Source organism: Amblyomma maculatum, chromosome 4 (genome assembly GCF_055883805.1).
Source record: "Amblyomma maculatum isolate TAMU_Amacu chromosome 4, ASM5588380v1, whole genome shotgun sequence".
Lineage (NCBI taxonomy): Eukaryota > Metazoa > Arthropoda > Arachnida > Ixodida > Ixodidae > Amblyomma > Amblyomma maculatum.
Genome location: NC_139347.1, coordinates 173742694 through 173886872, shown reverse-complemented (window position 1 = coordinate 173886872; position 144179 = coordinate 173742694). Strand labels below are relative to the sequence as shown.

At 47.9% G+C, this 144179-nt stretch overlaps 1 protein-coding gene and 3 pseudogenes across 1 annotated transcript in view; 3 read left to right on the top strand and 1 right to left on the bottom strand.

Annotated features, from left to right (window-relative positions):
• LOC146193513 (uncharacterized) overlaps positions 1–639 on the bottom strand; it is a 6928-nt pseudogene extending 6289 nt beyond the window's left edge.
• LOC146193512 (putative cytochrome P450 49a1) overlaps positions 1–26707 on the top strand; it is a 107933-nt gene extending 81226 nt beyond the window's left edge. The window contains exon 9 of the mRNA XM_084600570.1: positions 26586–26707. Coding sequence (XP_084456696.1) covers positions 26586–26705 — 120 coding nt within the window. The 3' untranslated portion in view covers positions 26706–26707. The remainder of the gene's footprint in view (positions 1–26585) is intronic.
• Positions 26708–59315: 32608 nt separating this feature from the next.
• LOC146193511 (uncharacterized) lies at positions 59316–120693 on the top strand (annotated as a pseudogene).
• A 20216-nt stretch (positions 120694–140909) lies between these two features.
• LOC146193510 (uncharacterized) lies at positions 140910–142232 on the top strand (annotated as a pseudogene).
• Positions 142233–144179: the final 1947 nt, after the last annotated feature.

Here is a 144179-nt window from a genome sequence, read left to right as displayed (position 1 = left end):
TGAATGTCTGGAGGGTATGGTGTAGTAAGGGTAGTATGTTTACTAAGAACATACCTGGCTAGTTGTGAAAGAAAGACAATTGGGGTTTGAAAGGCATCTTACAACTCTTAGATTGTAAGTTGTGCAAGCTGAGCCCTTTGGGAGGCCTGCAAACAGTCAAGTAAATTTTTTCTTCTGTTTTGCAGACATCAGTGACAGAGAGGTCAGAAATGAGGATGGAGCTGATGGCCTTCAGGAGCATTGCGAACGTAAGCATGGGCAAATTGAATGGTATATCATAGGTCAGCTGCATGATAAGGGTAAGGGGCAGAATTGTCTACCCGGGACTAAATTACGTACCGATCACGTAAAACAATTCACAAATCGATCCATTAACTGTGCTCCTGTTGGTTGGTTCTGGCAAGTGCACCAATACGAGCGGGGGCCGACAGGTTTGTGACAGCTTTAATTCGATGTGATTATTGCCTAATTCACCCCCTTGGCACACAGATAGCCTTGATTTCTCAAGTGATTATTCTTTTAACACACCTTTCACTGACTGACTGCTTCAACTGACTGGTTGAAGCAGGCGAAGCAGGTGTGCTGCCCAGCTGCACTGCTAAGACCATTGGACCGCCTTGACGATGGTGGGTTACGCATTATTGCCAAAATGAACCTAATGCGGCAACCCTGTTTTTGCCACACAGTCTAGGACGCTGCAGATGAGGCTACAGTGTCATTGGTCAGGAAGCCATGTTAATTTTTTAACAATACTCCTAGCACCTGTTTAGGCCAGGTGTATACAACTGCTGCTTCAACCTCTGTGGCTGCTTAGAATCTCTGAAGAGATAACAATTAGATTCTTTTGTTTCCTTTATGGTTCCTTATAGTGATTATTGCAAAGCCCTATAGCTTTAAGGCACAATATTATTCTCTGATTGTGCTGAGGCTGGATTTTCATTTGGTCTGCACACCTCCTGCTATGAAGTATAATCTACGATGGACCACCTCAAACAACCATGCAACTACATAGCATAAGCTGATACCCATGGTGCCTTGAGAAGACGAGGTATATTGAAGCACTTTGCTTTGCGCCATGCTGCCTTAAGTCAATGTGAGCATTGCATCTAGGAAAGTTATTCAGACAGGTGCACTGTAAAGAAGGCATTTTTTGGTGTGCATTAACAGACATGCCCAAATGGCTGATAGCCATTTCGGTACTACTTGTAGAGACTTTTTCCAAACGCTTTAGCTGCGCTACTTGCTGGTGAGCCGGCTGTGTGGTTTGGATATATTTGTGCATTCTGCACGAACAGCCCATTCATCATTTTGCTGCTTTTCCACACAGCAATTGTCATTTTTAGAATGGCACCTTACAAGCATTGCTGTTGGTAGGCAACATATCAAAATACCGTGGCCCAACAGCTTTTTCGTGCAAAAATGGAAGTGGATGCATGCTTTGAAGGAATTCACTATGAAAACGAGGCTGTTCTGAGTAATAAATAGGCAGGAAACCATGTGAGACATTTGATGTCGTTCAGGGTAGTTTTTGGATTTGGTATTGTAAGAAAAACGGAATCGAATTGTTTTCCTCATTTTAGCCCACTGTGTATCCTTAAATAACCACAGGTGATCCAAATTAATCCAGAACCTTCCGCTATGGCATCAGTCGGCGCACATTTTTTGCTTTGGGATACGAAGCCCAAACACCATATCATTCCACAGGTACTATATGCTTTCCTGCCTTCCCTTTATGGAATATTAAGTCATGATTCAACTCTGCAGTCATATTTTGCCGAAGACAGACTTAATGCTCTCACAGTTTTCAGTACTCTGCTGCTTATTATTCACTCCTCTTTCTAGCCAAGATGCATGATAGGGCTGAAGTTCTCTTGATGTTGAATTGTAGTCCTACGAATAAGCTTTGCATGTTTAAGTCCTCGGTCCCGTCCTAGAGCACTACCCGAGACATTTAGCAGGGCAGCTTCTTGAGCAAATCCGAAGGGTTCAGAAAGTCAACTGTAAATTTTTATCTCTAGCTGTTCCCAGTGAATTGCACAGATTACTCGGAGGCTTAGAGCGGAAACGAACAAGTAGTCATGTCTTACCACCTAGCCCAGAACTCTACTTTGCTCAAGTGCACAGAATACTGCTTTTAAACATGCAGTTAATAGCATTGAAGAGGTGTGCGTCAACTTGCCCAGTACCTTTTCCGATAGGTCTTTTTCTGTCATCATGCAGTATAGCTCACCTTGATTTTCAATTCCCTCAATACTAATTCTGTAGTTTTTTTCTGGTGGAGAATCCTTTTGGCACTGGGATTTAAACCATGGGCCTCCTGCACACGAGGCGGATGCTCTACCACCACTCCATTGAACTGGCCACTGTAGTGGCCATTGTTCTGAGCCCTGAACGTCTGGTGACGTTGCTGATACTCAGCTATATTGCAGCATTAATAAGAGAATTAGTGTAGCAAACTTGTTTTATTCAAGACAGGCGGACATTCAGACACAGAATAAAACTATTATATACCTGTGCTATCAGCAAATGGTGTCAGTATAAACTGATATTATGTGCTGTTTTAGGTGTGGCTGTTTGCAAAATACTGTAAACTTGTACTGCCAGGAATGTTCAGGTAGTTAAAAGAAATTCACTGCTGCCAATGTTTGAATAAAAATATTTTATATACCGATTGCTGAAGAGGCCAGAAATAAACCAAAATATAGCACTTTCATGTTTTGGTAATATTAATTCCCTCACTAAACTGTCTTTAACTTTTCTGCCCCTAGATGTTCTGAGAGTAAAGGGTGAGTATATGCCTACAGTCTTTCTTTTTTTTAACCCTAATACAAACCTCTGTTTTCTGGTTATATTTACCATGTGTAAAGCTGTGTGTGCCTTTCCACACCTTACATTGCCATGCACGAAGTATTACTAGTGAACAGGAGACATAACAAAAAGGGACATTGTCTCATTTGTCAATTCTAGTGCCTTTCTACCACCATGTCTTCTGTCCTCCAAAGCCACAGCTTTCTGGAAAGTTCATTCCTTCCACATTCCTTGTCAGTCTACTGCACGTGGTTAAAATATAGCATTGCGAGTATGAACAGCACAATTCTGGAATTTCTTTTCAGAAGACCTGCCTTTCTTTTGCACTGCAATTCTTTACTTTTGTGCAATAATTAACCATATGTAAATATTTTTCTTTTTTTTTGAAGTGAGTACCTCAAGCAGATCGCCTCCGCAGAACCGACGCCACACGGCAGAGGCCAAATTCGAAAAGGTGCTGCAGAGAATCAAGAGTTTTTGACAACCCAGGCTGATCTGCAGTTTCAGAAGCAGAAAGAACCGCTAAAGTTGGAAAAACAAACACTCAGGATATGCTGCAAGATGTGTCCAACACCTTTTTACAGGGTACACAAGCCTTAATGGCACAGTTGTATTCACAACAGGGAACACTATTAGCAACATCCACTCAGCTTCCCAAAATTTGTATCACCACAACACTTTCAGAATGTTACAACACAGCACAACAACAAAGAAATCATACACCAACTTCCAATGCCACCAACACACCAAAAACACTTAGGAATGAGGTGCATCACATTCTTGACACAGTTTAATCTATCTCAACACTTGTGGGTAGGTACTGTCTTTGCAAAAATAACTGAACAGCTGAATCTGCGGGGCCAAGCTCAAGGTTGAGCAGCGGCGCTGCAGTCCTCAGCACTCACTTTTACTTTATTTTCCGGTTAAAACTGTAAACTATCTCATGTAAGCTTTTGTCCTTGCTCAGCTTCAAAGGCAAGAAATTGCACATTACACTTGCTATCTGCGTTCTTATAGAAAGAAGGAGAGCAAGAGTGAAGGCCTAAGTCAGCCAGGTTACACTTGTATCAAGGGGTCAAGGACTATCGCTGGGTAGCGCAGCAAACGGCTACTTGGCTTCGAACTTGTTTCAGTGGAAAACACAGCTGCTCACTTGTGTTTGTCAGAAATGGGACCATGATGTGCAATACAAAAATATACAGAACTGAAGTGCAATATGGTCAGAATTTAAATTTTAGCGCGGCCCCCCAGCCTCGAGCTTCTTTCGCAGCAAACACAGCTGCTCAGTTACTTTCGACAAAGGTGGCAATGATGTGCAATATAAATATATAAACAAGTAAAGTGCAATATAGTTAGAATTTATATTTGTTTTACATTAAGCAGATAAAAGCCAGTTTCATTTATTTTCAACCCTACAGTTAACCTACTTCCAGAAACTGCCTCATGGTGTCCTATATAGTTTTCATTTTTCTTATTGTGTTTTCTCAGTATCCTTCCCGACTAAAGAGTGAGTTCTAACCTACCCATTTCATTTCCACCTACCATTACATTTCAAATTAGCATACTGACGTACGTATTCTCTGGGAAATATTTTGTGGTCTTTATATCTTTCCTTGCTTCATATTTAGTCTTCATGACACTCATTTGTGATGTCTTATTAGTACCTGATGTTATGTCTTAATAGCACCGAAGACCAAGTTGCTTTCAACATCTCAGTTCCTAATTTGTTGACATTGACTGTTGATATGATCTTGCATTTTATGACACCTTCTTTTTGGTTGGTTTATTTTTAGTGAACTATGTTTATGCATGCTTCTCTTTATTGCCTAACCAGACTGGTGCAAAACTTTGATGTGTTTCTTTTTCCTGCCTGTTTCCTTTTTTTTATATTCTCGAAACCCCATTCAAAGTTCTGTATGTGGTTATTGAGATAAATCTCAATAAACAAGAAAACTGTCATTTCAAAATGTGCTGGAATATGTATTCCTTCGTGAATGCATGCATGACAGGGCTCTTCAAGACATAAAAAATGCTGGAATTATTAGTAAGTTATTCTGCTCAAAGTGTAACAGGTAATAACGCTTTAATATGAGATAGGTGATGTATTGCATGTTGCAAAATAAACAATGGCTTTTAGTGCAAAAGGTGATAAAACACTGACACAGAGCAGGTGCTAACTGGCGAGTGGAGTTTGCAACGCATACCCTGTGTGATGCCTGAGCATTAAAGCATACAAACGATTTTCTGCTGTATGCAGTTCAAGCAAGGCTGCTTGTGTGAATTGGGAAATTTCGAGCGAGGTAGTTGCTAAGGCAGTCCCTTATTTCTGAGTGCTGTGTGCTTGCATAAGGCCTGCTGACGGGCTGCGGGAAATCTTCTGTTTCAGTTGACGAAACAATGGCACCCCAGGACTCTTCATACGACTCTAAGTGCTGTTCACAAAAGTTGTGTAGCACCCAAGCTGTGAGGGCAACGGTAGGCACAAACTTGTAACTTATGTCTGTGCGCTTTAGTAAAACACACCAACGCCCCTTTAACCTGCCAAGTGCCCGTTCAACAACATCCCTACCAGTGCTTTGGTACACATTGAACGACTCCGTTTCTTTTAATAGCCTCCCTGAATGCCGTTCAAGATCCAGGGCAAGGACGGGTATGCAGGGTCGGCAAGAAGCATGAAGGGAAGAAGTTTTCCCTCAAAGAGACGGTTGCCCTTTGGCATCAGCTGGTCACTGCTCTTGTAGAGGTTTGCCATTTTAAGTGCCGTGGAGTCATGTGCGCTGCCTGGCGCAAGGCATTAAATGCAGCGAAACCTGAGGTAACAAAAATGGGGTACACTTAGAGGCAAAGAAGCTCTTGAAGGCTATTATTTGCACCAACTTATTAAGTGAGGGAGCACTGCTGCAAAGTCAAAATATTCAGTTCGTATCACTGTCAGTGGCACACCAGCAAAGCAAAATTAGCATACAAAGTAATGTCACAAAAGGAAAAGTTGAGAAACGTCCTGAAAAAAAAAATCAGTCTCCAAGCTATTTTAATTTAACAGAAGTAGTACACGCGCAAGATAGTGCATAGCTTTTGAAAGGAAGAATGGCACAAAGAAGACAAAGCCAGGAGTCCTGTGTCTTTTTTTACTTTCAGGGTGTCTTTTTAGTGCTATTATTCCTTTCAAAACAATGCTAGGTTGCATTTGATGCATTTGGTGGTATCAGTGGCATATTTCCAGTGGGCTTACAATATATCAGCATCATGATGTGTACACATTAGTGCAGCTAAGGTTTTTTTTTCATTTAGCTGTGTAACACATGTTCCAAAGAAGTATTCAGGTAGTTTCTATTATACACTTAATAGTCATAGAGCTAAGACAGATGATGGAAACGGCAAGACATAGAAGGTACGTTGAGCTCCTTTCTGCATCTGTTTGTGCTTTACTTTACCTAAGTGCAAATTATAAACCCACAGCCTTTCTCAAGATTTTCGCTATTTCAATTAAAAAAAAAAAAACGGGTATAAACGTAGTTGACCAGCAAAACAATGCAGGAAATCTGCAGAATTCGTAGTTCTTAAAGGCAACACTGTCAGTAATGGACGTCCAAAAGTTTAGATGAAATACGATACATTAGTTATCATGATAGTTAATCACAATAATCATACTTTGTGAGGGTTGCTATCAAACAATGCCTTGTTTTAAAATTGACTGTGGCTCTTTTTGTACATCAAAATGACCACTAAATACCTGGCTTCGAAGAGTGCTGATTGCACAAAGCAAAACCAGCATGATTTGATATCAATTTCCTGAAGCTTTGAGTCAATAATAATTGTGTGCTACGAGAAAGCAAGCTTTTACTGCCAGCAATAAATGAAGAAATAGACACATGCCACGGTCGTCCAGAACTGCCTGCCCGTTGTATGGTGCCCACATTTTGCGATTGATAAAATCTTTATAGGCTTTTCTAGGAGCAGTGATAGGTATGTGGGTGCCATCGATTGCACAACATGTCTGTGGGATGTGGCACTTTTCGCTAAAATGTCTAGATATCACTGCAGCCTCTTCGCTTGTAGGCATGTAGATGTATTGTTTGGCGAGATGCTTTTTTACAGTGCTGCAGAAAAGGTACACGAATTTCTGTACACTGCTTTTGTGGACTCCAAACTGGTTTGCCACTACCCTATACTCACAGCAGCTAGCCAGTTTGTACAGGGCAATGACAATCCGCTTGTGAACAGGCACTGGCTCTCGGACAAAATTGCTCTCCGGCGACATGAATGGAGCAAGGGCGGCAACCAATTCACAAAAATTTGCCCTTGACATTCCGAAATTTTGCTTTCATTCACTGTCATCAAAGTTATTGCATACAATGTTATCCCAACAATATGTGCTCCTTTTTTTGTCCATGCTCGGCATTTTAGCGATCGACAATACCAGTTGTTGGGCGAGTTGGTGAGCACGGTGATCCATAATAACAGCGCGACAGACGGGACACGGAAGGAAAGACGACAACACAGAGCGCTGAAAAAAAAAATTGTTCCGATATCTTAGCTATCATGTGGGCTTCTATTATTTCCCTCGTTAGCGTGTCGCGGTTCTTTTCTGCCATTGGGTGCCATTGTTCCCAGTCCTGAAAGCTGCATGGTGTTACCAGTTTAGCACATCTTTTGCTACCCTTTCCCAAATATGCTGAAAATGGACTGTAGTGTGCGGCATCGCAGCCATAATCCTAAATTAGTGGTGTAAAGTGTTGCTAGAGCAGTACGCCTAGTTATGTCGCCATGCCGCAGAAGGTACTGACCAGCAGAAGAATATTGCTTAATTTTGAGTATAATTTTTAATATTCACTTCCACCTATATATACCGCGAGAAGCAGTTGTCAAAGAGCAGTAATATATACTCAATGCGTGTAACGAAGCGCCATAAAATAAAAACGCGATATTCGCTGATGCAAGGCGAAGCCCGGCATATGTCCGCCTTGCGCGTACGCACGGGGTTCGACGTGCCACCGAGAAATTTTTGCAGGGTTTTGGTCCCTCACGCATAGATTAAGGTACGGCTGAGGCGACCAAAGACCTCTTTCCAGGAATTTCACCCGAGAAATGCCGAGAACCAAGCCGAGCAAAACCTTGTAAATTCGTTAAAGAGAAAAGAAAGCGTGTGAAATTGGCGGTACTGAGATAAACACAGGACCTCGGGATTGCGATGCGAACGCTCTTATCGTGAGGCCACCGCATCGCGCTGTTAAATAGCAGTAAATAAAACACAGGAGAGTGTATTCCCACACTGCGGTACGCGCGCTGCATTTTTTGGGGGGTCTGGTCCTACTGTTCAAACGCATAGCTACCACTAATAATGAACATATGTAGCTTGATCCTTTCGGCATACCGCATAAACCGCTCTATTACAGTCTCTGCACACGAAGATTAAAACAGGCGTAGAAAAATGGTTACTAACCATGCAAAACGGCGACTTCATGGTCGGACCAACGGGCGGTGAGCGAGGCTAGAGAGAGAGAGAGAGAGAGAGATATATATTTTAATGGCAACAGGAGATGTCTGCCTGGTGGTAAGCCTAGCATGCTACTCCTGATGAGGGTTGAGGGATGAGGGTGACAGAGTGTGGGAGGGGAAGGGGAAATAAATGAGAAAAAAAAGAGAATCGGTGTCGCACACTTTCACACGCACATAAGCACACACAGATGAGTTTTAAAGGGTATTGATCAACCCTGTGTCCTCAAGAAAAGTTAACTTTCACACGCACATAATCACACACAGATGAGTTTTAAAGGGTATTAATCAACCCTGTGTCCTTCAGAAAAGTTAGTAAGGCCTTGGTAGCTCGCGCAGCAGACGATCCGTCGCACCAAGGACCCAGGACATGTTCAAGGCGCAAGGTTGTTTCTTTAGGTAAGCTTAAATTATTGCGCAGTGTCCTGCGATGTGCAGTAAACCGTTGACAGGAGGTTACCAAATGTTCAAAATTTTCACACACATCACATGTAGAGCACAGAGGCCTGCTCGCTATGCCTATTTTATGTAGGAAGTAGTTTGTGTATGACACATTTAAGCGGATTCTGTGTAGACAGTTTCGATGCCACCTGTTCAAATTGTAAGGAATTCGAAAGACGCAAGTGGGATCTATTCGGTGTAGAGGTCGATATTGATGGTTCGGGTCACACCACAGAGAGCGTTGCAATCGCCACGATTCAGTTGCTACAAGTCTTGCTGCATCTCTTCGTGAAAATGGTATTGAAATTGTCCTTGTGGAATCTTTTAGTTCTTTTGCAGCGGCGTCTGCGAGGTCGTTGCCCGCGATGCCGCAGTGAGCAGGTAACCACTGTAGCACAATGCTGTGACTCAGGTCATAGGCCTCTGTGTGTAGCTTATTTATGTCAATGACGAGCTCTTCCTGAATTCTTGATGATTTAAGCAATTGTAGTGCAGCGCGACAATCGCTGAAGATAACCCATGCTGCAGGGCGTTGTTGTAGAATATATATAATTGCTTCTCTCAGAGCTGTTAACTCAGTAGCCACAGCTGAAGTGCGATGACTGAGTGTTGCCGAGATTGTGGTGTGCATTGATGGTATCCACACGCCGATGGATGAAGAAATAGCTGTGACAGAGCCATCAGTATAGATGTGGCAATGATGACTGTAGCGTGCACAGATGTGCTCAAGGGCGAAGTATTTAAGTGCGGGTCCTGGGGTGTGGGCTTTTCTTTTGATGCCAGGTAGCGAGCGAGGCTAGGCTATGCGACGTGATGGTTCGTATATGTTGACAACAAGCCCGGTGCCGAAACATCACGTCAGATATAAGGATGTTATTCACACTTATCCACACCAAGATCATCATGAAATAAATTTGGTGCAGGGACAGGACAATGATTAAGATCGAAGCAGACGACGCAGCCATCGCGAAAGCGCGGGAAAGCTTCGGCCAGAAAAGCGAACCGGAAGTGCCGGAAGCTCGCCCGATAACTACTTGTCCCGAAGCTAGGGGCAGCTGCGATATTTACTCGCTAGGAAGCGAGATCACGTAGACACCTGCGGGGTCTAGTAAGTGGTGACATCGCTTGCTCGACGCTTACCCGACTCTGTACTGTCGAGTTCATGTATACAGGGCTTATGACGTACGAGAGAGTCTTGTCCCAAGTCTTGTGCTGGGTATCTATGTACAGTGAAATCATGTTGCTGTTCGTTTTATTGAGTCTCTCCATGAGGCCATTCGTCTGCGGGTGATAGGCAGTGGTTTTACGATGGCTCGTGTGACTGAGCTCAAATACGTCGTGCATAAGTTGTGCCGTAAATGCCGTGCCTCTATCGGTGATTACTTGGGACGGCGCGCCATGGCGCAAAACGATTTTCTGCATTAAAAACTGGGCAGTCTTAGATGACGCGCCACGCTTCACCGCCTTGGGTTCCACATACCATGTGAGATAGTCGTTCACGACTATAATCCATTTGTTACCGACCGATGTCAGCGGAAATGGGCCCACAAGGTCGATGCCGATTTGGTCAAACAGTGTTCAGGGAGGCGCAATAGGTTGGAACAAACTTGCTGGCTTGAGAGGCGGCGCCTTTCGACGTTGGCACTCACGACAGCCTCTGACGTAGCGATAAACGGCGTCAGCAAGTTTAGACCAATAATCGGCTTGACGAACTCCGGCGGGTGTCCGTGCAAAGCCCAAGTGCCTGTCAACGCGCCGCGCGAACAATAGAGCGGCGCCGTCGCGTAAAGTTGCGAGGCGCTGTCGCCTCCCTCGATGAGGGCGCTACTGACGTAGAGGTCGAGACGCACGGGTCGCACGGGTACAAAAGTCGGCTTGGGGCGGGAGCGCTATTATTCGCTAGTGGGACAACTGTTCCTAAGCATGAATCTCGCATATTCGGCATATTTACTTGTAAGGCCGACATCCACTAAGCATAACAAGTGACCATGATACTTGTTAGGCAATAACACCAGCGCTATATGACATTTTATGTCAGGCAGTTTCAAGAAATTGCGCATGGCTAGAAAAACTGCATGACTGCTCCGCTAGCGCCAATGATAATAGAAAAATTACAATGCTAGTCTAAGCTGCAATAAAACAAAATTTAAGAAGAAAGGCAGCAGCATTTATTTACACATTTCACAACAGCAATTGTCCTACAAGAGTACAATGTAGAAGTGGTGTGATGAATAGTTGCCACAAATAGGAAAAAATGTTCACAGTGACTGCTCACTTATAGCACTTCAGCAGACAGCTTGATTTACAGGTAATTGGAACAACTGCATCGCAGTATGCCCTTGAGATCTGTAAGAACAATTTCAGGATAAGCTGTTACTTTCAATGATTCAGCGCGTCGTACAAACTTTGTTTTTTAACTTGAAAAACAAAAAAGGCAAATATACACGTTGCGTATTCTCTTTCGATCACTCCAAAATAATCGTCACAATAGGCAAAGCTTGTGTTTTTGCTTTTTCACAGAATTGCGCAGTTAGCGAAACAAAAAAAAAACTGCGCTGGAGCACATGTAACATACCACACAGAGGAGCTAACCAGGGAAGAAGTTAGTATCGCAGTCCAGAAAATACAAATGACGTCTTCGTCTCGAGCTTGGCGCCCCGATCTCATCGTGGTGAATTTGACGACGTGCACACTGGCCAAGGGTGCAAAGACAGCAATGAGGGCGGTGGTCCAGTCCCACCACGTGGTGTAGCGGCGGCCTTCGTACAGGTGCCACGAGCGGGCGGCCCAACAGCGATAGTCTTCCGCGACGGCGAGCATGGTATAGCGGGAGACCAGGCGGAACGCAGGGCAGCATCGTCCATAAGTTCAATCCACGCTTCGGTATCATCAAAACCACTACGGAACTGCAGAAGAGGTGCCGGTACTGGGAACGCAGAGGGCAGCAAAGAGCGGTCAAGCGCTGCAGTAAAAAAGGAGGATAACTCCTGGCGAGTGGAGAGCGCTTCGAGAAGGAGTGCCAGGGCCGAATCCGCTGAGGAGTCACGGGCGCCGTGCCGGGCAAGGGGCGAATAGAAGTTACAGGCACCGAGTAAGCCGGCCGTGTGACTGCATGGCCGCTTCGAAGGAGGCACGGGTCGGAGAAGTCCGGGTCTGGCCTAAAGTTAGTCGGCTGTGTCACTGTAAATGAGAACAAGCAGACGCACGGCCGCTCCTTGGAACACACTTTTATATTCTCTCTTCCTCGTCTTCTCCTACTCTTCACTTCATCGTTTCCAAATTACATCACAGTATATATATATATATATATATATATATATATATATGTATATATATATATATATATATATATATATATATATATATATATATATATATATATATACTGTAGGCTGCACACCACTTTTCGCCAGATTAGGACGAGGTCTAATATTGAGAGTATAAAGAGACAAAATTTTATGTGTGGATATGTGTGGAAGTTTTGCGGAAGTGTCCTCTACACGCTCCTGCAACATAAGCCTATTAATGAATTAACATCTCCCTCATTGAACGCGTTAGCGTTGAAAAGCGAGACCTTTAGTTCATAAATTAAAGCGGCTATTGTATGCGCATTGTATGCATCAGCAGTCGCTATTATATAGCACGTTGAGCGGAACCATGAAGTCAAAACAATAACGCGCATAACGGCGCAAAATGATCAGTGAATTAGGGGAGATTATCAGCTTTGTGATGCGCTTCCAAGCAGTTTCATGTTGCTTGGAACAAATGCACAGTAAATCGCAGCGTCAGCAGAGGTGACTGGTCTTCGTCGGGGTGAAGTTCTTGCTGCCGATGTCGTTGAACCACTTTTTCATTCGAATGGTGTCCATCTTCCTGCTCGAAATTGCGAAAAGAATAAAGAATTTTTTACGACAGCTTGTGCAAATAAATATGCAGCAGCTCGGCATAGCGCTGCAGTAAAACAGCGCGAATAGCACGAAGTGCAAGCGCGGAATGCTAGGGAGCTCGCTCCTACAAACGGTGGCTACCTAAAAAATCGCGCCAGCTAAAAATGAAAACACAAAAAGAGCGAACATTTCGCGCGCTTTTCCCGGCGACGGCCCGCGGAGCCAATCACCGTTGAGAAGAGCGCCGACGGGAGAGTTGAGAGAGGAAGATCTGCGAGGGGGCGCGGAGCGGCGGCAAAGTTCACAGAAAGTCGCTACTTTCGTATTATCAAGCGACTTTAGCTCGTAGTCCCCGAGCACCTCCGTGCCACCGTTCTACAGCAACTGCACGACGCGCCCACTGCGGGTCATCTTTATTGATCTCGCACGTACGACAGCGTCCGCCGCCGTTTCTTTTGGCCAGGCCTCTACCGCTCTGTTCGTCGTTACGTGGCTTCTGGTGACCGGTGTAAGCGACGGAAGAAGCCCTCGGTAGTTCCGGCTGGATACCTGCAGCCAATCGACATTCCAGTAGAGCCGTTTTTCCGAGTTGGCCATTGATCTCCTCGGGCCTTTCCCACTCTCTTCGTCGGGTAATAAATGAACTGCGGTGGCCACGGATTATACTACGCGCTACGCTGTCACCCGAGCGATACCCACCAGCTGTGCAACTGACGTGGCTGCGTTTCTTCTCCACGACGTCATCCTGCTCCATGGTGCTCCACGCCAGCTGCTCTCTGACCGTGGCTGTTGCTTTCTTGCTCGAGTAGTCGAAGAAATTCTCCGATACTGCTTCATTAAGCACTATTTCACCACCGCTTACCATCCACAAACGAAAGGCCTCACCGAACGCCTCAACCGCATTCTCACGGATATGTTGTCAATGTATGTATCGGATGATCACCGTGACTGGGATGTTACTTTGCCGTTTGTAACGTTCGCATATAATTCCTCCCGTCACGACACAATTGGCTACTCACCCTTCTATCTTCTATTCAGCCGTGACCTTCCCCTTCCGTTTGACAGCATACTGCCTCCCACAGTTAATGCCAGTTACTATGTTCGTGACGCCATATCTCGAACTGACGCAGCCCGTGTTATTGTTCGCTGCCGACTAGCTTCCTCCCAAAATTCTCAGAAACACCGCCATGATTCTCGTCACCGGGACGTCCACCACTCTCCGAGCTCTCTCGTCTTGCTCTGGTCTCCCGCTCGTAAAGTTGGGCTGTGTTAGAAGCTCTTGCCACCCTACGCAGGACCCTACCGTGTTTTACGGCCAGTCACTTCTGTGACATACGAAGTCACCCCTGTGTATCCACCGTAACAGTCCGCTATGCCACGTACCAAGATCGTTAATGTCGCCTGAATGAAGCCGTACTACACCTGCAGTAGTTAGAAATAATGCGCACCGGGACTGTGCCTTTCGTGGGGGGTAATGTTACATATAAGCCCAGCATCGCTAGATGTTGAAGAAGACGACGATCAACAACAGTGACGCGGAAGGAAGACGAAGCTGTAGCAACGGTAGCTGGTGCTACGAGAAGGTTGGCGCCTACCCGAACATTCACTTAAGTTATCAGCCGTTGCGTTCTCGAACTAACCTTGTCGCCACGTATCAATATAATATTTTCTCATGCATTTCACTCTCTTCTGTATTGCCCCTCCCCCTGCTCCGAAGAGATCCAAGCAAATAAATAAATGCGAGTTTTTAGTACACAAAAACTTATTAAGTTTTGCTCCCAGTCGTCAGGCAGCGATTAAGGACTAATTGGGTGGCTAGAAAGGAGTTCTTTAATTGTTACTTTCCCTGTGAGAGAATGGATGCCGTCTGTTGAGTTTCTAAATCGAAGTGCTCCTTTATTTGCAGAATTTAGAACGTTGGCTCATGTGTAAAAATGGTGGTCGACAAGGCAGCAGCGCAAATCCACCCCATATCAACAGTGTATACCACGTGTCCTCGGTTGTAAGGAAAATGTGAGAAAAACAGGCGAAGAAAACATTGCTGCGGATGAGTTTTGAACCCGTGCCTGAGCAAACAAGTTAGCGCCCCTAGACCAGCCACGCGACCATTATGCTGTCACTGCGTTTTATCTATTTACTCAAAATATATAATATTCACAGAAGAACCATCAGCCATGTTTGACTGAGATAACACAGATGGTCACGATACGTATAAGTGTACAACTGCCGCGTTTTAAAGCAAGCATCGTCGTCTTATGAAGTTCCAACTGCAACGCACTCTCGTGCTGTGCCGAGAACATCGTCATGTTCATGAAGTTTTTTATGCGTCGCTCCTTCATTTAACCTAGGTAAATGCGGCATCACATGCATCATCTGGGCATGTGCGGCAAAGACCGCGAGCGTAATGCTGGGCGATTCCACCAGGTGGCGTGACAAAAATTATGGAGGAAATGAGCATGATAGCTACTGCTACCACCCCGTTTCAAAGGGGACGCTCCTATATTCCATCTATCCATCCAGGACACTTAAACTCCACCTTTAAGGGTATGGCGCGACAGTGGAGGCTACCAACTCACATACATAAAGCACCCCTTCAACTAAGCCATGTAAATGCGCCGGCGTGGTCTAGGTTTAACGTGAATGCAAGTGCACCTGAACGCTGGTTCCCAATATTATACTCTCATAAGAAGGAGGCCCAAGTTGGCAGCTGCTGCCAAACGTTTCGTGGCGGCGCATGCATTCTGACTGCTCGAAAAACCTGGCGTAATGTATCTCTCGATATAAAAGAGGAGGCGTGCCATAGAGGAAGCCATTCTCGCTTAAGACAGATACCGCAGCAGTGGCGAACAGGCTGCCTACAACGTGTAGACAGAGTGGCCCGTTGCCGAGAAGCTTACCAAGCTCGGAATCAAGCCAAGATCGAAGTGGCAGCGCAGTGAATGTCTAGCGAGCATATCGCTAATACTCTTGACTATGTTCAAGGATAGCTGAAACTGTATAATTTTTCCGCTCACAGTTCACTAAACCCAGCTTTTCTCAACAATTGCTGCAGAACAGCCACTGCGTGTATGGCAAAAAAGTTAAGAACCTAATTACTAATTGCTCAAGTGTAGTCACGAAAGCTGGATTTCACACACGTCATGATATTGGGTATGCGATGCTCGTTGCTCACACACATTTAAGGTTATAATGTCAGATCTGGAGGGTCATAACTTTATCTGAAGAAACGGATGACGACACTGATGACTTAGACTCATCTACTTTATTGCACGTGACTGAACATATGGTATTTGATTTATCTCATTGTTGCGAAGCATGGGAAAAGCAGCGATATAGACTCATCTTGGAAATTTAGTGACTGCGCCCTGAAACACAGAATACTGAAGCAGCATCGGACAGGAGGCGCTCAGGCTTGTTTCAAGGGAGTATAATAAGGAACACACTGTAAAAACAAAAACACCTTTTTGGGCATTTGTCTGAATCAAAACACACTTACACCCTGAGTCTAGGGTGTTCGTGCCATTCTAAATCACCTCTTGCATGCCAAAGGGGTGCTTTGGTTGGAGAATATGCCTTAGGGTGTTACGGGCAAGCAATATCACCTAACATGCTGGGGGTATATGGCTGCGTAACTTCGTAGCCTTTTATACACAAGCGGCACTGCTAATATAACCCAACACCTAAATAAAGCACCAAAAATAACGCTAAAATTAAAATTACACACGAGTGCTTTCTAAAAATGAAACAGAAACTGAAAGAAAATTTCACCGCCAGGAGGCTGCCGGTAGCTACGAACGCTCTTTTCAAATTTCACAATATGGCCGCTAGCATTGTGGGGTGCGTTTCGACCACGTTTCGGCGAATGCTGAATGTGCTTCTTCGATTGTGTACCCTCGTGAAATGTGTTGCATTTCCCATGCATATGTGTTCAGAAGTGTGTACGCTTGTGAAGTGCCTTCTACATGTGGTGTTTAACGCAAACGGGCATTTATCGTGTCGGCAAGTGTCCGGGCTTCTTTTTGCTTTGCTCAGGCCGAAGGACTGCTGCACCGCTTTATGTTTGAGATGTTCGAAAGAAAAAGGCATGGACGATTTTTTTTTCTGCGTGACTAAGAGGTATATGCGCCGACTACATTGCACTCGCGCTGAAATCGCACTGGTTGGTTCGGTGCCGGTGATACGAAGGCGGACAGCGTACTTTGCGGCTGACGCAATCGTCTGTACAGGTAAGCCTATTCTCACGCATATTGCGCTTTGTGGGAACAGTGTCCTACCGGATTGCTGCATTCTGTGTCTTTTTGTGCCGGAACGCTCCAGAATTGAAATGAAAACGTGAGACACGCGCTTGTTTTCACCTGGCTGCCAAAATGACATCGCACATGTGGTAGATGTCGTGGCGAGTTACGCAGATTTCGCGCAAGAACATCAGTCTCAACTTTCTTGAACAGAAATAATGTATGTGCTACGTTTCCTTGCATTCTGTACGCGCAGGAGGTTCACGAAACGATTTTCGTTTCTTGACAGTTTGATACTTGCGCTCAGTTCGCAACGACTCGGTTTTGTTCTACCGTTTCCGTTCGTGCGGCAAGGTCATGTTGGCGTACTACCTTAATTCTCCTAGCACTCTCGACTCCCCCCTCCTCCCTCCTCCCTTATCTCTTACACTTCGCGCTCGCTCTCCTGAAACCTCTTTCATGCTTCGTCGTCATCTTTCACTCGGAGCGCTGCGACCCCCCCCCCCCCTTTTTTTTTTTTTATTTACTCTGAGCATAGGCGCGCACCGTCCTGCTGCTCGGGGAGCGTCCTCCCGCAGCCCTTCTGTTTAAACTTTTTGTTCGAGGAGGCTATGTTCGTTCTCGGCGGCCGTTCAGCGCGGCACGCCTCTGCGATCGTGCTCTCGGCATCGAAGTGCGCTGGTCGGCCGGCCTGGTTGCATAATAGTTTATTCCAAGCTGCGTAAACTATATGCCGCTATCATCAGCCTATGTTAACTTCCCCGCCTCTGGATTTGCCTTTTTTAATCACAATGGGAGCATTTTTCATTTTACGGGGCTCATATTTTGCGGTTGCATGGAGTGTGAATTTGCATTTTTATTATGCTGCTTTTGTTATGGCGTTCACTTTCGCTCTCGAAGAATCATTTAGGTACGTATTTTATTTTCAGCAAGACTTCAATTAAGGCACTTGTACACGTGCTAAGTCAGCTGATGTGGTTCAAACCATCCAGTTTTCATTATTTTTGTGGTCACATTTCAACATAACTGTTTGACCGCATTACTTGATTTTTGTAGTGTCTTTAGACTAGAATAAATGGATATTCGATGCTGATGCCTCAGCATTCAAGTAGAGGTCGACAGCTTGAGTTATGTGGCCAAATATTGTACCGGATGTTGCTATTACAGAGTTTGATTCTGACCAGATGTTTACTTTTTTTTTGTCTTTTGCTTAAATGTACACATGAAGCGGTTATCATAGACTTAGTCGCATATGTTTGCCTTCTTTGCTCATCACAGTGCGCATATTGCAGGCAAATTTGTGACTTACTGTTATTAAAAAATTTGTAATGTATGTGTTGAAAGGAGTTTACTGATTTAAAGGGCCCAGAAAACAATTTGACTTTCATATGCTAACGCTGCATGTCTGTAGATTGTCTCTAAGTATTGAAGCCTACTTTTTAAAGCTGAGCGGGGACCCTTAGTTTAGAGATATATTACATATTTTATTGCCATTCAGCCGTGTGCCAAGTTGAGGGAAGGAGGATCATAATTTTTGCTTTGTTATTTTTTATATTAGACTTTCCTTAATATTGCTTGCAGTTTGGCGATGAGTGGCAAAATACTGATGGTTTTTTCAGTTTTCTAACCTTAGTAAATATTTGTATTTGCTGTTTGCTAATGCCAGTTCTTTTTTTTTTTTTCAGATATGTACAAAGGCATCAATTGCCTTAGCTTGTGTACAATGATTTTTAATATTCAGTTACTTGAAACATTCAGTAAAATGAATTCTTTATGGCTACCATTCACACAAACTTGCAGTTCTTACATGACGTCAACATGCTGATCAAGAAGGACGGCAAAGAGGCAGTTGAAATTGGCCCTAACAAGACACATGTCTTGGTTTTGAAGGACACCATTCGTGCAAGAAGAAAGGACATTGCCCGGGTGCTCGAAGTATGTTCTGAGGGAATGCGTGAAAGGAGAAAGAAGCGTAAGTATTAAGCTGTTTCCTTCTGTTTGCTGTATGTGCTATCTAATTGGCAGTTTTTCGCTAAATGCCTACATTATTGCCATTTTGCATTGCCTTATAGATATACTAAGAACAATGCTGAGCATCAGAAAGAATAATAAAACCATAACTAGCCTGTGCATTTCTTCATATGTAAAAATTTTCGCATTAGCTAAATTTAAATTGCCTATTGTTCTTCTCCATTGTAATGGTGCAGCCTTTTCGAATCTGTTCAACTAGTAGCAGAGAATTATGTGATACCTGATTCAAATCTTCACAAGCTTTGCTAATTTTTGCTGTCAGATGTTTGGCTTTCAGTTTGCGTGCCTCTACATGTTTTCAATTTTGTTTATTTGCCTTCCTAAATTAGACAATAAATTATCGCCTCAAAACTCGGCTGTCTCTTTTTACCTGCAGGGAGGTACACCATTGTTGTGTTGCTTATTTCTATTGTAGATGTACAGACAGTATGCATTCTGCAACTCTTGGCAAACATTGGGAACCAGCCGGGAGCTCTGGATGTTGTTTGTATCATTTGTAAGTTTTCTCTTTCTCATTTGAATATTCAGGAAGCCTACTTGAAACCGACATTATTAGCGAATTTTCTTTGTTTCTAAAATGGTTTACAGTCTAACTTGTAATATGTATTAGTGATTCATAATTCAAATAGAAATACTACACAAGTTTTTATCACAACTGTGAATTCTTTGCTGAGAAAAGGATTATTTGCACTGTAAGTACAATCAAAAGCACTTTTAAGAGACTCCTGCCATCACATGCTTACCACGTCGTATTGTATACAAGAGTCACCTGATGAAGCACTGGTAATGTCAAGATTGGTGCAGTGTGCCATTTGACTAAGCACTCTGCTGCAGTGGACCAGCAGTGCTTTATCAGATGGCTCTTGCAGGCAGCTTGGTGGGGTTTAGCATTTGCTGGAAAGGGGTCTCTCAACCTGCTCATGCATGCTATTACCTAACATGTTCCTAATGTCTGGAATATATAATCTGAGACTGCTTCAAAAGAAATATTTGCCACATTGTCTTATCCTACAGGCTTCTGAAGGTGGGTAATGCAGTTTAATAGTTGTTTTAAAAAAATGCTGTAATTTGCTAGCAATTTTAATTCTTCTGAGATTAGATTTACCACGTTGGTTGGGAGAAAATACTGCTGTGTTTCAAGGTTCGTGCTGTATAAATATAATGCCTTCAACTACAGATGCTAACATTTCATGCATAACCATGTGGCACTGTCATAGACATTCTCATTTATAGTAAACATTCTCAATAAATCCAAATTGTTATTTTTGCATTTCAAGTTAGTCAACATATTTTTAGTATTCTAACCTTTAGTATTTCAAAGTGCTCAGACTGCCTGCCGCTATAACGATTACAACTTCTTGAACACTTGAGCTTCCTGCCGCCTCTTGAGGCTCACCACTGATGTTCTGGATGTCTATGCATACAATGTGCTATGCGTGGAAAATGTTTTAACATACCATGCTTCAGTGTTGACATTTTTTAGAGCTTCTGCTAATTGGTTGTTTGGTAATGCTCTGCTGTTGCACATGTAATTGTCGCTCAACTCAAAGCTCGAGTGTACAGTTTCAATGGATAATGTGTGATGAAGTTTCAGAACTGCCACATAGAGCAGCGAGAACACTTTTTCCTTGTTACTAAACCTTAAATGTAAACACTTCAGGAAGCATTGCGATGCCCTAGGGCTTGGCTGGTTCATACTTAGCACAAGAAGACGTGCAGAAGTTCAGAAATGCATTATGTGTTATGTATTACATGCACTTTGATTTTTTTTTTGTAGTGCCCCATCACTAAGTATGCTCTTTCCACGTTTTTTTTTTGTTTGGTTCTGCAGTATCTACTTGGCCAGTGAAGGGTATGTTGTAGGCCTTGTGTGAAGCCTTCAATTGAGCCAGCTGTTAATATTTTAGTAGTAAGCACCGTGCTCCAGTGCTGTTTATTCTTTACATTTTTAACTGTCATAATTCATTCCAGTTCATGTGAAATGAAAAATTCGTGGGGCAGCATAGAAGTTCTCTAATCCAGGTGCTTTTGATGAGTGTAGCCATTTTTTTTTATAAAATAGCTTGCATAATCTAAAATTACCATGCAACAGCATGCTGCATGAATAAAAATGGGTTGACCTTATGTGCTCTCATTTATGACTTGATCAGACTTCTGGCTTTGTGCCTCCTGAACCAACCATAACAGTATACTCTGCATTGTTAATTGTGAGATAACCACCAGTGGTTTCCGATAGGGCCCTTTTCCAGCACACTGCTGTACACTAAAGGGGCATTGGCGTATTCTAAATATAGAGTAGAAAATATGTTGAATTTGCTTTTTGCGAGGTGCAGTGCATATTTATACAGCTGCTCTGTTATGCACTTCTTTCACAAATTTATCAAGGAACAGGAAGAAAAGCCTGCCACGCCGTGCGTCGCATATACTGGGAGCAGCATCAAAGAAGTTGAAGAGCATTTCTCCTTCATTCAGCAGCGGAAGCTTCTTCGAGTCATCGACTCTATTTAGGGTATTGTTCCAATAATGGGTCGATTTTGGCTGTTCAATCTGACATATGACAAGGGGTCCGACAATTTGTGCTGCTTTATAGAGCACCCCTTTTTGGACGTCTGCGTGTCGAAGCCAAGATGCGCTGCACGACGCTTTATTTCATCGCTTAAGGCCGAATTTTATGCAAGCGCACGCGTTGACACTGACAAAGCATAGGATTAATATTGTGTACTGCGATTATTGTTGCATACGACTAAAAGTTTTGTTGTTGTTTATTAAGAAATGTCACCATGCTGTTGTGTTCATTGTTCGGTTCTGTTTTTGAAAAAAGTTGTATACTTTCTTGTCTGCATTTGTTGGAACTGTTTTGCTTTTTTCATTTTTTGAAGTATTTACGTACATACCATGTATGTTTTTGCCCGTCTGCTAGGCTCTCGGTGGAGAGTGGCAGTATTGTTAAATAAATGAGGTTCCATAGCGCGCATCAATGAAGAAACAGAACACAAGTGCCCCCCTGCCCCCCCCCTCCCTCCACCAGCACCCGAGCACCCACTAGCCCAAACCCTGACCCTTCTATGCCGAATAAAAGACTTCCAGTTTCCTTCTGTGTGACATTTTTTTTGTAACATGCTCTGTGAATGTGAAAAAAACAATCATACTGGCATGGGCCATTCGAGATGTCAAAATAATGGCATGCAGCATCTCTTTACATGCACATTTGGCATTACAGGTGGTTAAAAGGAATACCATTAAGCTTGATTGCAAATGTGCACATAGGAAAAGCATTAAGGAACGTGTAGTGGCAAAAGTAATCCCTAATTAGGGAATGCAATATATGGACGTTATCGGCACTGATTTTTATCAAGGGGTGTAAGGGTGCAATGCCACTGCTTCCACCCTGCAATAGGGTGTAAAGGTGATGAAAACACCCCAGTGCATTGGCCCCATAGAAGGGTGTTATGACCAACCGAAGCACCATTTTTGAGGGTGTACTGGCACTCTGAAGCCACTTTTTTTCAAGGGTGCATGGGTGTTAGTTATAGACATGCGAAAACACCTAATAAGGTGTTTTTGTTTTTACAGTGCAGCCTGTGCAGTTGCCCCATTTTGAAGATGAACATACAAGAAAACTAGACCAGCTCACATGCCGCTTCACTCAATCAAGTTTACTTTTTTGAAAAAAAGACGTGCTTTTCTGCAGGTCTCCCAGGGTGCACTACCGAACTGCTTTTTTATTAACTTGAATGCATAATAAGTATCATTGAGAAGAAAACGAAACAATCCTCAAAAAATAGCCGGTTTGTTGGTTTTTATTACATAAAGTGTTACACTGTAGAGCGATTCAGGCTGTGAGAGGAGCCAGAGTGAAATGCTCTGAAATTTCTTACTCTCGGGGTGTTCAACGCACGCTGATACCGCATCGAAATACGGCCGCCATAATTGAGCTTGAACCCTCATGCTTCGGACAAGCAAGCGAGCACGCTATCACTGAGTCACCGTGTTTGTACCCAAAACCTAACCTGGCGACAGCTACCTGCCGCAATTGATGGCATAAAAAACTTAAGTGAATTGATGATAAACACTTCTTGGGCAATCCTTTTAACACCGACTTAACAGATTACTGGAATGCATGCATATTGTTAAACGCCTTGATTACCGGCATATGCATGGAAGAGCACCAAGAATGCTGACTCTAAAAAATTCTTGTGAGCAATTTTTATTGCCCGACTTTAGGCAACCATGCGTCGAACAACAGCGATGCTGCGGACGATATAGAATACTCGTCTGAAATCGCCGTCTCGACGGTAGCATTTATTTTTATTTCATTTACTGTCTTATTGTGCACGTCTTCCAAGCACAGTAGATCTTGCGTATGCGAGCATGGCATCGGTACATTGGTACCGATGCCATCTAAGCTCGTAAGATTTGAACATTATGCTACCGAAGCTTCCCGTCCTTTTCTGATTGTTCCCGACCTTCAGCCAAGACGGCTGACTATTATTACGAGTTAGGGGTGATGATCAGCAAGTCGTTATCCTCTACCGATCGACGTGCACTGAAGCACGTTCTCGTGCCAAGTGCTTCTGTGTTTGATGTTGCCAGGACAGGATCTCTTTCATTTTTGCCAGACTATCGTATGCAACATCCAATTAAGACTGGATATGCCAATCCCATCAGGCAGAAACTATATGGAGTGTCCTCAGCCGAGCGTTAAATTATGTAAGATCAAGTGTAGGAGATGCTGTAGAAAGAAGTGGTTCGTAAGTTTTACAGTCCGTGGGACGCGCCCGTAATACTATTGAAAACGAAAGTCAATTCATGTGGATTTTGCGTTGACTATCTTCGCTTGAATTCGGTCACGAAAAAGGACGTGTACCCACTGCCACGCATTGATGACGCTGTGGACTCTCTGCGCTCTGCATTGTTTTTCTCGCCCATTGATCTCCGCTCCGGATATTGGCAAATACCGATGCACCCGTGCGACAGAGAAAAGACTGCATTCGTGACTCCTGACAGCTTGTTCGAATTTAATGTAATGTCGTTCGGCTTGTGTAATGCGCCTGTGACGTTAGAACGTTTCATGGATACGGTCCTTCGCGGCCTAAAATGGGATATTTGCATGTGTTACTTGGATGGTGTTATCATCTTTGGCAAGACTTTTGAAGAGCACCACGAACACCTTGTAATCTTCCTTGACTGTGTTGGCAAAGGTGAACTCATTTTAAATGCCGAGAATTGACTCTACGAAGAACGACAAGCTCTTGTACTTGGCTTTCTCGGGGACAAGGACGTCATTGGACCTGATCCGCAGAAGCTTGCTGCAGCTAGAGACTTTGAAAAGCCGCGTACAGTCAAAGGTCTTCGGAGTTTTTTTGGACTGTCGTCGTATTTCTGCAGCTTTATCCCTGGCTTAGCGCTCCTTGCACATCCCCTAAATGTCCTTCTGCAAAAGGACTCACAGTTTATTTGGACACCAGACTGTTATTCCACTTTCAATCAGCTGAAATTTTCCTCTGACATAAGCACCCCTTTTGCGCCACATTTGTCCTGAACGAACGAAATTATTAGTGGAGGTTAAGTATAGGCGACTCAGAACATCTGTGAAGTTGTTTCACTACGCTACGGAAACCCGTATTTTTTAAAACCTTTATCCAAGCTATCCGGGACACTATAAACACACACACATACATAAAATGCGCGCGTGTATGCGTGTGCGCACGTACATCCGTATTTCTAAAATAAACGCCAGTCGCTAACACCGCCTGTGTTGTTTTCTCGCTCCACCCTGTGTTAGAGCTGTTCCCAACATGCTCGCAAACCACCACACCCACCTCTGCACTCTTCTCAATAATCAGCTTCAATCATCTGTTTAACACACACACACATATATATACATAGAGAGAGGGTTACGACAGACGCGGCTGTTCAATTTCACAGTTTATTTTGTCGACAGTTTCGGGAATGGTATAACCTTCCTCAGGACAAGTTTACAATATTCAGTCTTCCAGTTTACAATACCCAACAAGACTGGATATTGTAAACTTGTTCTGACGTAGGGAATACCATTCCCGAAACTGTCGACAAAACAAATCGTGAAAACGAGCAGTTGAGTCTATCGTAACGCTCTGCTTTATTCAGTGAACTGGCCCATTGAAACCCACTGGATATTATACATATGTGTGTATATATATATATATATATATATATATATATATATATATATATATATATATATATATATATATATATATATATATATATATATATATATAAACATTCCTTTCGCCTTTTAAGCGAATCAAATGTTTTCAAAGAGTATATTTCGGTTATCAGCTAATTGGTTATTTTTCGTTACTTGGTATCGGATTGATAAAACAGCTCAAATTTAACTATCACAAGGTGTCTTTGTAACAAACGTTTGCCTCCCACCAGAATTTCTCTTCTGCTATCTTGAACCGAAGAACCTCTGTGGTTTAAGGGTAACGTAGCGCACCTATCACGCTGTCTGAATGCTATGTGCTTTCTTCGAACCTCATCCAAATTAATTGGGTCGCTTGCCAGCTGAGTTACTTTCTTTGGTTGCGTGAAGCTCCTCAAGAAGTATGCCGCAAATTTAAATACTTTTCATTGGTTTCTTAACGTCTATGGCTCAATTGACTCTTTGAAATGTTGTGTGGAAATGTGGAACATCAAAACACGCTGAAGATATTGCTAGTGAATATTTTCTTGTTTTAATTTACAGAACCTAGCTAATACCTTACACAGATATCAGAATCCTTTTTTTTTTCAGGAAAAACTCGAGGTTTTTAAACAAGCGTTTCATGAAAGCGCTTGATAGCCGCCACCAAAATCTCAACAGGGCAGAAAGCCAGGCAAAGAGATGAGGTCCGTAACTCACGAAAGCTGTAATAACCGGTAGCGGATAAAGAGAGGTTAATGTTTGAATCTCGAAATGCCTTCCTGCAGCATGCGGTGCCCGAGTCTCGCCCCAGCAGCCGATGGAGCGCTGATGTGCGCTGCGTTTTTAACCGCATCTGTCGAATCGCACTTCTCGGTATAACAAAAAAAACCCCCTAAAACCTCCTGTCTCCGGCATCTATGCAAACGTGGCGTCATAAAGCGCCTATTTAAAGCAACGTGCCAGATGACAATAAGTTAGGAAAGAAAACTGGTACTTAAAAAAACTTTAGCTGTCAATAATTAAAACGCTGCTTGCATGCGGCAAAGATAAGGAAGGAAAATCAGCTAATTTTTAATTTTAAAAAGCGGTCTTTTATTATAGATCACTTTCAAAATAAAGGCCATTAGAAAATGGGACCTTCAAGTAGAGGACATCTGAGATAAAAAAAGACTTCAGTGCTATCGTATTACCAACCCGTAAGAAAGATACATGGTTTATAGAATGTTTCATTCTTTCGTGCGGCTGTACAAAGGAAATTTGTGAAACATTTAGGAACACTCACCGCTATCAGTTCAACGAAATCAGCTTTATATCTCCAAGCTAAGGCGCAGATGAAAAAATTATTGACGTCACCTTGTGCACTAATTCGAAATATGTACGATGTTTCTCGGTCCCGAAATTGTAAAAGAACGTAATTTTTTACTGTGCTTCGGGTTTTTTAAATTAAATGGGCTCTTAGCTTAAGTTTTGCTATTGAACCTTATTCGATCTTGTTTAAACTTTCTCTCCCTACAGATTCTAAGGAGATACAAAATAGAAAACCACCACGGAGACATCGGGTTCTGGACAATGATGACTGCTAGGCCAGAAAAAGCAGTCAATTTGAGATTTCTTGAACGAGGTGTTCCTTCTTAGAATGGCAGGCACATTTGTCAAGCTTTGTGATTTTCTTTAATGAACAATCCAATATAGTGGACACATTCTCTTACGCGGCGTCAGAGCTTATATTGCATATGAGAAAGGACATCGTTATATACAGAGGTTCCTAAGCCTAGATCACGTACATAAAAGCCATGTGAGCGTCGTGCCAACGAAGCGGTGCTTCCGCAAGCTTCGGGGTATGTAGCATTCGAACTCTTCTTGCCTTCAGTGTACGTTCCGAGAATTCTCTTGACGTTGCTGTGCAACTTCAACTATTCCTCAGATTTCGGATTGTTTACTCTGTGCGCAATAATTCTTAACAAACTAAAAGACAAATTGCGCCACTGATGTAAGTTTCCAATAAAATTGATACTTTCTTATTATGAACAAAATATTTTTACATCGACTCTATACCCTTTATGCTTCAGCCGGGCTACAAAGCGTGCCACTACTTCAACTGCACTAACGTTTCTTATAAGCGTACTCTATCGAAACAAGTACCGTTGAGCGTACATCGAGGAGAGCCTATTTCTAGGACATCATATGTGTGTTTGGTTTTGCATGCACCGAACATTAGTTCTTGTTTAAAATGAAGGTGCCTGGCTTAATATCAGTACTAGTCACCAGAGTTAGAAGTGTATTTGTAGAATTGTAGTTTTAATTTATGCGTAGTGTCTAAATAAATCACTGCCGCTACCTCTAACCATGCCGGTGAACTTCAACGCATACACAGACGAACCGAATGGCCGTTGCCTTATTTAGGTAGACTTCAGCAGAGCAAGACCAGCCAGCCATAAAATGGTAGTTGCGTGAACTACTTTCGTCGCTTTTGTACACTGCTCTAACAGTACAGAATTTAAGTGGTTCCAGAGGAGCGATAAGTAGGTGTCGCACGTTCTGCGCCAACAGTATGTAACGAGGCGCTTTGCACAGAAGAAGTCATAATCATCGTCATCAGCCTTACGGCACCAACTGCAGCGCAAATGCCTCCCTCCACACCCCTGTCGTGTTAGCCCAGGCAGGGGGGGCGCCGTTGCACCCGCGCCGGAACGCTGCCAGAGAAAGCAGTCCAGACACCGAGCTCCCAAGCGACGAAATGAACCCCGGTTTATTCTCGCACTTCGCTTTTATACACTAGCGCCACTATCGCAGTCGCAGCTGCCAGCCAAGCCAAGCCAAACCAAAACAGATGATAACAGCACATCCCCCTTTTCAAGCACTATTAACTTTACATGCATACACTTCAAAATAACATTGGAACACACCCAAGAAAACACGACAGAACACAGTCACTCCAGCATCAGTCGTCCACGCCCAGCCTTATGGATTTGCGAACAACTCTTCCAAATCTGGTCGTAGTTACAATTCTAGCTTGAGAATTGCCACCGTCAGTCTCCGTCTGAGTTAGAGGCACCAAAGCTTCCGGAGCTTCGTCAAATTGGTTGTCTACTCCAGCTACCAATCCGGCCCTGCTGGGCTGTTCCTGACTATCCGGAAATTCGTAGTTCCCGCTATCTACCCGGTCTTTTGGGAGACGGTTAAGCATTCTCCTGTTTCGACTGACTTCAACCCCGTTTTCCGTTTGAACACGGTATGAACGCGGCTGTGGTGCTGCTCCGAGCACTGTACCTTTGGTACGGAGATCAGTCACCCACACCACATCACCTGCTTCCAGCTTTGGGAGATTTTTAGACCGGTGACGTCGGTCGAAGTGGCGGCTTTGCTCCTTTCTGACTTTAAGGTCCTTGGCTGCCGCTTCTTGCAGACAGCATTGTCCCGGATTGCGGTGCGAAGGCAGCATTGGGACTCTCGTCCTAAGCCTTCTACCCATCAGTATCTCCGCTGGGCTGACGTTCAGAACACCAGGTGTGGCCCTATAAGCCAGCAAGGCTAAGTAAGGGTCGTCCGATTTTAGAATGAGATTCTTAACCGTCTTTACCATACGTTCGACTTCCCCGTTTCCCTGGGGGTGCCTCGGACTCGAGGTGACATGACGGAAGCCATACAGTTTTGCAAATTTCTCGAACTCGGCACTGACAAATTGGGGACCATTGTCGGTCACCACACACTCGGGAATGCCATGTCTCGCAAAAATGCTTTTCATTCGGCTTATCACGGTAGCAGACTTTGTTGACGGAAGAATGGCAATCTCTGGGTATCGCGAAAGATAGTCTACTACGACAAGATATTGCCGTCCCTGAATTTGAAACAGATCGACCCCTACTCTCTCCCAAGGAAAAGAGAGCGTTGGCGATGCAATCATCGGTTCGATCTGTTCTGGCGCATGCCTCGCGCAAACGCTGCACTGTTTCACGAATGACGCTATCTCAATGCTAAGTACCGGCCACCAGACAGAACCTTTAGCCACACTGCGGCATCGCGAGATGCCTTGGTGACCGTCATGCAGTTTGCTTAGCGTTTCCTTGCGAAGGGTCTGAGGAATGATAAGCCTCATACCTTTGAGCAGAAACCCGTTCACCAAAGTAATGCATGCACGTTCCTGCCAGTATGGCAGAAGATAACAGGGAACATTTTGTTTCCTGGGCCACCCTTTTTTTGCACACTGTGCGCAAGCTTCGACACACTTCGTCTTTTGCTTGACCTTCTTTTACTCTTTTCAAGAAATCGCCGCCTGTTTCTAAACCCAGTAAACAAGCTTTCGAGTAAGCGGTTACCTCTGAGACAGGTAAATAGCTTTCCACTTTCGTACGAGCTAACGGCGAACGTGAAAGAGTATCAGCAGTGGTTAGCGATTTGCCTGGTACATATAATACAGAAAAACTGTATCGCGTCAGGCGCAGACGAAAACGTTGAATTCTTGGCGGCATAGCATCGATTGCCGTGTGACCCAACAGCGACACCAAGGGCTTGTGGTCAGTTTCAAAAACAACTTCCAGACCACGTATAATATACTCATCAAACCTTTCCGCTGCCCGCGTCAACGCCAGCGCCTCCTTTTCGATCTGGGAGTACCGTTGCTCGGTTTTGGTGAGCGAACGAGAAGCGTATGCAACCGGTCTACGTTGCCCGTCTTTTTGCTTTTGAAACAAAACTGCTCCCAGACCAAAAGACGATGCGTCAGCTGAAAGAGTGGTTTGTAGCGAAGCGTCGTACAAAGCCATGCATTGCGCTGAACAAATGAGCTCTTTGAGTTCTTGGAACGCTTTTTCCTGATTGCTGTCCCAGACCCAGTCCCTATCCTTGTGCAAAAGAACACGCATGGGAGCAGTCACTTGGGCTAAATGTGGCAGGAAGCGGCCCAAATGATTCGCCATGCCCAAAATGCTTCTAAGCTCAGTAACGTTTCTGGGTGCTCTCAAATCTTTTATAGCACTGACCTTCGCTGGATCAGGATGAATACCTTCCTCATTCAAAATGTGACCCAAAAAACGCACTTGCCTAACCCCGAATAAGCATTTCTCTTTGTTTAATGTCACATTTGCCCTTGCTAGGCGTGTGATCACGTTACTTAAACGCTCATCGTGTTGAGCTTTGCTTTCGCCAAACACTAGGACATCGTCCATGAAATTAACGACCCCCGGCAGGCCACCTAGTATCTCAGACATTCTCTTTTGGAAGTAATCCGGAGCGGAGGTAATTCCAAAGGGTAGTCGCGTGAAACAGTATCTACCGAAGGGTGTTAAGAACGTCGTTAGCTCTTCCGAGTCTTTACTGAGTCGCACCTGGTGGAAGCCTGAGTTGGCATCGAGCTTTGAAAACCATTTCGCTCCCGACAGTGACCCTAGAGCTTGATCCACAGTTGGTAACGTAAATCGCTCTCGAACTACGCATTTGTTCAATTTAGTGAGGTCTACGCAAACTCTCAGGTCTCCTGAGGGCGTCACTACCGGAACTATTCCGGCGCACCATTCGGTGGGCCCATCCACTTTCCTGATTATGCCTAAACGCTCCATTTTATCTATTTCGCGCTTCAGGGACTCCCTCAGGGGAATTGGTACCCTGCGTGGAGCGCTTATGGCATGCGGGATAGCGCCAGCTTGTAGCCTGATGGTGTACTGCCCTGGCATCGTACCTAGACCGCGGAACATTTCTGGAAAACGCGTCTCGTACTGCCGGTTTCCCGACTCCACCGCGTCTGCAAATTTCACGATACCTAAGACCTCAAGTGCAGGTAATCCTAGAAGGACGTCGCGTAACGGACTGACAACGTAGCATGTTTGATACACAGTTTTCTCTTTCCATGCGATCTCTGCTACGAATTTGACTAGTACGTTAAGCTTACTGCCTCCTGCACCTAGCAAGATTTCATCGGTTTTTACCAGTCGGGACGTTAATCCCGGAAACGTTGCTGGTAATACTGACACTTCAGCACCTGAGTCACCCTTTGCAAAAATGGGCACAGAATTAATGCGCACCTGAACAAATCGCGCTTTTCTGCATGCATCAATTCATCCCACGAAAGTCTCTCCAGTTTCCTGGTTGACCGCTGAGACACGTAGCTCTCAGTTTCCTGGTTGACCGCTGAGACGCGTACCTTTCGTTGAGCGGAAGCCGTTGCTTTCTTCAAGCAGGCCTTTGCGAAATGTCCCTTCTTGCCACAGTGAAGACACTTGGCAGCTCTGGCTGGGCATATTGTCCTGGGGTGGGTGTCGCCACTGCAGAAAGGACACCGCACCTCCGGCGTTCGTTGCCCATGCTGCCGCTATCCGGCGTTCGTTGCCCATGCAGACGTCCCTTGTGCCTCTGTTGAGCCACCGCGTCCACATTGGGGTCCTGGTCACGAATTTCCGATGACTGATGGCTGTGTTGTCCTCGTAGAGTACTTTGCTGCTGTTGGACGCTTTCCTTTAAGCGAGCCTTCGACAGCGCCGAAGCCAGCGTTAGCTGAGAATCCATTTGCAAAGCTTCCGAGAGCTTTGCGTCGCGGAGCCCGACAACCAGTCTGTCTCGGATCATTCGTTCTTTTAGTTCACCGTAGTCGCAACGTTCCGCCAAGCCGTGTAGTGCAGTGATGAACTGGTCTACCGACTCTCCTGGCATTTGTACGCGTCTGTGAAAACAGGCGCTTTCGTACACGATGTTCCTCTCTTTTACGAAGTGCCCGTCGAACTTTTTCTTTACGGTTTCATAGATCTTGGCGTCTTCGTCAGATAGTGAAAACGTCTTGAATATGTCACGAGCTTGCCTCCCCATTGTGTACAACAGCGTTCGTACCTGAGCCTCCCCGGAGCATTCGTTGAGTCCCGTTGCTTATCGGAAGTCGTCGAAATGTTCGATCCACGCCGGCCACTCTGACGTGCGGTCAAAGTCCAGCGGTGGCGGTTGCTGCAGTCCATGCACCCGCATTGAAGGCGTCTGCGACATCGTGGATGGAAGGTGCCTGGCTCAGTGCGAAGATTCTTGACCATCTGACATCATGTCGTAGACGGCCACTTCTGACACCATGTCGTGTTAGCCCAGGCAGGGGGGGCGCCGTGGCACCCGCGCCGGAACGCTGCCAGAGAAAGCAGTCCAGACACCGAGCTCCCAAGCGACGAAATGAACCCCCGTTTATTCGCGCACTCCGCTTTCATACACTTGCGCCACACTTGCGCCACAGATACACTAGCGCCACTATCGCAGTCGCAGCTGCCAGCCAAGCCAAGCCAAACCAAAACAGATGATAACAGCACAACCCCTGCAATCAGCTGAGTCTTAAAGCCCAAAACGAATGAAGACTGAACATACATTATTCCAAGGATACAACTCCAGACATCGTCTTTTGAAATAAATTCTTATCGTGTTCGATCAGAATTAATTAGAAATCTCCTCCCCCTGCAGTGTCGGCGACCCAAAAGAAGCGGATTTTGTGCAGCTGATGCCGATGGGGCCAGCAGCTACAATGATTATTGATTTATTTCAATGCTTTGCTCTAACAGTTCAACAAGTTTCGTTCATGCTTTCAGCAACATATTTATATAATATATTCATAAATGGGGTGGGGGTGCATTACATAACACCACCGACATCAATCATGCGAAAATTGCTGGTTTTGCGTTGCCGGTTTTGCAGACAACACGTAATCCTAATCGAGTTCTGGATAAATGAGGTAAATTGTATTTATTCATAAATATATTGTTACACTGTAGTGTTTTGTAAGTTAGAGACGCCATTCACCATCTGTGTGCGAACATTAGCGAGAATAAGTGCAAGGTTTTCGCTGTTTGCTTTCAGCGTTGAAACTGACGCTACATAGTTCTGCTCTCTAGAGACCTAAGAGTTCCATAGGCTGAGGCCGTCTCATTTACTCGCTGCTGGTCTCAAGGTGCCAATGCAGTGAGTTCTCGAACATCTAGGTTCTTTCTTTTAACTGGAGTGAAATCTGAGGGTGCTGCAATTTCGGAGCCACTTAGCTTCTACTAATGATGAACTGACACGCTTCCTGGCGCGGGACAGGAGGACCTTTAAGGCGAAAGCCTTCAATGACTCATGCTGTCGTCGACCAAAGCTGTCCGCGCGAGCAGCGCACCTGAATGGTCGACAGAGAAGGGACGTCATCAGCCACCAAATTCGAAGCGACCAACCACAAGTGTCATCTTGTCTAGTGTCCCTGCCATCTGCAATCTCACATTTGAACGCTCTTCAAGTTACGCCGCGCGACAGGAGCGATGGCGTACCGTCCAAACACACACTTGTCAGAGAAAGTGTGACTCTGCGCTTTTTATTTCCTTAAAACGAAATATAATTATATGTAGCACTCCAACAAAGGCCGATAATAGGCGAAAAATGAGAGGCAAATCATTAGAGAGGAAGGGTAGGCTTTCGTTATTCTCCTCTTAAGAGACATCTGAGATACCCTCTATTTCTTTTGTTCTACAGAGTGGCATGACTAAGATCCTGAATTCAAAAAACGTAGTTTGTTCGTGTGTGCTCATATATACATGTTTGCTGAAGGGCAGATGTATGAGCTGCCTAGTTCAGATGACGAGAAAGACCTATTCAAACGTCTGGTAGTTGCCATTCGATGATGCTACCTTCTTTGTGCTCACGAGCTTGCGGGCTTGCTCGAGCATGAAGAATAGACTGCCCCCCAGTCAGGATGTTGATTATGTACCGACATTCGAAGTACGGATACATGGAAGTTAGAAGATTGCCCTTTGAATGTATGTGGTGCCAGTGGTCTGCAAGGTCAGCCTATATTTTGATACATAGCCTCATCATCAGCCTGACTACACCCACTGCAGGGCGAAGGGTTCTCCCATATTCCTCCAATTAAACCCGGTCCTAGCACAGGACCGGGTTACACACTGCATGCACACAGCTGCATCCACTTGACCCCTGCGAACTAAAGCCCCTCAATAAACTAAAAGTAGCGCCAACATGTGAAGTTTGCCGCCCGCCTCCTCTCCTGCGCTCTCCTTCGTCGTTCGACCCTCTCATTGGCCGAGCGCCGTCACGTGCGCGCGCGCGCTTTTTTTTTTGCTGGGCGTGCAGCTTCCTCCTTTCCAGCGGGGCGGGCGGCGCGCGCGCGGCACATATCGCCGTGTGTTTTGCTGCCACGCGGACTGCTACTAAATCGTTCCCGCTGGCTATTTAATTTTTTTTTTCAAGCATGTTGCGCTCTTTGGCCGGCGGCTGATAGAAGCACGGTGGTGAAGGCGAGTTCAACCAACGCAGACATCGCGTACAAACGGTGTCACGCACTGACAGTTGAAAACGGAACCGTTTCAGCGCAAAATATAAAAAAAACTGCTACCACGCTTCTCAAGTTTCGCGTAGCTTACAATTCAGCCCAACCTGCAAAGAAACCACACAGACTGCAGCTTCCGCAGCCTAGTTAATTTTTTTTTCAAGCATGTTGCGCACTTTTGTCAACGGCTGACGGACTCAAGGAGGTGAAGGCGAATTAAATCGACGCCAAAATCGTGTACGTATGGTGACACACCATGGCAGCTGAACACGGCACCGTCTCAACGCCAAATATAAAAAAATAACTGCTACCTCCCTCCCCAAGTTTCCCGGTAGCTCACAAGTCAATCAAACCTACAAAGACTCCTCACAGACTGCAGCTTCCGCCGCCTATAGTTAATTTGATCTGCAGCTGAAGTTGAAAATACATGGAAGACAGATGCTGCCACACTTCTCAAGTTTACCGGCAGCTCGCAATCCAGTCAACGCTGCGAAGAAACCATACACAGACTGTTCCAAAATTGTTCCTGTCCGCCGCCTAGTTACAAATTTTATAAAGCATGCCGCTGAGTGGCCAAATGTGACGAACTACGGACACACGGAGATGACGGCGAGTTGAACCAACGCCGAAATCGCGTATATGCGGTGTATGACACTCACAGCTGAAACTATTCTGGCGGGAAATCCCTGTCAACATTCGGTAATTATGTTTCAGCAGTGAGTAATATTTTAACCTGAACACATTGCGACAAAATGCAAGGCTCTGGTGAGACCCGGCGCACGGCCGCCTCGATCGGCGCGCGCGCGGCGCTGATCGAGACGGCTGTGAAGGGCGCCTGCTCCGGAGAGCGCGCGCTAGTCGCGCACCCCGTAGGTGGAGCCACGGTCGAAATTCGAGAGGAGGAGCGGCGCCGCCGGAGGAGGAGAGAGGAGATGGCGCTACTTTTAGTTTATTGAGGGGCTTTACTGCGAACTTCTTAACCTCATCTGCCCACCTAACTTTCTGCCGCCACCTACTACGCTTTCCTTCCCTTGGAATCCAGTTTGTTGCCCTAAGCCATAGAGTTTCTTACTCTTACCTGGAGGGAAAGCTGTGTTGCCGTCTATGGGAGTTTACAGGAGTTTCCAGACGGCCAGTTCAGTCACCATGGGCGCTCAAAGCATCATGGGCCGGACAGCTACCGAGTGCAAAACTGCAACTTTTGGCCAAAACTAATGCAAAGGTAAACGTTGTTCTACCATAAATTATGTCCTAAGATTGAATACTCATACTGTAAATTGTAAAAAGAGAGAGAAATAGCACATCAGTGTGATATTTCCCCAATATAAGCGATGGCTCTTTCTCCTATTGGCTTAATTTTGAGCAGCACAAATGCCAATATTTCGCACTTAATAGGCAAAATTTGAAATGCAAAAACGTTACAAAAATATTTATAGTTGTGCAATCACTGAAAGAAGATTTAGAGGCCTTTCGGGAAACAAAGACCATTTATTGGTGACGTCAGCTTTTGCGCCTACGCTACTATGGCTTTCGCGGTCTATGTACGCACATTCAGAGGATGATGATGATGACGAAAAAGAAACATCTTAGTAACGCCACTCCACGTACCCGAGAAAAACCGACTGCCCCGCAACAAGTAGCACACCGGCCCATGATTCTTAGCGCGCCCATGGTGGCTGAAGTGCGGCGCCCTCAGCTTTCCCTCTAGTTAGTCTAAGGAACTATATGCCCTAAGCGACCGTCGGTTATCCTTTCTTCGGCTACATATTGCCAGGGGGCGCTCAGAGTGAAAGACGACGTTTAAGTGAATCGGCTCCGGACACGCAGGACGTATCTAAACCTTGGACCGTGGGATTATACCTGTACCGGCTCTGTTAATCTAGCCCCAGTAGCCAACACCGTGACAAATCTGGTGGAGGTCAGGTCTGATGTCCCGTACCCCTACGCTAAGCAGGAGTGCTGGTCATATATTTGAGGAAACGCCCGTTCACCGCAATAGCCGCAGGCAACGAGGCCTACCACCTGAGTTTTCCCCCTCGGGCATGACTACCAGTAGCCACGACGTCGTCGCAATGCCTGGCGCGACCCCCACCTAAGTGACGTTGCAAAACCCCCGCGTCCCAAAGACCTTTCACGGGGACACCTATGAAGACCTCGACGACTGGTTGCAGCACTACGAAAGGGTAGCTACATTCAACCTCTGGGATGACGCCGCACGGCTTCGAAATGTATATTTCAGCCTCGAGGATGGCGCTGGGACGTGGTTCGAGAACCATGAAGAGCAGCTGTCGTCTTGGAGTGAGTTCAAACGTCATCTTGCGGCAACTTACGGAAGCTCAGATCGCCGCGAACGGGCCGAACGCGCTCTTCACACTCGGATCCAAATGCCTAACGAAACTGTAGCGGCGTATATCGAAGACATGACGCGCCTGTTTAAGCGTGCGGATCCTACGATGTCCGAGGACAAAAAGCTGCGCTACCTCATGCGTGGCGTCAAAGAGCAGCTTTTCGCTGGCCTGGTGCGCAGCCCGCCGAAAACTGTTGCAGAATTCTTTGCTGAAATATCCACTATAGAGAAAGTGCTTCAGCAGCGAGCTTCGGCACGGGATCCCACCATCCACGCCGCCTCCGTCGCTGCTGAGTCCCCATCACATAGCATGGACACATCGGCGCTACGGGAGCTCATACGTTCCGTTGTGCGCGACGAACTCCGACTGATGTATGGCACACCTCAACCAGCTCCTTCCTCCATCGCCAGCGTTGTCCGCGACGAGGTGCAGCAAGCGCTCCGGCCTCCATTTCCAATCGGTGAACCTGGCCCTACTCCTCCTCTTACACCACCAGAGTGTCACCGGCCTACATACTCCCAGGTGCTGCAATACTCTCCGCCCTCGACGCCGTCCCTGATTCCTCCGAACGTAGCTGGGTCGAAAACAGCAGCCCCCGTGATCCAGTACGGTACAGATTCTCGACCGCATACACGGAAAGCAGACGAGTGGCGTACCCCCGACCGACGGCCGCTATGCTTTCACTGCGGCGAACCGGGTCATGTCTATCGGCGCTGTCCCTACCGTCGACTAGGTCTCGAAGGGTTTTCCGCTGATTCTCCGCGGCCTCGCTACGGCGAACGGCCTCGAGCCGTTGAAGATTTCGTCAATGATCAGCGCCGGATCGTTCCGTCTCGTCTGCGACCATCTAGATCACCGTCACCCAGGTCTCGCCCATCGCCATCTGCTACGAGTTCCTCATGGGCAGCGCAGGGCCGCTCGCCCAGTCCCCAGAGGGAAAACTGAAACCAGCGACCTTCGGGGGTAGGCTCGCTGGACATCGCGGCGCGGGAGACCCCCCATTGATGCGGACACGGAAAGACTACGCATCGACATTGGAAAAGTCCGCGGTTACCGATCATACCGCCACCTCGACGCCACCACGACGCACCTGCAAGCACGACGAATTGCCGGTGGAACCGACGACGAAACGACGCACCCGCAACGACGACGAATTGCCGGTGTAACAAACGACGCAACCACGCACCCGCAACGACGACGAATTGCCGGTCGAACAAACGACGCAACCATGCACCCGCAACGACAACGAATTGCCGGTGGGACACATGACGCAATAAGGCACCCGCAACGACGACGAACTGCCGGTGGAACGGACGCTGCAACAACGCACCTGCAACGACGACGAATTGCAGGTGAAGCAGACCGCGTACACCAACGCAGAGCACTCAAAGACTCAGAAGCCTGACATTCGCGAGCAGATTTCGTTGGACATACCCGTAGTACTGGATGGTCGCCATGTTCGGGCTCTGTTGGATACTGGCGCTGATTATTCTATTTTGAGCAGCCAGTTTGCCGCAGTTCTCAAGAAGGTTTTGACTCCGTGGGCTGGCACAAACGTTAGCACCGCGGGTGGTCATCTGATTACTCCTCTGGGCATGTGCACGGCCATAGTTCAAATTCAAGAATCAACATTTGTGGTAAGCTGCCTTGTTCTGAAAAGCTGTTCGCGTGACCTGATTCTGGGCGTAGATTTCCTTCGTGAATATGGCGCAATTATTGACCTCCGGAATTCTAAGGTCTCGTTTTCTACTGAGAAAGCAGTGGCCCTCAGCGGTGCAAAACGACCACTCAATGTGCTTCGAGTTTATGAGGACAGTGTCACTCTGCCACCCCGAACCAGCACCTTCGTTAATGTCAAATGCAATGCCCTTAACGATGGTGACGCAATAGCCAAACCTAACGTATCGTTACTGTTGACACAAGGAGTCTGCGTGGCCCGCAGTTTGATACATCTTCACCGTGGTCAGTCCAAGGTACTTATTACAAATTTTTCGCACGAGTATCGGCACCTTTTTCGTGACACTTCCGTAGCTTTCGCCGAACGCATATCTGATGTCTCCGAGTGCTTGTCCGCAGAAACCGTGCCACCGCCCACATCCCTCGACAATCTCGATGTCAGCTCAGAGCTATCGGTCAGCCAGCGCGACCAGCTGTTTTCATTGTTACTCGAATTCAAAGAGTGTTTTGCATCGTCGTCAAAAGTGAATCAAACTCCCATCGCCAAGCACCAGATCGTGACGTTCGATAATGTGCGCCCAATCCGCCAGCACCCCTACCGCGTCTCTTCGACCGAGCGCGAAGTTATTAAGTCACAAGTTAAGGAAATGCTCGAAGATGAGGTTATCCAGCCTTCCAATAGCCCGTGGTCCTCCCCGGTCGTTCTAGTTAAAAAGAAAGACGGCACGTTACGTTTTTGCGTCGATTACCGCAAACTGAACGCCGTAACCAAGAAGGATGTCTACCCCTTGCCGCGGATTGACGACTCTCTCGACCGCCTTCGGCGTGCAAAGTATTTTTCGTCCATCGATCTAAAAAGTGGTTACTGGCAGATTGAGGTCGATGAGCGAGATCGTGAGAAGACGGCCTTCTTCACACCCGACGGGTTTAAGAATTTAAAGTTCTACCTTTCGGCCTGTGTTCCGCGCCGGCCACATTTCAGCGGATGATGGACACTGTCCTCGCCGGCCTTAAATGGCAGTGTTGTCTAGTCTACCTAGATGACGTGGTGGTCTTCGCAGAATCATTTGCACAACACCTTCAGCGCCTGCGGTCAGTACTCGAAGCCCTTCGATCCGCTAACTTGACACTTAAGCCACAGAAATGCCACTTTGGCTACCGAGAGCTTAAATTTCTCGGCCATGTCGTCAGCGCCGCCGGCGTGAAGCCCGACCCTGACAAAATTGCTGCTGTTGCGGAATTTCCGATTCCACGTGACAAGAAAGCTGTTCGCCGATTTCTCGGCTTGTGCAGTTACTACCGGCGTTTTATTGATAACTTCGCTGATCTCGCTGAACCGCTGACTCAGCTCATCCGGGGAGACACCCCTTTTGTTTGGACGCACGAACAAGAAGCTGCTTTTGCCGAGCTGCGTCTCCGTCTCCAATCGCCGCCTGTTCTAGCCCATTTCGATGAGCAGGGGGAGACAGAAATACACACCGACTCCAGTAACATTGGCCTTGGGGCGGTTCTCGTGCAACGTCAAGAGGGTGTTGAACGAGTCATCGCCTATGCCAGCCGTACTTTATCCCGCGCCGAGACGAACTATTCAACTACTGAAAAGGAATGCCTCGCCATTATTTGGGCTGCTGCGAAATTTCGCCCCTATCTTTATGGTCGTCCATTGAAAGTTGTCACTGACCACCATTCTTTGTGTTGGCTGGCCAACCTGCGTGACCCATGCGGCCGCCTGGCGCGATGGAGCCTTCGCCTACAGGAGTTCGATCTCACTATTGTTTATAAGTTCGGACATAAGCATGAAGATGCTGACACGCTCTCCCGCGCGCCTGTCGAGCTCGCTCCACCAGACACGGATGACGCTGACAGTTTCCTCGGAGCTGTTGATGCTTCAGATATGTCACATCAGCAGCGTGCAGATCCAGATTTACGAGCACTGATTGATTATTTAGAAGGTCAGCCAGCCACCATACCTAAGTGCTTTTCTCGGAGCCTCTCAACTTTCTGCCTGAGAGGTGGTGTGCTTTATAAGCAGAACTTTAGATCCGAGTCAAGAACCTACCTTCTCGTGGTACCCACAGCTCTGAGAGAGGAAATCCTTTCCGCGTGCCACGATGAACCAACATCTGGCCACTTGGGCTATTCTCGCACACTTGCTAGGATACGACAGACATTCTACTGGCCCAACCTTGCCACTGTTGTTAAGCGCTATGTCCAGAGCTGTCGGCAATGTCAGCGTCGGAAGGTTCCGCAATCAAAGCCTGCGGGCCTCCTCATGCCCATAATACCACCACGAACACCATTTGATCAAGTCGGCATGGACCTTCTCGGTCCTTTCCCTCGGTCCTCTGGTGGCAACCGTTGGATAATCATCGCCACAGACTATCTGACTCGCTATGCCGAGACCAGAGCGTTACCTAGTGGTACAGCGTCTGAAGTTGCCCATTTCTTTGTACACCACATCATACTACGGCACGGTGCTCCTACCTGTATTATTACTGATAGAGGGACTGCCTTTACTTCAAAAATGATGGCCGAAGTCTTTCATCTCAGTGGTACGGCGCATCGAAAAGCTACTGCTTACCATCCGCAGACCAATGGGCTGACGGAAAGGCTTAATAAGACCATCGCGGATATGCTGGCGATGTACGTCGACGCCCAGCACAAGACTTGGGATGCGATCGTACCATATGTGACGTTCGCATACAATACGGCAGTCCAAGAGACTACACGTTTCACGCCGTTTCGCCTCGTTTACGGCAGGGAGGTTCGGACGATGCTGGACGCAGTGCTCCCTTACCAAACAGATACCGAACTTTGTTCTGACGCCGAGCAGTTTGCCCAAGATGCTGAGCAAGCACGCCAACTAGCACGCGTCCACATCACCCAGCAACAGGACAGGGATTCACGCCGGTACAACCTCCGCCACAGACAAGCTTCCTACAACACCGGGGACCAGGTGTGGGTGTGGACTCCTGTTCGACGCCGCGGCCTTTCAGACAAGCTAATTTGCCGCTACTTCGGACCGTATAAAATCGTGCGACGCATCAGTAACGTCAATTACGAGGTGCTCCCGGATGGATCAGAGCACACAGGCCGTCGGCTACCTCGTCCAGAGACAGTTCATGTCTTGCGACTGAAGCCGTACTTTGCACGGTGACTGACAAACTACATCTACAAACTTTTTTTTTGAGGGGGGGAGGTTGCTTTTGTACGCTTGTGTGCACGTGTAACTGTGTGCGTTACGCTTAAGGAGGGAGGAATGCCAGGGGGCGCTCAGAGTGAAAGACGACGTTGAAGTGAATCGGCTCCGGACTCGCAGGACGTATCTAAACCTTGGACCGTGTGATTCTACCTGTACCGGCTCTGTTAATCTAGCCCCAGTAGCCAACACCGTGACAATATGTCCTGCCCATGCCTATTTCTTCTTGATTTCTATAGAATGTCAGTGGCGAGTTATTTCTCTTACCCACTTTGCACATTTCCTATCTCTTAACGATATCCCTACCATTTTTCTTTCCATAGCCCTCTGCGTTGCCCTTAACTGAAGTAGAACCCTCTTTGTTAGCCTCCACGTTTCAGCCCCATATGTAAGTACAGGTAATATGCTGTTGTATATTTTCCTCTTGGGCGATGCTGGTAAGCTGCTAGTCATAATCTGGGAGTGCTTGCCAAATGTGCTCCATCCTATTCTTATTCTCCTTGTTATTTCCCTTTCATGGTCTGTGTCTGCGGTTATTACCTGTCCTAAGTAGACATATTCGCCTACTATTTCCTGTGCTTCGCTACCTAACGTAAACTGCTGTTCCTTCCCTAGGCTATTGAACATTACCTTAGTCTTCTGCATATTGATTTTCAAGACTACCTTTCTACGTTCCCTGTCTAGGCGATCAATCATTCTTTGCAATTCATCCCCTGAGTTGCTTAGCAAGACAATGTCATCAGCAAATTATAGATTACTGAGGTATTCTCCATCTACCCTTATCTCTAACTGCTCCCATTCCAAGTCTACAAATACTTCTTCTAAGCAAGCTCGGAATAGTACTGGGGAGGTGTGTCTCCTTGCCTAACACCTTTCTTTATAGGAATTTTGTAATTTTTTTTATGCAGGTTTATGCCTGTTAGTATTTCTTCTAGCAATTTCACGTACGACTCTCGTCTACACCCTGATTTCGGAATGCCTGCATGACCGCCGAGGTTTCTATTGACTCATATGCTTTTTTGTAATCAATTATATTTCTATGTATAAGGGCTGATTCCGAGCTTTTTTCTCTCTCTCTCTCTCTATATATATATATATATTGTAAATAGTATTGTAAATATATATATATATATATATATATATATATATATATATATATATATATATATATATATATATATATATATATATATATTTACAATACTGCCGCACTCAACCGCGAGCCTAGCAGACGGGCAAAAGCATAAATGTAATGTATACATACATTACGTGCATACATAACAAAGAATGAAAGCAGCAAAACAGTTAAGACAGCAGTTTCAAGTACACAAAAAATGCAAGTATACAGAAGCCTGGCGACATTTCACAAAGCAGCAACGACAAAACTCTCAGTACACTGCTACAATAATCGGAGAGCACAATATTATTCCTACGCTTGGTCAGTGTCGTGTAAAGGAGAAACCCGGAATAAAAAGAAGCATTAATCACCTCTTGTGATTATTTCAGGTCGGATACCAACAGCAACAATGAATTTCTGTTTTTTAGAGATGAGCTTAGTTGATTCCATTATCTTATCGCCCGAGAAAAGAAAGACTACCTGAATGCGTCGTTAGAAAAAGAATATTTACCTTTGCCCGTGCTCATGTCAATGCCGTGTTGTTTTAGACAGCGAGTAAGGTATGTGCAGAGTGGTGTCTACTATATACTGGCTGTGCAGTATTTGGAAAAATAAAGTTTAGTCCAGCTTGTTTTGCTCTAGTCAATAATGTGTTTAGATCTGAACGAGCTAAGAGAAATGAGGGAGAGTCTGGTGCGGCGGTATTTGCTGTGAATAAACCTTGCAGCTTTTCTTTGCACGCCTTCGAGTTTACCCATGTTACTTGCTGTATAAGGAAACTAAATTTTGTTAGCATATTCTAAAATTGGTCTTGCAAACATTTTATTCGGCAAAAGCTTAATATTCATTGGGGTCGTCTTCAGGCATCTAATTAAATACAATACTTTTTATAGTGCTGCAGTCCTACATTATTTATGTGCGTCTCCAAATTAATATTTCATATCAATGTTATTCCTAAGCATTTGTGCTGATAAACCATTACGCGTGGTGTGCCATTAATGCTATAGGTGAAGTGAGAGGATTGTTGTTTCTTGTGATTGTCATTGCTACTAATATATTGTGAAAGAAGGCCAGGTCCAGACGGCAAGGTCGTGAAGGCAAGGCAAGGTATGCCGTGTCAGCGTTTAATCTGATGGAGAAAACCCAAGCGCGCGCCGGAGCCGGCGCCGCGGGACGATGATAATGGTATGTACAAGAGGAAGAAGAAGATCATGGTATGTACTAATGAAAGATCCGTGGAGGGCTCACAATATTATTAATTATAGTCATTTGCCCGAGGAAGCACCACTTAGATAACATGCTGAAGTGTACGGAAAAAATGAGATGGCGGTTATGGCTTTTAATTTTGTTGTATATTACGCACCATCCACAAACCGTTTAATTTGCACCCCATATTATTCGTTCTGTCATTGATATATATATATATATATATATATATATATATATATATATATATATATATATATATATATATATATATATATATATATATATATATATTGTACAAGACCTTGAACTGGGCGATACGTCGTCAACAGTCAATGGAAAGTTCTTCGATCAGTCGTGAGACGTGTCAGCACACGTACGAGCGTCGAAGCGAGCTTCGTTGTCGTTTTCTTTCCTGCCCGTCACGCGCCTTGAACATGCTTGTCGTCGTTCTCTTCAGCAACAGGCGCTGGACATATCAGAGCCCAATACCTGTTTGGAACTTCCCCCGGGGCGAAAAGACGCCATCCTGGCTGCTCATGGCGATATGACGATGGCCGGATCGTATTAAGGTTTCAGGCGATTACTGTGTACTACTTCACGATTTCGGCGACGGTGGTCAGTGAATGGCGTAAGGGGTTCGATGAGGTTGTTGACGGGGGATGTTTGCTTGACAATACGGTAGGGGCCCTGATACTTGCTCAGAAGTTTGGATGAAAGGCCGGGACTGGAGGAAGGCACCCATAGCCAGACCAAAGAGTCTGTACGGTAAGTAGGAAGAAGTGCAGATTGATCTCGGGTGGTTTTCTGCTGTTGCTGGGCGTGAGAAGTGAAGGACCGGGCAATCTGGCGGCATTCTGCGGCATAAGTTGCAGCTTGTGAAACAGTCGTGAATTCGGAAGAATCCGGTCGGTAAGGGAGAATGGTGTCCATGGTACAAGAGGGCTCACGACCGCACAAGAGGAAGTATGGCGAGAAACCGGTGGTTGCTTGTATGGCAGAGTTATAAGCGAATGTGACGAATGGAAGAACTTGTCCCAGTTGGAGTGGTCGGAAGCTACATACATTGCTAGCGTGTCCCCCATGGTGCGGTTAAAACGTACCATGGGCGACGCGCTAGCAAACGGTAGTTGTGCGCCCCAACGAATGTTGCTGGGAGTCGAACGAAGCCGCGAAACGTTGTAATTGGCGACAAGCTGGGCTCGTTGTAAGGGCGTCAGGCCAGCGTCGATGGACCGGTGGGAAACTTCGAGGGATGATGGAGTGGCGACAGGAATAGGTGTTATGGCGCTGATGTGAAGGCCGGCGATGCTATCGCCGAAGGGATAGGTGGGTGTGGAATCGAGCAAAGCAACACTACCCAGTGACTGGCCACGAAGTAAAGTGATAGGGCAGGGGCACGGGTTACAAACAAAAATAGCACTTGAGTTGCGAAAAATGGTCAGCACAGCACGGGGCAGCAACACGGATTTTTGGTTAGCGCACCGTAACGAAGGTGTGTAGATAACAGTGGCGTCGGAAAGAGCAGCACAATAAAGAGGCACAAGCACTGAGGAGAAAGGCGGAACGTCGTTGTCCTCTGCGACGGGCACGGTAGCGGCAGCAGCAGCGGGTGTGTCGAAAAAAGTGTCACTGAGGGTGATAACTCAAGTTAAGCACGGGCGCAGTCTATTATGGCGTTATGATTGGAGAGGAAGTCCCAACCAAGGATAACGTCGTGTGATGAGCGGGCGAGGACGAGGAATTCTATTGCGTATTGAACGTCGTCGATGACAAGGCGGGCGGTGCAGGCGGCTAATGGTCGAATGACCTGAGCGCTGGCTGTGCGAAGAGAAATTGCAGGAAGCGGCGTCATCACCTTTTTGTGTTTGCGACAGAGGGCGTAATTAAGAACAGAAACGGCTGCGCCAGTGTCTACAAGTGCTTCGACAGGAAATCCCTCGATGAATATGGTAATAATGTTGTCTGGTACGTGAACAGGTCTTGAGTTGGTCCCTGATGGCGCAGTTCTTGCCTCCGGAACTGCGGCCGTTAGTTTTCCGTGTTAACGGCTGATTGGCGGTGGAGCATCGGAGAACGGGAACGACGGCCAGGAGAAGGCGAGCGGTGGGAGTGGCGATTGTAACTTGAAGAGGACTGCGAAGGAGGCTCAGGGAACACAGGCGAGGGGGAGGGAAGAAAATTGTACATCGGCTCACGTGTATAGTCGTAGGGACGAGGGCCACGATTGTGGCAAAAACGAGGCACATGGCCGGCGACTCCACAGGCGTAGCAAATGGGTCGGTTGTCTTGTGTGCGCCAGGGGTTGGAAGGGTGTGGCTGTGGTCGACGGCGGAGAACCGGACGATAAGGGGGGGATTGTAGGCTGCTCAATTTGCTGACATCCCTTAGGCTCGTATAGGAGGGGAGGCCGGCTGTACACAGGGGCGACAGGGAGAGGTGGCAGCAACAAAACATCAGCGTACGTCAGAGGAGCCGCCGCCAACGGCTGCTGAGGAGGTGAAGGCAGAGCCTCAGCGACCTGCTCTTGTATGACACGCTGAAGAGTGGGAGTGAGCGGCGGCGCAGGCGCAGGTGCTGGCGGGCAAGTGAAGGTGGACAAGGAAAGCTGGCGTGCGACTTCCGCACGAACAAACTGTTGAATGTGCTGAATTAGCGATTGCTGGTCCTGGGCACTGTCCCTGGAGAGAGCCAAGCTGGAAAGGGTGGCCTGCTGAAGGCCAGCACGTCGTGTGGAAAGCCGCCTTTTCCGCAGCTCATCGAAGCTTTGGCAGAAGCTGATAACGTCGGACACAGTTTGGGGATTTTCGGCTACGAGCATGTGGAAGGCGTCATCGTCAATGCCTTTCATAATGTGCCCGATCTTCTCGGAGTCGCTCATGGTAGGGTTGACGCGCTTGCAGAGGTCGACGACATCTTCTATGAAACTGGTGAAGTTCTTGCCGGTTTGTTGTGCCCGATTTTGCTAGCGTTGCTCGGCGCGAAGCTTACGTATAGCGGGACGGCTAAAAACGTCGGTCAGGCTGGTCTTGAGAGCCGCCCAGGTAGGGATGTCACTCTCATGGTTGCGAACCATAGATTGGCCACGTCGTTCAAATAAAAAATGACATTTGTGAGCTTCACGTTGTCGTCCCTCTTGTTGTACGCACTTACGCGTTCATACGACGCCAACCAGTCTTCTACATCCGTGTCATCGGTGCCGCTGGAAGATGGCGGGACAGATGACCAGCGATGGGGTTGGCGGTTGGCTGGCGGTCTTAAGCATCGCGCAATTGGTAGGCAAAGCTAGGCTGCGAAGCTCCAGGTTGAGGGGATTGCTGGCACCTCCACCACGTGTTGTAGAAGACCTTGAACAGGGCGATACGTCGTCAACAGTCAATGGAACGTTCTGCGATCAGTCGTGAGATGTGTCAGCACACGTACGGGCGTCGAAGCGAGCTTCGTTGTCGTTTTCTTTCCTGCCCGTCACGCGCGTTGAACATGCTTGTCGTCGTTCTCTTCAGCAACAGGCGCTGAACATATCAGAGCCCAATACCTGTTTTACAATATATATATATATATATATATATATAAGTGAAGCTTCACTTGAACGAAGTTCAAGAAACCTTAGGAAAAAGTTTGTTAAAATGAAAGTTCATTGAACTGAAAAAAATTTGTGGAAGATTGTTTCCATTAGCTCCAAAAAACGCAGGTTGTTGAAATCTTATCTGAGCTCATCTATTTGTCACTGCGCTCATTTGCCAGTGAAGAATGCGTAACATTTTACAGCGCTTTTAAAAGGACTACAATGGTCTTGAACTTAGTCCCTGTGTGCAAGCTCCCGAGAACCTTTCCCATCACAACGGCCTGCTGAGGAGAAAAGACTCATTTTCTCCAAGCAGGTCATAGTTAACCGAAATGCGCCCGTTCGCAATTCTTGGAGCTAAAAGGCCTAGTAGGGCTGAGGATCTGACTTTGTCTACGACTGTACAGCTAATTAGGCGTGCAAAGACAGCTATGGATTTGGCTGCTTATAAGATAGTTTAGACAGCCAATTCATCTTAAAGGAAAATAAAAGCTACTTTTCTTCACGAGATAATGAAGAGTGGCTCTCCACATAAAAATATGCAACAAACAGTGCGGGTTGTGCTTTTTTAAGTGATCAATGTGACGTTCAAGACACATAATCGCGCCGCGGAAAATTTTCGCACAACTGAAATGAGCAATAACTGAAGTTCGTTAAAGTGAAGGGCGTTTGCATAGTGTTCAATAGAGCTTCGGTGGGGGGATTTAATAAAGTTCGTACAACTGAATACTTCATTTAAGTGACGTTCGTTAAAGTGGTATTCTACTGCATATATATATATATATATATTGCGGGGGGTGTATTTATGCAGTCGACACAGATGGATAGAAGTGCTCGGGATGAACTCGCAGCGGGGCGTAAGGGGTGGCGAATCACACAGACAACGACCAATTTCTACGTTCTTGAGAGCGCCAGCACGCGACGCATGTCAGTGGCTATAAAGACGAAGATTACAATATTCCCCCGGGTAGACAAGGAGCCATCCTGGCGACTCATGGACCCGAAAGGACATACGGATCGTAGTAGCTAGGGCTTGAATCGGTCCACATGAACTATTTCGCGTCCACAGCGACGCCAATGGTCCGCGGTACGCCAATGGTTCGTAGGGCGTTAGCGTATCCTTCGAATAGGGGCATGGAATGCAGGCCCAGGCAAAGGCGAAGGAAAGTTGGAAAAGTTTGGAAGGACCGGCCTGGTAGGAAAGAGATGCTGATGGCATTAGCGGCCTGGCCAAAATTGGGCGTAAGTCAGTGGTGCTGTTACTTGCGCCGGCACGTGGCTGAACGGCAGCACGGTGCTGGGTGGGAGCATGGAGCAGGGCGGAAAGACATCAGCGATGTGATCTTGCACGGCACGCCGTATTTTAGAGGCCAAAGACGGAGCCATGGCAGGAGCAATGCGGACAGTATCCTGTAACTAAGGGACCAGTGATATCTGGCGGGCGACCTCCTCTCGAACGAAGGCTTTGATTTGTTGAAGCAAAGGGCTGTCCTTTGATGGAGTAGAACCGCCCAGCGCTAGTGTACATATGGCGTCATCTCTAACACAAGCCGGCCGGATAGAAGCGTGCTTCTTACGAAGCACGTCGTAGCTCTGGAAACGTTTGGTAACGCCACTGACCGTGGCAGAATTTTTCACCCAGAGCATCTGGCAGCGTCATCAGAGATGCCTTTCATGATGTTTTCCATTTTATCCGCTTCGGACATTAGCGGATCGACACGCTTGCACAGGTCAACAATGTTTTCTATATAACTGGTGGACGACTCTTCGGCATGCTCACTGTGCGAACGCAAGCGTTGTTCTGCCCGGAGCTTGCGAACTGCAGGGCGGCCGAACACTTCCGCAACATTCTTTTTAAATGCAGACCAAGATGACAGGTCTGCCTCATGGTTGCGAAACCAGAGGTTCGCCACGTCAGTCAGATAAAACATTACTTTGCTTAGCTTGATAGTGTCGTCCCATCTGTTGTAACTACTGACGCGCTCATACGCCGACAACCAATCGTTGACGTCTTGGTCGGCTTTGCCACTGAAGAGTCACGGGGCACGATGCCGTAGAGCTCCATAACACAGCACGGTGGTTGGGAGCGGCGACGATATCGAGGCAGTATCGTCCGGCATGTTGGAAGCCGAGGTTAATGTGCGGCTTATTAGTTTAAGGGTGGACGGGAACGTACCAGCCGCACGTGCGCCAATTGTAGGCGTGTGTTTATTCAATCGACGCAGATGGATTCAGCTGCTCAGGATGAACTCGCAGAGGGGCATAAGGCATAGCGAATCACAAAGACAACGACCAACTTCTTCGTTCTTGAGAGCGCCAGCACGCGACGCATGTCAGTGGCTATAACGATGAAGATTAACACACTACAATATATATATATATATATATATATATATATATATATATATATATATATATATATATATATATTGCCACGTGCCTAGCGCCGCGCGACAGCCTTGTTTGGTGCCGACGACGACGAAGCGGTTGTTGGCACGAGCGGCGCGCTGGTGCTGGACTCTGTGACTCTGTGATGGGAACGACAAGCCGACCTTATTCTCTGGTCCTCGGCAACGTGTACCTTCACGGCTCCCCGTGACTTCAGTCGTGACACTGGTGGAGGTGCCATCGATGATCCCTTCTCCTGCGGACGATCCTACGCGGCCGCCTCCCGTGACCACTCCTGTTCATCGTACCAGCCGACGGCTCCGAGGCTTGCCCCCCGAGGCCTTCGCTCTTGACGAAGAGACCCTAGCTGTGGCAACGACACCGCCCGCTCGTACCATGACTGTCCCTTCCACCCCTTCGTCCTGTCTCATCCTTCAGACCCCACGTACCCCTAAACCATTTCACGGTGAGCATTTTGAAGACGCCGAGGACTGGCTAGCTCACTACGAAAGGGTCGCGACGTTTAACGGCTGGGACGACGCTGCGAAAACGCGGAACGTCTACTTCAGCCTTGAAGACGCTGCTCGGACATGGTTCGAGAACCACGAGGCCACATTCTCTACGTGGCCGGCCTTTCGAAGCCAGCTCCTCGGTACGTACGCCAACAGTGATCGCCGAGAGAATGCCGAGCGTGCCCTAACCTCTCGAGTTCAGATTCAGAACGAAGGGGTCGCAATGTACGTTGAAGACGTCATGCGCATTTGCCATCGCGCCGACCCGTCCATGAATGAGGAGAAGGTGCGGCACCTGATGCACGGCGTCAAAGAACAGCTTTTTTGCGGCCTCGTGCGGAACCCGCCCACCACCGTCGCGGCGTTTCTGGCTGAAGCTGTGACCATGGAGAAACTGCTACAGCAGCGATGCAGCCAGTACGGTCGGCCGCTGAATTCATCTCCACACTATTGCCGTCTGACCGAACCTACTACAATCCCGGTGCAGATATGAGCTCCCTTCGCGACCTCATTCGCACCGGGGTTCGCGAGGAGCTGCAGCAACTTCATGGATCGTTTACTCCTGGTGCAGCTTGCCTGGCCAGCATCATCCGGGAGGAGGTCCAGAACGCACTCACGCCACCGACAAGTACAGTCGTTCCACCACCACCCCCGGGCCCCACCCAGCGGATGACTTACGCTGATGTCACACGCCGCCCAGCTCTACTACCTACCCCTTCGCCTTAAACGCAACCTCAGGTCGCTGTGCACGCTGCGGAACCGCTGCCCCTTTGGGCAGATCGGCGCCAGGCGCCCCGGAAGACTGATCTCTGGCGCGCTCCAGATAACCGCCCTCTCTGCTACCACTGTGGCGAGGCAGGTCACCTCTACCGGCAGTGCCCTTATCGTCAGATGGGCCTTAGAGGATTTTCCCCCGACAGCCCTCGTCCACGGCCTGGTCAGCGGCCTCAGGACATCGCCGAGTACGTCACCCGCCAGCGTAGTCTGCCAAATTCTCCTCGTCGCGAGTCGCGCTCGCCTTCGCCTCGTCGCTCTTCGCCTTCTGGACCACATTTTACCGCTGGACGCCGTGGTTCCTTGAGCCCTCATCGGGAAAACTAGCTCCGGCGACCTTTGGGGGCGAGGCCGCCGCACTCCGATTCGCCGTAAAGTTCCCACCGCCGCACCGCTCGATTCGCCCCGACGTCGAATGCCGAATTCCTGTCCAGTTTTAGCCGCACAGACCAGATCGCCCCGACGTCGTCCGCATCGCCGACCAGTTATCACAGCCGTGTCGCTTAAATAGCCCCGACGCAGACCACACAACTGCCACCCAGCTTCCGTCGCCTCACCGCTTGCTTCACTACGACCTGCCATCGACATTGAATTGTCCCGACGCCGACCACCCAACCGCCGGCCAGCTTCCGCCGCCACACAGCTCACTTCACTCCGAACCGACGTTGACAGGCCCTGGTCTTTGCCGGGTCTCCCTGGACATCCCTATTATCGTCGACACAAAGGAGGTCAGCGCTTTAGTTGATACGGGAGCCGATTATTCTATCCTTAGCGGGCGGCTTACAAGGACACTGAAAAAGGTGATGACGCCATGAAACGGACGAGACATATCGACGGCAGGCGGACATGTGGTTGCACCACTGGGTATGTGTACAGCCCGGGTTACGGTGCGAGGCTGCTCATTTGTTGCGACTTTTCTTGTTCTACGCGAATGCTCTCGTGATTTTATTCTTTGCATCGACTTCCTTCGTGAGCACGGTGCCACTATAGATCTACGGAACCGCTTGGTGACGTTTTCCGCCAAACTGGCCACTGAAAGGCATGAGTACCGCGGGTCCCACTCCACGCTGCGATTCGCCGATGATAGGCTCACAGTGCCACCACGTGCCAGCATCCTCGCCAGCGTTACTTGTGAGGAGCCACATCACGGCCTCCGGGTTGTTGAGCCTAATGTCTCCCTCTCACTTACCTTGGAGTTTCTGTGGCAAGAGGTCTTTGTTTCCTTCTTAGAAGGGAGACTGAGGTGCTTGTCACCAATTTCTCAAATGAACATCGACATCTGTTCCGTGGCGCTGTCATCGCTTACGTCGATCATCTGCAAGAAGTCGCCAAATGTTTTGCTTAAGCTACGCCCAGCACTGAATCGGATGATGCCGTACACGCTGTCGACATCAATTCTAGCCTTTCCTCCGTTGAAAAGAGGCAACTCCAAGATCTATTGCTGGAGTTTTGTGTGTGCTTCACGTCTTCATCTAAAGTGCAGCAAACGTCGGTCATTAAACACCGGATTATCACGCATGAAGGCATTCGACCCATCCATCAGCAGCCCTATCGTGAGTCTCCTCGGGATAGAGACGCTATCCAACAGCAAGTCAAGGAGATGCTCGCCGATGGCATCATTCAACCTTCAAGCAGCCCCTGGTCGTCGCCTGTAGTCCTCGTTAAAAATAAAGACAGAACACTTCGTTTCTGCGTTGACTATCAGAAACTTAACAGTATGACAAAGAAGGACGTCTATCCGCTGCCACGGATTGACGACTCTCTCGACCGACTTCGCCGAGCCAAGTACTTCTCCTCCATTGACCTCAGGAGTGGTTATTGGCAAATTGAAGTTGATGAGAGGGACCGTGAAAAAACTGCCTTCGTAACACCAGATGGGCTCTATGAATTCCGCGACCTCCCATTCGGGCTCTGCTGTGCTCCTGCCACCTTCCAGCGGATGGTGGACACTGTGCTCAAAGGTCTTAAGTGGCAGACATGCCTTGTTTATCTCGACGACGTGATAATTATTTCACCGACGTTCACGGAACACCTGCACCGCCTGAGAACTGTTCTCGAAGCTGTCCGGTCTGCCAACCCTTCTCTCAAGCCTGAAAAGTGCCACTTCGGGTTCACCAAATTGAAGTTTCTTGGGCACATCGTGAGTGCTGATGGCATCCGAGCTGACCCTGAGAAACTTGCTGCCGTTGCTGCTTTTCACGTCCCCGCCCACAAAAAAGCAGTCCGGCGGTTTTTGGGGCTGTGCTCCTATTATCGTCGCTTTATCAAAAACTTTGCACAGATGGTCAGCCCTGTGAATCTCCTGACTCGAGATGACGCATCATTTTCCTGGGGCGCCGAGCAGCAGATGGCTTTCGACGAGTTACGAGGCCGGCTCCAGTCACCCCCGATCCTGGCACATTTCGACGATGATGCCGACACAGAGTTACACACGGATGCGAGCAACTTCGGCCTTGGTGCCGTTCTAGTTCAGCACCAAGACGGGGTCGAGAAAGTAATTGGCTACGCCAGCCGTGCACCTTCCCGTGCTGAGTGTATCTATTCCACCACTGAAAAAGAATGTTTGGCGGTAGTATGGGCCGCTGCCAAGTTCCGCCCGTACTTTTATGGCCGACCGTTTCGTGTCATCATTGACCATCACTCCTTGTGTTGGCTGAAAAATTTAAAGGATCCTTGTGGCCACGTAGCAAGTTGGGCATTGCGCCTGCAGAAGTTCGATTTCGATGTTATTTATAAGTCTGACCGGAAGCACACTGATGCTGATAGCCTGTCCCGCGCGCCCATCGGCCCTCCTTCGTCAGATGCCACCGACGACGATAGCTTCCACGGAGCAGTCACTACGTCCGATCTAGCCTCCAAACAGCGTGCCGACGACGAGCTGCGACTGATTATTTACCATCTTGAAGGTTGGCATCCTACAATACCCCGGTATCTTGCTCGGGGGTTGTCGTCGTATTTCCTCCGCAATGGGGTGCTTTATAAGAAGAGTTCTACGTCGAGTGCGAAAACATACCTGCTGGTCATACCGGCTCATCTAAGGCACGAAATCCTCTTGGCCTGCCACGACGAACCATCTTCAGGGCATGTTGGCTTTACACGCAATCTAAACCGAGTCCGGCAGAACTATTACTGGCCACATCTTTCTCCGAGCGTTAGACGTTACGTACAGACTTGTCGACAATGCCAGCGGCGAAAAAAACCCAAGCTCAAGCCATCCGGTATGTTACAATCTATTGAACCACCCCTCACACCCTTCGAGCAAGTGGGCATGGACCTTCTAGGCCCATTTCCTTTATCCTCGAACGGACACAAGAGGATCGTAGTCGCCACAGAATATTAACGCGCTACGCCGAAACGAAGGCCCTTGCCCGAGGTACTGCCGGCAAAGGTGCTCGATTCTTTATGAACGACATTGTGCTCAGACACGGTGCACCGTCGACCATCATTACTGACCGAGGAAAGGCGTTTACAGCTCGGCTACTGTGGGACACCTTAACTCTCAGCCATACCGAGCATCGCACAACAGCGTATCACCCTCGGACAAATGGAATAGCGGAACGACTAAAAAAAGCTTTGGCGGGCATGATCTCAATGTACATCGACGTCGAACATAAAATGTGGGACGAGATCCAGCCGTATGTCACCTTCGCCTACAATACGGCGCCGCAGGAAACCACGAAGTTTACGCCGTTGCGTCCCGTATATGGCAGAGAGGCCCGCACGATGTTGGACGCGATGCGGGAAAGAAGCGGTCGAAACCGATGCCGCCCATTTCGCAGAACAGGCCGAGCAAGCCCGTCAGCTGGCCCGCTTGCACATCAAGGAGCAGCATGCCACCGACGCTCGACACTATAACCTCCGGCACAGGGAAGTCCACTACGAATCAGGGGACCAAGTGTGGGTGTGGACCCCCGTGCGCCACAAAAGCTTGAGCGAGAAATTACTCCACCGCTATTTCGGACCCTATACAGTCCTGCGCCGCTTAAACAACGTTAATTACGCAGTCATTCCAGATGGAACTGTGGCCGTCAGTGTTCGACGCCAGCGGCCTGAAATTGTGCATGTGGTGCGCTTAAAGCCATAGTTTTCGCGTGACTGAGCGCTTCCTGCAAGGGAAACCTTGCGTTATTGTACAGTTCACCTCACGCCTAACTTTTTTTTCTCCTCTCACCTTGTCATCGGGACGATGTTTTCTTTCACGGGGGGGAATATTGCCACGTGCCTAGCGCCGCGCGACAGCCTTGTTTGGTGCCGATGACGACGAAGCGGTTGTTGTTGGCACGAGCGGCGCGCTGGTGCTGGACTGTGTGACTCTGTGATTGAAAAGAGAAGCCGACCTTATTCTCTGGTCCTCGGCAACGTGTACCTTCACGGCTCCCTGTGACTTCAGTCGTGACAATATATATATATATATATATATATATATATATATATAATAGAGCGAAGGGTACGCTTCATTTAAAGAAACATTTTATTAGACTCGACGTTTCGATCGGAGACCGATCTTTCTCAAGAGTGAATCTTCTTGGATAGTGTTGCGGCTTTTTAAGCATTTGGACATAGACCACACCTGGGTAGGAAAACAAAACGTGGGAGACAGAGGAAAGAGACAGATACAGTAGGAAAGGATGATGTCCAGGTGTGCCATCGCAGGTGCATCGCAGGTGCTGGACAGGCCTGTCGAACTGCGCTGACCGGATGCATAGTCTCTGCTGCGAAAGAATGCGGGCTATTTTCCCTCTTCCTGGCCACGACGGCCGAAGAGTGGGAGTAGGGAAAAAAAAATGGGGGGGGGGATGGAGGTGGATAAGGAAAGGTGTTAGCTTAGAAAAAAAAATGTCGAAAGCAAGCGAAAGGAAACAAAAAGGGGGGAGGGCGGTAGGAGGTAAGTGGCTCTGACAAGACCAGAACACACCAACACTTTGGTATTCAAAAAAGGCGATCACCTCAGACGACTTGGCCAGGTGTGCACATTTCCTGTGTTCGTGACATCGGAAGAGAGGACAGGACCCCGTGGTTTTCGTTTAAGCCCTGTTGTAGAGTATTAAATTTAAAAATGAAATATGATTCTCGTTGTTCGCGCTCACGAGTGTTTTTCAAGCCACTCTGTAATATTGTGACTTTAAGATTATCGAACTCATGTCCCTCCTTGCGAAGGTGCTTCGAAAGGGGGAGGTTGGGAAGGGTTTGAGCGTGCGAGCGGTGGTTATTAAATCTCAATCGGAAGGAATTATCTGTTTGGCCAATGTACTGCATACCACAGTCACCACACTCGAGCATGTAAACAACATTGCTAGAATCGCAATTTAAATCTTCTCGTATAAAATGTTTGAAATTTGAGTGGGTGCTTTTAGATAGTGCTGTGGATTGCATGTGTTTACAGATTTGACATCGGCTTTTTCCGCATGACGTGCAACACAAAGGTCTCGGTTTATTGACAGTTGAGTGGACAACGTGGTTTTGTAATTTCTTTGGTCTTCTGTATGTTACCTGAGGAGCAGTCGAGAATATTTTGGAAAGTCGTTGACTTTGTTCTATGATATTGAAATGTTTTTTAAGGATTTTGTTAATATTTGGGATATTGTCTGCGAAGGTTCGAATGAGATTACAGTGTTGTGGTGTTGGCTGTGATTCCGCAAGGGTGTGATGACGATTACTTATTTCAGCCTTTTTTATGGCATCTTCGATGATAGAGGGCGGGTAGTGTTGTTTCTCTAGTGTTACACGCATGCGATTAGCAGTTTCTTGAAAATCTATGGATTTTGAGCAAATACGTTTGAATCTGATAGCTTGCGAGTATGGGATTGAAGTCTTGCAGTGGCGTGGATGGCAGCTTTTGAAGTGAAGGTATTGTGGTCTGTCTGTGGGTTTTTTGTAAACGCTGTTGATTAGTGCGCCCCCTTCAACTCGAACCAGAACATCTAAGAAGTTGATTTTACTAGTTGAGTAGGTCTGTGTGAAAGAGATGCTAGGGTGTATGTTGTTGAATGAGGCGATAAACTTTACGAGTTCGTCCTCTGTTTCGGTCCAAATCATGAATATGTCATCCAGAAAGCGTTTGTAAAAAATTGGTTTGATTGCACATGAGGACAGAAAGTCGGACTCAATTTTGCTCATAAATATGTTTGCGTAATTTGGAGCCATTTTGGTGCCCATAGCTGTACCACTAGTTTGAAGATAGTATGAGTTGTTGAATTCAAAAGTGTTAAGTTTAAGGACCAGATTGGCTAGTGTCTCGATAGTACTTGGACTAGGAGAGTCTAAAATTTTATATTTCTCGTATGCTCCGAACATGGCCTGGATTCCGTCGTCATGTGGGATGTTAGTGTAAAGTGACACCACGTCAAGGGTGACTAGAAAAGCGCCATGAGGGAAGGTAATATTGGATAATTCTCTCAGGAAATGATTGGTGTCGCGTATGTAAGATGGATGTTTCGGAGGTATGTGTTTGATTAGGGAATCGATATAATCTGAAATTGGCTCTGTGAGTGTGCCGATACCAAAAACAATAGGTCGCCCTGGATAATTCTCTTTGTGTATTTTCGGGAGCATATAGAAGCGCCCCGCTGAGACATTTTTTGGCGTCAGTGCCTTACTTACACGTAGGGGTAATTCACCTTTATCGGTTAGTTTAGTCAGAGTTTTTCCTATGATGCTCCGGTGTTCAGCGGTGGGGTTCGATGAGAGTTTCCTATAGAATTTTGGGTTATTGAGTTGACGGTTGCCCTCCTGAATGTAATCGTCTTTGTCTAAAATGACTATACCTCCACCTTTGTCGGCGGGTTTAATAACAATGTCAGTTCGTTTGCCGAGTGAGCATTACGTTCTTTCCTTGTGAGGTTAGGTGGGCCAAATCTGCGTGTCCCAAAGGCCTGAAGAATATCCCCTTGTACTGCTTTTATATACATGTCAAGATATTTTTCCCTACCAGGTTTGGGCGTCCACGGTTCCTGAGGTCGGGGGAAGTGCGGATTACTCGAGTTTGGTTTATCGAAAAAGTATTCACGTAGTGTAAGATTTCGAGAAAAGTTATCCAGATCTTTGAATAATTGAAATTCATTATACTTTCTATTACTTGGACAGAATTTTAGGCCGCGTGACAAAAGGGACTTTTCATCGGAGGTTAGTTGAGAGTTTGAGAGGTTAATCTTAATTTCTGGAAGGTGTGGTTCCTCGGGTGTTTGGTCTGATGTGGTTAGGTGTTCGGTTACGGTTTTGAGGTTCTCGTTGGATGGGTGTATATGGCTCCCTGTTTGTATTTCTTTTGTAGGGTCTATGTTTGCATCGACAATTATGTTATCCCGGGAGAGCTTTTTAAGTTTCTTTGTCCAAATTTGCTCAATTTTGCAAGACTGGAAGACCTCAAGCTCGGTTGCCTGTGATGTTGAAAGCAACATGTTGTGACGCGCCCGCCTCTCCTCGAAGTTTAATGATGCCAACGTTTGTTCGAAGTGCTCAATTGTTATTTTCAAAAGTTTAAAAGACGCCCCGAGTAGTTCTTTGGTCCATGCTAGTCGATGGGATTCCGAAAGGTTATTCATCGATGGGGTCAGAGATAGAGTAAGTCCTCTCGGTACAATTTCCGATTTCAGATATATTCGAAGGGATTTTACGTGGAGCTCGTGCCTGATTATTTTGTCTATTATTTTTCTTAACTTTAAAAAATTTCGAGAGTGTATGTCATCGCCAGAAGGAGAATTGGTGGGCGCCTGAGCCTGGTCGGCCTGTCAGTATTGCTTCAGCCGTTGGGCTGAGCCACAGCGTCGTCTGAGGTCATACCTTTGTTTTGGCGTGGTGGCTTCATCCCCGAAGCACTGCATGGTGACTGATGCTTGCTGGGATCCAAGTGCCGGCTCCATTGGTGCCGACATTGGAGCCATCCGTGGTCCCGGGGTTTTCGGCGTGGCAGCCGGCGACGTGTCGCCCTTCCCCATGGGCGTCGGCAGTAGGGACGGGCAGTTCGATGTAGAGCTTGGGTGCCGGAGTGTGGTGTCTCGTGCTGCAACACTTTGTTTCGGTGTAGCGGCGCTCTCTGGACGGTACACCAACGGGACACCAACAGCCTCCTTCCAATGAAAACGACCGTCCAGAGGGCGCCGCTACACCGAAACAAAGTGTTGCAGCACGAGACACCACACTCCGGCACCCAAGCTCTACATCGAACTGCCCGTCCCTACTGCCGACGCCCATGGGGAAGGGCGACACGTCGCCGGCTGCCACGCCGAAAACCCCGGGACCACTGATGGCTCCAATGTCGGCACCAATGGAGCCGGCACTTGGATCCCAGGAAGCATCAGTCACCATGCAGTGCTTCGGGGATGAAGCGACCACGCCGAAACAAAGGTATGACCTCAGACGACGCTGTGGCTCAGCCCAACGGCTGAAGCAATACTGACAGGCCGACCAGGCTCACGCGCCCACCAATTCTCCTTCTGGCGATGACACACACTCTCGAAATTTTTAAAGTTAAGAAAAATATTAGCAAAAGAATCAGGCACGAGCTCCACGTAAAATCCCTTCGAATATATCTGAAATCGGAAATTGTACCGAGAGGACTTACTCTATCTCTAACCCCATCGATGAATAACCTTTCGGAATCCCATCGACTAGCATGGACCAAAGAACTACTCGGGGCATCTTTTAAACTTTTGAAAATAACAATTGAGCACTTCGAACAAACGTTGGCATCATTAAACTTCGAGGAGAGGCGGGCGCGTCACAACATGTTGCTTTCAACATCACAGGCAACCGAGCTTGAGGTCTTCCAGTCTTGCAAAATTGAGCAAATTTGGACAAAGAAACTTAAAAAGTTCTCCCGGGATAACATAATTGTTGATGTAAACATAGATCCTACAAAAGAAATACAACCAGAGCCACATACACCCATCCAACGAGAACCTCAAAACCGTAACCGAACACCTAACCACATTAGACCAAACACCCGAGGAACCACACCTTCCAGAAATTATGATTAACCTCTCAAACTCTCAACTCACCTCCGATGAAAAGTCCCTTTTGTCATGCGGCCTAAAATTCTGTCCAAGTAATAGAAAGTATAATGAATTTCAATTATTCAAAGATCTGGATAACTTTTCTCGAAATCTTAGACTACGTGGATACTTTTTCGATAAACCAAACTCGAGTAATCCGCACTTCCCCCGACCTCAGGAACCGTGGACGCCCAAACCTGGTAGGAAAAAATATCTTGACATGTATATAAAAGCAGTACAAGGGGATATTCTTCAGGCCGTGGACGCCCAAACCTGGTAGGGAAAAATATCTTGACATGTATATAAAAGCAGTACAAGGGGATATTCTTCAGGCCTTTGGGACACGCAGATCTGGCCCACCTAACCTCACAAGGAAAGAACGTAATGCATTAGGCTCACTCGGCAAACGAACTGACATTGTTATTAAACCCGCCGACAAAGGTGGAGGTATAGTCATTTTAGACAAAGACGATTACATTCAGGAGGGCAACCGTCAACTCAACAACCCAAAATTCTATAAGAAACTCTCATCGAACCCCACCGCTGAACACCGGAGCATCATAGGAAAAACTCTGACTAAACTAACCGATGAAGGTGAATTACCCCTACGTGTAAGTAAGGCACTGACGCCAAAAAATGTCTCAGCGGGGCGCTTCTATATGCTCCCGAAAATACACAAAGAGAATTATCCAGGGCGACCTATTGTTTCCGGTATCGGCACACTCACAGAGCCAATTTCAGATTATATCGATTCCCTAATCAAACACATACCTCCGAAACATCCATCTTACATACGCGACACCAATCATTTCCTGAGAGAATTATCCAATATTACCTTCCCTCATGGCGATTTTCTAGTCACCCTTGACGTGGTGTCACTTTACACTAACATCCCACATGACGACGGAATCCAGGCCATGATCGGAGCATACGAGAAATATAAAATTTTAGACTCTCCTAGTCCAAGTACCATCGAGACACTAGCCAATCTGGTCCTTAAACTTAACACTTTTGAATTCAACAACTCATACTATCTTCAAACTAGTGGTACAGCTATGGGCACCAAAATGGCTCCAAATTACGCAAACATATTTATGAGCAAAATTGAGTCCGACTTTCTGTCCTCATGTGCAATCAAACCAATTTTTTACAAACGCTTTCTGGATGACATATTCATGATTTGGACCGAAACAGAGGACGAATTCGTAAAGTTTATCGCCTCATTCAACAACATACACCCTAGCATCTCTTTCACACACACCTACTCAACTAGTAAAATCAACTTCTTAGATGTTCTGGTTCGAGTTGAAGGGGGCGCATTAATCACTAGCGTTTACAAAAAACCCACAGACAGACAACAATACCTTCACTTCAAAAGCTGCCATCCACGCCACTGCAAGACTTCAATCCCATACTCGCAAGCTATCAGATTCAGACGTATTTGCTCAAAATCCATAGATTTTCAAGAAACTGCTAATCGCACGCGAGTAACACTAGAGAAACAACACTACCCGCCCTCTATCATCGAAGATGCCATAAAAAAGGCTGAAATTAGTAATCGTCATCACACCCTTGCGGAATCACAGCCAACACCACAACACGGTAATCTCATTCTAACCTTCGCAGACAATATCCCAAATATTAACAAAATCCTTAAAAAACATTTCAATATCATAGAACAAAGTCAACGACTTTCCAAAATATTCTCGACTGCTCCTCAGGTAACATACAGAAGACCAAAGAATTTACAAAACCACGTTGTCCACTCAACTGTCAATAAACCGAGACCTTTGTGTTGCACGTCATGCGGAAAAAGCCGATGTCAAATCTGTAAACACATGCAATTCACAGCACTAGCTAAAAGCACCCACTCAAATTTCAAACTTTTTATACGAGAAGATTTAAATTGCGATTCTAGCAATGTTGTTTACATGCTCGAGTGTGGTGACTGTGGTATGCAGTACATTGGCCAAACAGATAATTCCTTCCGATTGAGATTTAATAACCGCCGCTCGCACCCTCAAACCCTTCCCAACCTCCCCCTTTCGAAGCACCTTCGCAAGGAGGGACATGAGTTCGATAATCTTAAAGTCACAATATTACAGAATGGCTTCAAAAACACTCGTGAGCGCGAACAACGAGAATCATATTTCATTTTTAAATTTAATACTCTACAACAGGGCTTAAACGAAAACCACGGGGTCCTGTCCTCTCTTCCGATGTCACGAACACAGGAAATGTGCACACCTGGCCAAGTCGTCTGAGGTCATCACCTTTTTTGAATACCAAAGTGTTGGTGTGTTCTGGTCTTGTCAGAGCCACTTACCTCCTACCGCCCTCCCCCCTTTTTGTTTTCTTTCGCTTGCTTCCGACATTTTTTTTTCTAAGCTAACACCTTTCCTTATCCACCTCCATCCCCCCCCCCCCTTTTTTTTCCCTACTCCCACTCTTCGGCCGTCGTGGCCAGGAAGAGTGAAAATAGCCCGCATTCTTTCGCAGCAGAGACTATGCATCCGGTCAGCGCAGTTCGACAGGCCTGTCCAGCACCTGCGATGGACCTGCGATGGCACACCTGGACATCATCCTTCCCTACTGTATCTGTCTCTTTCCTCTGTCTCCCACGTTTTGTTTTCCTACCCAGGTGTGGTCTATTTCCAAATGCTTAAAAAGCCGCAACACTATCCAAGAAGATTCACTCTTGAGAAAGATCGGTCTCCGATCGAAACGTCGAGTCTAATAAAATGTTTCTTTAAATGAAGCGTACCCTTCGCTCTATTATTTTTAAGCGGCCAAGTACGTTAAATATATATATATATATATAACGAATCAAGTATGGCTCGCTTAGTTGCCTGATTAGAGCAATGCGATTTGAGTGACGACTTAAACAATGAAGATTCTGTCTACTGCCATTTATCCCCATCCATGGCCATGAGCCTTCCCATTCAATAAATGACATTCAATCAATCAATCAATCAATATAACAAGCTTTGTTGTAAAGCGAGCTTGTTTGCTAGGGCTATGTCGAGGCTTGCAGGTAGGCGCTGGCTCAAACAGCTATTGCTCGCGTCTCGTGCCGATGCGCTGACGCCAGGCCATCATCTTCTTTACATTCAGCCCCAGGTGAACAGGGAGCCATCCTGGCGACCTAAGGGGACAACAGTACGTCTGGGTCGTAGTAGGGATTAAGCCGAGAAACATGGTCGCCCATGTCGTCGAAGGTCTGGAGAAGTCGTGACGGGTGAGGTGCGCTCAAGGGCGTGGTAGGGTCCGTCGTATCTTGGCAGTAGCGTGGTGGAGAGGCCAGGTGATTTACTACAAGGCACACGTAGCTTAACACCGGCTTTTCGGAAGAAAGCTATTGGCGGCGTTGACTGAGTCAAAACGAATTTTCTGTAGGCCCTGGTCTAAAGACGTCAGTGAACGGGCGAGCTTCCTGCACTCCTCCGCGTATCTCGATGCTTCAGACACGGTGGTGGCTTCAGAAGACTCGGGCCGGTAAGGGAGTATGGTATCGAGTGGTGAAGATAGCTCATGTCCATATAATAGGAAAAATGGCGAGAATCTCGTAGTGGTCTTCGTAGCGAAGTTTAATGCATACGTGACGAAGGGTAGCCATGTGTCCCAGTTGGAATGGTCGGCCGCTACGTACATCGGCAACATGCCGACTAAGGTTCGGTTGAATCTTTCAGCCAGACCATTAGTCTGCGGGTGGTAGGTCGTATAGCGTGAGGGGCTATGTTACACTGCTGCAGGAGGGATGAAACTACTTCAGATAAAAACACACTACCACAGCCGCTCAGCAGTTTCTGGAGCGCTCCGTGACGAAGGATGAAGTGGTGTAAGATGAAGGCAGCAACATCGTGTGCCGTAGCGGCAGGTAGATTAGCGGTTTCGGCATAGGGGTGAGATCATCTACCGCTACAATGACCCAACGGCTTGCGGTTGCAGTGTACGGAAGCGGGCCGTAGAGGTCAGTGCCTACTCGGTCGAAAGGACTTGATGGGCTTGGAAGAGGCTACATGGAGCCAGTGGAATGGCGATGGGCGACTTTGCGGCGTTGATAATCAAGGCATCAGCGAACGAACTTGCAGACGTACGTGTACATTCGGCGCCAATAGAAACGCAAGCGAAGCCGAGTATAAGTCTTGAATGTGCCAGCGTGAGCGGCTTGCGGGCTAGTGGGAAATGAGGCGCAGGTTTCGGAACGCAAATGCTGAAGAATGACGCGTAACCATTTGTGGCCGGAAGCAAAATAATTTCGGTGGTATAACAGACCATCACGATTTGTTGATTGAGAAGCTAGGCGGCGAATTTGACGAGACTTCGTAGTGGGCGAAGGGCCGAAAGGAAAGCGAGAAGGGAGGCGATCCATGGATCTCTGGGCTGCTCGACTGCCATGTTTCTCAAAGCAAGAAAGTGCAGTCGGGGAGGGGGAATCGGAAACACTTTCAGGAAATCGGAGAGCGAGACTGTGCATCGGCGTAGTTACGCTTCCTTCAAGATCCATACACAAGACGAATACCATATTCTTAAAGCCGTAATGCCCAGCGAGCGAGGCTGTCAGTGAGATCCTGAATAGAGGAGAGCCAACACAGAGAATGGTGGTCCGTAACGACTTCGAAGGGCCGGCCTTACACATAAGGGCGCAATTTTCTTATTGTCCAAACTATTACTAGATGCTCCTCAGTAAGTGAGTAGTTTAGCTCCAGCTGCGTCAAGGCGTGGCTTGCGTAGGTTGACAGCATAGTCAGCACATCCAGGTTTGCGTTGCGCTAGAATATCACCGATACCTGTGCTGCTTACATCCGTGTGGATCTCAGTAGGACCATCAATCAAGATGCCGCAATATGGGCGCCTAGGTAACCAATCACCGCAGTCTACTAAAGGACTCGTCACAGGCAGAACACCAGCCGGAGAGGTCGTTGCTTCCACGAAGGAGGGTTATCAATGGCGCGGTGATGAAAGCGAAATTGCGGGTGAAGCATCGGAAATACGAGCAGATGCCTATAAAATTTTGGAGTTACTTCATCGTCGATGGTTTTGGGAAGGCAGTGACAGCACGATGTTTAGCTGGGTCGGGGAACACACCATCTTTAGAAAGGACATGGCCCAAAATTGTCACTTTCCGTGCGGCAAAGTGACATGTCTATAAATTTGGTTGGAGGCCAGCTACAGTAATGTATTGCGACATGATTCTATCGAGCGAAATGCGTCAATAAATCCGGTGAGAAAACAGCAATGTCGTACAAACAGCACAAGCAAGTCTTCTGTCACAGCTTCTACATCTTGTCCCTTGATGCTCCAGGACTTGATGGGGCACGACGCCATGATCTTTGTCTTTTAATTGTTCAGTTTAAGCTCAAAATTCCTACTTTCTTCTTGTACGCGCATCAGAAGTCTCTTGAGTTCCACTTCACTTTCTGCGACCTAAAGTACGATGTGACAAACCAAAGGAGGCATGGAACTGGTCAAGCATGGCAAGAAGCTGGGACTGTTGAGTCGGCGTGAGCTTATTGTCAATAGAGCTGGTGAAGGTGTCTAGTGGAGATGAATCAGCAGAAGTATAGAAGTAAGCGCCGCAACCGGTATATTGCAAAGGTTACCATCACAGTTGTCAGTCACATTTCAGCATCGAGGCAAAAGGCTGAACGTGTCCCGACATTCACCACGAAGAAAAGAGAACGTGCAGTTGAATGGATTGTTGATGGCGCTACAGCCCGCTTCAACAGTAAGCACAGCAAACGGCAGTGGTAGACAGTGGCGACACGTCAAACCGTCGGAAGGCGCGAAGATTCGTTGGAAAGTCCGATTCGTTGGAAATAGAATACGGCAAAACAGACTGAAGATTGCCAGAATATGGCGAGATTGAAACATCATCAGCCACAGTGAGCTGTGCGCAGGTAGTAACGGTGTCGTCGTCGTAGCATCACAGGGGGAAAACAGTGCTAATTATGCACGAGTGCAGTCGATAACGGTGTGATGTTGGGATAGAAAGTCCCAGACAAGTCGTGAGAGCACGGTGAAAGGACGATGAATTCAATATGTAGAGAGCGACCTGAATACGAACTCTCGCTGTACAGGCGGCCGCAGGGTATATGAGCTCGGAATCGGCGGCGCAAAATAAAAAAAACCATAGAGCGGCGTCGTCACTTTGCACATCTGGCAGCACCATTTTTTGTTTAGCACGGGCACAGCAGCCCCGGTGTGAAAAAGGGCAAGAACATCGATGTCCTACACGCAAACATTTATCAAATTCGGCGGCGAAAATTGAGGGCTTAGATCTTCCGTCGAAAACACAGTTCTTGCCTTCGGAACTACGATCACTAGTTTTCCTGCGGCGGAGTTGAACGACGGTGCATGGGAGACACCGAGCGGCGACGCGGACGAAACACACTGCTCAGCGCGAAGTATGCGCACGGCTGGACGTCCGAGGATGTTATTAAAGGATGTCTTGAAAGCGGACTAGGCGACGACGTCCGATTCGTGGTTTTTGAACCACAGATTCGCCACATCCGCCAAGTAGAAAACGACATTTGTCAGATTCATGACGTCGTCCCACCGGTTGTGAGCACTCACCCGGTCGTAGGAGGACAGCCAATTCCCCACATCATAGTCGTCCGTGAAAATTAAAATGGCAGGATCTTGTTGACAAAGCGCAGCGTGGCACGTTGTTGGTGGCGGAGCAGTTGGTTATATAGCGTCACCTTGCAGCGCGGTAGCAAAGGCACGACTGCGTAGATAACGACTAACTTCTTCAAACTCGAAAGCGCTAGCACGCGACGCATGTCAGTGGTTATAAAGATGAATATTACCTCACTACAGTTTTCCCCCGGGTAGAGAAGGAGCCATCCTGGCGGCTCATCAAGCCGAAAGGACAGACAAATCGTAGTAGAGCTTGATTCGGTCCATATTACTTTTTCGCGTCCACGGCGACGCAAGTTCGCAGAGGGCGTAACGGGCACAACTACGTAGTTGACAGGGTATGTTTTTTGAAGGACTAGGTATGGCCCGTGATATCGAGCAAGAAGCTTCTTTGAAAGGCCGACGGTTGTTGCAGGAACCCAAAGGCACTCCAGGGAGTTGGGTTCATTTGAAGCAGCCTCGCCAGTGTCACGTTGGTGTTTTTGTTGCCCCTGGTTTTCCTTTATAAGAGAACGAGCAAGCTGACGGTATTCTGCGTACTGGGCGGCGTCCGAGAATGGCGTTGATTCAGAAACATCAGGGCGGTAGGGAAGAAGCGTGTCCATTGTGCAGGTTGGTTCGCGCCCGTAAAGAGGAAAGAAGGGAGAGAATCTAGTGGTGCTCTGTGTCGCAGTGTTGTACGCGTAGGTTACGAAGGGAAGAACCTGGTACCATTCTGAATGAGCGTAGTTCGTGTACATGGTCAGCAAGTTACTCTGAGTATGGTTGAGGCAATCTGTCAGGCCATTCGTCTAAGTGTGGTAAGAAATAGCTGTGCGCTGAATGATGCTACATACTTTCAGGAGGGCCTGTTCAGTGTCGGGCAAGAAAACGCGTCCACGGTCGCTGAGTAGTTTCTTGGGAGTCCAGTGACGAAGACTTATGCTCTTGAGAAGAAACAAAGCGACGCCTCGTGTGGAGGTAGAGGGTAACGGTAATGTTTCAGTGTTGTGAGTAGGATGGTCTATTGCATAGTGGGTGGAAAAGTGTGAAGAGACGAAACACACAAGAAGAGAAGCACAAGAGACGAGCGCTCGGCTGTTGTGCTTCTCTTCTTGTGTGTTTCGTCTCTTCGCGCTGTTCTACCCACTATGCAATTCTACCAACTCGCCCAACTGTCCATCCTACTTCAATGGTCTACTGCCACGATAATCCATCAGTTTCCAGCGGGAGTAGTAGGAAGAGGGCCATAGACATCTATGCAAACGTGGTCAAACGGACGAGCCGGGAAAGGAAACAGCTTCAACGAAACAGGCGACTTCTGAGGAGTTTTTCAACGTTGAGAAGATTCGCAAGTGCGCACGAAATGTCGTACAAAGTGACAATTTCCACGCCAGTAAAATCGCAGGCGGAGGCGCTTGTATGTCTTCAATACGCCACCGTGGGCGCGCCGTGGGTCACTATGGAACGCAGTACAAATGTCGGCGCGGAGATTACGTGGGATGACAAAAAGCCATTTCCGTCCGTCCAGCAAATAATTACGGCGATAGAGGAGACCGTCGCGAATGGAGAAGTGATGGGCTTGCCGGTCTAGTGCTCTAGATGAACGACCGGGAGGCGGACTTGAAAGAAAGTTTTAAAGTGTACTAATCCACGGGTCGTTCCGCTGCTCGGTGGTCGAGAAATCGTAAGCACAGACGTGGTCAGACGAGCAACCACTAGGCGAAGGCGAGCGGGAAAGAGCGTCCCCATCCGTATGCTTCAAGCCTGAGTGATAAATGACATGGATGTTATGTTCCTGGAGACGAAGAGCCTAGCAAGCAAGGCGGCCGAATGGGTTTTTCAGAGATGCCAGCCAGCACAAGGCGGCCGGATTGGTATTTCAGAGAGGTGAGCCAGCACAATGTGTGGTGATCGGTCACGCATAGAACGGTCGGCCATTCACATAGGAACGAAATTTCCAAATGGCCAAAATAATGGCCAAACATTCTCTTTGTGGTAATGAATATTTAGACACTGCTTTCGTCAATGTTCGGCTGGCGTATGCCACCACCTACTCGTTCAAACCAAGCTTATGCTGGATGAGGACAGGACCGAGCCCAATACCGCTGGCCCAATACGAATAAATTGGCGTAGCATGGGAGGCGAAACCAAAAGGCGACGTAAATTGTCGAAGGCTTTATCGCAGGATGGAGTCCAGGCTGAAAGGTCGGAACTGCCGGCAAGGAGATGGGTCAGAGGAGAGATCATAGAGGTGAAGTTCAAGATGAAACGTCGAAAGTAGGAGCAGAGGCCTCTAAAGCTCCGGAGCTTGGGTCTGGAAATATGCCGTCCTTAGAAACTACGTGGCCTAAAATTGCGAGTTTTCGGGCGGCAAAGTGGCACTTCTTCAAATGCAACTGAAGCCCAGCGTCAGCGAGATACGTGAGGACATGCTTCAGGCGGAGAGATGAGAGGAAAAGTCAGTACAAAAAGCTACGATGCCATTCAGATTACAAAGACAGGTCTGCCATTTGCGTCCACGAAGAACAGTGTCCATCAGGTGCTCGAAAGTAGCTGGTGCATTGCAAAGGCCAAAGGGCATAACGTTGACTTTGTATAAGCCATTTCGTGTTATAAAGGCAGTTTGTGAGCGGCCATCCGCAGCCATCGCCACTTGCGAGTAGCTAGAGGCAAATCCAAAGAGGAGAAATACTTTGTTCTCTGTAAACAGTCCAAGGCGTCGTCGATTCGTGGCAGAGGATAGACGTCTTTGCGCGTGATCGTATTTAGCCTACGGTAATCTAAGCAGAACCGAATGGAACCATCTTTTCTAGTGCTCGAAACAACTGGAGAAGCCCATGGACTGTTAGATGGCTATATGATGCCCTGGCGAATCATATCATCCATGTTATCAGCAATGACTTGGCGCTCAGACGTCAACACGTGATAAGGAGGATGCTGTCGCAAAGGTACAATTAAAGCAGTGTCGATTTTGTGCGTAAAGACAGACGTCCGACCCAGAGCAGTGTGAGGAAGGTCGAAGGAAAAAGTGAAGCTCTGTAGGAGGGCAGTGAGTTGATCGCTTTGCGTGAGCGCAAGATCCCCTTCAATAGCCGGCTGAAAAATATCGCGGGGTGTCGAAGCGGTCGCTATACCGCAAGACCTGAGGACATTAATGTTGTATGAAGTAGGCGTGGCAGGAGGGGTATTTGCAAGTGCGGGGGGAAGTTCTTCAATATGACCGATCCCTCATCGTGTAGCAGGACGGACGGGCAACAAAATGGGTTCGAGACTTGAGAAGGGCAATTTGAAGCAGGAGGCAGGGATTGCGTGAAGCGGCATCGAAGACGTGAAGAAGACAGTCTAAGTAGTAACGCTTTCACAGGAGAGTGGAACGAGGGCAGCAGAAAATGGAGGAATGTCGGTATCTTCGGCGACACGGAGTTTTGCAGACCGGGTAGGGACGTCACACAAGATGGTATTCCAAAGAGGAAAAAAGGAAACTTCCGCGCGGGCGCAGTCTATTGACTGCGGCCGCACGGCACGATGAGTAGAAAGGGAATCGTAGCCCAGGATGATGTCGTGTGGGCAGTGAGACAGTACAATAATCGCAATGGTGTATAAGCCGCCTTCGATGAGAACACGGGCCGTGTACGCCGCTGAGTGATGAATGCGCTGTGAATAGGCGGTGCGAAGCGAAAAGTCGGAAAGCGCGGTTGTCGCTATACGAAGACGACGGCAAAGAGCTTTACTGATGACGGTCACGGATACGGCAGCGCCCGTGTCGACAAGAGCGAGTATCGCAACGCCGTCGACAAACACTTATTAAGTTAGCGGGAGAACACGGAGGACTTGCAGAGTTCGAACTATGCGCAGTTCTTGCCTCGGGAACTGCGACTTTTAATTTCCCTCAACCGCGCCGATAGAAAGTCGGAGAAAAGGGGCCTGGAACGGTGACGAGGGGAAGATGATCGGCGAGTGGTATACGTTTGATTGTCGAGAGATATAAAGTAGGAATCAGGAGGAGTTTTCGTCAAGGGCTGGTCCGTATCGCAGGAGTAGTTCCTGAGGTCAGGTCAAGAAGGTGGAAGGCGTTGGCGGCAAAGGCGTACGACATGGCCCGGCCGCCCGCAAGAGTAGCAGATTGGCCGGTTGTCCGCGGTACGCCAAGGGTTCGTAGGGCGCTGGCGTACCCTTGGAATAGGGACATTCAATGCAGACTCAGGCAAAGGCGAGGGAAGGTTGAAAGGAGCGGCCTGGTAGGAAAGAATTGCTGATGGCAGTAGCTGCCTGGCTGCAACTTGGGCGTAAGTAAGTGGTGCCGTTACTTGCACCGGCATGAGGCTGGGCGGCAGCACAGGACTGGGAAGGAGCATGGAGCTGGACGGGAGGACATCAGCGATGTGATCTGGCACGGCACGCCGTATGGTAGGGGCCAAAGAGGGAGCCATGTCAGGAACGAGGCGGCCAGTATCATGTTACTGAGGGACCAGTGATAGCTGGCGGGCGACCTCTTCTCGAATGAAGGCTTTGATTTGTTTAAGCAAAGATCTGTCCTCTGATGGAGCAGAACCGCCCAGTGCTAGTGTAGAGATGGCGTCATCTGTAACACCGGATCGCCGGGTAGAAGCGCGCTTTTTACGAAGCTCATCGTAGCTCTGGAAATGTTTGATCACGTCAATGACCGTGGCAGGACTTTTCGCCCAGAGCATCTGGCACGCGTCCTCAGGGATGCCTGTCAGGATGTTTTCGATCTTATCCGCATCGGACATTAGGGGGTCGACACGTTTCCGTAGGTCAACGATGTCTTCTATATAACTGGTGAACGACTCTTGGGTATGCTCAGTGCGCTCGCGCCACCGTTGTTCGGCTCGGAGCTTGCGAACTGCAGGATGGTCGAGCACTTCAACAAAATTCTTCCTAAATGCAGACCAAGATGGCAGGTCTGCCGCCTGGTTGCGAAACCAGAGGTTCGCATCGTGTATCAGATAAAGGTTTACGTTACTTAGTTTGATAGCGTCGTCCCATCTGCTGTAACTACTGGCACGCTCGTACGCTTGCACCCAATCGTCGACGTCTTGATCTGCCGTGCCACTGAAAAGGCATGGATCACGCTGCTGTAGAGCTTCAGAACACAGGACAATAGTTCGGAGGGGCGGCGATGTCGAGGCAGTATCATGCGGCATGGTGGACGCAGATGGCAATGTGCGGCTTCTTAGTTCCAGGGTGGACGGGAACGTACCCAGCAGCACCTGCATCAATTGTAGCGGTGTGTTTATTCAGTCGACACAGATGGATTCAGCTGCTCAGAATGAACTCGCAGCGGAGCGTCTGGCGTACCGAATAGCAAACACAACGACCAACTTCTTCGTTCTCGACAGCACCAGCACGCGACGCATGTCAGTGGCTATAACGATGAAGATTACCAGACTACATATGTTATAGTTTTGAGTCAATGTTTCTGCAGGCAGGAGCCGTTCTCAAGACTATATGAATACCTGGTGTCCCAGCTAAGTTGGACCAATGTTTTAAAACATACGGTTTACCCTAGCACGGCGACACAAATTGAGAGACGTTCAGAGTCGCCTGTCCTAACCTGCAGTATTTTCCGTTTACTACAGTTGAATAAATAAAAAAGCAGTAATTAGCTGCTTGTGTTACATGTGTTACAAATGTGTTACAAATCTAGCGCACTATGGACGTTCACGTGCGAAAGCCGATGTAGCGGATCTCAAAGACCCGCAGCAAAACGTTGGCTCTAATAAATTAGGTGTTCTGCAGCTTTACAAAATTCATGGTTAAATACTTAGTGGGTGGAAGGGATAGTGGCGTGAATTCTGTTTTTTAGCAGTCTTGACGACGGCCGCTCGAAGAGCGAGGTAAGTTAAATATAAGAGTTACTGAATTTGCGGGACAGGTAAGAAATCGAATATATCGAAAGATAAGCCTATAGCAAAGATATTATTCTATCATAACATCTTGATGATGTAAATAAAGATTTGAATTGATTTGCTTGAATTGATTACATTTAATACCGACCTTCCTGCGCTATAAAAGGTTTTCCGGGAACTAGCGGGTGAGGTATATTTCAGAGAATAAAGGCGGAAATATATATAACTTTTCTAGAACTGTTATATAATATTGGAAACACTTTGGAGTGGAACTGCACCTTATTTTTTCAATTGAATCCTAAAGCGGTGGATTCATAAACAGAAACTAGCATTTTATTTTCTGGGTTCTCCAAATTATTTCGTGGAAGGCAGTGGGAAGAGTGTCGGCAGAGATCGGCTTTTAATCCAGAATGGCGAGAGCATACAGATGTACCGTCAGTCTCGGCAAAGTTCACATCGAGGTCCGTCGTCTTGAGTTTGAGGTCTCTCGATCCAGTTGATCAATACTAAAATTAGGCTTTGTGGATGAAGTACAGTTGTCAAGTACGTTTTCATTAAAAATATTCTGCAACGTATCAGTGCACTGAACTGTGGAAATGTATTTTATACCCTTTTCAGCTTCCCATATATATCAGGAAGATTTATTAGAATAGAAACGCCTTGAGGTTTTAAGGCTATGATTACTTATCACAATGCATGGTAGATGCATTTGGGCAAAATATAATCCAGTGTATAGGTGCTGCGCATTCCCTTTAACTCTAAACTCACGGGCTACTATGTGAAGCTATTCAAATATTCCACGGCATTAAAACAGGAGTTTGTGTATATTTCATGACATCTTGAGTTCGGCTCATCTGTATGTCGGCATAGCACAGCTGGCTGTCAAGGACAACGTTAACAGTATTGCTGTCAATCTCGTTATCTCGTTTCGAACCTCCGATGTTTGACGCAAACCTGAACTCATCTGAAAAGTGTCGCTTCTGAGGAGACATTTAGGGGTGATCATCTCTTCGGATCAAAATTAGCTCTGCAAGTAGAAACTTTCTGTTGAACAAGACGTAAAAGCTCACATGCGAAGGAAACACAATATCCAACCCTCAGCACCGTTACTGACGCTGATTGCTCCATTGGGAAAGGTAAAAAATTTGTATACAAAAATGTAGACAATCGCATGGAGCTAAGAGGGAAAGTAGAAATGAGTAGTTAGGTATAGCAGCGATTGATGTGTGATTGAAATATGATGGTTTGGTTTGTTTTTTGGTGTTTAACGTCCCATAGCGACTCAGGCTATGAGGGTCAAGACAGTGGAGGGCGCCGTAAATTTCGACCACCTGCTGTTCATAAACGTGAACTGATATCGCACAGAACACGGGCGTCTTGAACTTCGCCACCAGTGAAAAGCGGCCGCCGAGGCCGAGATTCAATCCCACACCCGGTTGTCCTCTCTTAGCAATATTTTCACGTGGTGGTGACAAGATCGTTGACACCAAAAGAAGGTACAGGATTGATGGTACTGAAATTAACTCTTTATTGGGCTGACTTGGGCCTGCAAAAGAACTAAGCAACACAGTGGCGGCGATAGGAACAGGCGTGCTCGTCGTTCATCGAACAAAGAATGCCCATCGCACTCATCAATGCTCAATTTAAAGGCTGCTCAGAAAAATATAGATAACGCCGCAAACTGCTACTAGCACAAGCTGAAACATTGTAGAAAGACACAAGAGTGGCCGGAATCTTCGATACAGATCTCGGCTCATCTTGCGCTACAACGAAACTGATAAAGGTGCGACTCGCGACATCGAGCATTAACAAAGAATACAGAACTGATACGCATTCATAATCAAGGGATAAGGCCGTATGCCGGCGGCTATTAACAAAATAACAAATACAGTTTTGAAGGTTCCGCTGCATTACTCCTCCCTTTATAGGTTGGCTGTTGGCTTAGCTCGGTTAAGCCTGGAAGATTGCGACACCAATACCATTGGCTGCGCCTAGTTCGGCTGGTGGTGTGCCATGGTTGCCCTTGATTAACTTATGGCTATGCATTGGTACTTGGCTGGTGCTATTGTTGATTCATTGGTTAAGCTTATGGCTTATCTATTTAATGCATGGCTATACATGGATTCACTCTGCGGCAGCATTGCGTCGAGCGTCGTCGCGGGCTCCCTGCCGTACACAAGCTTAAACAGGGTCGCTCTGGTCGTCTCCTGGACTGCCATGTTTTACGCGAAGATCACGTACGGCAAGATGGCGTCCCAAGTCTTGTGATCAGCGTCCATGTACAGGCGCTCATGACCGCTATCGTTTTGTTCAGGCGCTCCATATGGCCATTGGTATGGGGATGGTACGCAGTTGTTCGCCGATGGCTTGTATGACAGTATTCCAGGATGGCTTGCGTCAACTAATCAGTAAACGCCGTTCCCTGTGCATGATGAGCACTTCTGGGGCGCCGTGTCGCAAGAGCATTTGCTCGAAAAAAATTTGGCGACTTCTCCCGAGGTACCATTGGTAGTGCTTTTGCTTCGGCGTAACGGGTAAGGTAGTCAGCGGCCACGATGATCCACTAGTTGCCCATAGACGAAGATGGAAAGGGGCCGAGAGGATCTCTCCCAATTTGTTGAAAGGACAGGATTGGGGGCGCAATCGGGTTTAGTAGTGCTGCTGGTCTGATCGGCGGCGTCTTGCCTCGTTGGCACTCACGACACGTCTTCACGTAGCCGGCAACTTCGGCAGGCAGTCATGGCCAGTAGTACTTCTCCTGGATTCGATGCAACGTGCGCGCAAATCCGAGATGGCCTGTTGTGGGCTCATCGTGCACCACCTGCAGAATTTTCTGCCGGAAGTTTTTAGGCACTACATGAAGCTGCGCGGTCCTGCTGGGTACGAAGGTCTTCGCGAAGAGGCCTTTGCTTAACGGGAACGATGATAAATGTCGCCTGACAACACCAGCAGGGGAAGCTGTTTTTCCTTCTACGAAATCCGCTAGCGCTTTCAGCTCAGGGTCTGATCGAACCTGCTGGCGCTTACCGGTCCCAAAAAGGCGTCGTCGTCATCGTCCTTCGGGGGAGAGTCGACGATAGCATGTGACAAGCAGTCTGCGTCGGAATGCTTCCGGCCCGACTTATAGACTACAATCAAGTCAAATTCTTGAAGTCGTAGGCTCCATCTGGCAAGGGGGCCGGAGGGATTGTAAAGAATATATAAAGAAAAAGAAGAACCGACAATCCCGTAGCTCGACTTCAGAAACGAAAAAGGGCCATAAATCTGAGCACAAAGCAGAGAAGAAATTCCGAGCTCTTGCTCCCGAAAGAACAGCCAGCAAATGTCAGCGCGTTCCTAGGTTTAAAGTTACAAACCGAAGACGGCATGGTCCACATTCCCGGAACGACCGGTAAACGCGCGATTGGAAACAAGGGTCGGCGTGTCACCCCGCTGAGGAGAAGGAGGGGCCTGGGCCGGCGACGAGGATGCTGTGCGCACGTGCGGGGTGCGAGTGCTGCTCTGAACGACTGGCCGAGAGAGAGTCAGAGAAGAAGAGCGGACGGGACAGTGCGGAAGGCACCTTTCGTCGGAGAAAGACGCGTGTAAACTTTGCTGAATACATCCAGTGTTTTTGTAACCGTTAAACAGTTTTGTCCGCGTGTGATTTCTTCACTTTTATTCGAATTCCCTAAAGTTCAAAGTTGTAGTAACAAAGTTCAGTCTAATAACAAATCAACAGAGCACGTGGTGATCGCTTACCACCTTGAATGGTCTGCCGTATAGGTATGGACGAAACTTAGAAGTGGCCCAGATGATCGCGAGGCACTTCTCGGTCTAAGAGTAATTAACTGCGGCTTGTGATAGGGACCTGCTAGCGTAGGCGATTACTTTCTCCTGTTCGGTACTCTTCTGGACAAGAACGGCTCCTAGGCCTACACTGCTCACGTCGGTGTGAATTTCGGCCTCGGCGTTTTCATCAGTGGCCAAGTACAGGAGGGAACTGCTGGGGGTGCTTAAATTCGTCGAAGGCTTGTCCTTGCGGCGTTTCCATTTAAAAGGTACGTCAGCCTTTGTAAGCTGCGTCAACGGTTCGGCGATGCGCGAAAGGTGACAAATCGTCGATAATAAGCGCACAGCCCAAGGAATCGGCGCAGAGCTTTTTTGTCCGCAGGTGGTGGGAATTGTGCGATATCAGCTGTTTTCTCCGGGTCTGGGCGAATGCCATCCTTGCTAACGATGTGACCTATGAACCGCAGTTCTTAGTAGGCGAAGTGGCACTTCTCTGCTTTTAGCGTTAGTCCCGGTGACTTGATTGCTTCCAGCACTGTCTGCAGTCGTTTTAGGTGGTCTTGAAAGTTTGAGGAGAAAACAACAACGCCGTCCAAATATACCAAACAAATTTGCCACTTCAAGCCTGCCAGGACTTTGTCCATTACTTGTTGAAACCTGGCTGGTGCGGAGCACAGGTGAAATGGCATCACCTTGAACTCAAAAAGGCCGTCCGGTATGATGAATGCGGTCTTCTCGCGATCTCGTTCGCCGACCTCAATTTGCCAATATCCACTCTTCAAGTCCATCGATGAGAAGTACCTAGAGTTACAGAGCCGTTCCAGAGTGTCATCGATGCGGGGAAGCGGGTAGACTCCTTAGTTATGCCATTCAAGCGGCGGTAATCAACGCAGAAGCAAAGTGTGCCGTCTTTCTTCACCAAAAGTACTGGTGCCGTCCAGGGGCTGTTGGATGGCTGGATCACTTCGTCACGCAGCATTTCCTCAACTTGATCGCGTATGGCCTGGCGTTCTCGAGACGATACACGATAGGTGCTTTGACGTAACGGTCGAGTGTTTTCGTCCGTGATGATGCGATGCTTTGCTGACGGAGTTTGCCGCACCTTCGACGCTGAAGGAAAGCACTCGGTGTAGTTTTCAAGCAGAGTGCGAATCCGGTCTTGTCTGTCTCGGGGTAGCGCTGGGTTAATATCGAAATTGGGCTGCTTGGCTCGGTTGGGTGCATCGTCGTCAAGTTGGCTGAGGAGGGCGAATACTTCTCGGGTGTCCGCTAGCTCGTCAAAGAAAGCAATCGTCATGCTCTTTTCAGGTGCCGGTATTCGTCGGTGAAGGTCGTGACGACCACATCAGCTTGTCCTTAAACGGAAACGGACGGTGCCTCTTGCGATGCCAAGTCCTCTATCCAGTAACAACTGAGTGTTTCCTTCGACAACCCCTTTTCACTTCTGTTGTAACCACAGGGACGATCACGCTTGATTGGGGCGGTATGGTCAATTCTCCGTCGAGGATGTTAAGAGCGACGTGACGCGTCGAAGCTCTCGTAGCCGGTATGACTTTGTCTGTGGAGAGCTTGAAGATTTTGGATCGGAGGTCGATGATCGCTCGATGTTAGTTCGGCAAATACATGCCCAGAATCACATCGCGGGAACCGTGCTGTAGGACGACGAAGGCTTGTAGGGTATGTACGTCCATTTACTGCAACCCTTGCGGTGCATCGCCTCGATGGCGTAATAATGTTACCACCGGCGGTGCGAATTAGCGGGCCATCCCAAGTGGTCGTCACTTTCTTGAGCTGGGCGGCGAAAGCTCCATTGATGACAGAGTAGTTGGTACCGGTGTGCACTAGGGCGGTAACCGTGCGTCCGTTAACAGCAACCTCAATGTCGTTCGTTCGCGTCCTAGTATTGCACGTTGCCTTCGGTGTTCGATCTCTGCTTCGTCTTGTGCTGAGGTCGTGGATTGGGCACACCATCGTAACGTCGCGGGGCGGCCATGTCAACTGGTCGTGATTTCGTCGACGTTTTCGTGTTGTGGATCGGCGATTTAATGGCTGCGTCGTGATCACTCATCGTCGGCGATAGAGGACCTTCGTGTTTTCGCCATGAAGCAACTTCAACTCCAAAAGTTGCTCTATTTAGTTTCCTCTGCGCTGGCGTGGGGACCTTGCGCGCATACTCTAATTGTAGTTACGTCCTCGCGGCGCAAAGCGAGCCCTGTATGGCGATGGAGACCTGAATCGACGGCTTGGTGGCGCAATCTCACCGCTACGCAGATAGTTGTCGATTTCTTGCGGTCGTTCACCTGGGCGTGGTCGTGGAGCACCGACTGCAAATCCGCGGAGACCGACTCATCGGTACGGGCAGTGGCGCAGAATGTGGCCCTGCCTCACCGCAGTGGAAGCAAGATGGCCGGGTGTTCGCTGCCCTCCAGCGGTTGCACTTCTGAGGCTTGGAGGTCGTTTGTAGGCTTGGCGGGCGGGGGCCAACGGGCGGTTTTCAGGAATAGGACGGTAGCAGCGAGGGGTTGGAAAGTCATCATGTCGGGGCGCAGGGCGAAGTAATGCAGCAGCGTAGTTCATCGCTGTTGCTTTTTGTGCTGGAACTGTCGCAGCCGTCGCTTTAGGAACTCCCAGCGCCTGCTGGACTTCTTCATGGACGACATCCGCGAGCGTCGCCACCTGGCGTTGTTGTGATGATGGCAGCAATCGGCGGAGCTCCTCTCGCAACATCTCTCGGATGAGGTCTCGAAGGTTCTGTCCGCTTGCCGTTGCACTGGGGTAATGGCTTGAGTAGTCTGGTTGAAGTGGTCGCTCGTAGTGGCGTATTTGTGTGTCCACCGTCTTCTCGATGGTCGATGCTTCACTTTTAAATTCGTCCACAGTTTTCGGCGGGTTCCGGACAAACTCCCATTAAAAATTTCACTCTCTCACCTTCGGTCATGTTAGGGTCGGCGCGGCGAAACAGGCGCTTCATCTCCTCTCATAGACCAGGACGGGCTCATTTTGGAGTTGAATTCTTGATTGAAGGAGGGCTTGAGCTCTTTCTTTTTAGACAGAACTTGGAAAGGCCATCAAGAACTGTGCTTTGAATATCTCCAAATTTTTTAAAGAAGTCTTGTAATTTTCGAACCAAACTCGGGCATGTCCTTGAAGAACAAAGTAGACTTGCCTGAGTTTAGCAGCGCCGTTCCAGCCTTTAAATTCTGCCACACGGTCGAAAAGCTCCATCCAGAATTCCGCATCTTCGTACGGGCGTCCATGGAAGCAGGGGGACTCACGGGGTTGGACGAAAACAATCGGTGCTGTAGGCTGCGGTGGCGTAGCGGTAGAACATCCGCCTCGCATGCAAGAGGACCGGGGTTCACATCCCGGTGCCGCGCGCGCAATTCTCCACCGGATGAAAAAAAAATTCCGCGTGTCGATGGAATTGCATAAACAGGTTTGGGGTGCGACCTGATGCCGGTGAACACCTCCGGCAGCGCACTCCCTCACCAGAACAGGAGTTGGCCACCCTGGTGCAGTAATTGGCCTCAACCTCTCATGATAAGCTCCACAAAATCCAGGCCCTCAATCACCAGCGGCTGCGGAACAACTGACCACGGCGGCGGCCAGACCTGTGACGCAGCAGGGGGTGCTAGGAATACCTGGCTCCGCTGGACAGGCCGCCATTGTAAACTGACCCTGGCAACGTTTATTGCTAGAACCCTAGCTAGTGAAGCTAGTTTAGCAGTGCTGTTAGAGAAACGGGCATGAAATGTGATGTCATAGGGCATAGGGAGGTTAGGAGGCCGAATGAGGCTTATACTGTACTGAATGATGTGCATGTACTGTGTTATCGAGGTTTACCAGAGAGGCGACAACTACGAGTAGGTTTCCTTGTCAATAAATATATAGCGGGTAATATAGATGAATTCGATAGTATTTGAGAGGGTTGCAGGCATTGTAATTAGGCTTAGTAAGCGGTATAAACTGAAGGTTGTGCAGGCCTATGCATCTACATGTAGTTATGATGACCAGGCAGTTGAAGGCTTCTACGGAGATGTAGAATCGGCAATGCGAAAAATAAAGACGCAGTATACCGTACTAATGGGCGACTTCAATGCCAAGGTAGGGAAAAAGCAGGCAGGAGACAAGGCAGTAGGTGATTATGGCATTGGTTCTAGGAATAGCAGGGGGAAGTTACTAGTTGAGTTTGCGGAGCGCAATAACTTACGAATCATGAATACCTTCTTCAGCAAAGGGAAGGACAGGAAATGGACATGGAAACGTCCTAACGGAGAGGCTAAAAATGAAACCGACTTCATAATGTGTTCAACCCCCGCCATTATGCAAGATGTAGAGGTAATCGGGAAAGTGCGATGCAGTGACCACAGGATGGTGAGGTCCCGACTTAGCCTAAATCTGAAGAAGGAACGCAACACATTAGTAAGGGGGAAACCCATCAACGACTTAGCGCTGAGGGGGAGGGCAGAAGAGTTCAGGATCTCGCTACAGAATAGGTATTCAGCTCTAACTGAGGATGGCGACATTACCCTAGAGGCAATGAACAATAATTTCAGAGATAGCATTATTGAGTGCGCGGTAGAAGTAGGCGGTAGGATAGAGAGGATACCGGTAAGCTGTCTATGGAGACGAAAGATTTGATTAAGAAACGCCAGAGTATGAAAGCTTCCAATCCAACAGACCAGATCGAATTGGCCGAGATATCAAAGCTAATCAATAAGCGCAAGGTGGCCAATATAAGGAAGTATAACAAGGAGAAAATTGAGCATGCTGTAAAGAACGGCGGAAGCCTTAAATCGGTAAAGAAGAAATTGGGCATAGGCAAAAACCAGATGTATGCGATAAGGGACAAGGAGGGCAACGTCATCACGAATATGGACAAGATAGTGAAAGTAGCCAAGGAGTTCTATACAGATCTCTACAGTAGCCAAAGTAGTCACGATCGTAATGACATTGGCGCTAGGGCAAAACAGTCAGACGTTCCACCAGTGACGAAGGACGAGGTCAAGAAAGCTCTAGAAACTATGAAAAGGGGGAAATCAGCTGGAGAGGATCAGATAACTGCAGATTTGCTGAAGAACGAGTGGGGAGGGGGGGGGTATCGTGCTAGAAAAACTGGCCACCAGGTATACGCAGTGCGTGGTGTCATCGACGGTACCGGAACTATGGAAGAATGCAGACATTATCCTCATTCATAAGAAAGTGACTCTAAGGACCTTAAAACCTACAGACCAATCAGCTTTTTGTTTGTTACGTATAAGGTATTTACTAAGGAGAATCGCTAATAGAATCATGACAACCTTAGACTGCAATCAAGCAAAGGATCAAGCAGGTTTTCGGAAATGGTACTCTACTATCGATCATATCCAAACCATCAATCAGGTAATAGAAAAATGCTTGGAATATAACCAGCCCTTATACATAGCATTCATTGATTACGAAAAAGCATTTGACTCAGTTGAAACATCGGCGGTGATGCAGGCATTGCGAAATCAGGGGGTAGACGAGCCGTACGTGAAAGTGCTGGAATATATATATAGTGGCTGCAGAGCAACTATAGTTCTGCATAAATAAAGCAACAAAATTCCCATAAAGAGAGGTGTTAGGCAAGGAGACACAATCTCCCCAGTACTATTCACAGCTTGTTTAGAGGAAGTACTCAGAGACTTAGAATGGGAGCAGTTAGGGATAAGGGTAGATGGAGAATACCTCAGTAATCTGCGATTTGCCGATGACATTGCCTTGAACTGCGAATATTGTTTGATGACCTAGACAGGAAAAGTAGAAAAGTAGGCTTGAAAATCAATATGCAGGAGCCTGAGGTAATGTTCAACAGCCTCGGGAAGGAACAGCAGTTTACATTAGGTAGCGAAGTACTGGAAGTAGTAGGCGAATATGTCTACTTAAGACAGGTAGTAACCGCAGATCCGGACCATCAAAACGAAATAACAAGAAGAATAAGTTTGGTATGGAGCGCATTTGGCAAGCACTCGCAGATTATTACTAGCAGCTGACCAGTATCGCTCAAGAGGAAAGTATACAACAGTTGCATCTTGCCTGTACTCACCTATGGGGCTGAAACGTGGAGGCTAACCAAAAGAGTTCTACTTCAGTTGAGGACAACCCAGAGGGCTATGCAACGAAAAATGGTAGGGGAAACATTAAGATATAGAAAGCGTGCAGAGTGGGTCAGAGAAAGAACTCAAGTTACCGACATTCTAGTGGAAATTAAGAAGAAATGGACATGGGCAGACATGTAGTGCGAAGAGAGGATAACCGATGGTCGGTGAGGGTAACAAACTGGATTCCAAGGGAAGGAAAGCGTAGCAGGGGGCGAAAGAAAATTAGGTGGGCGGATGAGATTAAGAAATTCGCAAGGGTCAAGTGGATGCAGCTAGTACAGAACCGGGTTAAGGGGAGAAATATGGGAGAGGCCTTCGCCCTGCAGTGGGTATAGTTAGGCTGATGATGATGATGATGACAACACTGCGCCACTTAAGGCAATTCTTGGGGTAGCTAAATTTTTCCAGGCGCTTCATTTCACACTGTGCAGAGCTACTTCGTGCGCTCACTCACCTCTTCCGGCCCATCCACTGTAATTCTTGGTCATCAGAAGCCTGGGCCTTCTTTACTGCCGCAAATCAAGCAGTCGCGAATGCCGTGTTTCTGATTTATCCGCGCAGCAACGCCCATACGAGATTGATGGTGGATGCCTCCAGCATGGCCGTCGAAACCATCTTACAGCAGTACATTAATTCTGACTAAAGACCATTGCCCTTATACTCTCGAAAGCTAGTTTCTGCTGAGACCCGCTACAGCGTCTTTGGCCGACAGCTCCTGGCCATCTACTTCGCAATACAGCATTTGGGATTTTGTAGAAGAATGCTAGTGGCACGGACTCATCATCATCATCAGCACATACTAACCGGTCATAAGCCATTGATATATGTATTCTGCACCAACTCCTCCAAATACGTCTGACGTGAACTCCGCCAACTAGCTTATAACTCTGAGTTTACTACCGAAATTCGCTATGTACAATGTGCTACCAACACTGCCGCTGATGACCTCTTTCGTATTGCCGCGGTAGACACTCCATCTGCTACCATCGACTGGGGCACATTTTCTTCCGGCCAGCAGAATGAACGTGATTTAGCCGCTTTTCGAGAGAACCCGTGTTACCTCCGACTACGGCTTGTGCCCCATCCGCACTTGCCTGAGCACTTAAGGTGCGCTGTGTCAACAGACTTTCCCGCTTTTTTGTTCCGGCTTCACTACGTCGCTTTATCTTCTATTCTCTGCATGACATTTGCCACCCAGGCATTCGAGCTACTTAGCGACTTCTCATCCAGCCCTGTTTGGCCCGGAATCAATGTGACGTGCGCACTCTGACGCGCCTGTGTCAGCCCTGCCAGATGACTAAGATCTGCCGTCATATCAAGATGCCTTCCCAGGCCTTCCTACCACCTGGCCGTCGTTTCGACGATATACATCGTAGGCCCTCTACCAGTGTCTCGAGCTTCCGTTATATTCTTACCATGGCGACTGCTTCACTTGTTGCCCTGAGGCAGTCCCCATTTCTGACATCACCGCGGAGACAGTCTCCCATGCCCTAATCTCTGCGTGGGTATCTCGATTTGGTTGTTCTGTAGCCGTTACAACCGACCGTGGCCGACACTTTAAGTCCTCCTTATTTGCTTCCCTTAATCATAGAGCTGATGGCGAGCCTGCCTCCTGCGCAGGCTTCGCTCAGCCGAGACCAGGCTACTACGTGGCGGTGGCTGCAAACGCAGTTGCAGCGAAACCCTTGGACTTATGCCAAGATCTTTCCCGATATAGTAAATCCGTACTGCCAACTATGCGGCGAGCCTGCCACCTTAGAACATATAATCTGGGACTGCGCGAAGGATCCGCCTCCGGTAGATCTAGTACCATCTCCCTCGCTGGAACACTGGGAAGCTGTTCTCCCCAGCCGAGACCCAGACGTCCAGTCCCGGACCTCGGCAAGAGCGCAAGAACGCGCTGACAGACTTGGACTGCCGGCCACCTGGAGCAGCTGAATGCAGACCAAGGAAAATACCAATCGCTGACAAATAATTTTTTTTTCTCTCTCTCTCTCTCGACCCCAAGAATTTCCGTACCACTGCATATCACCCGTGTGCCAATGGCATGGTGGAACTTCTTCACCGCCAATTGAAGGCCACCGCAGCTGCTCATCGCAGTTGCGCCACCTGGGTCGACTACTCACCCCATGTGCTCCTTGGCTTGCGGGCCATCATCCGGAAAGACGTACATACAGTGCTAAGCTGCAGAGCTGGTGTATGTTAGCGTTGTGTGTCTTCCACGAGACTTCTTTAAGTTACAGCAGCTCCCAGCTCAGCCACAAGAATTCTTTAACGCTTGTCGGAATGCGGTAAAGACCGCCGGCTTACTCCACCGCGTCCGTCCCGCCACCATACAATTTTTGTGCACCATGACCTGGCCACTTTGACCCACATTTTTCTGTGTGCCGTGATGCTGTCCGAGCTCCACTAACACCGGCCTACGACGGACCTTTCCGTGTTATCCACCGCACTTTGAAAATAGCTACCCTCCGACAGAACAGCTTGGCAAAGGCCGTCAGCCTAGACTGCCTTAAGTTGGCTTACATGGAGACCGCACTGGATAGTCTCGAACCGCCGCCTGATCTCCTGCTCCTGTGCCATCGCCGGCTGTCCGCCCGTTTGAACTTCTAGTCTAGGCGGGAGACCCTGTCACGCCCTCTGGATGGCGTCGGGACCCCGGATAGTGCGCTCCACCCGGCGAAGGAAATAAATTCGGCTCCTGATCGTGGCTCGGGCAGCCTCTGCAGGCAGCCATGTTCTGGTGCCAATCAAACAACCGTCTCGTTGATTCGCTCCTGAGGCGTTCGACCGCAGGGATGACTTCGATGTATACCTGAAAGGTTTTGAGCATGTCGCAGAAAGGCCTTCAGGCCTTCAGGCCTTTCTGCGACATGCTCAAAACCTTTCAGGTATACATCGAAGTCATCCCTGCGGTAATTGAATGGCAGGATTAACTTGTGTGGGCAAACCATACTGAGAGCCACGGTGCAGGTTCTTGGTTACTGTCAGCAGTTTTTGCGAGCCTCGATTGGAGCTGCAATCGGCGCTCGTAAGACTCTGCTACTGACTTGGCATAATTTCGTTTGGCTTCTGCTTGTGCTTTGGCGCTCACGCGTTCTGCTTGGTCTTGGCGTGCTTGCGCTCGGCTGCATGTGCATCGCTTTCCTCTTCCTGCTGAACGTCAACGCAGCTCGGCATATCGCACCCCCAAATATTTGTTATATTTAATCAAATGCTTTAGCGAGCATGCTCATCGTTCTTTTTGTAAAAAACCCCTACTGAAAATATTCTGCGAGGCTCTGCGTGGTTATCGACCCGCACAGCACGAGGTTGTGCGATGCGAGGATGTGCGATGCAAGGATGTGCGACACAAGGATGTCCGATGCGAGAGTGTGCGATGCGAGGGTGTGCGATGCAAGGACGTGCGACGTGCTCACAGCGCGACGGCGTGCACACTGTGAGGACTTTTGTACCCGTGTGTGTGTGTGCGGCAAAATTTGTGCATAGCTATCAACATTCAGAGTGCATAGATGTGGTCACTCACTTAGTGCAAGGATTGAGTGTACTCCGAAGGTGCAAGACATATTCAGATCTCAGACGACAGACATTCTGCGTGGAAATGCTACCATGCTATGGTGATACTCTGCATGGTTGCAAGGCTCCTACATCACACCTTATGTTTGTGTTGCGCATAATACTAATATTCCAGCTTTAGGCCTTGTGAAAGGCCTCAATCAGTGTCTGCTACAGTTATGACACAAAATGTTTCAGAAATGATGCTCTCCATGAGATGAGTCTGAAGTGCAAAGAATGCAAGATTCCAAAAGATACATGTGATCACCAGGATTGGCTTTATTGGCGGATACACCGTGGTCACAAAACATCTGCTTTAGGTCCACCAGGTTCGAGCTTGGATACAGGTTTCCTTCCTCAGCTCCTCTTGGCCTGTTGGATTCGAGCTTGGATACAGGTTTTCACTGTGCGACGTCTGCAATATGCAAAAAAAAGCAGGACTATATCCCAAAATTCGAAAATTCAGCTCGTGTTTTTACAAAACATTCTGAGAAAGGGGTAAGTAGGTGCTCTGTTATTAATTGATAACAATTCAAAAATCTTCGATTCTGAACTACATAAATCTGAGGAACAGAGAAAAGAATACAGGCTGTTCAGCATCAGTCCATCACAAAATCTAATACCTTAGTCGAACAGATATTTCAAGGGTCTTTGAACCATATTCTATCAAAGACATTTGAGCACTGCTTCATGGGAAGCTACAATAATTAGATTGAACAGAGCAGTGCAAAACTGGAGATTTAAATGGCCTTTGGAGAAGTAGAAGTGTTCATTCTAGGATATGGCTTAGCACGCAGAGCTAAGGAATAAAACCAAACCTGAAATAAAAGATTATGCAATCCTACTTATATGATCATAGAAGGAAAACAAAATTGCACACAGAACAGTGTAAAAAGTATATCATCCTTGCAACTTGTACAAAAACAGTTGATAACACATCTCCAAAAGTGCACTAGTATTACTTGAGCCCAGCAGCGAATTATCGATTGCAACAGCAGGGTACAAGAGCTTACAGTGAGATGATGGGATCTTTCAATGATGATCGAAAATGCCATGTAGAAGTGGCACAACTCCCCCCAAGTTTACTAAAAGCTTGGTTAGGATTCATGATGGCCCCTCAGCCTTCCTTCCAATAAGGTCTTGAGAAATATCCTAACCACCCGAGGCAGTGGAAACAGTGCATAGGGATCAGCTTAACTGATATTCACAAACGTGCCTTGACTAACACCTTTACTCCAAGCGGTCCTTGAGGCCCTTTTTTTAAATGAAGCTCCACTGGAATTGCTCCTAGAGTGCATGAGAAAACTGAGCATCTATAAGTGGTAATGACATTACTACTTGCAAACATGGGGCGTCGCAGCTTTCACACACTGTGCAGACTTCGTTCTACTGCATACCCAGCCTTTCATGAAATAAGATACAATAAGGATTCACAGACCCACTCTCTGAAGCATTGGCTCTGAGAACCTCAATCTGACTCGAAAATACTGAAACATCGTTTCAAGTACGACCAAGGCAAGCCTCCTAAGTTTCTGCGGCTGACGTTGAGCATGAATAACTATCGTCAGTTGCAGATTTCAATGCTGTAGTTGATCATCGCATTACGCTACTGTGGTGTAGGCACATTTCAAGTCATCACCAAGTACATTAGCAACATTTCAGAGCATGCCGAGTGCCAAGTTGCAGAAACCATTTGATGGCTAACAGCTAACGAAGCATGTGCAGTGGTTTCTGCGAACCACTGTGGACAGTGGTGCAATCGTGGGGAATGTCATATTGTAAATAGGAAGATAGCGAGGTACCGGACGTGCAGTTGTGCCATGGAACACCTGAGCTGCGCATTTCAATGGCTTTCTGATGGCCTCAAATATACCTGTATGTCTAGATGCAGTGCTGAAAGGGGGGGGGGGAGCAATTCTGTCTTTTTAGCTGTGGAGAGATATTTGCAGTTGGTGAAAGGCATGGCTTTTTAAGTGCGCTTACAATTATAGCTCCTAGCTTGCTTGGAAACAGAAGCGGCATTGGCTTCTGGAAAGTCAAATTTGTTGACTCGGGTGCATTCACTCTAACATGCTTCTTTTCACCTTGCTCGCCGCTGAGCACTCAGAGGGCAAATATGCAGCTAGGTCACTAGAGCTCACAGCAGTTCGAGCAGTTCTCAATGCCTAAATCCTGTTCTACATGAGCCATATGTCACTGGCAGTGAATGTTGGTAGATGTGAATTGTTTTCAGCCATTTTTCACAGCTGCCTTATTCATGCAGTCTGCAAAACATATTTTACTAGGTTGTGACTTTTTTTTTAACGTCCAAAAGCGACTCAGGCTATGAGAAATGCTGCAGTGGAGGACATCAGAAATTTCAACCACCTGGAGTTCTTTAACGTGCACTGATGTCGCACCGCACACGAGCGCCTTGCTTTTAGTCTCCATCGAAAAGCGGCCGCCACAGCCTACTAGCCTGTGACTCTTGAGGCAGCTTGTGGATGCTGTTCACAAGGACTTGACATTAGGAAATGACCATGTTATACGTAGTGGCATGCACTTTCCGGGCCAAATTTTGCCCTTACGGCCCATTCGGTTGGAGGGACGAGAGCAGAGGCGCCGAGCAGTACAGAGAAGTACAGGAGCACGCCGAGCCAGGGTGTAATTGTCATCCCACGGGAACGCTCTCTGCGTGTCGAGAGCAGCGCGCCACGACCATTGTGACCGCACTTCCCTCCCCAGCATTCCCCGCCTGCCCGCAGTAGCAGCAGTTGCAACCCGAGAAGAAGCAAACACTCCGAGTAGAACTGCTTGCTTTGCATGCCTTTGTTCTCAAAGCGCAGCGATCTGCCTCCTTTGGCCCTTTCGATGCCAGCAGTGACTCTCAAACCTGAGAAATGCTTTGCAGCCGCCATTTAGAGCGTCACCGAATCGAGAAAAAAAATTGGCGCGGATATAGCGCTTTATGTCGTGTGACTTCCTCTACACTCGCTTTAGATGAGGGAGCAGCCGGGAGTGCATTCAGGTGCTCTCAGCGAAGGAAAAGACCTCCTCCTCTACCATTGGAAGCCAGTGATTGTACTCCTGCTCTACCACTGGAGGGCACCGGCTTGTCTGAGAGCACTTTCGAAGTTCTCTCGAGGGCGCCTGCTCTCCCACTCGAATTCGCCATTAGTCTTGTCCCCGTATGCCACTTGTGCTGTCTGGAGTGGAGAAATATTTCTGAAGGGTAAGTCGGATGAAATGCTGAAAAGCATTCAAGAATCTGAACTGAACCTTAAGTAGAGAAAAGACTGTTTTCTTTACTTTATGAAGCTGAGGTAGCGTCGAGTGGAGACATGTTTTTGAATGCGGCCACAAGGGTAAAATTTATATAACTATTCCACATGCAAAACACTCATTTCCTAATCTCAAGTCCTCTGAACATTCAGAAGCAAACTCGGTATTCACAGGCTAACAGAACATGTTTCCCAGGCTGCATGAAAAGGCAGCTGTGAAAAACAGCTGAAAACACAATGTCAGGCAAAATGTCGCTGCCGCTGTGATACTTTCATGTAGAACATGACATATGCATTCAGAAATGCTGTGAAATTTAGTGACCAAATTTGTTTATTAAGGTTTGGTTTGAAGTTGCTGCTACACTTGATCTTCGAGCTTGCAGGGCTCAGGGGCGAGGGAAGAAAATATGCGTGCTTCTTCGCTACATATACACCCAAACCAACAAATTCAACTCGCTGATTTCAGTTTCCAAACAAAGCTGGGAGCCACAATGGTCACTACACTTGAAAAGCCATGCCTTCTGCCTACCATGAATATCTCTCCACAGAACAAGTGAACCAACCGCTTTGGCAGCACCGTGTGTCCGAAGACGTACATTGTTCCCTGATGTGACAAGCTAGCCATTGATGCATTGATGCCTGTAGCACAGATGTTGACATTGTTCGCAAGGCTGACTCGTACTACTAGTGGCCCCAGCTTCCTTTATACGTACTTGCTAAGACCAAAAATGGGAAGACTGCAAAAATGGGGGGAGGGGGGAGGCAGCATTTGTGTACAAAATGGGGAGGGGGCTGCTACTTTCAGGCAGTGTCTGATGCGTCCTAATCTAAACATCATAAGCATAAACACATGCAGCAGCAAGCATGCAATGCATGTCTAAGTGTGTGCGTCCGTCGAGATATCTGCAGGCCGCCACCGAGCGTTCTGACTACGTCTCTATAGCCAACGCAAAACTGATCTGCATGCCCACCCCCACAGTTTTCTCTCAGCATCATCGGAGCGCTGTTTAAGATGTTTAATGCAAAACCATAACTAGCCCTTTTACACGTAATTTCGTCCGTGACTGTTGTTGGCTGCGTTGGTTCCGAAAGAAAAGCAATCACGCCATTGTTGAGCATAGAGCAGCTTGGTAACATAAGGCATGCGGCTGAGCTCAATAAGAAGGGTCAGAAAACATGAAATTTGGGCAAGGCCTTTATCCTCAAGTATACTAGTGGCTGCCCTTAGCTGAGATCGAAAGTGAAGGCAGCAGAGCATCTATATCTACTGTGGCTGCATTAGCTGTGCATCGCTGCCTACAAGAAACGCAGTACACCAACTGTTTTTGCAGCCAGCGACACCTACTTTTGCTTGGCTAAAGTCTGCTTTGATTGATTTCGTGCTTAGCTAATGATGCCGATGGTGCTAGTGTGGCCTCTGATGGAGATGCTCGAAATTATAATGCGGCTGTTGATTTCTCAGTGCCGGTTCTGCAAAAGCCATTCTTTGCAGGCAGAAGCCCCTTATCGAAAGATTTAGGGCAGTGATCGTGCAATCAGAAAGTTTGGTCAAAAATCTGAAGTCTAGAAAATCGGAAGGGTTGGCTGCAGGTAAGTACGCAACATGCCTTCCCCACAAGTGCAGTTTGCTCTGCTTGGAAGCCACCAAGCAGAGCAAACTTTCTATTAGTCCTCAAATTTGTACCGTAGCTCAGCACTAAGTAGGTTCTAAAACACTGCTCATATAAAGTGACAACTTAAAATGTGCAGCACCACAGAAGTATGTCATGATCAATTACAGCCCTGCAGTTAGTGATAGATCATGATTATGCATACTTGGTGTCAGAAGCTGGGTTGTCAGGAGGGCTGCCAAAGCCATACCCAGAAAAAATAATGTGCCAGAAGTTCTAAGTTAACTAGGGTTGGCCTGGGCTGTCACTCAGCCAATGCTTCAGAGAACAGATCTGCACATACTCACTGTATCCACTTTAGTAAAAAGCTTGTAAACCCGCTGAACAAAGCCCACAGAGAGAACAAATGATAAGATGTCAAGTGTTTACAAGTTGAGTGCCAGTCTATGAGCCTTCAAGGTCACATAACTGCCAATAAATGAAAAGCAGGCATTCAGGGCTGCGTGGAGTTGAAGTGAATGTATTCTTATGAAGTGAAGATTTCCTGCCACTATACTCAATCTCACAAGCTGTCTGCTGCCCCTGGCCCATTCGAGATCATATAAATTATAGTAGGTAATTGTGCTCCTAAGTGCCTCTCACCCCTTCAATTGGCCAGGGTGAAAGTAGGAGCACAATACCCTACTTGGACCCTTTGCAAAACTCAATGTCACCTATCTTACATCGCAAAATCCTTGTGGGAGAATGTTTTTGCACGTCGTGGGGTGCACAGTCACGTGACACATGGGTGACATAGCCTGTATGTCACATACACATATCTCCTAGATTTGTTTTTACAGAGGCATGCTGCGCAGTCAAAAGACGCGATGCGCGGGAGTGTAGTGCGCACCGATTCTATGTGTTTGCATTTTTTTGTTTTCGTTCTGTTTCTTCCGATAGTTTGGTGGGGCAGCTGGTATGCAATGCGATGCGGGGATTCTGTAGTCGTGAGTCTGCTTTTTCGCAGCATGCCGCAGGGATGGAGCGTTTGCTTTCTGCAGTCTAAAAAAATGTGCAACAGTACTTGCCGTGTGCGAGGCTGCATATATATTGCCAGGGGGCGCTCGGAGCTAAAGACGTTGAAGTGGCGCTCGGAGAAAAAGGACGAAGTGAATCGGCTCCGGACTAGCAGGACGTATCTAAATCTTGGACCGTGTAATTCCACCTGCACCGGCTCTGATAACCTAGCCCTAGTCGCCAATACCATGACAAATCTGGTGGAGGTCAGGTCTGATATCCCGTACCCTTCCGCTAAGCACGCTCGCACTGCGGGTGGTCATCTGGTTACTCCTCTGGGTATGTGCACGGCCAGGGTTCAAATTCAAGAGTCGACATTTGTGGTAAGCTGCCTCGTTCTAAAAAGCTGCTGACGTGACCTAATTCTGGGCGTAGATTTTCTTCGTGAATATGGCGCAATTATTGACCTCCGGGATTTTAAGGTCTCGTTTTATACTGAGAAAGTAGTGGCCCTCAGCAGTACACAGCGACCTCTCAATGTGCTTCGAGTTTATGCGGACAGTGTCACGCTGGCACTCCGAACCAGGACCTTCGTTAATGTCAAATGCAATGCACTTCACGATGGTGATGCAATAGCCGAAACTAACCTCTCGTTACTGTTGACGCAGGGAGTCTGCGTGGTTCGCAGTTTGATCCATCTTAACTGTGGTCAGTCCAAGGTACTTGTTACCAATTTTTCGCACGAGTATCGACATCTTTTTCGGAATACTTCCATAGCTTTCGCGGAACGCATATCTGAAGTCTCCGAGCGCTTGTCCACAGAAACCGTGCCACCGCCCACATCCCTCGACAACCTCGATATTAGCTCAGAGCTATCGGGGAGGCAGCGTAAACAGCTGCTTTCATTGCTACTCGAATTAAAAGAGTGTTTTGCATCATCGTCAAAAGTGCATCAGACTCTCATTGCCAAGCACCAGATCGTGACGTTCGATGATGTGCGCCCAATTCACCAGCACCCCTACCGCGTCTCTTCGACTGAGCGCGAAGTTGTTAAGTCACAAGTTAAAGAAATGCTCGAAGATGACGTTATCCAGCCTTCAAATAGCCCATGGTCCTCCCCAGTCGTTCTAGTTAAAAAGAAAGATGGCACGTTACGTTTTTGCGTCGATTACCGCAAGCTGAACGCCGTAAACAAGAAGGATGTTTACCCCTTGCCGCGGATTGACGACTCTCTCGACCGCCTTCGGCGTGCGAAGTACTTTTCGTCAATCGACCTGAAAAGTGGCTACTGGCAGATTGAGGTAGATGAGCGAGATCGTTAAATAACAGCCTTTGTCAAACCCGACGGACTTTACGAATTTAAAGTTCTACCTTTCGGACTTTGTTCCGCGCCGGCCACATTTCAGCGGATGATGGACACTGTCCTCGCCCGGCTTAAATGGCAGTGTTGCCTAGTCTACCTAGATGACGTGGTGGTCTTCGCAGAATCATTTGCACAACATCTTAAGCGCCTGCGGTCAGTACTCGAAGCCCTTCAATCCGCTAACTTGACACTTAAGCCGCAGAAATGTCACTTTGGCTACCAAGAGCTTAAATTCCTCGGTCATGTCGTAAGCGCTGCCGGCGTGAAGCCCGACCCTGACAAGCTTACTGCTGTTGCGGAATTTCCGATTCCACATGACAAGAAAGCTGTTCACAGATTTCTCGGCTTGTGCAGTTATTACCGCCGTTTTATCGATAACTTCGCTGATCTTGCTGAACCGCTCACTCGGCTCACCCGGGGAGACACCCCTTTTGTTTGGAGGCACGAACAATAAGCTGCTTTTACCGAGTTGCGTCTCCGTCTCCAATCGCCGCCTATTCTAGCCCATTTCGATGAGCACGGTGAGACAGAAATCCACACTGACGCCAGTAACATTGGCCTTGGGGCGGTTCTCGTGCAACGTCAAGAGGGGGTGGAACAAGTCGTCGCCTATGCCAGCCGTACTTTATCCCGCGCCGAGATGAACTATTCAACTACTGAGAAGGAATGCCTCGCCATTATTTGGGCTGCTGCAAAATTTCGCCCCTACCTTTATGGTCGCCCATTTAAAGTGGTCACTGACCACCATTCCTTGTGTTGGCTGGCCAACCTGCGTGACCCATGTGGCCGCCTGGCGCGATGGAGCCTTCGCCTACAGGAGTTTGACCTCACCGTAGTCTATATGAAGATGCTGACGCGCTCTCTCGTGCGCCCGTCGAGCTCGCTTCACCACACACTGGTGACTCTGGCAGTTTTCTCGGAGCTGTTGATGCTTCAGATATATCTCATCAGCAGCGTGCTGATCCAGAGTTACGAGCCCTGATCGATTATTTAGAAGGTCAGCCAGCCACAATACCTAAGTGCTTTTCTCGGAGCCTCTCAACTTTCTGCCTGAGAAGTGGTGTACTCTATAAGCACAGCTCTAGATCCGAGTCGAGAACCTACCTTCTCGTGGTGCCCGCAGCTCTGCGAGAGGAAATCTTTTCCGCGTGCCACGATGAACCAACTTCTGGCCACTTGGGCTATACTCGCACACTTGCTAGAATAAGACATTCTACTGGCCCAACCTTGCCCCTGTTGTTAAGCGCTATGTTAAGAGCTGTCGGCAATGTCAGCGTCGGAAGGTTCCGCAATCCGCACCTCAACGTTAACTATGAGGTGCTCCCAGATGGCCCAGAGCAGAGATGCCGTCGGCTACCTCGTCCAGAGACAGTTCATGTGCTACGCATGAAGCCGTATTTTGCGCGGTAACTGAAAAAACGGCATCTGCAAACTTTTTTTTCGTTTGCTTTTGTCCACCTGTGTGCACGTGTGCCGTGTGCGTCACGCTTAAGGAGGGAGGAATGCCAGGGGGCGCTCGGAGCGAAAGATGTTGAACTGGCGCTCGGAGAAAAAGGACGAAGTGAATCGGCTCCGGACTAGCAGGACGTATCTAAAGCTTGGATCGTGTAATTCCACCTGCACCGGCTCTGATAATCTACCCCTAGTCGCCAATACCGTGACAATATTGAGTACCAGAGTGCGAGTTATTTGCGCACACGCACGCCCATACGCGCCCATACACATGCAGTTTTTTAGTGGCGCAAAAAAAGTAATTCTGTCAAGACAGAGTATCTTCTAAAGGGCACGTAAAGTTTGACGCTTGGATTAAGCAATGGAATTATACAAGATGTTTTACATAAGGATTGCTCTATGGGGTTTATTGCCCCAAAGCGACTCAGGCTTGTATCACATGAGGGGCTTAACTCAAGGTACAAAACTGGCCCATGTGCGGACACAGAAGCAGTCAAACCTTCGCTGCTGCAAAAAAAGCAAGCTTGCATACTGCTCTGTGCTTTGCCAAGGCAGCTCCAAGCCATCACTCACTTGAAACCATGCCCGTTGGACAGCCTGCCCCCCCGATTCTTTCATTTTTTCCGCACTGCTAAATTAAAAAAAAAACAAGCGTGGATACTGCTCTGTGCTTTGTCGAGGCAGCTCCAAGCTATCACTCACTCGAAATCGTGTCCGTTGGCCAGCTTGCCCCCCCCCCCCCCCCTCCCGATTTGATTATTTTATCCTTTCCGCACTGCTAAGTGAAAAAAAGCAAGCGTGCATACTGCTGTGATTGGCCGAGGCAGCTTCCAGCCATCACTCTCTTGAAACCGTGGCGCATGCGTTGGCCAGCCTGCCCCTCCCCCCCTCGATTCTTGCATCCTTTCCGCACTGCTAAATAAAAGAAAAAGAAAGCATGCATGCTGTTGTCCGCTTAGCTCGCAGGACAGCTAGACTCCCTTCCCATTACCTCCACTCCCCCTTCCCACCCGCCACTCGTTTTAAAGGACGGCCAACATCCCAGCACCCTTGCGTCCTTCCCGCGCTGACCAGGCAGCCCTTTTTTCACTCCCTCCCAGCAGAATGAAAAAAAAAAACATGCAGGACATGCAGAAGTGACATAGTCACGTCACTTTTGTGTTAACGAGGTTTGGGTTGCTTTGGCCTGAGCAGCAGTATACGGAGCGCTGAAGATTTGATTGCTTCTGTGCGCAGCGCGTTAGAGCACAGAGCTCAATCGGCCACCTTTGTACCTTAGGTTAAACCCGTTGTGTGAAACGATAGTGCCGGAAAATTCTTGGTCCATAAGCTAAGCCACATCTTTTATACATCAACGTTTGTGTGCCCTTAGAAGAAGCTCTCAGTCTTGACAGTTATTTCTTTTCTGCCACTGCAAAACAGCATATGTGTGGCGTGCGTATGTGCAAGTAACTCATGCACTAGCCTTGCATGTTTTCATTACAATGAGGAAAACAGATGCACAATTTCTGCAGCGCACTGTGAAGAAGCAGACTCTTGACTCTGTGTCCTTGCATTGCTCGAATACCAGCACACCCGCTAAACAACCGGAAGAAAAAGAATGAAAGCTAAGCAAAAGATTGCAACCGCACAGAATCGACGCTCACTCTACATTCCCCTGCATCATGCCTTTTGACCGAGTAGCGCTTCTCTCTCAAGGAAAAAATGAATACAAACTCCACAAGATATGTATACGTAACATATAGGGTATATCACTGATGTATCACGTGATTGTGCACTGAAGACATGCAAAAATATCCTCCCAATTCCCTTTGGGGCAGAAGTTGGGTGAAATGCTGAATATTTCTGTATCACACCTCATGTTATGCACGAATCTGACGAGAAGCATGCCTTCACTATTGAAAACCAGGAGGGGCAGAAGTGGGGGGGAGGGGGCTACGAATTTTGTTATTGAGTTGAGCAGGTAATGGATGTGGTCATTGTCACAAGAAATGTCTCCTACCAGCCGCCTATTTCTGCCCCCAAAACAGGTTTGGCCGCCACAGTGAAGGGGTTTGCGCTGAGCAGAGAAGCATTGTAGAAATATTAAGCCAGAAAAACCCCATACTTCATTCATGGTCTATGATTACATATGGCATAGTATTATCAATAACACTCCCCTCTATTCTCTTTTCACTTTACATACAAAATGCATTCGCACTCAGTTTAGCTACCAAAAAAGTGCAGGGGGGCCTTTTAGAGAGGAAATTTGTCGGAGCTGATTTAGAAGAAAGCAGCCATCAACAGGTCTAGTTGAAGACAGGAAGACCAGAAAAATAACCCTCTAGAAAGGTCTTCAAAGAGTTCCAATTTGAGAAAAATTTATTCACAGCAGTTTTGCATAAATGTTGTGTAAAATTTAGGAAAACAAAGACAGACATGCGGAAAGAAATAAAAATTAAATAGGGACAAGAGAGGTGGAAACTGCAAAAAAAAGGGCCACCTGTAACCCTGGTCTGGACGCATGCAAGGCTGTCACTTTGGGTTTATGTTATATAGGCTCATGCTCTCTTCGATTGTTCCCTCTGAAGTGCACTTTTAGTTTTCATGTAGGCTCGCTTTTAGAGAAAAACCATGCAATGTTTTTGAGAATTTAAGACGCAAATAATTTCAGGAGTTCCAAAGCTCCTTGAAATAGTTCCTGAAAACCAAGGGTACTCAATGATATCAAATGCCTTTGTAAACCACACTCTATGATCATCATATTGAATGGAACGGCTTACCAGCCCAGCCTCTGGAGCCTGTGCCCAATAAAGTATGGATGCATCATGTAGAACTTATGAAATCAGCTGGTAATGACATCTGTTTCAAAACTTCTGGCTTTTCCTATCTTCAAGGAAGCTCGCATTTTTAGTAAGTAGCACTTTAGTGGATAGAATGCAGTACTTTATAATAAAAGCCAGCTTCAGCTTGTCCTCAATGTCCATTTATTACCCTAAAGCTGAACATGAGCTATGAGAGACATCATGAAGGAGCCCCAGAGCTCTCTTCCACAAAAGTGCTTCACGCTATGCAGTGGCACGAAATGTGGGCAAATTTCTATTTTGCTTCTATCAACAGGCCACTGACACCATTCCACTCCGCATTCTCAAACTCAACACCCAAATGTCATAGCTAAAAAGCAACGGCACCAAGCAAAGAAAACACTGAAGAAACCTAAATGCCAAAATTAACATGAGGGGTCACAAATGCAGTAGTGGGTTAGGCAAATAAACTACACATGCTGAAAGATGTCTTCAGTGCTTACATCAATGTCCTGCTTCTTGCCCACCACAGCACAGCACTATTCCGGCAAAGGGTACCGAGCTTGAAGGAGCCATTGCTTACAAAGCCACATGGAGCTTGCTGTAAGGTAAAAAGTACCATGACCCAACAAATTAGTGAAAGCATAATATAGTGCAACACGTACATGCAGAGGCTTTGTGAGCAAGAAATAAAGACACAGAGTAGGAGCACCACAATACTGTTTTTTTTCTTGAAATGATGGTGACATGCTGGTGCAGGTCACTGCATGAAATCTGCCTCTGCCTGCTAAATAATCTTAAATTATTATTTTTTTTAATTCAAAATTTCGCTTTGGAAGTAAATAGTTGAAGGGCGATTACCTACAATGCCAGAGAAGAAACAATGTTGACATCAACCGAGACATACCAACAGTGAAATACAAACTCCTTTCACTCCATCTCGTCGCCAGCCTGGCTAAAGAGCAAGTCAGGCATCACAGTGCCCCTAGGTACAAATAAAAAAGCATTTACTTGACTTTAACTGCAAGTGCATTTTAACAGCCTATCCATATTCCACCAGTTCCCACTAGGTTAGAGATCAGACAAGCCCTCCCTTTCTTTATGCTTTACATCGAGTGAGCACCTTGATTGGTACTGCAGGGCCTAATACATGCCTGCAACTACAATACTACTTTTCTAAGAGATGTGGAACTTCATTAAAATTCATTTTATGACCAAAGTAACAAAGATTGTATTTTATCTTTAAAGAAGCAGGAAGAAAAAACAAGGGTATTAAAGGAGACAATACGGGCACTAACTTACAACTAATGTTTATTGAAGCACGCATGAAATATATAAAGAAGTCGAGCAACAAAGCAAACCACTCAATCACTGATAAGCAAAAAGCAAGACATGAATCACTAAAATTTAAGAAGAGTTCCCTATCTAGATAACCCAACTCACTGCATGGTAACACAATGGATGGCTCACTAACACATTCATTACCTAGTTGTAAAATGTGTCTAGCTTCAATGATTTCCCAGATGATTTTCAATGGATGACAGACAGAATGTGCGCAGCAGAAAAAAACTGAAAGCAACCAGTGCATTCTTTGCAACGCACAGCCAAGTTGACCTCTACCTATATCTGCTCAAATGGAACCGTTCGGAACTTTTAGTTATTCATGTTTTGCTGTCTGCTTATTGGTGATTGAGCGGTTTGCGGTGTTGCTTGGCATTATATATTTCTTATTTGCATCAATAAATTTTAGTTGCGAGTTAGCATCTGCTTGCTTCTTTTCGCGTCCTTGTTTTTTCGTGCTGCAGCTTTCGAGATGACACCTTACCAACTCGCCCAAATTGCCATCCTTATGATTGTATTTTAGTCAGTGAAATTTTACTTCATATGACACTAATCAACAAACATGACCGCGCCAATCAATGAGAGCCTCATCATAAAGCATGAAAGTTGGCTCAGATATGCTGCTCTCCATGCCAACACAGCTTGCACAGAGATGATTTTCTGTGGTAAACAAAACACTGGGCTGCAGCAAGGGTGGTACAGAGCAAGCAGAGGGTGCTCTGATACTGAGAAGAAATGTGGCATTGAATCTTGCTGTACATGGGGACAATGTTTTCCCCAGCCGAGTCTAGGTACGAAAGGAAGGGAGAAAAGTTTCTGTCCCCTTGCCGTGAAGAGTGGTTTGCTCACTATTTGTGCTAGGAATGTTCTGGGTTGAAGTGAAGGGAAGAAGTTGGAACTGAAGTAGCCCACTCTACATGGCAAGGCAAAAGAGGTATGTTGCCTCCTCCTTCCTGCCTAACTTCAGCTGCATAGCCACAGTTATCCCCAAGTATAGTGATGTGCTACCGTGATCAAGACTTGTAGAATTGAAAACTGAAACTAACAAAGGGGTATGACATGATTAAAATATCTATGGCGTTTAGGTGAATAGCACGCTGCACTCCAGGGTTGCTGACGGCGTAATTACTTATTTTATATTAAAAAAAAACAGTAGTTAGTGAACCATAAATAAATACTTCTGATATTGTGAGGATTCCACAGCTATGTAAACTGCATGAATAAAGTGAAACTATCAATAGCTTGCACTGACACCTCACCAGGCACCTTCTGGTGAAATAAAAGTGCTGCAAAATGTCTAATCTGCATTCACCACATTCAGCATGAAGGTATTGCAGACACTAAGCATAGTTCACCATCATAGTACTTCTGATATCATATCCAAGCCATCTATAAAGCTACCTAGCTTGTGACATGAGCATTTCAGCAGATGACTTTTCAATACAGGTGAAAGGTGAAGCCCAATGCAGGTGAAAAAATTCAAAATAGTTTAAAACTTTTTCCCCTTCTACTACTCAAGGCTCGACAATGGAGTTTAAGTACGGTTGCTGCTGAATCATACTGCCGTCCCATGTTCGCCGGCTCTATATCTCATAGTCCGCAATATTTATGGAACATAAGAATAATGATCTAGCCCTGTTGTAACTCAGGTAGGTTTTTCTTTTCGAAGTGTTTGCCATAAGGCATAAGTTGAGAAAGGGGGAATGGGATGCAGGAGATAGAAGGTAAAAGAAGGAGTGAAGTCCAGTTGTGCTTATGTATTCGAGAAGGTTGGCAGTATATAGATTGTCCATTGTCCATTTCTCATAATCACTATCGCGATTCCACCGCAGGCCCACCTTCATGATTATCCGTTGCCTAATGGGCGTCGTTGATGGACACGTCCACAACAAGTGACGCACATAGCGCTTATTCAATCCGTGTAGTTGCAACTGCACAAACGCCGTATCTTCAACTGCAGCGCAACATAAGGCCCGGGTTGAGGCACTTGGAACTGGCCCATTCTAAATTCTTGCCGAAGGCTGAATTGCAGTAGGCGCCAGCATCGTGCACCCCGCAATGGTCTTACGAGTGATGATTTGTACGGCATATTCTACTCTGAGCGTGCAGCCCCTGGCACTAACTGTCTCTTTTCCAAGACACTGCAAACGCATTCACGCTTCCCTCGTCAAACGCAAACTATCGTATGTTATAAACTACATCGCGTCTTGATGTTTACGAACTAGCGCTGTGTTGGCATGCATCATCAGTTCTGCGCAAAGTTTTAGAGGAATGTACAGGAAAGATGGAAAATAACTTACCTCCGAGATGTCAAATGTATACCGGGTGGTGGCCGCCCTCCAATAGTCCCGTCGTCAGCGTAGTGTTTGCAGTGAAAGCGCACAAAGGAAACGGGCTACCTTTCGGACACGTGAGCACACTTTTTGCACAAGTATACACACAATCTGACCACGCTTCTGCACATCGCACGAGCTATTTTGTTGCGCTCTGTGCCTCGTATATGCTTATAACTCGAAATAATGAAGCCGCCAGCAGCAAGGCCCCCAGCAGCACACAAGAGAAAAAGGCGCGACGCCACCAACTCATAATGGCTATGACTAGCACTTCGATCTGCTTCGGCTGCCTCGTCTGGTTTCGACTTGTTTCGGTTCCGGAAGTCGCTGACGTAACGGCTTTGCTGCTCGCCGACAAGTGGCAAGCACGATGTCGGGCGTCTACGCGCTAACGCTTCATGTTTGTCGTGTACGCGCGCCTGTAGTTTGTACATTCAGAACTGTACCAGTGCTAGCGACCACCGTGAGTTTCGCTTCTTTTCTGGCGATGCTGGACAAACTAACTGCGTGCTTTCCATGGACGTCAGGTTGACCGCGGTCTGTGGTTCGGCGAATCGGAGCTTTTGGCCCAATTTCATTGCCAAGTTCCTTGCGAAAACTCCTGTTCATAAACAGTTACAGTGGCAATTGTTTGTTTGTTAATATTGGAAGACTACGGCGTTTTACAGATCAAGTGATTTGTTTGGAAACAGAAGATGCTGAATTGTGCTCGTCCATAAAGAACAGTGGGCGAGCCCAATTCGGCTCGCCCACTGTTCCTTTATGGGCGTAATATCTATGGCTGTCAGCTCAAACTGGTCACCTGAGAGCGATCATTTCTTGTGTGATATGTGCCTCACTACTTCAGTGTTTAACTCTTGAATGGTGACGAAATTTTTTAATGCCTGCAGCTTATAGCAAAAGCAATGACAGTTGGGGAAAGCCTGAACTCTCAGTCAGGAAAGATACGCCATATGCAAAAATAGCTTACCGGTCAAGCTTCAAGTGAAGGCAGTGTGGGGTGTTTGCACGCTCTTTACTTCAATTAAGAAACTAACCATACAATTATTTCAACTTATCTCTGTGGCCTACAGCATATAGTAAAGAAGCTAAAGCAACCAAGCTGCTCTTTCCATGCAGCATAATGATTATGCACTGCTGGTGGAAACTGCACAACATATATTCGTGGAGTTGCACATGCTGCTTTCCTCAATGCATCTCGCGTGACGCAGCCTACAGTTACACTGAAAAATATGCCATCTAAAATACATTTCCTTGCAATATGATGATTCAGCATATATGTGTATAGTGTGCATAGCTTCAAGATGCAACACATACTGTTGGTATCACCTCTCATAAAGTACTAGGATTTGTGTATCTCTTCATTAGTCTGAGATCACCGATTCAATCCTTTCTTTTTTTTTTCTTTTTTTTTGACATTGAGACGGACAACATTTGCAAGTGTCATTACGCAGCAGAAAGCTTCAATTCAGAGTAGTGCAGTTTAGCAAATTTTTGCTATAGTCTCAGGAAACTTAAAAATGGTGTATATAGATGTAGATGTGCAAGTCAAAACTCAAAAGGCTGTAGCAGCTGTTTTGCTCAGCCTATCCTTGTGCTGAAAAAGCGTCAGGCTGGTTGGTTATAATGAGTCAATTGAGTGAACAGTGCTCTAAGATAGCAAGGGAGATAAAGAAGCAGAATTGTTGTCATCTTCTCTCCCATCTCATCTGTTAATGCTGTTCAGTCGTTTGAGAATTGTCTTTTTGTGGTCTTTACAAGTGAATATGAGCTCGTGAAGTTCAGTATTGGAGATGGATTTTACATTTATGCAATCACATTTACTTTTCCTTCACACAGATGAAACTCCAAGCCAGTTCTTCATACAAACTCGTGATGCCTGATGGTGGAAATAGTGTGCAGTTATAGTGCGTTGCCTTCATTCGTATGCAAAACACAATGCAAGGGGGATTTTGATCGCCAGTTTGACCGTCATCTACTTGGCAGGCAACACATAAACGTTGTGCACACAGCCTTTGTCGTGCATCTATGGCTGCATCCAACTTTCAGAAACGAATGGTTGAAAGAGAAGCAAATGATGCTATTAGATCTAGTTGAAGTATCTCGCTTTTGACATTGTTTTACAGTGAGCTCGATATGTCGAGTAGTTGTTGCTCAGTGCGCGTGTTGTCATATAAAGATTTCTGCATAATGAAAGGAAGCTAGCACTTTTCTACTAATGTTGAAAATGTGCTGCAAGCCACGACCAAAATTGTGAAATATGAAAAAGCGTACCTGTCGCAAATAATCATGAAGTAATCTTTAGACGAAAGCTCTAACTTTGGCCTCTTTCATATTGGAAGAACCTACACAGTCTCAACGACTAATCTTTTAGCATGCAAGCATGTACATGGCCACGTAGTTTGCAAGCTCTCGCAGAGCTTGTGTTCACGCACTGGCTCCATGTGCTTCTACAAGCTCGCACAAGTGACCAGCTCATTCTCATTCAATATTTCAGAGTGACTGTGCGTGCTTCTGTGAGCTCGCTCATAGGCATATTCAAGCTCACAAGAACTTGTACAATCTCATGCAATCCTGCAAGAACTCACTTATTCTTATACATTCTCATTCACTCTCACACTTTCTTGTACAGCTCACGTACAGTTTTTTCCGTAGGGACCCCTTAAAGTAAGTAAAGTTTGTCTTGCTGTGGACGCCAGTTTTCACTAAGTAGAAATGCCCTCTCAACTGCGGAAGGAGAACGCTATTGCGGGCATGTTCAAATGAGATAACAGGCATATCAAACCAAAATAAATGAAGCTATGTGTATCCTTTGAAGCTTAGATCCTATATGAGATGAAAACAAAAAAGTTAAGAAAAGGTTTAACGCGCTTGAACCGCAGTAGAAACAGTTGGCTGTGGTTTAGCTCTGACGAACCCTTGTTGAATTGCGAAAGAAACGCCTGTATGGCTACGATTGTGACCAAATGAAGAGTCGGATACATAAGCCCGCTTACTGGTGCTAGATCATTTTTATGCCACAGCCGGTCGCACAGACTCCCTTATTCTTGAAGGGACGGTAAAGCTCCCGTGGCCTACTCGTGCTCGCCCTCTCTTTGTGCAAAGTCTGCTTGCGGACCACCTTTGACGTGTCAAGGTTCAAAAAGTAAACCGGCCAAAGCCCTCTTCATTTCTCTAGACGTGCAGCGCGCCCTTCACCCGTTAAGTCTGCTCGCCGTCTTCTGGAGGTTTCGTTGTGCCTTCCAATTGTGGCTTACGGCATACAAGTGTGAGCGAAAGCTTAGGCTCCGGGCGACCGAATGTTTTATCGCACACAACCAGCGTTTCGTTGAATGCATCATAGTTCACCGGAGTTTTGGGTGCTGTTAGTAAAGACGCTTATTACGTCGATATATGGAGGACACATTAGCTCCGTCTTTAAGCGTATGACGGTATGAGGGTATATGAGGGTATGAGCCCAGCCTTGGCCAAGCCATATAAACGGGCCTTAGTGGCCCCTAGGAGTAAGGTGAATACTAGGACTCTGGCAGGCTGATTCTGACATAACCGTCCATGAGAAACCAGAGACCCATATAGGCAGCTCCTGCCATTTGGTGCTACGGCATACGAGCATACGCGACGAGCCGAGCTGGCTGGCGTAGTGTTGCTTTCGCAACAAGGTTGAAAACGTGCAATTCCTTCGTGGATGTGTGCGAACCTCAACGGCACTACAATCGAGTCCAGACGACACAAAGGTGTCGACGGTATTTTGAACGAAGAAGCCCAAGGAGCCGAGTCAGATTGGAAGCGGTGCCCGTGGAAGGATAAAGGAGGCAGGGGACTGGATTGCTGTGTGCATTTGCGCCAGGCAGTGCTGTTCAGGGTAGACAGGGGACTAGAAGAATATGTGGCATTGTGTTAGACAATGTTTTATATTTGTGAATGTACCGATACGGTTTACGTTTGCCAGGTTTGTGAAGAACAAATAGGTGCGTTATACAGAAGAAGAAACGGAGCAGCAGCTGGAGATGTGAGAGCCGCCGGCTCCGCGCGACGTGTGCGAAGATGACACAGGCGGCTTAGCGGTGGTGGTAGAAACATGTGTCAAAATTACAGAGGGTGGGGATGCAGCCCCCTTTATGACGTTTTAGAGCCCTCTCAATCTACAGGGGGCCCTCTTATAAAGGAAAGGAAAGGCCTTGAAGGGCTATCTTAGCGAGAGCGCTAGTAATAGCCTTGCCCCGCTCCTGATCGGAGGTACTGGTGAGTAGGTGCTCCCAGTAATATAGGGTCATCTCTGATGAAGGAGGGTGTGGATGAGGAACAGGTGAGTAATGTGTGTAGAAAGTCACCAGGTTTGTCACTGATCCTGCAGGAACAAGGAAATTGATCGGGAAAGCGGGCGTGGGGAAGGATGGGGTATGGGGTTGTGCGCGGTTGTAGCTTACGCCAATGGGCAGCTTGATGTATTGTGAGAGTCGGGAAAGGAGGTGCGTAAGTTTTCCTATTTTCGCATTTGTAGGTAAGGATGTTACAAAAGGACAGTATGCACTCCCCGGCATCTAAAGAAGGCCGTTCTTCCCCAGCCTGGAAAGAGATCTCGGGCCAGGGAGTGAGCCTCCCCAGTACCAGGAATGCCCGCATGTGCGGGCGTCCAAATAATGTTGACGAATTGGGGTTGGCAAAAACTCAAATTACGGGGGGGTGTTGGGGGACAGTAAATCATTGGAAAAGTTCAGGATAGCCAATTTTGAATCCGAGATGATTTTAGTGGCGGGCGTAGAAGTCAAGGCTAGTGCAATGGCTGTCTCCTCCGCTTTTGTTGTAGAATTGGAAAGAACGGAGCAAGCAGAGAGATGTTTTGCATGGTTGTTTGTAACTGCTAGTAACTTACGATGGACGTTTTCATAAGTGGCCGCTACTAAATATGCTACAATGGGGTCTTCTCCATAATGTCTGCGTAATGCATGCGCCATGGCTGTTCTGCGGTACCAGTCCAGTTCCGAGTTCATGTTTTATTGCGAAAGCAATACTACTCTAGGTTTCGAGCCTTCAGCGTAGCGCGGCGGTAGCCACGTACGTCTCACCCACTTGACGCTGTAACGTGACACCCCACGTAACACTAGGGTGAGAGCTCGGCTACCAAATCAAGCGTCGACGTAGCGCGGCGTTAGCAAGGTCTTACCCACGTGCCGCTGTGACGTCACAACCCACGTAGCACAAAAGCAAGAGATGGACTCCCAACTCAAGCGCTGGCGTGGCGCGGTTAGCAGGAGCTACCAACTTGGGTCGTTTCACATGGGACGGTTATGTCAGAATCAGCCTACCAGGACCCTGGCATTCACGTTACCCCTGTAGGCCACTAAGGCACGTTCATAAGGCTCGGTTAAAGCAGGGCTTGCTGAGGAAGAAGAAAAAGAGAAGAAAAACGCTCGGTCACCCTCAGGTAATGCTTTCGCTAAATATTTGGTTCAGCAGCGTTGAACTCGTAATCTTTTAAGCAAGGGGGCACTAAAATTTTGGAACGAAATGAAGGAGGTAATGGGGTGCCTCCTGATGGGAGTCCCTTGGGGTTTTCTGCATACAAGAGAGCAGTGTGTAACCTGCTGGTGTACGCAGAAGGCGGGCCGTCTGGGCTGTGGCATGGCTTCACGGTGGCCTGGAGCCGGATTTGCTAGGCACGTTCAAGGCCATATGAAACATACGTCACTGATACTACCGAAGTACATAGTAAAGCTTTCACTTTAAAAAACACACAACACTATAGGTTAAAGAATTCATACTTGGCAACGGCTAAACAGAGGCCCAAAGCGAACGAAGAGACGCAACAGGCTCGAACACTCTCATTGCACGCCGCTGGCCTCCATAGCGCCACTCGAGCCATTGTGTGTTATTTCTCAATGTTCATTGTGTTGGCTCTGTCCACAAAATGACCACATAAGGGGCTTTTGCAGCGCGAGGTGGACTTATTCTTGTCCAATGGCGGAACGAAACCCTGTGCCATTGGGGCAATGATTAGAAACCTATGAACCCTTTCCCAAGCATGTTTCCCCCAAACTGCCTCTTCATTCACTTTTGTCCTGTCTTTTTTGCGCCTCCAATTATGAATCCTCACAAACTAGCCGTATTTTCGGTTCCTATTAGGTTAAAGAAAGGCCTTCATCAGATCATGTGCGTCCGAAGAAAAGCAGGAAGTTGTTGCAGACAGCGCGAACACGGATAGATGAACAGCAAGGCGCCCCTGGCGTTGCTTCGGAGAACACGGCACATGGAATCCAAGTTGTAGTAGCAGTGAAGATGACCACATGACGGAGCGGGTAGGCAAGCATCAGCGATACCATCAATTTGAAATCAGCCGGAAATGCGGACATATGTGATAGTGAGCTTAATAAAGCTGATCCAACTTGGCTGTCAACTTCACGCTTGAATCCCTTGTACTTTGCGACGCTTTCTCACTTCATACCTGAGTTTCCTGGCACTTCAGCACCTTCTCGGGCTCGGAACTTCGTCATCCTCACCCTGCGAGCATAACTTTTACGTGCGCATGCGCAAAGCTGGATTGGCACGTGCAGTGCTCCGCTATCGATACACTACCATAAAATGCTTCCGACGAATCATTTTGCAACTCACAGGGGCGCGTATAGCAGCTTCTGGTCCGACGGGGCTGGGACTGGTAGGCCACTGCCGCTTGCGGCGGCGGCTAGCCTGTAACTGGAGGTGTATTTGTTGTAGGGTGTCAGTGCACACGCCACCGTTTTGGTGGAGGATGACGGCTGTTGCGACGCGCGTTTTTCTTTCACTCTTCTTTTTCTTTCTTCTCGATTGTCTGTTCTGTCCCCACTAGGCAGTGGAGGTGAACCAGCTATAGGGAGTCCAAGCTCAAGTTTAGCGGTGCGATGCCAGCACTCCAGCGGCGAGCCGTGGAAAGTCGGGACACCGCCGGAGCAGACGCTCTGCTAGTTTTGCGTGCACGTGCGGTGGCACAGTTGCGCGGGAGCAATATTCGCGATGACTGAAGTGGTCCCGCCAAAGTGAAGTGGTGGTACGAGGTATTGTTGTGTCTTAGGCTGTCACAATTCAGTACACGGAACACTAAAGGACGTGAAAAACCAGCCAAACTATGTAGATTTCTGGCAGAGTGGTACGAAAAACAAAGGCGGCAAGCGTGGTGTAAGACAGCAGTGAAAAGTTACTCGCACGTGGACTCGCGCTGGCGGTCGAACCCTCCACGCGCCGAGGCCAAGGAGCGAGCGCTGTTGTTTTTTTTTATCTCCTTTTCACCCCTTTTCTTGGGCGCTGGCTCGCGGGGCGCGCGGGAGGCCTGGTTTGTTTCGTCCTTTCGCCCCGAGGCGTCGCCAAGACGCGAACGACAGACGCTTCCAATTATCAGCCGGGAACAACAGTGGCACGCTTCTGCGAACCACTTCACGGCCAGCTCGTCCAGCAATCTCAGCAATCTCCCGCCATGGCGCCAAGCATGGGTGCATGGAGACGCCGTTCATGAAGCTTTCTACACTGCCACAAGCGCTCGCTAAATGGCCTGCAGAGGGCGACAATAGGCGCGACCCTTGCCCCCCCCCCCACCCCCAAGTAGGCAATCAGCCCAGCGCTCTCCCGCTGTGCCCGAGCCATTCTGTGCGACGGCGACTGTACACTGCTCTGGGACAGTGCCCCCCGCCCCCTTTTCCTCGAACGGGACGGCTGAGTGACCTCGTCTCGAGATCCCCCGCGGCGTTTCTTTCACAAAGGCACCAGCTGCAAGGTCGCGTCGCAAGCACGCTGAGGAGGGGAGGCAAATACAGGCGCAGTGTGATAGGGTTTGGGGACCGGCGAGTGGAAAGAGTGTGTGTTTTGAATGTTGTATTTTTATTTGAAGTAATTAAAGGTCCACGGAAACGGCCCCCGAGAAAACACTGATAAACGTGTTCAGTGTGTAGAACACATCCTTTTGAGCATTAACGCAAAGTAAACTCCTTGGAACAAAGCCAGCGATTTATTATAATTTTTGAAAACAGCGTTTTTTGAAATTCGCGGGCAGAGAGATTGTCGCTTGACGGTGTCGCATGGAACTATTTCCTCGTCCCGTGACGTCACGGGTCGGTTGACTGGCAAGGCTTGCTAGAAGCTGCCATTCGCTGCGGTCACTGCAACCATGACGTCACGTACACACTTCCGGTAGCTGCGAAAGTCGTCTGCTCGTGCGCTGCTCGAACTCTGTGCGGCCTGTTACACAGCTTGCCGCCCATATCGGTTAGGTGGCCATTGCCCATTAAGTGCAACAACCGAAGCGACGCAGGGATCGGCAGAACGAAGCTGCATTTACAAATATCTTATTTATATAACGTGGTTTCAGGAGTATCGGAGTGTCGTCCGACGAGGCGTCAACAGCACGGTCAAGCACCGCACGATGGCAGCACCTCCTCGACCGCTGTAAACACCGCCGTTGTGGCCCCTCCTCCCGCATACCGTTCGCGACCGACACGGTGGATCGTTAGCACCAATTTCCGAAATAAAGTGTGCTAAAATTTGTTGGCGTCTGGAATACTGAGCCGAATATCAAGTATGAAGCCCTCGTGAGGATCGCTGACCTGCAACAAATTGCTGGTAAGAGCGATAGCCGTGATACAAGCTAGTTTCTGCTCAAGCCAGCTGCCGCTGGTGCATTTCGGCTGATCCGATCTGCTCGTACTAGCTCTGCGATTATGCTTCGGCAGAGTTAATCCTATAATTATTTTACTATGGCAGGACAGGAATCACTATAAGGCAGTTTCATAAGTAGACGATTTACGACAGCGTTGATCATGTTCCAAAGCGTCGACCGCCGCGGCTTCGAAGCGAAACAATGTAGGCCTAGCGACGACTAGGGACGCTCACGCATGGCGCCGGCGTTCGCCGCGCTCGCACGTTCCACCCCCGCGGTAATTGTGTAACGTACCTCAGCCTGCTCGCGGCATCCCGTGCTGCAAGCGTTGCAAACTCGTGTACTTTCATAGCTAAGGCCGCGTATTTTTTGACGTTCTGCTCAGCAACAAGCCGTTCAAACGATACTGTAGGCAAGACAAGGCATCAGTACGCAGTCGCTGCGCTGTCGGCAGCAATCGAAGGCATCGGGCGGCACCATAATCTATACATCGATCTTTAAACGTGATACAGTGGGTAAATGAATAACTTTGTGAAGGAGACCCGCTCGTACGTTTCGCGCACTCGGGCGCCGACGAGTAGCTTCCGTCAACAGACGCCGTCATAACCTCGGTTAACGCCGCAAGCCGAGGTCGTCAAGCTCGGTTTGCGGTAACCGCGGTTAGTGGTGCAACCATAGTTTGGTCCGCCGTGTAACATACGATAACCACGGGTTTGCGGTTACACTAACCGTCGCTGCGCGAACTGGCGAACTCCTCAGGCGTGTGCGAGCGAGGACGGCAGGACGGGTTGGCGCGAGTACGCCAGCGAGCGAGCGCGCGGCAACCGGAAGTTCGTCGAAGTGACGTATGTCTGGGCAGAGCTTTGAACTTGCTTGTATTCTTTGTTTTTTTTATGGCTGCCTTCGGCGTACGTGTTGAGAGGGAAAATTGGAAGGGTCATTTTTAATCGCCGATATCTCTGGTGTTGCAGAAGCTAGATCGAAAATTTTTGCGGGAGAATGATGGGTGGTTCAATAACTGTCAGTGTTATGGCGTTGTTTACCCTTCTTTCTGACCCCTTTCTGGGAACCTTTAAGGACCTGGGTCCGAGATTATTCCCAACCCACGGGGGTTGTGGCATGTTTTTCAATAATTTGATTGGCTGCTTTATTTTCGGGGCGGATCACCGAAGGTGACCGCCCTCGGGTCTTTGTTGATGTTTGTCATCAAAAAGCGGTCCTCGGACCATGTTTGGCAGTCAAGTTTGAGGCTCCGTACTTAGCACGTATTTACAGTCCCTAGACTTTAACCGAAATGCTCGGTTGAAAAGTAAGGGCTTGTAGAGTGACTTCTCTGTGTGAGAGTCTGTTTTGTTTTAAGTTACAGTTGTCTGTGTGACTCTTGTTACTGTAATTTACAGTTTGCCAATGTATAATAGTTTCCTTCTGTAAATATATATATCTCCTCCTGACCATCATCAGATCATCGTCGTCTGCTTCTGTACCTGCCGGACACGAACTAAACATCACTGGCGCAGCACGACAGGGTTCGGCAACCAGCGACCACGAGCATCACCCAGAGCACCCAGGCCCTGGGAACCCACTAGGCAACAAGCGTCCGCACGTCCAGCCAGAAGCAGCAAGGTGATCCAGGCCCCGAACCAGAGGCAGCGTTCTGGGGAAGGACTCCGACGAGGCTGAGGCACCAAGGGACGGAGGCCCCAACTGGCGACACCAGCACGAGTAAGCGGGATTTCTTGCGCTTTGTTGAAGTGGCTATGGCTCAAGTGTAAAGTGGCGTATGGTTTTAACACGGAGCATGATGGCGAGCGTAGGCGAGAGAGAGACAGGGGGAAATATAACAGATGACAGCGAGCAGTCGCAGCATGCGACAACTCAGCCGGTAGCAGGAGCGCTACGTGAAGTAGCGGAGATGTGGGTATCCGATGCAGTTGCAATTCGCCGCATGGAACTAAATTTTGAGCTGGAAAAATTGAAAATTCTTTCACAGGAACGCCTAGAGTTACAGAAACTTGGGCTAGATCCAGCGGTTGCAATGGCGATAGCGGGAAGCGGGTAGAGGTCTGTAAGGTCAGACATTGACGATCAGCGTCGAATGGGGCCCGATCCAGTCTCCCAATGCGCTAAAGTCCTTAAGGGACTGAAGCTGCCGTGTGACGCGGACGTGCCGTTATGGTTCGAGGGAGTCGAGAGAATTTTCACGAAGTACAAGGTGCCAAACGAAAGCCGTGTTAATCATGCCAGCACTAGCTGAGCGTGTCAGGTACCTTCTCCGTAACCTCGGGGACGATGAGTGTGGCAGCTTCGAGTCGGTAAAAACAGCCGTTTTAAAGGAGCTGAAGCTTAACCCCTCAGAATACTTCGAACGCTTTGAGCGCGCGACGAAACGCCGCGATGAAACTTGGGCGCACTTCACCTCGCGCACTAAGACGTACTTTCAGTACTACCTTCGGTCACGGGACGTAGAAACCAAAGACGACCTGGTATCATTGATCATCGCAGATCGCATAAAGGGTATCTTGAGCCCTGAGGGCTTAGAGTATGTGCGTCTTCGTGAGGAGGAGAGGTGGCTAAAACCGGATGAAATATCCGACGTTCTCCAAACGTTCGAACAGGCTAAGGGCAAGGGGCGCGCAGCGAAACAAATTGTTCTGCATGCGGAAAACCCGAAGGGACCCCCGCAAGCGGCGAACAATGATAGCAAACGGCCAATTCAGTGTTATGAGTGCCGCGCACCTGGCCACTGAGCCAAGGAATGCCCTTGCGCTTCACAAAACGTGCAGAAGAAGGAGGAACGCGCTCGAGCTCGAAAAGTAGCTGTAGCCAACGTAGAGGCATGCGAAACACCGGCGTCAGTAACCTCCCAGACAACCCTAGTAAAAGAGATGAAAACGCCCCAGTCATTCGACGAGGTACGCAAATCGAAGCTACAGCAGGTGGAGATTGAGTGCGCAGGGATACCGGCGACAGCTATAATTGATACCGGTAGCGAGATAACCGTGGTTAGGGAAGGCCTCGTGCCAAGTATATGTCGGGAGCCATCCGGATCGATAAAGCTAGTTTCGGCTTTTGGGGAGACGGTTAACGCGAAACTGGTCACTCTTGCGGTAAGCATCAGGCGGCCCATCGCACACATAGCAAGGCCCGAGGCAGTAGACATTGTATGCGCGCTTTCTGATAAGCTGGCGGAGGGAGTGGATTGTTTGCTCTCCAGGGAGGATTGGGACCTGCTTTCGGAGATAGACAGTCGCTACGAGGCACTTGTTATGAATAAGGCCTGCCCTCTGTCTGAAGCAGTTAACGCGTCTGTCACCATGGCGGAGCAGAGCGCAAAGCTGAGCTCTACATCACACGAGGAGCAAGCGGCGGGGCCTCAGGCAGACAAACTAATGAGTGGTGAGCAGGGTGTGGCGACGGAACAGCCCTGTGAAGTAGATCTGGAAGAAAGCGAGAAGGAAGATGTAATCTCGATCCAGGATGACGCGGACGCAGCCCTAAAACAGCGCCAGGTATTCAGATCCGACCAAGTATCAGACGAAACCTTAAAGAAAGCGTGGGCTGATGTAAAGGCCGGGAAGGCAGGCATGTTTGTTTCAGACGGTTTGTTGTATCCCTGGGACTCGATCTCCGGTAGCAAAGTGAAGCAGCTTGTGCTCCCCCTTAGCAGGCGTGAAGAGGTACTCTGCCTTGCGCATGAGTCCCTTTAGGGAGGCCATTCGGGGCCACGGAAGACAAAGACCAGAATTAAGTACAGCTTTTTCTGGCCAGGCTTAGAAGGGGACGTAACGCGACACTGCAGGACATGTCACGGCTGTCAAGTCCGCTCAGACAGGCGAATTAAAGATAGGGTTCCCATCACACCTCTCACCAGACCCGACCACCCGTTTCAGGTAGTAAATGTTGATATAATCGGGCCGCTCGATGTTTCGTCGAGCAGGGGTCATAGGTACGCTGTCTGCCTCGTTGACTTGTGCACGCGGTGGCCGGAGGTAGTCTGTTTGCGATCCCTAACCGCTAGGGCAACATGCGACGCCTTGCTTACGATTTTCAGCCGCACAGGCATACCTGAGGTAGTCTGTTCAGATCAGGGAACGAGCTTCACGGCGCAGCTGACGCGTGAGATGTTAGCAAGACTGGGATGTGCACCGCGTTTTTCGACTCCTGAGCATACGGAGAGCAACGGGACAGTGGAAAGGTGGAACCGCGTTTTGAAGAACATGTTGTTCCATGTTATTGAGAAAGATCCCAAGAACTGGGATAGACTGGTCCCGTTCGTTCTCTGAGCGTACAGGGAAGTCCCCCTTGATACTACAGGCGTGGCGCCATTCCGGCTCTTATTCGGTAGAAACCCTATCGGACCGCTAGCAATTCTGCAGCGAACATGGACAGGCCAGCAACCCCTCCCGAACACACTCAGGGATGAACCCGCGAAGTATTTGCGACAGCTACGCGAGCAGCTAGAAGTAGCAGCAGAAGTAGCGGGTTTGACGGCGAGCGCACGTCAGGAAAGTTACGCGCAGGCGTATAACAGGCGCGCACGGAGCAAGACGTTTGCCGTCGGAGACCAGGTGTTGCTCTTTGACACAGACCCTGGCAGTAAAATAGCCCCCAAATGGCTCGGTCCATTCGTCGTAACCGCGCAAGAGAGGCAGAACTCGTACAGAATCGACAAGGGAAAAAAGGCTACAGCGATAGTGCATGCGAACAGTCTGCGACCCTACTACGCACGTGTCAGCCATGTCGGAGTAGTTTTCGAGGAAGACGAGGAGTTTGGTGAAATCGAGTACACCCCTCGGTCTGTGCCTGAGAGATGTGGTGGTTGTCTGATAGATGCGGAGGAACTCGCACACCTACCTACTCAGGACCGCCTCGAGATCTCGGAGGTGTTTGCCGTTTACGCTGATTTGTTCAGCGAAACGCCGGGAGTCGCACGAGTTGGGGCACATAAGATAGAGCTGCACGAAGGCCACCAGCTCAAACGCACTTTCCCATATCGCCTGCCGGAGTTATTAAGGAGTGAGGTGAGCCGCCAGGTAAACGAGTTGCTAGACCTCGGGCTGGTGTATCCGGTGGAAAGCGAGTGCGCCCATCCCGTTGTATGCGTGGGTAAAAAGGATGGATCGGTGCGCATGTGTGTTGACTATCGCGCTTTAAACGCAGCGACGCGCACGGATGCCTTTCCAATGTCACACCCTAAAGAGCTCATCATGAGGGTGGGCCGCGCTAGGTATATCACTCTTATCGACTTGCGACGCGGATACTGGCAGGTGCCGGTAGCTCCGGAGAGCCAACATCTGACCGCCTTCGTAACTCACGAGGGACAATATGCTTGGCGCGTCATGCCGTTCGGGCTAAAGAACGCCGTGGCCACCTTTCAGCGGATAATGAACACCCTCCTCTCGAAACATCAGGCTTATGCGGCCGCATACCTCGATGACATCGCCATTTTCTCTTCCTCGTGGACTGAAAACTTGCGGCACTTAGAAATAATGTTTGATTTGTTGCGCGACGCCAAGCTTAAAGTGAGCCGGGAAAAGTGTCAGGTCGCACAGGCCCACATTAAGTACCTAGGACACATAGTGGGAGGCGGAACCCATGGGCCCGACCCAGAAAAGATATCGGCCATCCGTGGGCTCGTGCCCCCCGCAACAAAGAGACAGCTACGGATTCTGCTAGGCTTATGTGGTTACTACCGCGATTACGTTGAAGGATACGCCGAGGTGGCCGCACCACTCACGTCTTTGACGAGGCGAGGTGTACCTAACACGATTCCGTGGAGCCAGGAAGCGCAAAACGCGCTCGACAGGCTCAAGTCAGCTCTGTGCGAAGCCGCATCTCTGAACACCCCCGACATTAAAAGGCCATATTGGCTGTTCACCGACGCGTCCGACGTTGCAGCGGGGGCTTGTTTGGCGCAGATGGGAGACGAGGGACGGGAAAGGCCGATAGCGTTTGCCAGCCACCGATTCACGCCAACGCAGACCCGCTGGTCTACGATCGAGCGGGAAGCATTGGCCATTATCTGGGCACTAAAGAAATTTGATCATTGGGTGTACGGGGCAGAAATTAACGTGGTGTCTGACCACAACCCCCTATCCTATCTCACTACTAGTAGGCCTCATGGGGCAAAACTCGCGCGATGGGCGCTGGCCTTACAGCGCTACAATGCGACGGTGGCCCACAGGAAAGGGTCAAGCAATGGTAACGCCGACGCGTTAACCCGTATCCCCAATGTGACCTGGGGCGTAAAGCAAGCACACGCTTGAGCCATGGCCTTTCGGCGACGCGTGAATGTTCCCGCGTACCCGGTGCAATGTGTGATGTGAACGGTGGAGTGCGCGTGAACTTGACGTGAGGACATCCAATTGCTCGCGCGCGGGACTTTCACGAACATTGTCCGGTCCGCCGATGCGAATGTGTGATTTGTTTTGTGTTATACCCATCTTGTGTCGCGAGTTTCATTTGGTGTTCCATTCACGTGCGAAGTGTCTTACATGTTTTGTTTTCTTCGCGGGTTGTTGCGGCCTTTGTTGTATTAGGCTGAAATGACCGGATTCCAAGCTCATTTACCCTCTTTAGAGGGGCGTGTAAGGCCGCAGTGAAAAGCGACTCCCACGTGGAGTCGCGTTGGCGGTCGAACCCCCCACGCGCCGAGGCCAAGGAGCGAGCGCTGTTTTTTTTTTTCTCCTTTTCACCCCTTTTTTTGGGCGCGGGCTCGCGGGGCTCGCGGGAGGCCTGGTTTGTTTCGTCCTTTCGCCCCGAGGCGTCGCCAAGACGCGAACGACAGACGCTTCCATTTATCAGCCGGGAACAACAGTGGCACGCTTCTGCGAACCACTTCACGGCCAGCTTGTCCAGCAATCTCAGCGATCTCCCGCCATGGCGCCAAGCATGGGTGCATGGAGACGCCGTTCATGAAGCTTTTTGCACTGCCACAAGCGCTCGCTAAATGGCCTGCAGAGGGCAACAATAGGCTCGACCCTTGCCCCCCCCCCCCCAAGTAGGCAATCAGCCCAGCGCTCTCCCGCTGTGCCCGAGACATTCTGTGCGACGGCGACTGTAAAGTGCTCTGGGACAGTGCCCCTCGCCCCCTTTTCCACGAACTGAGTGACCTCGTCTGAGGCTGAGTGACCTCGTCTCGAGATCCCCCGCGGCGTTTCTTTCACAAAGGCACCAGCTGCAAGGTCGCGTCGCAAACACGCTGAGGAGGGGAAGCAAAGACAGGCGCCGTGTGAGAGGGTTTGGGGACCGGCGAGTGGAAAGAGTGTGTGTTTTGAATGTTGTATTTTTATTTGAAGTAATTAGGGACGTGGGTCCGAGATTATTCCCAACCGACGGGGGTTGTGGCATGTTTTTTAATAATTTGATTGGCTGCTTTATTTTTGGGGCGGATCACCGAAGGTGACCGCCCTCGGGTCTTTGTTGATGTTTGTCATCAAAAAGCGGTCCTCGGACCATGTTTGGCAGTCAAGTTTGAGGCTCCGTGCTAAGCACGTATTTACAGTCCCTAGGCTTTAACCGAAATGCTCGGTAGAAAAGTAAGGGCTTGTAGAGTGACTTCTCTGTGTGAGAGTCTGTTTTGTTTTAATTTACAGTTGCCTGTGTGACTTTTGTTACTGTAATTTACAGTTTGCCAATGTATAATAGTTTCCTTCTGTAAATATATATATCTCCTCCTGACCATCATCAGATCATCGTCGTCTGCTTCTGTACCTGCCGAACACGAACATCACTCGTGGGCTACCGCAGTAAGGAGATTCAAGTAAGTACTGCCGGTTTTATCTCGCCTAATGCACTGACGATTGCAGCTTTTTGCTTTCTATGTCTGCACCCACTCAACTTAGTACGGAGGGCATGAATGCAAGCCACAGCTGCAGTAACTGTTGCTCACATTACCTTCTTCCTGTAACAGTGTTGTGAATGTGGAGTTAAGATAGAACATCGCGTTTTGTTAACACGTATTTTATAAGCCCTCACTACTCGCAGTTTTCTTCTATTCTCCAGTAAAGATGCTTCCAGGCGGTTAAATATGCAGGATAGCAAGTTGTTTAGTCAGGTGGCGTTCATCTTTAAGGAACAGGCGGGGCTGCGGGCGAGGGACGCCCGGCGCTTCCGATGTGTTTCTTCCGCCAGTTCGCGCAGCGCTGTTAGTTTAAAACGGGGTTTAGTAAATTTTGCGTTATTACTACAGCATATATGTTGTCAAAGGCTCAGCTGCATGCATTTACTTCTTGAGAACGCTGTTTATTCGTGTCGACACTGATTGACATTTAATGTAAGCTTTTTCCATTTTTTCTTCATTCACTTCGCTTTTTTGTTTAGAATTGCGCTGAAAAATACTTGGTTTTTCAGTGTTGCTACCTGTCTGTTTGTGCGCATTAGTGTGAACATACTTATACAGTACATAAAATTACAGACGAGGGTACCCATAATCAGAAGACTACACAGGGACACTCGATCGATCGTTACAATAAAAGAAAATAACAACATAATTAGCCAATGGTTATTTATACAAAACAAAGATAATAAAACATATATTAGACATATAATAAGTATACAAATCAGCAATTCAACAAATACATCTTCAAGCTATTCCTAAATAAAGATTTTTTTCACATTGAGCATAATAAATATTGTTGCACTTACAAACAACAGCTAATAGATTAGCAGACATTAATTACATAACTGAAAATTAAAAGCCATGATATTTTTTCTTGCACTGTCTTGACAGCACTATACGTCGGAGCCCAAGGTATATGCACGAATCTGCAGCACTCATTTTGTTGGAAACTGCAGGAATGACATCAGCCAACATCCCGCCTACATCCCAACAATTTTCCCACCAGAGTACAGAAAGAAGGCACCTGACCAGGAAAGGGCACAAAGGTATGAAGGCAAAGGTAAAGCCTACATTGTGAACTACAAGCATGGTTGTCTTTCAGCATACCGAGTTCCCTTATTGGTGTACAAAATGAGTTAATGTCCATATTGCATTTATTTACGCCATGCCCACTATTTTATGATTCCTTGAGTGACATTGATCATGCTCGGACTGTGCAATGCAGGTGGCGAAGGCGTTTCAACCAGGCAGCCTCGTCCAGGCATCTCGATGCCGCAGCTGAACATCCGTCACCTGCCACAAATGATGTAGTGACGACACAGGTGTCAGAAACGTCTCCCTCAGAAAAGCTACAGCTTGACCAAACAATAGTGGATTTCTCTGACGCCTGTCTGGAAACAAGCACTAGCCCTTTATCCCACAGCACCAATGCTTGAGATCCTTTGGTGCATGCATGTGGCTCAAGAAATGATGGTCAACACACTACAAAGAGTGTTGCTGTAAGGCCATCCTTCAATTACAGGGGAATGTAAACGGTGCATCTGCCTCTGTAATCACTATTTCTTTTCATTAATGTTCTTTCAACTGACTCATGCAGTGGTACAAATTCGACTAGTGTCCCATTTTTACCCCGCCCCTTTTTTTGAGACAAGGCAGACAGAAGAATGTGCAACTTCAGGCAAGCTAAGCATACTTCTTTCAGCAACAATTAGGTGGCCCCCAGGCCTTAACTCTTGTCGAAAACAAAGAAATGAGCAGCAAAGAGTTGGACTTTTTAGTATTTTTCTGCAATCTTGGCCTAACGAAAATCATGTGAAATGTTTTCTTTCAGAAACTGGAGAAGGCTCTTGCCTTTACACTGTGACATTGTCTTGCTTGTAACAAATAAAAAATACATTGCAGTTCGCTGGCACTATTATGAAATATTAATTTTGAATTTCCTTTTTCTGCTTAATTTGCTTAGTTTTACATGATGTCAAGGCAACATCGATTTTCTTTTGGAATGAATGCTTTTAGTTGCAGTATAATGGAAATATTTTTAATTTATTATTGCATCTTCTAATTGCCCTTTCTTTTTCATTCCATCTTAATGCTTTCTTGTTTGTCTTTCTTCTGAAGGTCGCAAGCACAGATGGAAACTGGAAGAGGAGCTGCGGATTTTGTAGTTTTGAGTCCCTAAAGGAAAAGGAAGAGGCACTGCCAAAATTTGTGCGGTGTAACGCTGCAGGTCTTTTGCCTTCTTTTGAACTTGATGCCTATACCAAAGTACATATACAATGCCGTATCAAGGGTAGACAAGCTTTGCTTGTTCCTCACCAACCTCCGACTTGGGATAACATACAGTGCCTTGGGAGCAATGTTTGGCATCACAGCTACAACACCATCAACTGTGTTTAGGAAAACACTCAGTATTTTAAGTGTTTCTCTGAAGAATTGGGTGTTTATGCTATCACGAGAGATAGTCAAACTTTCTCTTCCTGCACTATTTAAAGAGAAGTATCCAAATTGCAGGATAATAATAGAGTGCACCGAGATCCGAACAGAAATGCTCTCGAATCCTGACTGTCCGCACATGCTGTATTCTCATTATATGGGGGGATACACTTTAAAGGTCTCGATAGGAATCGTTCCCAACGGCATGATTAGTTTTATAGTTTTATATGCAAGGTGTATGGATGGCGGCATACTGATTTATTCATCACTCTGGATTCTTGCTTTTGCAGCTTTTCAAACCAGGCGATTTAGTTCCGAGCGACAAAGGATTTCCAAGCATTCGTACAACCCTGGAAGGCAGAGGTGCTGTGCTGCTCATGCCTCCCTTTATTTCAGGAGGAGCTATACTTTGAGAAGAATGTATAGAAAAAAACATATGAGATTGCGTCGGTACGCATACATGTATAAAGAGTCATACAAAGGTTGAAGATTTATCATACCCTCAGTAACAGAGTACCTCTAAGCCTGGTGCCGCATATGAACAAAATCATTTCAGCTTGTGCTGCTCTTCAGAATATGCAGGCGCCAATTATTAAGGAGTAAAACTATATGGCTCTATGCTGTGTCGGTGCAAGGGTTGTGATGTCATATTAACAGAAAATTATTTACAACAATGTGTGGCTCGGATGATGAAAGGAGCCAACAGTCTGAGAGCCCAAGGTAAACATAGGGGACATCGTTTTTTTTTAATTGTGTTTGCAGCTGATATTGGCGAGAGTAAGTTGTGTAACGAATTTAGAGAGAAAGATAATTAAATGCAAAGTGGAAGTAAAAACAATGGGCTGACCCATGTCTGACCATAAACTCATTACAAGACTAATTATGGTCAATATCAACTACAAAACAATAAAAAAACATTCATATGTTTACCTTGGACTCCCAGATTGTTGGCTCCTTTCATTGTATCACAATGAGCCCCTCATTTCCCCTTAATTTTCGGATGATGAATGGGTACATTAAAGCACCAATGAGCTTTTGGTGATTGACTCAGTTTTTGTAATCATGTCTTTCACATTGTTGGTGCCTGCATTTATTGATACATCCACCTGTACAAAGCTGTCAAATTCTGTAATGGAAGAACTATTAAAATTCAGTGTGCAGCACACATCACAGCACGAGTTTTTATTTATTATTAATTTATTTATTTATTAGTACCTCAAAGACCTATGAGAGGCATTACAGGAGGGGTGGGCTTACATCAAGTTATATTTTCAATGAATGATTTGAAGCGCGCATTGTCGAGATGAGTCACAGCTTCGGCAGGCAAACAGTTCCAATCTTTTGCTGCTAAAACAAAAAATGACTTGAGATGACGTAGATGCGAGAGGGGGTTGGACGGCTTGTTGAGGGTTGCTCTGGGCTGATTGGCGATGCGCAGGGATGATAACGGCATTTGTGGATAATATTAGCAATGCGAGAAAGCAACCTCCTGCCTTTTCTCGCAAGAGAGAGAGAGAGAACGAGAGAGAAGACAGAGAGGTTAACTAGGAAAGCTTCCGGTTTGCTACCCTGCACTGGCGAAGGGGAATGAGGAGTTTAAAGGAGAAAGATAGAAGAGAATGATAGGAAAGGTAAGGCGGCGAGGAGCACAGTCACAGTTTCTCAATCAAGTTTGTGTCTCTCATAAAACACATCTGTGGCCATGGGCCGAGGATTTTCTCCTCTGTGAAAGGACGGCTGTCAAGATGGTCCAGAGCCGAACGCAGCGCATATCTTTCGCTTGAAAAAGCAGGGCACTCACAAAGGAGATGCTGTGTGGTCTCTTCGCAGCCGCATCTTTCACAGTTAGGGCTATTCACCATTCTCATCACATAAGCGTATTTTTGGTGAATGCAACACCGAGCCACATACGGCACATCAGTGTTGTTTCGCGCCGCCCTTTGTTGGGGGAACACGAAGGCGTAGCCCAGGGTCTAGTTCCTTGAGGCGTCGATTGGAAAATTCTCCTTTGTTCCAGGCTGAAAGCGTTAGCTCCGCCGCTAAGGAATGAAGTCGACAAGCTGCGTCAACTCTAGATATAGGAATGTTCACTGTAGTTCCGTCGTTGTGTGCAGAACGGGCAACTTGGTCTGCCTGGTGGTTTCCCTCAGTACCGCAATGTCCAGGTAGCCACTGGAAAATTATATCATTACCTTTTGATGTAGCGTCGTGGTATAGCACGCGGATCTCTGCAGTTAGTTGTTCATGTGATCCACGACGTAGCGCAGCTTGAACGCCTTGAAGCGTTGCTTTCGAGTCCGTAAAAATGGACCAGACACCTGGAAGCTCCTAGCCGATGTATTCAATAGCTGCACGTAAGACAGCCAGTTCCGCACCAGTTGAAGAGGTGGGGTACGTCGTCTTTATCCTCAGCACGATGGACTTCGACGGTATCACTACGGACCCCGCGGAGCTTGTTGAAGCAACTGAGCCATCGGTGTAGACGTGTTCGCAATTATTGTGCATAAAATAGAGGTGACCCAATGTAATTTGCTTCAAGGCAGGCAATGGTACACCCGTTTTCTTTTTTACTCCCGGAATAGATTGGTTCATGTAGGCTCCATATGGGTAAATTCGGTCTTGGAGTTGGAGTGAACTGTGAAGGTAGATGCGATGAGCTGCTATGGTTTTGGCAAATGCAGTAGTGTGGGCTAATTGTTGGGATAGTTGCCATGTGGTGACGGGAAACCCGGGTGAGGTGTCGTATATGTGTCCTCATGGTTTCAACAGCAATATATGTAGCTATGGGATGCTCGCGGGAGAGAAGAACCATTGCTGCCGTTGAGGTGCATATTGGCAGTCCAAGGCAGATGCGGAGAGCTTGAGCTTGCACGCTTTGGAGGATCTCGATGTTCGTCTTCCTAATATTATTGAATATTTGAAAGCTGTACCTCATGTAACCCAGGAAAAGTGAACGGTACAGTTGCAGCATAGAGTGCACTGACGCGCCTCAGGACTTGTGAATAAAATTTGTGGAAAGGACAGAGCCTGGTGTTTTTACGCGGGATTCTAAGTTTGCAAGGTTAGCTTTGTGTTTTAGTGATGAAATACTTTTGTGATATGAATAGTCTGAAAAGGCAAATCTTACCGCTCTGTTTTGGACGTATTCGAGTTTTTTTGTAAGGTTAGATTGGTGTGGTTCCCAGATCGAGCAAGCATATTCTAGTTTGGGGCGCACTAAGGTTAAATAAGCGGACAGTTTTGCGTGAGCGGGAGCAAGTCGTAGTGTTCGCCTAAGATAATCTAGAACACGGTTAGCTTGGTTAGTGATGTTATTTATAATAGATGTCCAGGTACAATTTTGAGTAAATGAAATTCCCAGGCCTTTTGTCACCATATAAAGTTTGGTTTTCGGTGTGATATGATGCACGACGATGAAATGAGACTAGAGTGGTTTTACTTACGTTTAGTTTCATTAACCAATTAGTGCACCATGTTTCAACAAGTCTCAAATCACACTCAAGTTTAAATGAGTCCTTGCTGTTTGTTATTTTTTCTGTAAATGATGCAGTTGTCGGCGAACAAACGAATGGTAAAAGACAGGTTATTAGGAAGATCTTTAATGTATATTAAAAATAGTAAGGGTCCGAAAACAGTACCTTGCGGTACGCCAGAAGTGACTGGGGACAAGGAAGATGCGCGGTTATTGGCCCATACGAACTATTGGCGATTAGTCAAAAAAGTTTGCAGCCATTCAAGCTCTAGTCGGTTTACGTTTAGTAGTGAAAGCTTATGGAGTAGTCTTCGGTGGGTAACTCTGTCAAAAGCCTTTTCAAAATCTAAAAACAGCGCATCCTCTGGTGTGTTAGTGTCCAAGCTAGAGCTGATGTCGTTAGTGAATAATGCTAGGTTGGTAGAGCAGGATAGGTTTTTAAAAATCGGTGCTGACTGGGATGGAAGAAGTTGACAGACTGCAGGAATTTCATTACGTGTGAGTGAATTACATGCTCTGTTAGCTTGGAGAGAACACTGGTTAAAGAAATAGGGCGGTAATTTTCAGGAAACGATGGTGAGCCTTTTTTATGCACTGGAATAATTTTTCCCCCTTTCCAGTCATGAGGTATGCCTTTATGTTCGAGCGATTGCTAGAAAATGTGGGAAAGAATGATGGCGAGAGTATCTTTAGCATTGTGAAGTACTTTAGCGTTGATGTTATCGACTCCTGCAGATGATGACAGTTTTAGAAATTTGATTAGCAATTTTATTCCGTTAGGCTCGAATTCTATGTCTGGCATAGGTGGGTAATCAAGATGTGGATAGTGAGGCATGAAATCATCGGGTTCGTGAGTAAAGTTGGCAGAAAAGGCATGATTGAATGATTCGTTCACAAGATTTTGTGACATGGGTGAACCTAGGTCGTCACACAGTGATAATGAGTTGAGTGGCTTAGCACTTATCGCTTTCCAGAGCTGTCTAGGGTTATTGTGAAGCATTGACGATAAAGTGGTTGAGTAAACTGTTTTTGTAGCGTTAGCGGCATGTAAAAGCAAAATTTTTTTTCCGCATTATGGTACTGTTGCCATGCGCAGGAACTGTTGGTGCGTTCTGCATAACGGAAGAGCCGTTTCTTTTTATTCAGCAGTATTTTTAATGTTTGGTTCAACCATGGGGATGACGATCGCATGATGACTGTTTTTCCAGGAATGTATAGCACAACATACAAGCACGCTCGGCGCTTGTGAAGCACTTAAATGACAAATAATGACTAAATTGCGATGAAAAAAGAGCATGTGTGTCTATCAGACAAAATTGTTGTGAAAAAATGTCCACTTCACTAATGATGCACAAAAATACTCTTGTGCAATATACATTTCGCAACCACTATACTTTTGAAAGAATTTTGATTTAATAAAGCATGAAGGTTATTCCTCCATCACTGCCTGCATTGCTTCAGTGGGTGAAAACACATGAAAATACCGTATTTTATTAATACACTTTTCTGACATTTCATTCCTCATGAAAATGCTTTGGGCTGGTAATTTAGATCACAACATATTGAAGTGCGAGATGTAAAGCCCTGCGACATGTTTCATTTATGTCTGTTTTACTGAATTATATTTAGCATGTCTAGCAACCCCATAGGTTCCATGATTGCTCGTGGGTTATGTGACAAATGGTGTGCATGGAAGACATCCGCAGCATATACTTGCGTGAGATGAGTGTCCCCAAGTATGTGCGAAATCTCCTCAGTACCTTGCATCACTACAAGGACCTTCAATTGTACTAACATCATCACTCTCCATTCACACCATAACTCCCCTTTAATTTCTTCTTTCCCTTTCCATAGTTTACAGTAGACAATGGTCTTTACCGCCGACCAGTCTGTGCATCTTTGAATAAATAAATTGCCCTCTCAGAAGTACGTTGCTCGGCTGCTGACCCTGGACGCAGCAGCCGGTGTACTGTGTGTTGTCAGTACAAGTTAAAAAGTGTCGAAATTTTCTTCGGCCCTTCACTATGGTGCCCATCATAGCCTCATAAAAAATCCTATCCATCCCTGTACTTGATCTGCTATCTGAGAAGACAGCAGCACTATCTGCATAAAGAGCAAAAAGAACTTTTCCTGTCGAATGAGGCTTTGGAGAAAGCCAAACAATGCTCATGCGGTAATGTATTTAGGAATTAATTGCCTTTTCTGCAGGTTCAAAAGAATGATGTCATGTAGGTGGCAAAAACCATTAGTAGTAAGCGAGCTGATCAGGGTTACATGTCAACATTGTCATTGTGTTTTTTCACTGAATTCCTTTATGATTTCTTAAAAAAGTTACTACAACAAATGCTGATGTGGTCATAGTGTGTGTTTGCACAATTACTAGTATTAGCTGCTACTACTTGAAGTAAATAAACTGTTCTTTGAAAGTAACCAACAGGTGCAAACGACCAACCTAAATCCATCAAAACATAAAAAGAGAAATTTTTACAGATGCATGTGTTGAACATGTTACAGCAGCCAAAGAACACAACACTTCACTTTATCAATGTCATGATAGACTCATATAACAAAATATGAAAGATGTATCTTACACAAATGTTAAATATCACAGCTCTAAATGTCGGAAGGGGTTAAAGAGAAAAAAGATGTATCTTACACATGTGGTTACTATCAAAGCTCTAAATGCCAAGAGTAAAAAAGTCAAAGACGATTCTTTTTTATTTTTCCGCACATTATAAGTTTATCACTTTGTGTTTATCTGATATTGCACAAGACCAGAATGCAGAATTTGTACTTGGACAAAAAACTTGAGTGCTCGCTTAAAGACCAAACAGAAACCGCAAGATGAACACTTTTTCATCCTTTCAATTATTCAGAATTGCTTCTGAAAGTCCTGTTACAAGTAGCAGCCACAACACATTTCTGCTTGCCATCAGCCACATGCCTTGGCATATAGCACACCACAACACAAACATGCAATAATGAAATTTGTAAATGTTCACAAAGCTCCAGTTGAAAGCGAAATAAGCACCTGACGTTATCACACCAACTCTAGCGGGCAATGATATCGAGCAGAAGGCATAAACAAAATAACTACCAAAGCAAATGAGGCCACTTAGATCACCCAGACTAGCAGTTCTGCGGCGCAATACTTGTTCATATGCCAGGTACAGCCACAATTACAAAGAACACAAATTCTATTAAAGGACAAATAAAAGTACCAAATGCATAAATATTTACCGGTACAGGACAACTGTAAAATGTTCAGTCTACAAATAATTCGATTTGAACAAAGCAGAAATCTGAAGAACATAAATAAATATTTAAAAAGCCAAATATAGAAAGCAGCAAAAACGTAAAAAAATACACAAAGCATTGCAACCTGGAATAAACGTTTAATTAGAAACTTGAAATAAAAGTATTCAATTTTAGGCATTAGATTCCACAGGAATGGCTCATCTCGAATGACTTTAACATTACAGAATGTTTTGGGGTGTAGACATACAACAGGGCCCATTGGATATTGAGAACATGCAAATGCGCCTGAATATGGGTATAATATGTATGTCTTTTTCATTTCAATGATGTCATCAATGAATGTCAAGTAGGGAAGGTATCTGCGCATTTCCTCGTAGTTTATGAATTGCTAGTTTCTGTACTTGTACGTGCATTTAATTTCAATTAGCATTCATTCTTCATTAATCTTTGTCCGGCCGTCTGGACTGCAGCATATTGCCGCGAAACCTTCAAAACTGTATTTGTTCTTTTTCAGCAACCGCTGGCATACAGGCTTATCACTCTGATTCTGGATCGCGTATCAGTTCCGTAATCTTTGTTTGTTAAGGCTCAATGTCGCGAGTCACACCTTTATCAGTTTCGTTGTAGCGCAAGATACACCGAGATATATCTCGAAGATTCCGGCCACTCGTGTGTCTTTCCACAATGTTCCAGCCCGTGCTGGTAGCTGTTTGCGACGTTATCTAGATTGTTCTGTGCAGCCTTTAAATTGAGCGTTGACGAGTGTGAAGAGCATTCTTTGTTCGACGATCGACCAACGCGTTTGCTGCTATCGCCGCCGCCGAGTTGCTTATTTCTTTTGCGGGCGCAAGTCAGCCCAATAAAGAGTTATTTCCGTACCATCAAGCCTGTGTCTGCATTTGTGTCATCGACTCTGGTCACCACCACGTGACAATATCCATGGCTGCTCCGGGAGCACCACAAGTCCAATCTGGAAAATGGGAAGTGGGAAGTTGCTGTTAAATTGAAATTACCGAAAATAGGAAAGTGCGCATGCACGAAGTAACTCATGCAGTGTAAAACAGTATAACATACCTGCACAATATGTATGTCGAGGTTTGAAGCTCTTCACTTGCTGCGGCTTCTGTCTTGATGCCTAGTGAAATATTGTTACGGTTAAGTAAGAAAAGGGGTGTTTATTTACAGTGCTATGCAGTGGGACAAGGTGAAACCTACTAGCCCCCAAACACCAACGCTCCTTCTTCTTCTGCCACACCAGTGCAATCCTTCCTCGTCGTCAATAGAGTGACATTTCTCTCCTACTCAGCCTAAGCCCTCTGGGCGTTTTCGTGAGTCGTGCGAGGCTGACACGGCTTCAAGCGGGCAACATGGCATAGTTGGGTTTTCAACAGCGCCTGTTGCTGTTGTTCCTTTCTGTCGTCCTCGCTGGTTCGCGCTGTTTTTTTGCATGAGTTGGGTTTTGGCAGACCTACGACCAGATGCTATCAGATGGACAATTGCAGAAGTTAAATGACTGATGCGTTTGAGTACCACGATATGGGCTGTCATAATGGGTCAAGAGTTTTTGATGTAGACCACGGCGCTGAATTGGACGCCATAGCCAGACTAAATCGCCTATAGAGTACGTGACCTGCCGGTGACTGGCATCGTATCGTACTTTAGCACGTTCTTGTGAAGCACCAGACCATAATCGAGCGATTCTCCGAACTTTTTCGGCGAGACAGAGGGTCTCAGCCAGGCAGGGGTCTTCAGGGCTTGAGAAGGGCAGGATAGTATCCAGGGAGTAGCGTGGCGGTCTGACATACAGCAGGAAGAATGGACTGTACCCAGTTGTCTCATACGTGGCGGTATTAAACGCATATGTGATGAAGGGTAGTATGGTGCCTCAGTTCTTATGCCCGGCATCCACATACAAGGCTAGCATGTTGATAAGGGGTTCTGTTCACGCTCGCAGTCAAGCCATTTGTCTGGGGATGGTATGGCGTCGAGTGTCGGGAAGTTACGGCGCATAAACCATGAGCTCTTCAACAACATCAGCAGTGAATTCTCGGCCCCGATCAGTGATGACAATTCGTGGCGGCCGGTGTGGTAACATGACAGAGTGTAGCAAGAAAAGTGACACCTGATGCGCCGTAGCAGATGAAAGAGCGGCAGTTTCACAGTAACGTGTGATATAGTCCACGCAGATTACAATCCACCAATTTCCATCCACGGACTTCGGAAACGGACCTACGAGGTAAATGCCTACTTGATCAAACGGAGCTGTCGGGGTCTTCACAGGACGCAGCAAGCCAAATGGGGTTGCAGTTGGAAGTTTGTGGCGTTCACATTGCTTGAAACTGCAAACCTATTGTTCAATCTTCGAGCGCATACTCGGCCAGTAAAAGCTTTCTTGAGCGCGGTGGAGTGTTCGAACCAATCCCAAAAGCCCTGAAGTTGGATCATCATGCACGACATACAATACGTCCGTGCAAAGCGTGTTGGGAACTACGAGAAGGTATCGCTGGCCGACAGGCGAATAACTCTTTTTCCATAGGAGGCAATCACGCACACAAAAACGGCTTGTAGCATAGCTGGCTTGGGCGGCGGCAAAGAGAGGCTGCAGACTGCTCACTTTTCGTTTCCAATTTGAAAACATTTGCGTCGGGGAGCGCTGGTTTTAGGGTCGATATATATTTGTCGAAATCGTCGCTGTCCGGTCCGGTCGTGGCTATTGGCATCCTAGAAAGACAATCTGCGTCTGCATGACGCCTCCTGCTGTTGTACACCATGGCAAATTCATAGTCCTGTAACCGGAGGGCCCAGCGTGCGAGGCGACCACATGAGTTTCGGAGGTTCCGCAGCCAACGGAGTGAATGATGGTCAGTTATGATAGTTAACGACCGTCCGTACAAATATGGATGGAAACGCTGCACAGCGAAAACTACATCCAGGCATTCCTGTTCGGTGACTGTGTAGTTTCGCTCCGGCTTGCTCAGGGTAAAACTTCCGTACTCGATAACATGCTCTCGTTCATCGTGCCGTTGGACAAGGACTGCCCCAATGCCGATTCCACTAGCGTCCGTGTGAACTTCTGTCACTGCAGCAGGATCGAAGTGACGTAGGATGGGTTTCGATAATAAAAGAAACTTCAGTTGACGGAATGACACGTCGCAGTCTGGTGTCTAGTCAAAAGGAGGGTTTTTTTTAGAAGGCACGTCAATGGGTGAGCAACGTTAGCAAAGCGATGTATAAAGCGTCTAAAATATGAACACAACCCTACAAAACTGCGCAACTCCTTCACTGTCTGTGCAGTTTTAAAAGACTAAACAGCGGCAGTTTTCTGGGTGTCCGGCATTACAGCATCACCATTCACAAGGTGTCCCAGCACCAGCGCTTGGCACGCTCCAAAGCGGTACTTTTTCGAGTTTAGAATTAGGACGGCGTCGTGAAGACAATTCAAGACACGTACTAGACGATCATTGTGTTCTTGGAAGGGCTTCCCAAACATGACGACATCGTCCAGATAGCAAAGACAAATGTCCCATTTTAAGCCGCGCGAAACTGTGTCCATAAAGCATTCAAATGTAGCAGGCGCAATGCACAGCCCGAATGGCATAACATTAAACTCACAAAGGCCATCTGGCGTTACGAAGGCTGTTCCATCACGAAGGCTGTTTCGCAGGGTCCATTGGAATTTGCCAGTATCCTCATCTGAGATTAAGACAAGAAAAATAGGACTCACCAGAGAGGCAGTCGAGGGCATCGTCTATGCGAGGAAGAGGATAGACGTCCTTTTTCGTAACAGAATTTAGACGCCGGTAATCGACGCAGAATTGCCACTAACCATCTTTCTTGCGTACGAGAATAACAGGGGCAGCCCAGTGGCTAGATGACTCCTGTGTCACCTTTTTCCGTAACATGTCCTCCACTTGCTCATGAATGACTTTGCGTTCAGATGGGGACACGCGATATGGCTTTTGACGGATGGGACGAGCCGAACCAGTGTCGATTGTATGATGGGTCCGATGTGCAGGGCGAGAGGTTGATCCATCTGTTTGAGACAAGTCAAGCAGGCGAAAAGGGTAGAAGAATATCCACAAGAGTACGGCACAGAGATGAGCTGAGATCGGCGCTGATCATGCGGAAGATCGAAATTTCATCATAAGCCAGAGGGGGCACGAGTAGCATCTGTGTCCAAAGCAACGACGCGGGCGCAACGGGTCCACAGGAGGCAAGCTTCAATCGCGTTAGTAAAACTGCGGGCTCGGACGATGGATTGATTGTCCATAACGAGGCACTAACATGATGCACGGAGATCATACAGTGGGAAATAATAACATTTTTCTTCAGGCATGCTGAGTGCACTGGGGGCACCACGGCCTGAAATGAAACCTGGTCAAGAAGTGAAGCGCACACGGGGACGAACATGGCAGACAAAGGTGGAACTACTGTGTCTTCGGTAATACTAAAAACTGTTTCTTCATTACGGCCACTTTCAAAAAGGGTCGGCAGATGCGAGCCATCAAAATGAAACCCTTGACTTCGGCAGTCCACGGTAGCGCCACAAAACTTCACATTCCTGAAATGATGTCATGTGTAGAGTGGGGTAAGACGACGAATTCGGCTTGAAAATTTGCACCACCCACAGACACTTGCGCAATACAGACACCCAGTGGCCGCAATGCCTCTCCACTCACACCGCAAAACGTTGAAGCACGGTCATATTCAAACATTACTTTGCGTTGCAACAAGCGCCTAAACTGATTACTCATCACAGACACAGTCGCACCCCTAACCACCAAAGTTAATGTACACACACCATCAATGAACACACGAATTTTGTTTTTGAGCATTATAGTTGGAGGGATATTGCCACACAGCACATTTCCAGAGGCCTCACCCCCATCGGTCGCGCTGGTTAGTTTTTCTGCCAAGGCGACATGGAGTGCCGCCGCGGTGATGAAGAAGCACGCGCAGAAAAGGTGGGCGGAGGAGTAACACTTCTATGAGATAGATGCAGGGGAATGGTCGCGGAGATTCTCGTTATGGATGTTGCGGTAATACCCACGCTGAGTATTTAATGGCTGAAAAACGGGGCTGCATGGCCGATTGTCGGTTACTGTTGGAGGCGCCGGGCGGTTATAGCGAGGCGGGAAACTAATGCGGAAGTACCTGGAGATGTGGCCTTCGACGTCGCAGCGGTAGAATATATCGGTGGGGAAAGTAGAAAATGCTGTTGTGGATAAGAGCCAGAAATAGCTGGACTCGTCGTAAGTCTAGTTGAATGCTCATACTGCTCAGTAATCCTCGTAGATCGAATAGAAGATCTAGGTCCACTTGAGGGGACATTATACCCTGGGACGTCTAGCATCGACACGTTCCTGTTGGCGAAATGCATAGGCGGATAGTCGATAGAAGCTGAATCTTGAGGAGCTTGTGCGAAAGGCTGAACTGCAATCGCTTGTGGTGGTGAAGTCGGCCGTCTAGGTACCCTCTTGACAGAGACCTCAGCAGATTCGTGAAGGGGAAACGGATTGAGCCGCAGAAGTTCTTCCCGCACGATTTGCCGGATAGTCGACAAAAGATCTTGTTGGGCATGGTCATCAAGGCTGGCCACGGTAGTTACGTTGGCTAGCCGCCCAAATTTCGTCGCAATACGACGCGTTTTGAGAGCTTGGAAAGCGCAGGTATGTTTATAACATCGGAGACTGTTTCAGTTGTGTCTTTGGCGATTAAAAAGTTGCACACGTCAGCCGCGATGCCCTTCAAAATGTGACCGACTCTGTCTTCCTCGGGCATGTTGGAATTGACACAATTGCATAATCTGAGGACCTCTTCCGTATACGTGGTACACATTTCATCGGGCAATTGAGCTCTTTGAGCAAGGGTCTGCTCAGCCCGCTTTGTGCTCGGTACAGAGTCACCAAAACGCTGTTTTATCTCGGTGGAAAACCGTCCGCAAGTTGTCAAATTGTCCTCGTTATTCTCGGGCCAGGTCATCCTCGTGTGCGTTAGAAAGAAAACGACAGTTAGCATGGTGATAGGGTCCCACCGGGTGTACCGACTAACTCGTTGATAATGAAGCAGCTACTTCTCAACGTCCTCACCGTCTCCTCCTACAAACGGTCATGGTTCCCGGTAAGGCTGGGAGGGAATAGAGCTGGAGGGCGGCCTGTCACCAGCCTGGCTTGCACGGTTAGAGTTACTGCGGTCCATGATGGTTGAACTATCACGGTCACCAGCGGCCACTCACCAGCGGCTGCGGAACAACTGACCATGGCGGCGGTCAGACCAGTAACGCAGCAAGGGGTGCTAAGAATACCTGGCTCCGCTGGACAGGCCGCCATTGGAAACTGACCCCGGCAACGTTTAACGCTAGAACCCTAGCTAGCGAAGCTAGTTTAGCAGTGCTGTTAGAGGAACTAGAGGGTATGAAATGGGATATCATAGGGCTTAGTGAGGTTAGGAGGCCGAATGAAGCATATAGTGCACTGAAGGATGGGCATGTACTGTGTTATCGAGGCTTACCAGAGAGGCGACTAACTAGGAGTAGGTTTCCTTGTCAATAAGTATATAGCGGGTAATATAGAAGAATTCTATTGTAATAATGAGAGGGTGGCAGGCATCGTTATTAGGCTTAAATAGCGATATTGTAACGAGTACAAGGCAGCGATCACTGATCGGAACAGTCCCACGCGCTACACTCAGTTTCGTCCTCTTTGTCCTCTGTGCTTCTTTGTCCTCTTTTTAGAGAGGCACGCGGCATTACCCCCCCCTCTTCGAAAGCGGCGACTCGACGCTGAGAGTGTCCTCAGATTATGCAGACAGGAGAAGCAGGGAACACAAAGCTGTACACGCGCGAAAGATCACTGCCTCTCATAATACGGTTTCATCCGCACTACATGAACAGTTTCAGCACTTGAGCGCCGCCGTGTTGAAGGTCGTTGACCCCGAGCAACAACTTCGTAAGTCACGTTACTAAGACGCTGAATGACCTCGTATGGCCCAAAGTAACGGCGAAGTAGTTTTTCGGAGAGTCCTCGACGGCGCACTGGTGTCCACACCCATACAAGAACGGCATGTTGGTAGTGAACGTCTCGGTGTCGGAGGTTGTACCGACTGGCATCGCGATGTTGTTGATGTTGAATATGGCATCGTGCGAGCTGGCGCGCTTCTTCGGCCCGCTGTAGAAATATGTCGACGTCTTCATAGGCGTTGGTGACATCGTCGCCATGACTTATGGGTAGCATAGCGTCCAATATTGTGGTGACGGGACGACCGTAAACTAGCTGGAATGGAGCAAGACACGTCGTCTTCTGTTCAACCGTATTGTATGCAAAAGTTGCATACGGAAGGACTTCATCCCACGTGCGATGCTCAACGTCGATGTACATGGAAATCATGTCTGCAAGCATTCTATTGAGGCGTTCAGTCAGTCCGTTTGTTTGCGGATGGTAAGCAGTAGTCCTACGATGACTTGTGCGGGTAAGACTGAAGAGAGCCTGCATTAGTTCAGCCGTAAAGGCTGTACCGCGGTAAGTGATAATAACCGATGGGGCACCGTGGCGCAGTACGATGGTCTTAAGAAAAAACTGGGCTACTTCTGCAGCTGTTGCACGGTAAAGTGCCTGTGCCTCGGCATATCGCGTTAAGTAGTCCGTCGCCACTACTATCCATCTGTGCCCTGATGCGTACGTTGGGAAAGGGCCCAAAAGATCCATACCCACTTGCTGGAAAGGGGCTGTTGGCGGAGGTATCGGCTGAAGGAGCCCCGCAGGCTTCAGCGGAGGTGTCTTGCGCCGCTGGCAATCTCGGCATGTTCTCACATAGTGCTGGACTGAAGGCAGCAACTTAGGTCAATAGTACTTTTGTCGAATGCGGGCTAATGTTCGCGTGACTCCTAAATGACCAGCCGAAGGCTCATCGTGGCATGCGTGCACGATTTCAGGCCGGAGGTCTGACGGCACAACGAGAAGAAAGGTTTCCTTGTTGTGCTGAAAGTTTCTCTTATATAGGACGCGATTGCGAATGCGGTAGGAGGATAAACCCCTTGCGAAAGCACGTGGGACAGCTGCATCAAGGCCTTCGATATGCTCAATAAGCGGGCGTAAACTGGGGTCAGCCCGCTGACGCTGGGCCATGTCGGTGGTCGTGACGACAGCAAGAAGCGGGAAGTCATTGTCTTCTCGGTCGGGAGGGGCCGCATCAACTGGTGCACGAGACAAGCAGTCGGCGTCGCTGTGCTCTTATTTACAACCGCAATGTCGTATACTTGGAGACGGAGGCTTCACCTTCCAAGCCGTCCAGAGGGGTCTTTGAGGTTGGCTAGCCAGCATAACGAATGGTAGTCGCTCATAGCCCTAAAAGGTCGGCCGTAAATATAGGGTCGGAACTTAGTTCTGGCCCAAACTACCGCGGGACATTCCTTTTCCGTGGTTGAGTAGTTTGTCTCTGCTTTTGAAAGAGAGCGACTTGCGTAAGCGATAACTTTCTCAGTGCCATTTTGCCACTGAATCAGAACGGCACCGAGTCCAAAATTACTGGCATCGGTATGGATATCCGTAGCGGCGTTTTCGTCCAAATGGGCAAGTGTCGGGGCGGCCTGCAGTCGCCGGCGCAACTCGTTAAAAGCATCCCCTCGATCATCTTTCCACGCAGAAGGAACAATTCTCTACGAAACGCCTGTAATAGGCACAAAGCCCCAAAAACCTTCTAACAGACTTTTTGTCGGTTGGGCGCGGAAAATTTTTCACAGCAGCAGTCTTGTCGGGATCTGGTTTCACGCCCTCAGAACTAATAACATGGACAAGAAAGCGGAGTTCCTGGAATCCGAAATTGCATTTCTGTGGTTTTATCGTCAGTTGTGCTGAACGCAGTGCCTGTAGTACCATTCGCAGTCGGTCAAGGTGCTCCTCAAAACTAGCCGCAAAAATGACGACATCGTCGAGATACACTAGGCACGCTTTCCACTTCAGTCCACAGAGAACGGTGTCCATCATTCGCTGGAAGGTTGCTGGTGCAGAACAGAGACCGAAAGGAAGCACTTTAAATTCATAATGGCCGTCGGGGGTGATGAACGCTGTTTTCTCTCTGTCCCTTTCGTCCACTTCTATCTGCCAGTAGCCATTCTTGAGATCAAGCGACGAGAAATATTTGGCATTACGTAACCGGTCCAATGCGTCGTCGATGCGTGCGAGCGGATATACGTCCCGTTTTGTTACTTGATTTAACTTAAGATAATCGACGCAAAGGCGCAAGGTGTTTTCTTTTTTTTTTTTTCACTAACACTACAGGCGAAGCCCAGGGGCTGGTAGACGGCTGTACCACGTCGTCGGCAGCCATTTCCTGCACCTGGCTTCGAATAGCCTCTCATTCCGTTGACGACACTCGGTATGGGTGTTGGGAAATCGGCTTGGTCTCCGCGTCAACAATAATGCGGTGTTTGGCTACAGGGGTACGTCCAACTTTCGAAGACGTTGCAAAGCATCCAGCAAATTACTGAAGGAGGTCTAGGAGTTGCCGCCGCTCAACCACCGACAGATTGAGATTAATGTCCACAGTTGATAAAATGTCGGGTGCATTACATCTGGCTAGCGACGGCGGCGCCAGAGTACAGATGTTCCCTGGCTCAATAAAGTCGGCAACATACGCGATGGCCGTTCCTTTCGCAATGTGCTGAAACTCGGTCCCGAAATTTATAATCCAGAGCTTCGCACAACCGTCCCGCAAGCGAACAAGTCCTCTTTAAGCGCAGATCTCTTTCTCAAGAAGCAGGCTACACATTCGTCTCTGCCAGTACGTCTTGGTGGCATGGTGAGTCGCTTTCTACCAAGACCATAATTCTGCACCATGGCGGGACGTCAGCAGCTATAATAGGTAAGGCGGGCGTTGATGAACCGTCAACGCTAGATCTCGCAATGGCTTGGCTTGGCGAAAATGTCACTCGTGATTCTTTACAAATTAATTATCGCACCATTAGCCTGTAAGAAGCCCAAGCTGAGTATGACGTCTCGCTAACAGTGGGTAAGTACAACGAAGTCGCAAACATAAACAAATCCGTCAATTGCAACTCTCGCAACGCATCTTCCGGCCGGGTAATAAGGTGTCCCCCTGCAGAGCGAATCTGAGGCCCAGATTACTTGGTTAAAACTTTCTTCGATTTCCTGGCTAACCCACTGCTCATAACTGAATAGTCCGCCCCCGTATCAACTAAAACTATAATGAGAAAATTGTCGATATAAACCGGTATGTCCGAAACTGCGCACTCAGGTTCATCGGTACATGACGCCGTCTGATAGCCGTTATCTTGTACTAAACTTGATGGAGGATGTTCTGCACTTCGCTCGTCAGCAGACTCACCTCCGCAGGTCGCTGTTCCTAGTTTTCCCAAAGCCTTGGGGAGCGGGGGCTCGTCGAGCGGCTAGTGCGGTATGTAGAAGGCCGTGGACTTGGAGAACGATAACGGGAAGAGGTAATGACGCGGGACTCGTATTGTGGGACACCCGGAGGATTCGTATGCGTCGACAGGTACTCCTCGATTTCGGGCGGTCATTCACCACTCCGAGGACATCGTGCACGCGGATGGAAGCAACGAAGTCCGGCGCGGCGGTACGGACAGAACCTTACCATGTGGCCGGCCTCGCCACAGTGCTAACAAAGGGGCCGATTGACAGGGGCACGCCAGACGTCAGTCCTTCGAAATCGTGCCTCGGCTAGAAGAGGAGGATGGCGTGGGCCTGGATCAAGAGTAGGGGGGTTCACTCGGGCTCTGGGGGAGTCGTACCCACTATGGTGCTGGTTTGGATGCGGCACAGCTGGGTTCCCTCTTGGAGGATCACAGAGGTGATGCTGCTGAAGCACGGCCGCGTACGTTGGCACACTCGGTGGCGGTGGCTGCACACCAGGCACAGATGGTTCCGGGACGGCTTGCCACACTTCTTCGCGAACGACCTCCGCGAGTGATGGAAGCCTCGACGATGACGTTAGACCCTGTAGCTGAATGTGTCTCAGCTCTTCTCTGACCACAGATCAAATAAGCTCCCTTAAGGCATCATCTGAACTGTTGAAGCCGGAACCCTAGACGACCGGTGACATGGCGAACACGTTACGGTTATAGTGCTGAGCCCTGTGTCGAAGTGTTTGTTCTATCGTGGTAGGCTCCGTTAGAAAATTTGATGCCGTGCCAGGTGGATTGCGCACAAGCCTAGCAAATAGTTCTTGCTTCACCCCGCGCATTAGGTGGCGCACTTTGTTCTCCTCTGACATATTTGGATCAGAACGCCTAAAAAGGCGGATCATGTCCTCGTAGTACATTCCAATGCTCTCGTTTGGGGCTTGGATACGAGATTTCAGCGCCGACTCCGCACGCTCTTTTCGGTCGTTGGCGGTGTAGGTTGCCAACAGCTGGCGACGAAAGAGGTCCCATGTTGATAGTGTCGTTTCGTGGTTCACGAACCACGTCCGCGCTGAATCTTCGAGAGCAAAGTAGACATTATAGAGCTTCCTTTGCTCATCCCAGCCATTGTAATTGGCGACCCGTTCGAATTGGTCCAGTCAGTCGGCAGCGTCCTCATAAAGCTCGCCATGGAAGGACGGCGGCTTTCGAGACTGGAGGACGACGAACTGGGGTGAAGACTCTCCGTTAGCAGCAATGTTCGTATGGGATCTATGCATGTTGACCACAGGCGTGCAGGAAAGAGGTCCGAACTCTGGCAACTGACCTCGAAGGCGGCGGCTGCAACTGCGATGGACCGGTGTTAAATCCGTGGTGGTTCTCGGTTGCCCTGGTGGGGTTGAACTCAGCAAAAAAGGATATCGTACCCGGCTGCTCCACCAGAAAATGTAACGAATACAAGGCAGCGATCACTGATCGGAACCGTCCCACGCGCTACACTCAGTTTTGTCCTCTTTTTAGAGAGGCACGCGACAATATAAACTGAAGGTTGTACAGGCCTACGCACCTACGTGTAGTTATGATGACCAGGCAGTTGAAAGCTTCTAAGAAGATGTAGAATCGGCAATGCGAAAAGTAAAGGCACAGTATAATGTACTAATAGGCGCTTTCAATGCCAAGGTAGGGGAAAAGCAGGCAGGAGACCAGGCAGTAGGTAACTATGGCATTGGTTGTAGGAATAGCATGGGGGAGTTACTATTTGAGTTTGCAGAGCGCAATAACTTAAGAATCGTGAATACCTTCTTCAGCAAACGGAAGAACCGGAAATGGACATGGAAAAGTCCTAACGGGGAGACTAAAAATGAAATTGACTTCATAATGTGTTCAACCTCCGCCATTTTGCAAAATGTAGAGGTACGCGGGAAAGTGCGATGCAGTGACCATAGGATGGTGAGTTCCCGAATCAGCCTAAATCTAAAGAAGGAACACAACAAATTAGTAAGAAAGAAACCCATCAACGAATTAGCGGTGAGGGGAAGGCAGAAGAGTTCAGGACCTCGCTACAGAATAGATATTCAGCTCTAATCGAGAATGGCGACATTATCCTAGAAGCAATGAATAATAATTTCAGCGATACCATTACTGAATGTGCGGTAGAATTAGGCGGTATGACTGAGAGGATACCGGCAAGCTGTCTAAGGAGACGAAAGACTTCATTAAGAAACGCCAGAATATGAAAGCTTCCAATCCAACAGAGCAGATTGAATTGGCCGAGATATCAAAGCTAATCAACAAGCGCAAGGTGGCCGATATAAGGAAGTATAATATGGAGAAAAGTGAGCATGCTGTAAAGAATGAGGGAATCCTTAAAGCGGTAAAAAAAGAAATTAGGCATAGGCGAAAACGAGATCTATGGGATAAGGGACAAGGAGGGCAACGTCATCACGAATATGGACAAGATAGTCAAAGTAGCCGAGGAGTTCTATACAGATCTCTACAGTAGCCAAAGTAGTCTGGACCGTAAGGAGATTGACGGTAGGGAAAAACAGTCTGACGTTCCACCAGTTACGAAGGACGGGGCCAAGAAAGCATTAGAAACTATGAAAAGGGGCAAATCAGCTGGAGAGGATTAGATAACTACAGATTTGCTGAAGGACGGAGGGGATATCGCATTAGAAAAGCTGGCCACCCTGTATACGCAGTGGCTGGTGTCATCGACGGTACCGGAACCATGGAAGAATGCAAACATTATCCTCATTCATAAGAGAGGGGACTCTACGGACCTTAAAAATTAGACCAATCAGCTTACTGTCTGTTACGTATAAGGTATTTACTAAGTTAATTGCTAATAGAATCAGGATAACCTTAGACTGCAATCAAGCAAAGGATCAAGCAGGTTTTCGGAAACGGTACTCTACTATCGATCATATCCGTGCCATCAATCAGGTGTGTGGGGATTCATAATCCCCTGCCCCATTATAAAGGGCCGCGCGTGGTTACCACGCGTGATTACGTGCGCTCTTGGGGAGGACCGCGAGGAGAGGGCACTCTGGCCACCCTCCCATCCTCCCGGGCTCCCGCGGCGACACCGCACGGGTTTCCTTCTTTCCTACCGACATACCGGGGAAACCTCCTCTCCCCGAGCCGAGGTGAGATGCGCGTCTGTCGCAACTCCCTCGGCGTCTTTTGACGGTTGGGCGTGCACGCGCACGGATGAGCATTACCGTCGGGAGACCGCCGCCTTCACCCTCTGCTCCCGGTCCAGCGCGCACTGACTGCCGCGGGCCGTGAGCACGAAGCCGCACGCAGGTGAGCAGTACCTCTCCCTCCTCGTGCGTGCTTCTCCCTTAGGTGGTTCTATTTCACCCCCGTACGCGGCTTTCGCTCGCTACACGGCGGTTGTTCTTTAGTGTGTTTTCCTTTGCCGTGTACTCGAGCACAATAAACTGTTCGAGTACGGAACTCGGTGTCTGTCCCCTCTGGCTCGAACCCGCCGCAGTAGCGACTTCTCGCACCGCGGGTTGGGGGTCACAGCTCTGTCTGCTAGGGCTGCACGTCGGGGCTAGAAGGCGACTGTAGCGTCTAGTCCCCTCGTGGCGCATTCTTGCGGAAGTAACACCCCCATATCTTGGCGCCCGAACGTGGGGCCAGAGGTGTGACAAACCGAGTGTCTGTGCATCGGGTTTTCGACACAGACAGGCCATGGAAGCGAGCATGCCTGACTTTCAGTCGCTGCTAATGCTGTCCGATATGGCTTCCCAACGGCAACCTATTGGCGCGGCTGTATCTGCTACAGCCGGTCCAATCACAGAGGCTGACGCTAGCGACGCTAGCCCCAGTGACCTCATATCGTTTGAGCCGTGCTGTGCTTCTCCCGACGCACTCACTCAGACGCGCGGCGACGCAGGGCACTTTTCGCCAAGCGCTATGCCGCGAGGTATGGAGTGCACGGAGCGGCCGCTACCCTGTACATCCCAGCCGGTCGTTCAGCCAGATTTCTCTGGCCAGACCAATCCCCAAGAGGCTATGCTGCGCGACGCTTTGCGCCTCATAGAAAGCCTCACGGGTGTCGTGCAGACATCCGCGCCAGCTGCGAGACCGAGGTTAGAGGTGGCTTTGCCCAGTTATAGCGGTTATCATGATCGTGTCAGTGCCAACGAGTACCTGGACCGCATGCTGACTTACCAGCAGGCGACAGAACTACCCGATGGCGAGATTCTGAGACGCGTTGTGCCAGTCTCACTGACCGATCAGGCTGCCCGCTGGTTCCGCCTCACTGGCCACCGGTCAAGCACGCTGGATGAGTTCCGAACGCGGTTTCGCGAGGAATTCTTGCCCGCAGATTACCAGCGGCGTCTGCGGCGCGAGCTGGAGCTACGTACTCAGCATCCGGACGAGTCCTTGCTCGAGTACGTGAGGGCGATGGACGAGTTGTATCGTCTCGCATACCCCTAGGCTCCGAACGGTGAGAAGGTAGAGCGTGTTACGCGACAAGCTCACCCTACCTTCGCAGCCTACCTGCGAGGAGCTCAGTTCAGAGATTTGGACGAGCTCGCCTCGGCAGCCAAGCGCATACAGGCGGACATTCTCGCTTCGCGCACCTATCGGCCACCCCCGCCGGCGTCGCACGCACTTGAGCCACGATGCGCCTGGAACGGAGGCAGTTTTTGACCTCGTTCCCGGGGAGCCGAATTGGTTGCATTGAGTGACGGACAAACGAGAAACGGTTGGGACCTGTCTGACCGAGCTCTCGACCCGTACACTTATGCCATGCGTACAGCACACGCTACGCCCGGCCAAGACACGCAGAATCGTGGTCGGCATCCCGACACGAGGACGAAAGCGCAACGCGCACCTGCAACGGTAAACCGTGCAGAGAGGTACGGTCAATCGGCGCGCGGCGACAGCAGCCCCGCCCGACAACGGCCGACTGCCCTCTGCTACCGGTGCAACCAACCAGGGCACTACGCCAGGGAATGCAGGCGCCCCGCTGCCCGAGAGCACGCGCTTTCGGGAAACGAGCGGAGCCGCCGCTGAGCACGACTGCACAGCCGGCGGCGTCAACAGCGGTGCTCAGTGAGTCACACGAACTCCTGGCCCCGTTGGCTTGTCGTTTTGGTCCCCCCAACGACACGCCAGTGCCACTTGTTGAGCTTACTGTCGTCCGGCGTAAGTTCATGGCTTTGCTAGACACAGGAGCGTCCGCTTCGTTGTTTGGCGACGAGGTATGCGAACATCTCCGTCGGAGTGGGATCCGATTGCGAGAGAGCAACCTCGCCTTCCGACTAGCCAGCGGCACGGCGCACGCGAGCGGTGCCGCGCGGCTTGTGGTGCGATGGGAGAAACGAGTCAGGCGCCAGCGCCTCACCCACCTCCCCGCCTGTCGGTCCCAATCATTCTTGGTAGAGACTTCCTCGCTAAGACGGGCATTGTTATTGACGTCTGCAACGGAGGATATAGGGAGCGAGCATGTGGCACCCTGAAACCTTTCGTTCAACCTCAAAAAGCATCAGAAGTACACTTGCTATCAGATGCTACGCGCGCAGACGTACGCAACAAGCGCCCGAAAAAGCTTCTCGAAACGCCTTCGGCCTGGCAGACAAATTCGCCGGTCAACCGCGCCGAGAGAAAAGGCGCGGAGGGGACTGACTCCCCTCCCGCGCGACCCCCTGCCCCTTTTGCGGTTGCACTTTGCGCCGCGGAGAAAGGCAGGCCTCCCCACCCTCTGCTGAACAATGTGAGCAGTTTGTCAAGGGAGGAAAAAGCGCGCTTGTCTCAGCTCTTGAACGAGTACGATGCAGTAATCACTGAGCGGCCTGGCTGTACTACACTAGTAAGGCACAAAATTGAGACAGGCGACGCCGTTCCTTGGAAGTGCAATCCCCGGCCAGTCAGCTTGGCTAAGAGGAAAGCGCTTGATGACGCTCTGGATGAACTTGTCGATACAGGCGTTGTGGAACGTTCAAACAGCCCCTGGGGTTTTCCAGTGGTGCTGGTGCCCAAAAAGGACGGAACTACCCGCCTTTGTGTGGACTATCGCCGCCTGAACGAGGTGACGCGGAAGGATGCCTATCCACTTCCGAGTATTCCCTCGATCGTGTCCAATGTTGGCGGAGCGAAGTACTTTACTACGCTCGATGCCAGTAGAGGATACTTTCAGGTGGAGATGGATCCCGGTGACAGAGAGAAGACTGCATTCACCTGTCACAGGGGTCTTTTCCAGTTTACCCGAATGCCATTTGGCCTGGTTGGAGCTCCGGCGACGTACCAGCGTCTTATGGACCGTGTCCTAGGTGATGCAAGGTGGCACTACGCTCTTGCCTACCTAGATGACATTGTGGTGTATTCAGCAACCTTTGATGAGCACTTACGCCATCTCAGGGACGTACTGGAAAGACTGAGGTCTGCGGGAATCACTTTGAACCCAAATAAGACTCAGATAGCGGCGACCCGAATAACCTTGTTAGGGTTCACGCTAGACAATGGACGCCTTCTGCCGTGCGAGGAAAAACTCCAGGCGATTCGGAAGTTCCCCTCGCCGACAGATGTAGGCGGACTGAGACGCTTTCTGGGGATGGTGAACTTTTATCGCCAGTTTATCCCAGATTGCGCAGCTCTGCAAGCCCCCTTAACGACTTTGTTAAGGAAAGGTGTTAAGTGGCATTGGGATCCCGAGCAAGAGGCTGCACTGCGAGACCTCACTAATGCGCTCGCGGAAACCACAGAGCTGAGGCTGCCTGACCTGAACACGGAATTTGTGATCCACACGGATGCATGTGACTTGGGCTTAGGAGCTGTTCTGCTTCAGGAGCATGAAGGTAGCCTGCGGCCGGTGGCGTTCGCCAGCCGCTCATTAACTCCCGCAGAGAAGAATTATTCCGTGACAGAGAAGGAATGTCTCGCGATTATCTTCGCTCTGCGGAAGTTCGACTACTACGTCGATGGAGTCGCTTTCGTGATTGAGACAGATCACATGGCACTCAC